Genomic DNA, 125358 nt, shown 5'->3' on the forward strand with positions numbered 1-125358 from the left:
TTTTTTTTAGGTAAGATTATTTTGGTTTCAGCAGCTTTAATTATTGAAATGCTGGAATAACATGTATTTGAAGTCGAAATCCATATATGTGATAGAATAACCGACAAGAAACTCGTATTCAAAGTCGGAGTTGAATTATGTTATGGTTTCAATTTGATATGAATTTTCAAAGTTTTAAAAGATAATTGAAACTTGAAAACATTGATTTGAATGAAGTGATTGATTGAAATGAATAGGTTATTGATGTAGGTTTAGTTTCTATATTGAAATCTTAAAGCTACGTTGACTGGAGACGAAGAATTAAGGTATGTAGCGACCGAGTAATATAAGACATGTATCTGTATCATATGATATATGTTTGATTGATTTGACTGAGAATATGTGTCTATATGCCTTATTTGTTGAGTTGATGTGGCATACATGACATATACGTTGAGCTATGATCCTTTGACATATGTTTATGATTGGATTTGATTATGGGATTTGTGAGTACGATGTTATGTTTGGCATTAAGTGGCCTTAAAAACATAGTCATTGTGGCCTCTATGATTGATTGAGATTTGATAATTGATGGCGCTTTGCCGACACTATCATACGATTATCCCTTATGCTTGATTGAGGCCGGTGTGCTAGATCGAGCATTAAATCTGATAGTGATTCGATTAATTCTAATACATGCTCAGTGGATGGGCATTAGGCCTGATATCTCCACCACATACATGATTTTGCATATCATTTATCATTGTTTAGATACTTGTAGTATATATTATAGTTGTTTCATACAGAGCTTTGCTCACCCAGAGGGGGCTGTGTGTTGTCTTTGTATATGGACAATGACAGGTACTCTATGATATCAGGAGACAAGAGAGGGTACTTCGGGAGGGAGTCACAGTTGAGCTGAGGTTTTAGGTTTTGTTCCCGATGTATATATGTATCAATATATAGGAGCATGTCCCGAGGATATGAGCATGTTTGAATGTAGTTAATCTGGGTTATGTGTGAGCTTATTTTATATTGTGACATGTTTAGACGAGACTATATAATATATTATTTTTAGTATTATAATTATAGTTGACATATTTTGGGCTCATTGTAAAAAAAATTTAACTCGTTTTCCGTTGTAATTAATTAACTCTGATCAAATTATAATATAATAATGATTAGAAATTAAGGGCCCCACAGATTATCTGATAGGATTGGAGAATTATAATACAAATCTAACTAGTAGACGTTGTAGTTGGATAATGAAACGTAGTAGAAATTTTTGACAAGGTGAAAACTCCAAGTAAGAATCCAATTAAGATTCAAACTTAAGAGTCCATTGAGATTCTAATTTAGAGCCATAATAAGATCCTAACTTAGTCCAAACAAATTATAAATATGACAATACATGTCATGTTAAGATGCTAGACCTTTTCACTATTTCTAACAACTCAAATAATATAATGTGTTAATTGAGAATTAACGAGCAAGTCTTTTAAGATTTTGGTTGGGTAATCAAAATCAACTCACGACCATTCTTCTTGATTTTGGAACCAAAATTTGTCTTGGCCAATTATCACATGTCTCGGTCATTCTTGACTAAGAATCAAAGATGTGAGAGCCCAAACTTTTTAAGGCCCAGCCCAATTGGAGTAAGTTAAATAATAATAATAATAATAATAATAATAATAATAATAATAAGAACAACAACAACAACAACAACAACAACAACAACAACAATAATAATAATAATAATAATAATTTTTTTAAAAAAAAGAAAAAAAATGTGAATTTCGTTTCTCTCTCCCCGTAGCCTAAGTTTCTTCATTCTTCTTCAATTTCGAAATTCTTTCCTCGATTATTGTTGTTCCGCTTGCCCAAAAACAAAATTAAATACATATTCGAAAAGCCCGTGATGAGAGCTGTCCATTGATACCTCTCTTGCTAGGTAAAATCGTGATTTTCGAAAACCCGACTAAAAACGCCGCCTCTTTAACCGCTAAGTTCGCCGTCTTCCACCGCTCGAAACTAAAAATTGATTTCATAATCTTTCTTTTGATACCGCTTTTGCAAATTTTCGAGAACCCTCCATTGATACTGGTCATCTTCTCCGGCGAGTTTTCCGCCTGTTGCCGATTAGCTTTGGTTGAGGCTCGGTTTCAGCCACTGTTGTTCGGATTACAAACTGCTTTGTGCGAATTGTTGCCTACGTGAAGTTAATTCAATTTCGACTCAAATAATGTATCATTATTGATTAATTATTGGGTTATTGTTGTAGGTTCCGAAATTGTGCAAGTTGGAGGTATAATCTGGTGAACCTAGAATTTATCGCAGTCGCTTAAAAATTAGTTTAGTTTTATTTAAAAATAAAAAGAATATTTTGCGACGATAAAATAGAAATAATTGATTTTAGGCATTTTAATCGAATATTGGAATTTTAGAAATTTAAAATGCCTAAATAGTTGAAATTGGATTTTGGGTGAATTTAAATGGTTCTGGAATTTTTATATGATAATAAGACTATTTAAATTAATATTCAGGTGATTTGTCTGAGTTGACATTTTCAGGACTTTCTTGACGATTTAAGATATTTTGTGGTAAATTGAAGTCAGTTGAGGTACGTACAAACTGTTTTTTATTACGACGTCTATTATGACGTGAGATGACGTTGAATATTTTGTAATGAGTTGTGGCGTGCTTTATGTGCTTATGTGAATACATGATTGCATTCATACATTTATTTGAGTTGATATTATTAGTGCATATCATTTCGAGCCTTGACTCCTTTGATTGCTATTGATATTGATCTATCGAGTTGTTGCGCCATCGATGGAGCGGGTGGGTAGGATTATTACTCCTGATGACTTGCATGAGGGCTGAGCGGGTAGCTCCCGTACCCTCGATGTTACGTGCATGGATGAGTGGCGACTTGATGTTGCATTGCTACGTTTCTGGCACGGGTGGCCCCTGTTACTGTTGCTGATGCGATTCATTTGGACTCTGTTTGGTATCCATTATCGGTTGTTACCTTTCACGCATTGCATTACATTGCATCGTATTTTACTTGATTTTATTTCATGTCAGTTATATTTGTCGTAATATTACTGGTTCGTTGTACTGGGGCCCGACCCCTCGTTTCTTTTTATGTTGTGGTTGTTTTTGATGACATAGCAGGTTATCCAGGAGGATTTGTCGCGTCTGGTGGAGCGTCAGGTAGTGGTGCCCAGTCGTCGAGTCATGGTTGAGAGTTCCCATGTATATATATATATATATATATATATATATATATATATATATATATATTTTTACGATGTTTTGAACTGATAGTTGTGTGAACGAGCCTTGCCGGCTCTACATGTGTTTAGTCCTGGCCAGTGCGGCTATAGGTTGTGAATTGATGTTGTGACTTTATTTCGAGTATATAAATATTATTTGTGATATTTTGATTATTTTGGGATGTCTCATTTACGAATAGGTCATGCCGCAATTTCTGTAGACCCAAAATAGAAAATTTTAATCGCTTTCGCTATTAATATTAATAAATCCTGGTTGTTTGGTCCATTAAATATTAATCAGGAGCACGGGCCCCCACAAAAGATGACTTGACCAATTTTGATTGGGAATTAGAAACAAGATCGGTCTCGGACGTCACCTGATCTCAACACAAATATTGAAGAAGGCAATTGATTTCGCAAAGACTTATAAAAACTATCTCCACTTGAAATCCAGTTTGAAATAGAAGGAAGCTTGCGATTCCAAACTTTATTAATCGGGTGATGGTTAATTTATCTAGTCGAAGAGTTTTCGTGGGGCGTATTCATCGATGAGATTTAATGAGTTTTTTAAATGATAGATTTCCGTCAATTTGATAGATTTTTATTGAATTTTATAGTAATCTCACATATCTGTAAACATAATTCCATAGATTTTTGTGGACTTTTTGCAAGATTTTTGTAGACATTTGCAAATTTTTTGATTGATTGTGCAAATTTTGTACTTTTATAAATAATTTTTTAAAAAAAATTCTTTAAACTTATAATTATTTGACATAAATAACATCTTATAATATAAAAAAAATTAATTATTTGAAAATAAAACATGTTTAATATATGGAAAAAAACACAATTCAATTTAACAAAATAAAAATTTCAATCTTTTATCTATTCAATATGCATAAATAAATAATTTTAAAATTTATTATATATATATAAAATATATAATAAATTTTAATATAATATAAGTAAATAAGCAAATCAAGCACCTTGTTTTGAGATTTTGGAGAAGGTTTGAACACCAGCATATAGAGTGGCATTGCCACCGATGCTATCCGGAATATACAATGTGTTCCACATCTCGATGCTTCGAAAATACATGTCAAACCCTTCACATGTGCTAATTCATGAACCTCTGTAATTGACTCCAAACATGACTTATGAGGAAAGACCCATACAAATCTTGGTTAGACAAGAAAGAAGACTCTGAAACAAAGTTATACCAATGATCAAGGTCAAGTGGCTAAATCACTCGGAGGAAGAAGCTACTTGGGAAACCGAGACAGACATGAAGAGTCACTACCCGAAATTACGGTAAGTTCTAATTTCAAGGACACAATTTTATTTAAGGGATGAAGGAATTGTATGGTCCAAATTAAAAATAAGACGACATAATCCAACTGCATGCAAATTTAAGTAAAATGGAAAATGATTAGTTAAATAAGTTTTAGTTGCATAAAATGCATATGATGTGCATAGTTGCATGTATAAAATGTTCTTTCTACACGAATTTATGAAAACCGTATTCTAAATGTTATTCGAGATGTGGTCGAAGAACGAAGACCGATGTTTGAAAAAAGAAAATATTTTTATCAAATAATTGTTTTTAATTATTTAAAATAAGGTTGATGCTAAATGATATTTTTGAAAATAAGGTGTTTTGAAGTGATTTTATACGTCGAGTCGTAATTTTTAACGGTATTCGATTTTCGACTTAAAATATGAATTTTTCGAGAACTCGGCTAATATTTTCATGAAATTTCCTAAATGAAATATTTTAATTATTAGAATATGGGATTAATGAGCCTATTAAACCATGTTATTGGGCCTAGACTTGTACACTTCATAATTAACAAATAAATAAGCCTAAACCCTTCTTATTAGCCCTCATATTCACGTCTCTTTCCCCTCAAATTTACAAGGAATCTCCTCTCCCCCAAAGCACACACATCACACGTAATTTTGAAGGAAAAGCATCGGTTTTTAAATGGTTTTCAGCCCACGAGTTCTACGTCGCCGTTCTTCACACTGTCGATTTGTTTCGTACGTAAATTACGCAAAGGACACGCCATAAATCTCTTTTTCTCATCTATCAAACCTTATTACGTATTTGAATTGCGTTTGCATGAAAAAGATGTTGGCCTTGTGTTGGGTGCAATAATTGTCCTTGCTTGGTAGAGCGATCGAACCGTGGTGCTTGAGCTGCTGTGCAGTTTAAAAGATTTGAGTTGCAATATTACTATTAGCTATAGCTTTTGGTAAAACGATAAGCACTTCGGTTCTTACAATTGATATCAGAGCCAAGTTCATGGGTTCGATTCCTATTGATTGCAAGGAGTGAATTTATTGGGAGGGAGATTGTTGGGTGCAATAATTGTCCTTGCTTGGTAGAGCGTTCGAACCGTGGTGCTTGAGCTGCTGTGCGGTTTAAAAGATTTGAGTTACACCATTACTACTAGCTATAACTTTTTGTAAAACGGTAAGCACTTGGTCCTAAACCTTGCTTATTTTTTCGTTTTTATGCTTTAATATGACAAGAACTCATGATTTTTTGATTCAAACCATGTGTTAACAATGCATGAAAGGGCTGCCATGGTAGGAGCATCCTAAGGAACGATTTTCAGTAGGTTTAAGGGCCACTAAAGACATGGTTAGAGGCGGGACATGAGCTAGGGAAAGCTGCACGAAAATTACTGAACTTGCATGAGTAGGGTTCGAGCATGGCCTTCTTTTTGGCCACGACTTCTAGCTGGGATTGAGGTGTGACGAGGGCTCATGCTAGTCATGGCTTGGGCTTAGGCTTAGGAACAGAGCCCCGTAAGGATCGGGCTCTTCCCATGATCGAACAGGCGATTTCGCGCGCTTGCAGAGGGGTCGGTGCTGGTTCAGGATTGCATCCAAGGGTTTGAACAGGGTCCAGTGAGAGTCAGGGTGTGTGAGGGCTCGGGTGGTGGCTCAGGCGAGGAGTCCTAGTGGTTTAGGAGTCCTAGGCGCATGGATGAAGAAACTCGTGCATGCTCTTGTTCTTGCAGGATGCTGCAGCATGGGCTAGGGGCTGGTTCAAGCGGTCAGGGTTGGTCAGTAGGGTCCTTAGGGGGTCTGGTCAAGGGCTGGCTCAGGGTGGCTCGGGCTTGGCTCAAAGAAATCGCAAGATGGCTCGAGGGTTTCTTGTTAGGGTTCGAATATTTGGCTTACAAGGTTAGGGCTTGAACCATGGGTCCACGGTGGTGGCTCATAGCTCACAAGGGTATTTTAGGCAATAAAAAGTCTATGTTTAAAATTTGAGAATTTAATATTAAAGTTTGAATTAATTCAGGATTAAAACGCTCTAGGAATTAATAATAATGAAATTAAATCAAAAGCCATGAATTTAAGCTAAAAAAATATAAGAAATTTAATTTAAGCTTAATAATTATTTGGGACGGTCTAGAGTCCACGTAAGTAAGAAAAGTCAAAATCACGAAATTTTACGTTTAGGGATAAATCAGTCATTTTACCCCTAAAAATATTTAAACGTCCTGGCAGTACCCTGAATGCTGTAAAATATATTAATATGTTTATTTTAAATATTTATGGAATTTATGAGAAATGATAATACTAAAAGATACGTTGGATGATTTGTTTAAAACAAAATGATTATTATATGCTTTAATTTTTATACGTGATGAAAATACGAAAAATTGAAGGAGGAGAAATAATTGTGACTAATACGATGATACGATGATTATGATGATATGTAAGGTCGAAGTTCAATTGACGGGTGAGAGTGTCGCTGATGTTCCCGCCGCCTAGTACTATGATTACACGTAGATGGATCCATCGACCTTCAGCTTTTACGAAAATCACAATTAACGATCCGAATTCAATAAAACGAGAATGTATACGTATATGATGAAAAAAGAAAACGTTTATGATGAAATGAAAAATGTTTATGTTCATATATGTTTATGAAATGTTATTTTAAGTATTGCATGTGATTGTATACGTATTACTTGTTACAAAGATTATGGTTTGTTGAGTCATGAGATTCACTAGGTGTGATCGATGCAGGTGATCACACCTAGTGAATCTCATGACTCAACAAACCATAATGCAGGTGATCACGATGTTGATGTTGTTGAGAGATTTGATGGTTGATCTTACTGGACTGAAGGTGCACGTAACTCGAGGACCAACACTAGTTTTTCGTAAGTTAAATTATGATTTAAGTTTACATTAAAGATTTTTACGACTCTTATGATTGCTTTTGAGAGGATTTTAGATTTAGGTTGATTTTGAAATATTGATAAGTTAGGTTTGGTAAACGATTGACGATTTTATATTTCAAATTATTTTTCTTTGGATTTTTAAATATAGTTGGTTGTTTTATTTTTAAAATGTTGCAAAGTTATTTTAAAAAAAGTATACATATATCTATAGTCATTTTCGGCCGATTAATTAGGAAATTTTTTTAGTATTTTTTAATAAAAACGAGTAATATACGTTACATTTAGGTTGATTCCTAACTTTATATACCCATTTTCCTTTTTTTTTTTTAATTTTAATTATTATTATCCACCATGCGCAAACATGGTCTTTTAAATTCTTTGAAATACCACAGCGTGAGGTGCTTGGTGTCTCAATTTCCCTCTTAAAACCCTAGGGTTTATAACGACAGATTCTTTTTTATAATACTCAACGATTCTCCCCAGTTTCACAAATCCCAGGTATCTTCTTAGTTATGGAAGTTGATATGGAGACTTCTCCCAGCTATTTTGATCCTGAAGATTTCAGCAGTAGAGAGCGGTTTCGTCGATACGGGTAATTTATTTGGTTATGTTTTTTGTTCTTTTAATTCAATTATGTTTCAGAAGTCAAAAAGCTCAAATTTTAAATTTTTGGGTCTCTAATTGTTCTCATTTTTCACAAACATTCTACAAAATTTGATCTCTTCGTGTTAGATTTTTTATGCGCTGGAAAACTCAAGAGTCTTGTCCATGACGTTATATTTTGTAATTTTACTCAATTTAATTCAAGTGAAAAGAAAAATGCTGTTCCACATATGCATGGATTCTGTCATATGGACTAGCCAGTGCAAACGAGTCAACCTAAGAGTATCGTTCAAAACTCGAGTTCGAATAGCTTGAATCTTTAATCGATTCGAGCTCGATTTTTACATGTGACTATTATACATATATATTTACTTATATACATATTTATATATTTATTCAGAATTAAAATATAGCTTAAATCAAGCTTTTTGAGCTCGAGAATCTCGATATGTTCTCGGGTCGAGCTCGAGCTTAAAAATTAGTACTCGATTTAGTCGAGCTCAAATTCGAGTATACTAAATTTTCTTCGAGTCAAGCTCGAGCTCGATTGCACTCTTAACATGGATTGTGTAGTGATTTGCTGAAATTGCACGGATTCATTTCCTTGTTCTCTCGAGCCCCCTGCCCTTTTTCTTTGTCAATTTTTTGTTTCTAATAAGGCCCCCCATGATGAGGTACTCAGTCGGAGAAAAATGAGAGTTCTGGAGTTCCATACTGATGCGTAGCTTTTTATATTTCTATTCGTTTGAAAAGATTACTGATTATAAATGTTGAAGTCTTACTCTGCAGTCTGCACCATTAAATACATTTTATTTTGGTGAGCAGTGCAGGTTTAGTCTATGCCTGGCTTTAAAATATGCTCTCTATCTTCAGTAAATATTACAGAAACATCATTTGGTTTCATTTTATGTTAGCCAGACTTTTAATTCTCCTGATTTGATATGAAAGCAAAATCAATATATGCAGGAAAAGACATCCAGGTTCAAACCTGTCGTCACACTATGATAATTCAGCTTCAAGTTTTCGTAATGCTGCACTTTTTCTTGAAGACATAAAACATGAGGTTGAGAGCCTTGACACAGATAATGATGGAGTGCCTTTTGAATCTGCTTCTAAGAGAAGATCATCTGTTGACAGGCGGGAATCATCCAGGGTGGATGTGAGCGCTGATGCAACATGCCGACGGGAAAGTGAATCCCTGAAGATTTGCAAACAGGAAGTTGATGTGGGAATTGAAAGTGGTGACACTATGATCCAATTGTTTGCTTCGCTGTTGGATAGTGCCCATCAAGGTGCGTGTGCAAAGTTGCACTTTTGTGCTGTTCTTTGATGTTGCTTCATATAATGTCATTTGAAAGTCTGATGATTGGACTAAAGTTTGAACCATGTGGGTGAAATTATTTTTCTGACCTTTCTAATAAATATTGCTCCAGACCTGAGCTATGGCATTTTGCTAATTGGACTAAAGTGGACATGATGTAGATGAAAATATTTTTCAGACCTTTTTACTCATGGGTTTCTTAACTTGAGATTCAGGTCCAACAGAATTACTAGTCACTATTTTCTTTCTTTCTTTCTTTTTTGATGAGAAACAACCTACTTATTTTTATCTATTCATATTATCTCGAAGACTTATGATGTCCTCTTTGTTATGAAGGTGTTTTCCTAAATAAATTTTGTTAATATAGGTTGGTGCCTTCAAATCTCCACCTTTATTTTTTTTTTAAAATTATTGATTCCTAATTTTCAATGTTCTCCCACAAATATGACTCAATTAAAAAACCTCATTATGTATCAGGGCTTGCAATGTTATTGTTCCGTATTATCTCATCCATAATTTTGTTGAAGATGAATCGAAGATCTCAAAATCTAGAAATTAAAACTGCTGTTGATAGACAATGATTATATGTTGCTAGAATTAATATTAAGCTGGGCTCTTGGATGTGCCAAATAACGATAAAGAAAAAAAATTTATTTCTCTTCTTTTCATGAACATTTTTACTGTGAAGTTAACTTGGAGGATTTATTTATTTAATTTTTCCAGATTTTGGCACTCTTTCGGTTGATAACAATGTAAATTTAGCATTTGATTTGCTGGTTATCTGTTGTATTTGCAGGGTTGATGCCTATTTCGAAGCTGATTTTGCAATTTGAGAGTTCTTGCCGCAATGTTTCTGAGACAATTAGGTATTGACTCAATCATTGTTATCTTTCATTTCGCTTTTTCGGGATTCGGGATAACATTGCTGTTGGAAGCATTGGTATAGCACTATATGTTGAAATATGTAACTAGAATAGATTAAATTAAATCTTGTTTAATTATAGTTGATAAGATATCTTATCTTCGGTAGAATTGTAAATTGCTTAGATTGATGGTTTTACCCAAAGTCTTGGATTATGATTTGTAATCTGAACACTATTTAAAGGGGTGTACCCTATGAGTGAAATATACGAGAAATCAAACTAATTGATCTCTTTTTCGATGGTATCATGAGCCGAAAGATTTCTTAGTTAAAATTGGCCAAAACTGACTCTAGTTCCTCTTCCACAACACCTCTGACAAATCCAAAGGCCACACATAACTCAGGTTGCAATTCCGATTGTGTTTCTTCCTGATGCTGATTCTTCTTCTCTGTCGATAACAAGCCTTAATTTAATTGGCAAGAATTATCTACATTGAGCACAATCGGTTAAAATTGTGACTTGTGCCTGAGGAAAGCTGGTCAATGTCACTAGCAATTGTGCGCTCTAGAATCCATAGACCTTTTACATAAAACATGGGTTGTGGAAATTCAATGCATGACTTATCTTTTTTTTTATATGAAACCAAACTTTATTAAAATAATAAACCGGATTACAAAGGATAGTAATCCTCGTTGCCTTGTTACAAAATGTAAATGTCCATTTCTAAAGTAAGATTAGCAGCATACAAACTTTCAATCCCTAAGAAAATCAGAAATAAATAAATGACTGAATTCCGGTAGCATTGTGGTCCAATTAGCAACCTTGAATTTGATTTTTTCCCATACGTCGTCCAAAGAGTCGGCGCAGTATGTGAATATTCTATTGTTTCTCTCAAACCATAGCGACCAAAAAATGCCGTGGACCTCCAGAAACCGAAAACTCTTATTCCTTCTTCCTGTGTGGAACACTGTCTCCATAATAAATAAGTCGCGGGCCTTTTTTGGAAAGGTCCATTCGAAACCCAACTCTTGTAGAACTTTTGCCCAAATTCCCCTTGAACGAGCAGTGTAACAAAATATGGTCTTGACTCTCCTCCTGTTGCCGGCATAAACTGCACCATTGTGGGCTTAAAGCACTCCCGTATTTCTAACCACATCAAAGTCACCTCCCAAGCACCATTTCTCTCTGCAAATCGTATGCAACCCTGCTAGTTCATCCCAAAATAATTCTCTCTGTCTCGATTGAACCGTTCCGTAGATGGCTGAAAACCACCATTTGATTTGATCGTTCCCTCTTATTTCGATGGACACCGAGAAATCCCTATCAAATTATCGCTGACCCCCACTACTCTAGGGTCCCACATCCCTAAAATACCTCCAGATCTCCCTAAAGATGGTAAACTGACCCAATCCACGAATCTTGATTTCAACAAACTTGCAACGAAACGTCTGTCTACCACTTGTTGCTTAGTTTCTAATAGTACAACAATATCCGGTTTTTCCTTTCGAATGACACTTCGTACCAATTCCCTCTTCCTTGCTGCACCCCCGCCTCTAATATTCCAAGAGCAAATTTTCATAGTAACGAATTAGGACATCTTCGATGTCGAACCTCTCTCGTAATTCACCCCAAATCTCAATCTCTGTAGCTCTCTGCTGAAAATCCCAGTAGATTTCTTCCCCCTCCCCAACATTCACGTCTAAATTCCTATCCTGGAGTTCAACTTTTGTGCCCACACTGTTAGCCAATACAGCCTCTTTAGTAATCTCTTTGTCGGTACTCGACTTGTCATCTACCCTCAATGCCCCTCCCCCTAAGAAGCCACTAGACAATCCCAATACAGAGAAAGACGCTGGAAAAATGGAATGGAGTTTGAAGGAATGGTTAAGAATCGAAGAATGGAAACAGGAAAATACCTGTCCCGTTGAAGAGTTTCAGAGTTCATCGATACTTGATCTTTTGAGAGACTGGAGTTATGTTTATTGTTAGTTGCATGATTTTATCTTTCATGGCGGTGGACTACTAGTCCACTTTATGTAAAAGAATCACTATTTTGTCTTATTAATATTATCAAGTTTCTTATAAAAAAAAAGAATGTGTCTCATCTTCACGTTGGAGTGACTCGGTGTTAGATGGATGATCATATGATGATGAAAACAGCTCCTCAATATTCCCTAGTACTCCTTTGGTCTGAGCTGAATCTTCGGTCTGTTGAGATACATTACTATCTGCGTCTGATGATTCGTAATGTTCCTCAATGCATGACTTATCAACTCAATTGAACCTCAGATAAGTCATCATTATCTTTGGTTTATGACAACTAAAGATGTGCATATTCGGATCTTGGCAACGCTTCCCTGATTTTTGAGATTCAAGCGAAGCTCAAAGAGATGAAGCAGGGATCGAAAGTGTGACCCAATATTTTTCGGATTTTCAAGAGATGTGCAAGAACTCGATTTATTCTTTGATGAAGAAATGACTTGCACAAATGCAATGTCAAACAACAAACAACTCTTGAGAAGGAAATAGTTTTTGATTTTTTAGCGTGCCTCAATCATGACTTGGATGATGTGCGAGGAAGTGTTGTGGGCTGCGAGCCCTTTCCTTTGACGAAGTATGCTTTGCAGAAGTTTGGCGGAAGAAGTTCATAGGAAAGTTATCTTGCTTGATGACACTCCGACCTTTCCAACTTCCCCTGAAGGTTCTGCTTTAATCTCACATAAATTCTTACCTTCCGAGAGGTATAATCGTGATCAAAAGTCAACCACAAGACGTGTCTGTTAATACAGCTATTACCATGGTCATACAAAGGACAAATGTTGGGAACTCCATGGCAAACCTCCCAACTGGCTAGCCAAAGAAGAAAAGGAATGGCAAGGCTTATCACACCCAGTCTGCAACAAACAATTTTGGACCAGCTTCTATGCCCTTGACAAACGAGCAGATCGAACAAATCTGCAAATTTCTGAACCAATCTTCGGTCAGTGCAGATCCCAACCATACTCCAGCCTTCCTGACAGATCGTGCTCGATAACACAATTTGGAAAAAAAAATTCAGTACAAAAATCTTCCCAGATGAACCCTTGGACCATCGATTCAAGGGCATCTAAGCAAATGATAGGTCGTTTCAGTGATTTTTGTACCTATGTTCTGTGTGCTATCCCATCAATGTTATTCTTGCTATTGGTTCTTTGAGACAAGTTGCCGGAATTGGTAAGATAAGATTATCCCCATCTCTTGTCCTTATAGCCGCATTTCATGTTCCTCTAATGGTTCTTTGAGACATGTTGCCGGAATTGGTAACATAATATTATCCTCATCTCTTGTCCTTATAGCCGCATTTCATGTTCCTGCCTTGAAATGCAATTTGATATCAGTTACGAAATTTACCCGAGAAACTAATTGTGTTGCGATATCAGTTACAAAATTTACCCAAGAAACTAATTGTGTTGTTAAATTCATGTCTTCTTCGTGTCAATTTTAGGATCTATTGTCGGGGAGGACGATTGGGAATGCTAAGGTTCATGATGGACTTTACTATTTTGAGGCTAATCCTAGAGAGAGTAGACTTCATTTAGGTCTAGTAATGTGGCTTTGTATGTCGTAGTTAAGACATAATGTTATGACATCGTTCGCTTGGCCATCCCATTTGTTTTATTTGAAGAAATTGTTTCCATCGTTTATGGCAATAAATAATTTATTTATCTCAATTGTGAAATGTGTGAACTTGCTAAACATACTCGCACATCACTTTATCTAAAATCGTATAAACAATTCACATCTTTTTCTTTAATCCACTGTGACATAAAGGGCCCTTCAAAAATTCCCACCTCAAATGGTAAAAGATGGCTTATTTCATGTATCGATGATCACACACGAGTCATTTGGGTTTATCTACTTCGTGATAAATACGAAACTAACCTCATCTTCAAAAACTTTCATATAATGGTGCAAACATAATTTCAGACCCAAATTCAAATGTTGCGTATGGATAATGGAGGGAATGTTTCAATCCCGTTCTTGGGGAATACTTATCCGAGCATGGTATTATTCATCAAAGCTCTTGTGTCGAAACTCCGCAACAAAATGGAATGTCGGAAGGAAAGAATACACACTTGTTAGATGTTTCTCAGGCTCTTGTGTTAACGATGAATATTCCAAAATACCTATGGGGAGATGCACTTTTGACCTCTACATATCTTATCAATGGCCTGCCCAGTCACCCAATCAGAAGCCTCAACGAGACGTTTGCTCCTGTTGCCCAACTGAACATGGTTCGGATTTTCCTCTCATTGGCAGTCAGTCTTGATTGGCCTCTACATCAACTTGATATAAAAAATGCCTTTCTAAATGGGGAGTTGGAAGAAGTTACATGTGTCAACCTCTTGGTTTTGAATTAGAATGTGAAGTTTGTTGGTAAACTTAACGAGTCTCTTTACGGCCTAAAACAATATCCACGAGCTTGGTTTGACAGGTTTCGAAGGCTATAAAGTGGTTTGGCTTGAAACGTCCATTGTTTTGAAATGGTGGTTTCTGTTATCACCTATACCTTGGATGCATAGTTGATCACGTATATCTGTTATGTGAATTTCGATCCACTCCTGATATGAATCTTGACACGAATAAATAGCAAACACGATTAAAAATAAATCGCACCCTCTATTCAATTACGATATTAAGATTCGTGTGTTTTTCCCGATCTTTTGAATCAAGTATTATGTGATATTCACCTCTAAACTAGCAAGAGTTTAGCAACAAATAAACACGAGGATAAACAATCGAAAAACTATACGAACCTTCGAAGAACTTTGCCTACGACAATCCGCACAAGCAACGATCGACAAACGCCACAAAGTTAAAAACTTTGATAAGTTTGATTTGATTTGACAAAGCTTGGCTTTGAAAAGTTGAGAGAAAATTCTCAAAGTTTTGATAAACTCAAAATAAAATATGTATTGTGTGTAATTTTTCGTCCAACATAGTCAATATATCAAAAGATACCATGCAATCTAGTGTCCCAAAATAATAAAACTCTAGAAAAAGAAACAAATCCGCGCAGAAAACGCTAGGCACGGACCCCGTGCAGACCTCCGTGTCTGGGTCCGTGTACATACTGTACTAATCTTCAATCTGGATCAAAGGACACGGACCCCGTGCTCACCTCCGTGTACGGGTCCGTGTAGGCACTGTACTTGCCAACTTCAAAGGGCACGGACCCCGTGCCTGGGTCCGTCTCCAGGTCCGTGCAGGCACTGGATTTGCTCATCTCGGGTTGTGAAGGACACGGACCCCGTGTACAGGTCCGTGTACACGTCCGTGTAGCCTCGGGTTTCTCCAACAATGCTTGAATGATTTTCTTTTGGTTCCCAAACGCCACTCCCATGTGTTTCCATGCTTTCCTCGGAGCTTGGCTGTCCATGATCGCATCATCCTCCCCTTCTTGAAAAGGATTTGTCCTCAAATCTGTGCTACCTACACAAAAATGAAGCAAGTTAGTAATAACAAAGATTATGTGACCAACATGCTTACCTCGAAGTTCAATTTTGTAGGTGCTATCCCCCATGTGCGCCATTGACATTGGGGACCTCAACTCCTTGGTTGCTCTATTCTTGTAAACATCACTTACACCAAACATCAAACAACAAGTGACATGAGATGATAAGACATCATTAACTATCACAAAGATCAGATTTCTCCCCTTCTTAGACCTAGTTAACAACACAAAAATTTTCACACAAGTGCACAACCATATTTCACTAGGAATAAGAATTACTTCATGCCACACATAAGAATTAAGCTTAGATGCCTTTTTCCTATATGTAATGCATATATTAACACACAACTTGACATACCTCTTCATATGCAACCAACACATATAATCATGCATTTCATCAATGATGAAATCACAACAGTACGCCCCACTAGCGATCAATTCATAAAATGAACATAACATGAACAATTTAAGCTCCTTCAAAATATATTCATCATGAACATAGAAATTCTTATATTCATTCATGCTCCTTTCACCACTATCACCCAACAAATATAAATCATGGAAATAGGACACACTAGATGTACTACCCATGTAAACAGTTAACCCATCACAAAGATTTGAACATAATGCATAAAATCCACTGTCATAACAAAAACTCATCGCTTTGACAACTCTTGAAAGTTCGCAATCACTAACATTGAAATTTGATCTATTCAATATGTCATCATTCTCAAATCTATGAAGTCTAGGCACAAAGATTAAATCACATTCATCCCTCCTAAACATCACATTTTCAACCCATTCTTGCAAACAAAACAACAATGACTTAAGGTAAGGAAGCAAATCATACCTCATGGTTGTTGCGCTGGCAACTAACCTTACCTCACCTTGATTGCCTTCGAAGTCATATGGGTCATCCCATGGCTTTCCCACACCATCTCTACTTGCTCGCCTCCACATCATGACACCAATAGAATCCTGCAAAGAAAAATTAACAATGCTCGGGATTGAACCGGCGATATCATCACAATATGGATAAACCACTTTGTACAAAGGTACATGTAATGGTTTATGCAATAATAAGCAACTCTCATCCTCACTCTTTTCACTCCTTTGGGCCATCAAATTATTTTTCATTTCTTTTTCTTTGGCCTCTTTTCCTCTCTCTTTTTTCTTTTCTATGGTCATCTCACTCTTTTGTTCACTCTTTCTTTCGACCATATATTTTTCTTTTTCTTTTTCTAAGGCCATCTCACTCTTTTGGACACTCTTTTTTTCGGCCTCATCTCTTTTTCTTTTCTTTAATTGATCCTCAAGTATTTGTTTTGGTGACAAAGGAAGCAATACAATTGGTTCTTTGTTTAGGACAAATGAGTACGTATTCTTGAAACCATCATGTGTTACCTTCCTATCGAATTGCCAAGGCCTACCCAACAAGATATGACAAGCATGCATAGGCACAACATCGCATAACACCTCATCAACGTACTTCCCAATCGAAAATGCAACTAGAACTTGCCCATTCACTTTTACCTCAGCACAATCATTCAACCATTGAAGCCTATATGGTTGTGGATGTTTTAAAATAGGCAAATTCAACTTCTCCACCATCTCACAACTAGCTACATTGGTACAACTCCCTCCATCTATAATGACATTGCAAACCTTTTCATTTACAAAGCATCTAGTATGAAACAAGTTCCCCTTTTGATTGGTCTCCTCCTCCTCGACTTGGCCAATCATGATACGCCTAGTCACCAATGATTCTCCTACAACCGCCTCATATCCCTCATCGGGATCCTCCAATGCAGGCATATCATCATCACTACCCTCGCTTTGGGACTCATACCCACCATAACCATTCAAAACCATCACTCTTTTATTAGGACATTCACTAGCAATGTGACCCAATCCTTGACATCTAAAGCATTTAGTATCCCTAGAACGATTAGAAGGAGTTTCAGATTTACCTTGGACTCCTTGTTTAGGCGCCTCTTGCTTAGTGTCAAATCTTGGCTTGGCCACCACTTTATTTTCCTCATGCTTCACAACATTGGATTGCCAAGAAGATGATGCCCCTCCGGTTTGATTGGTGCGGCCCACTCCTCGCCTCTTGAGTTGTTGCTCCACCTTTATGGCCATTTGCACCATCTCGTCTAGATCTAAGTAGTGCCGAAGCTCCACTTGATCTTGGATCTCCCCTGTTCAAACCACAAAGAAAACGAGCCATAGTTGCTTCATTATCCTCCTCAGTATTTGCCCTAATCATGAGTATTTCCATCTCTTATAGTAGTACTCAACACTCTTCAACCCTTGCCTCAAAGTTTGTAACCTCTTAAACATCTCCCTATAGTAATGGTTAGGCACAAACCTCTTCCTCATTACACTCTTCATCTCATCCCAAGATTCAATAGGTCTCTCATTATACTTTCTTTTAGTGGTCACTAATTGATCCCACCAAATGAGAGCATAGTCTAAGAATTCAACCACCGCCAACCTTACCTTCTTTTGTTCGGAGTAGTGGTGACATGCAAATACGAACTCTACCCTCTTTTCCTCATTCTAGGTACGCCTCCGGGTCAGATTTCCCATGGAATGAAGGGATTTTAATCTTAATGCTACCCATGTGACCATCTTCCCTAGTCTCCTCATACCTACCCCTCATAGCTTCTCTTCTTCCCCTTCCAAATCCTCTATCTCTCCCATTCCTACCCCAATTCTCATTTTGACTCTCATCGCCTCCTCCTAGATCATACTCCTCATCATCTCTACCCAAATCCCTAGGCTTAGGTTTACCCCCACTAACACTAACCTCAAGTTTATCCAACCTCTCATTCAACGACTCCATTTGGGTCGTCATCATCCTACCAAAATCCCCAAACATCGCATCTAGTTGGGCCTTAGACACCCCCGAATTCGAACTATCTCCTACCCCCCTCTCCATTTAATTTCAAATTTGTACCTGCAAGAAAAGGTTAGTAGAAAAAAATAATCCTCACCCAAATGCTCACGGTCACTCCAAAGAAATTCACTCGTCTTTTCTCACAATTTTTTTTTTTTTTGCTCACAACAAATACTCACTAGTCACTCCAAAGAAATAACACTCACACTCAAATGTTTCCACTCGAATTTGATAGTACTCTCAAAAGTGTGCTCAAGCTTTGTATTTGGGATATCAAACAATCAAGGTTCAAACTCGTGAACAAATGCGACCGACTCACTTGGACTGTGTAGACAAGCAATTCGAATATAAACAAATATATATATATATATATATATATTTTTTTTTGACTGTGTGAGACAATTGAATATGACTCTATGAAGACAATAGAACAATATATCAAAAAGAAATAATGGTGAATTTTCGGAATTTTTGTATTTTTTTTTTTTTTGCTCTTAATTTTTTTTTTTTTGCTCTTTGAATTCCGAAAATTCAAAAGAAAAAAAAAAGGACTCAAAATTTCGTGTATCACAGATTCACGAAAAAAATTACGAAGAACGATAGAACAAACAGATCTGAAAATAATCGAAGAAATAATACAGATCTGCAATTTAGAAACAAGATAATTACTTGAATTCAATAAACCTGGCTCTGATACCAAATGATATGAATCTTGACACGAATATAAAAAATAAATCGCACCCTCTATTCAATTACGATATTAAGATTCGTGTGTTTTTCCCGATCTTTTGAATCAAGTATTATGTGATATTCACCTCTAAACTAGCAAGAGTTTAGCAACAAATAAACACGAGGATAAACAATCGAAAAACTATACGAACCTTCGAAGAACTTTGCCTACGACAATCCGCACAAGCAACGATCGACAAACGCCACAAAGTTAAAAACTTTGATAAGTTTGATTTGATTTGACAAAGCTTGGCTTTGAAAAGTTGAGAGAAAATTCTCAAAGTTTTGATAAACTCAAAATAAAATATGTATTGTGTGTAATTTTTCGTCCAACATAGTCAATATATCAAAAGATACCATGCAATCTAGTGTCCCAAAATAATAAAACTCTAGAAAAGGAAACAAATCCGCGCAGAAAACGCTAGGCACGGACCCCGTGCAGACCTCCGTGTCTGGGTCCGTGTACATACTGTACTAATCTTCAATCTGGATCAAAGGACACGGACCCCGTGCTCACCTCCGTGTACGGGTCCGTGTAGGCACTGTACTTGCCAACTTCAAAGGGCACGGACCCCGTGCCTGGGTCCGTCTCCAGGTCCGTGCAGGCACTGGATTTGCTCATCTCGGGTTGTGAAGGACACGGACCCCGTGTACAGGTCCGTGTACACGTCCGTGTAGCCTCGGGTTTCTCCAACAATGCTTGAATGATTTTCTTTTGGTTCCCAAACGCCACTCCCATGTGTTTCCATGCTTTCCTCGGAGCTTGGCTGTCCATGATCGCATCAACTCCGGTCACTTGTTTCTGAAACTTCCTGCATTTTAGTGTACACTTGTTCCCTTCATTGCTGCTTGGAAACATCAAGTGTCACTTTTTAGAACTTTCAGATAAACACATTGGTTGTGGTTTTTCTATCTGATGATCTGACTACTTTTTTTGTTGTTTTCCTTGTAGATATGGTTCCAATGAGAGGTATAGAATTATTGAGGATAAACTGATGAGACAGAGGGCTCGACTTTTGCTTGATGAAGGCGCTACCTGGTCTCTTCTGTGGTACCTGTATGGGAAAGGTAGTTATGGCATTTTCTACCCCAATAAGGTTGATTTAGTCTTGTAATTATTGTGTCTTTAATCTTTTTTCAATACCAGAGTCCTTAAAAGATTAATGCCTTGCGAACATCAAGTTGTTGCCTAAGAATCTAACTTTTTTTAAAAATTAATAAGCCAATTGCTCAAATTAACCAGAGCATCAACTGCTCATTTTATATTTTTCTGTTGCTGAGTAGATGAGTAATTTGTGGATGATTTCATCTTATTCAGATGCTACCAACCACACCCATTGATTTGAGCTGTTCGAGTTTTATGTCATGCATCACTTGTTTTTCATGCCCTTGTCATGCCAGTTGGTAAACACACCAATTTTTTTAGATTTCTCTACCTGAATCCAGATCTTGCATAACCAGTTGGATTTCTGCTGTAATGATTTCACTGGCAGTAACTTTCTGTTCCTTTGGCAGTTCTTTTAATCATGTCAATTCTCTGTTTTTAGGCTTCAAGTTCTTTATCTGTTTCAACTTGGAACCTAATCCGCGAGGCTAATGTATTTTGTTATTTTAACACAGGCAATGAGGAACTTCCTGAAGATTTAATCATGGTGATGTATTGTCCATGGTCGTATTTCTCCTTTAATGTGTATCCGTATCATATAGAGCAAATTGAAGTGCTCTTTATCATGAATTGCTGTTGAGGCATACTATATAGTCACCCATTCTTTGTTGTCGACTTTACTGATACAATGCTGAGTTAATATAACGCTTTCCAACAGTTCCCTACAACTTCACATTTGGAGGCATGCCAATTTGTTGCAACTGATCACACAACACAGTTATGTCTTAGGATTGTTCAATGGCTTGAGGGATTGGCATCCAAAGCTCTTGATTTGGAAAATAAGGTATACTCATGTCAACATTTATCTGGATACACCTTGAAATGGTCTTTTTTTGTAGTTTGTACATGTTATAGATTGTATATAGAAATAAGAAATATGTAAATATGATTTACTTTGATTGTAAGGATTTTATTAGTGATTTACCTTGATTGCATAGATTGATTGTAGGGATTTGATTAGTTTACTTTCCTCACATAGGACTAAAAGTTTGTATATATATGTGTATGTTACTAAGGAATATGCTGAAATCTATTATTCTTTCAAATTTGCATTCATATTTTGTTACTTTGTATCAGAGAGTACAAACAAATAGTGGGAGGGGTAAGAAAATTATATGTGTATGTGACCAAGGAATAAGCTGAAATGTATTATTCTTTCAAATTTGCATTCATATTTTGTTACTTGGTATCAGAGAGTACAAACAAATAGTGGGAGGGGTAAGAAAATTTGGGTCACATATTTTAGTGACAATTTGTTCTCACCACCGACATTGAAGAAGTGCCGCTCGCCGATCTTTAATCGCCCAGATTCCGGTCTAGTGCTGCGCCGCCGGCACGTCATCGTGCGTTTGTCGCCCTATCTTCGGCTTTCACAATTCCGCTCGCCCTGCTCGATATACCACTTCTGTTTACCTGGTTGAGTCGGCATCTTTTCAGATGTGAGACTTTTTGTGCAACAGGTTCAAAGTTTAATTTTTGATATTTCGGATTTAGCCATCCGTTTCCTTTGTTTTTACTGCCGTTTGGTGATATGGCTGAGAAGAATTCTATATTGGTGTCCGTCGGTGTTCTCGTGTTCTAAAAAATCACGGAATATAAAATAACGGCTCTAATTATCTTGATTGAAGTAAGACAATTCATCTTTATGTGCGGAACATTGATATGGATAACCATATGACTAATAACCCGCCTGCAGATGAGTCAAAGCAGACGTGGTTGAAAGATGATGCTCGGTTATTTTACAAATACGAATTTCCATTGACAGTGAGGTAACTGGTCTAATTAATCACTGTGAATTTGTTAAAGAGCTGATGGAATATCTAGATTTCTTGTATTCTGGAAAAGGGAATATTCTCGTAGTTATGAGGTGTGCAAGCCTTTTATTGTGTAGAAAAACAAACAGGTCTGCAATCTTTTTTAATGTTGTTTAAAAGGACTTATGAAGAACTTAACATGTTATTACCATTCAGCCCTGATGTGAAAGTACAACAAGCTCCATGGGCGAAAATGGATGTAATGAGTTTTTTAGCTGGGCTTCCTCATGAGTTTGAAACTACTAAATCTCATATTCTCTCTACTTCTGAGATTTCTGCAAGAAACATTAAGTAGGGTGTTGCTTATAGAGAATTCTCCACCAATTGTATTTAACATTGCTTTTGTTGCTCGAAATAACATATCTGAGTCTGGAAGACAACACAACAAATGGTGGTAAAGGAGTGGGGACAAGAAACTACGACGAAAAATCTCGACACTCGAGGATAAGGATTCAGAGGTATTGTTTGACAATATTTTCACAAGCCGGGTCATATGAAACGTGGTTGCAGGAAATTGCAGAATGAGAAAACATAGTCAGTATAGATCATATCTACCAAAGACACTTCTGAGCAGTCTGTCACGATTTCATTAATTAATATACCAAATTCTTTCAATATCAAGAATGATTAAAATCTCCACCAGGTACTGGGATGACCGAGTCATGTAAACCAAATACATGTCTTGTTTCCTCATCTACCAAGCGGGTCATTGATTCTGGTGCACATATCATATGACATGTGATTCTAATTTGTTCTTTGCATTTCAGTCACATACCTCTACTTCTACAATTACTTAAGCAGATGGGTCAACCTTAGATGTTCTATGCTTTGGCACAATTACTCCCACTCCTTCATTTCCTTTATACTTTTTTTTTATAGGAAACGATTATTTATTAATAATATTAAAGATGAGAGAGTACATCAGTGGACTAGTAGTCCACTGTCTAGTCCACTGTCATAATGTGTGAGAGCCCATTAACATCACAGTAGTAATTAATCTAACAATACACAAGTTCCCAATGTCTCAACAAATCAAAGGAGGAGACATTTGTGAAGTCTTTGTGATTTCCAATCCACATTGCCATGTTGCTCTTTATTTTTTCCCAGCATTTGTCCGAATTTTCGTCAATGTCTTCAAAGATTCTTCGGTTTCTTTCTAAATGACATGAGTCTGGAGGCGTCTACATTCTTGATCCACAAGTACCAAAGTCCATCGCCTCTTCTAGAATAACCACCCCATTCGAAGCGCATTGTAAGTTGGGTCATCTTTTTTGCCAAGTGTTGAAGAAACTTTGTCCACAATTTGATATACTATTCTCATTAGATTGTGATTCTCGTCAGTTTGCTAAACGTCGTCTTAGTTCCAGCCCAAGAGTCAATAAATGAGCCAATACTCATTTTGAGTTAGTTCACTCAGATGTTTGGGGACCTTGTCCTTTTGTGTCTCAAAATGGGTTTAATTTTTTTTTACTTTTGTTGTCCATTATTCCCGTGTGACATGGTTAAATTAAATGAAGAGTCGTCCTGAGTTATTTTTTCATTTATCCGCCCTTTATGCTGAGATTCAAACTCAATTTAATGTTCCTGTACAAATACTACGAAGTGATAATGATAAGGAATGCTTATCAGAATCTTTCCAAACTTAAATGACTCAACATGTCATTCTTCATCAAACCTCTTGTGTAGACACCTCCTCTCAAAATGGGGTTGCAGAGAGAGTACTGCAAAAGATTTATTATTTCAAATGCACGTTCCTAAACGGTTTTGGGCTGATGTGGTTTCCACAACTTGCTTTCCAATTAATCGTATGCCATCGTCTGTTCTTCATGGTGAGTCTCTTTACCATGAATCTCGTTGCCATGTCTCTCTCCAAATAAATCATTGTTTTTTGTTGAACGTAGAACATTTGGTTGTAATTGTTTGTTCGTGATATTCGTTCTCCTGTCACAAAACTTGATCCCAAATCTTTGAAGTGTGTTTTTCTTGGGTATTCTTGGGATAAAAAATGATATAGACGTTACAGTCCTAATCGTAGCAAATATTTGGTGTCCGCTGATGTTACTTTTCTTGAAACCACATCTTTATTTCCATTTATATAGATCGTCTTAGTCAAGTGGAGGATGATGATTTGTTAATCTATACTGGCACATCCTCTATTTCTGATTTTACTGAATCTGTTACCCTTATGTCTCTCATACAACATGTTTATTCCCGGTGACGTCTTTCTCCTAACCCATTTCCGGCACTAGCTTCATCGCCGGCAGATCAAGTTTCAAGTAATGATCTACCAATTGTTCTTCGCAAAGGCACACGTCAGTGCACCTATCCAGTGTCATCTTTTGTGTCTTATAATCACTTGTCATCATCTTCATGCTTCTTTATCGCATTTCTTGTTTCTATATCTCTTCCTAAGGCTTTTATGAAGCTCTATCTCATCCTGAATGGCGTGATGCTATGATTGAATATGGATGCTTTGGGTGACAATGGTACTTGAACTATGGTCAAATTACTTGCAGGAAATAAGACAATTAGATGCAAATGGGTGTTACAGTTAAGGTCAATCCTGATGGATCTATTGCTAAATTGAAAGCCCGCCTTGTTGCTAAGGCTATGCCCAAACTTATGGTGTGGATTATTCCGATAAGTTCTCTCATGTCGCTAAACTTACTTCCAGTGTTCTAAATGGCGGTCGAGGCGGCCGCCTAGGCGGTAGGCGGCCCTCGACCGCACCGCCTATGCATGAGGCGGGTGTCGAGGCGGGTCGAGGAGGCGAGTAGGCGGGTCGAGGCGGCGAATAGGCGGTCGAGGCGGGCGAGGCGGTGAGCAGGCGGGCGATGCAGTAGTCAACAATTTTAAAAACCTAGTCAACAATTTTTAAAACTTAGTCACAAATTTTAAAAACCAAGTCAAAGTCAACTAATTTTAAATATTAGGACTATTTAAAGGTCTTACTTGGAGAATGGTAGTGGAGGCCTCCGGAGAGGATGAAGTGCTACATCCAAGGAGGAGTGCAAGGAACATTCCCATTAGAGAACTTAATGAATATTTAGAAACATCGGAGGAGGAGAATGAAGAAAATGTTGATTGAGTCCGATGATGAGAGGATCATGGATGTAGTAGACGGTGCATATGTAGATGATTTGGAAGATTAGTTATGTTTAGTCTACTAGTTCTAATGATGGATAATTGATTGAAACTTTGAAAATTTAAACTTAGTTTTTTGGTAAAAAAAAATATATTACTTCGTTAGCATAATAACATTAATATAATGATGAATCTTTATTAATTGCACATTATCTAGATGATATTATATTTTTTGCTTAAACATTATTTAATTGCACATTTTAGATAAAAATGATAATATTGCATAATTATCTAGAAAAAATTACTTAAAAAAATCCAACCGCCTAGGCACCGCCTGGGCACCGCCTAGGCGGCCGAGGCGGTAGGCGGTCACCGACCGGCCCGCCACCGCCTCCCGCCATTTACAACCTTGCTTACTTCAGTCAGGTTATTTATTTCCATGGCAGCCACTCATAATTGGCCCTTACATCAGTTAAACATCAAAAATACTTTTCTTCATGGTGACCTTAAGGAGGAAGTCTATATGGAGCAACCACACGGCTTTGTTGCTCAAAGGGAGTATGGGAAAGTGTGTCGGCTTTGAAACTCTTTATATGGTTTGGAACAAAGCCCATTGACATGGTTTGGCAAATTTAGCGAGGCAATTGAGTAGTTTGGAATGAAGGAAATTAAGTCCGATAATTCTGTGTTCTACAAACAATCTGCAGTGGTCTTAATTTTGTTGATTATATATGTGGGTGATATTGTCATTACTGTAAATGATGTTGTAGGTATTTCATCTCTTAAATCCTTTCTTCACAATCAGTTTGATACGAAGGATTTAGGGATTTTAAAATACTTGGGTGTTGAGGTAACGAGAGCTAAGAAATGAGTCTTCTTATTTCAAAGGAAACATGTACTTGACTTATCGTCTGAAACAAGAAAGTTGGATGCTAAATCATGTGGTACTCCAATTATTCCAATTTGTAGCTCACAAAAGATGGTGAATTATTTGATAATCGTGAGAGGTATAGATGATTGGTTGGAAATTTAAATTATCTTATTATGACTTGTCCAGATATTGCATATTCAGTTGGTATTGTCAGTCAGTATATGGCTTTTCCAACAATTAATCATTGGGCAGCCATTGAAATTTTTTTGTGCTAATTGAAACGAGCACCTGGACGAGGTATCTTGTATATCAATCATTGTCATATTAAGGTTGAGTGTTTTTAGATTCTGACTAGGCAGAATCCAAGGATGATCGAATATGTACATCTGGTTTGATCACTACAAGATATGTATGTGCAGACATGAGAATAGTTGGAAGATATTTTCACAAAAGCGTTAAATGAAGTTCGGGTCGAATATCTTTGTAACAAGCTGAGCATGATCAATATCTATGCTCCGTCTTGAGGGGAGTGTTATAAATCCCATATAGAAATAGGAAATATGTAGATATGATTTACCTTGATTTTAGGGATTTGATTAGTGATTTACCTTGATTGTAGGGCTGATTGTAGAGTTGATTAGTAATTTACATTGATTTTAGGCATTGATTGTAGTGATTTGATTAGTTTACTTTCCTAACAAAGGACTAAAAGTCTATATATATGTATATATGAATAATGAATAAGATACACTAAAATGTATTCTTTCTTCATGTTTGCCTTCATATTTTGTTACAGTCCGTACGTCGAATCTAATCACAAATCCAAACCCCCCAATCTAGCATTTCAGTCTTACTTTCTACTACAATAATATCAACCTTCTTCATATCTCTATCTTGGCTTTGGGGAGAACTGATGAGAAAGCTACGCAGAAGAGATGTCTCATAGCTCCGATTTTTTTTAGGAAACGATAATTTATTAATTATAAAGTAAAAATGATTACATCAGTGGACTAGAAATTCACTGTCGTAATGTAGCACACAATATTAAAACTAACTTAGTGATGCACATATTCCCAATGTCACTATCAAATCGAAAATGGAAACATTCTTGAAATCTTTATGACTTCCAATCCACATAGCAATGCTAATCTTGATTATTTCCCAACACTTTCTTGTATTTGCCTCAATATCTTCGAAAATTCTTCGGTTTCTCTCCAACCAAACCGTCCAACCGATGCAATGAACCACGACTTGCCATAAACTTCTTCCTCTATTACAGGTTGGTTGTCCCAAATCCATATTGAACAACTCTTTGGTTGACTTAGGTATAACCCAAACCAACCGCAGCTCTTGCAACGCTTTAGCCCACAATGATGTCGAGAATGGACAATGGATGAGCATATGATCCTGAGTCTCTATATCATTTATGCACAGCACACACCAATTGGGACACAAAGCAATTCCAGGGCATCTTTTTGAATCATCTCCGAGGTCGGTAGCTTACCCAGAGTAGCTGTCCAAGAAAAAAATTGGATCTTGTTTGGAACTGGAACTTTCCAAATAGCATGGAACAATTGGAAAGGAGGAAAAAGTTCATTAGGGAAAAAAGACTCGTAGAATGAGCTGACTGAGAAAATACCCGAAGAATCCCCGCTCCACTGATTAACATCATCTACCCCTTCAACTAACCTAAGTCTCACAGCTCCGATTAAGCTTCACATAGTAAAGGATGGGCTTGCAATTCAAGTTTAAGAATAAGAGATGAAGTGGAGTGAATATGTTGCAAATAGATATGTTAGATCCCCAAATTATGTTGTGGAAAGAATCGAGGAAACAAACGTCATGGGAGATGATTTGGAATTTGGATGCAAAAATCATGGAGTAGTGTATTTGAGAATGATTTCAGGAAACATATTGCTTGATAATAAGAGTCATAATATCTAGGTGAGATTATAAATAAAGCAAAGCACATAGAAGGAAAGGAGTAAATAATGCGAGTAGAAATTTTTTGGTGGTAACTCCTCAGATACTGCTGTTTATCTTTTAGTTCCCAAGTTGTTACGTTTTTTTATTGTAGCTTTCCAGGTATAGCTTTTTTCTCCCTTTTTGCAGCTACTCTATTTCTCCCTTTTTGCAGCTACTCTATAGCTCGAACGAAGTTACTTTGCATTGTACTTTCCTATTTGGAATTCTTTTGGATTTTAGTTATCTTGTTATATATAGGGGTGAAACCTATCAAGATAGCAATGACGGAGGAGATAACGTACGAATAAAGGTGAATTTATGTGTGGTGAAGAGGAAAGGTGACGGGGGAAAGAGCGGTGAGGTGTATTTGGAAAAATAGAAAACATATTATTTTATATGCATGAAATAGTCAAATTGCATAAAAGTATAAATTATATTTTCTTCTATCAAGTCAGCCTAGCTTTTCTGTAGTTATCTCATATTATTCCCATCAGCCAACCAAATGCACCCTTTAGGCTACAGAATACTTGTGCCGAGTTGATGTAAAATTTTATTCTGCAGGTTCGAGGATCTCATGTGGGCACTTATCTCCCTAGCTCAGGTGTGTGGCATCATACTCAACGGCATCTAAAACAAGGTGCCTTCAATCCAAAAATTGTTCACCACTTGGATTTTGATGCTCCAACCCGCGAACATGCTCATCTGCTGCCTGATGACAAGGTAATCCTTCCAAAAAGTCTACATGTTAAATTTAAATTATCAGTTCGTCATCACCTTAAGTTTTCTGCCTTTATAGTTGTTTAAATTTTAGAACATATGTTACTCATTGTGTTATAAGTTTATATTTCAGTAAGTTCTCTGAGGTTTTTTTCTTCTTGAAACATGGTTTTGTTGAAGGAAATGAGTTTGGTCTAGTGGGGCTCTAACTGGTTCGGAGTTATTTAATCTAGAACAAGCATTATTAAGAAGGGTAATGCAACTGTATAAGGCCTCTAAAATTTTCTTTACTTAAATTTAGTAAAATATTCTTTATCAAGCTTATGATTTTAAATTAAACTCGATAGAATTGTTTCTGTCAAATTTGTATTTCAATCCACAAGAAACACTGGTCCGTGCAAAAACCATAAAATGGTGTTGAGATGGTTTGCAATATACCATGCATAGTTAGCAGAACTCCGTTCTGATTATGATGTTGGTGCAACTGGGGATGCAAGGATGGCTAACTAGTGTTTGAGGGGATATTAAACCAAGTCTAGAAAGGTGAAAAGTTATGACCCTTTAGGGCCATAATATATTTCTAACCCTGCGTCTCGTCTGTTTTCTACTCTGCTGATGGCTGGACAGTTCTTTTCTTAGCTTTCAAATTGCAACTCCTCCATTTAAGCTCAACAGCTCATTTCATGTTTCTGATACAGTAAAATTCATCCTGGTTCCGTATTGTTTATGCTATAGTATGTATTCTTAAAAGACTTTTTCCATGTTAATATTCGATACTACTAAAGCCATATCGTTTCTAATGCAGAAGCAAGATGAATCTCTCTTGGAAGATGTCTGGGCTTTGCTGAGAGCTGGAAGACTAGAAGAGGCTTGTAATCTTTGCCGATCTGCTGGACAGGTACAAGGTTTAGTTAAATATTTGGTTGTGTTTATCGATTTTTCCTGGATATACTGTAAGACAGAATCTGATGTCATTACCTGATGACAAAACTCCTTTTGGCAGCCATGGAGGGCTGCAACTCTGTGCCCCTTTGGAGATTTCGGTTTATTTCCATCTCCTGAAGCCCTAAAGAAAAATGGCAAGGACAGGATGCTACAGGCCATAGAATTGGATAGTGGAATCGGTCACCAATGGCATCTTTGGAAGTGGGCCTCTTATTGTGCCTCCGAAGTAAGTGATGAAAAAGCTACTCAAGAGTGATTGCATATGCTGTTAAGCTTGTTATATGCTTCTGTTATTCTTTCTATATATATACTTCTATCGAGTTTCCCAGGACTATGCATGTCTACCGTTTGATTTTGGTTGTTATTTAGAATCTTTCGTTCATTCGTTCATATTTTTATTCATATACTTTTCTCTGTACATTTGTTAATGTTCTGAGTTCTGACTAGGATTTGATACATGTTTTGAGTCTCATGGTTGCGATTTCTCAATGAATGCATGGTCAACATTTATGGTTTATGTTCTCCCTGTAGAATCGACGCCTTCTGATGGTTTATCTTTATATGGTAGAAAATTGCTGAACAAGATGGTGGTAAATACGAAAGAGCAGTGTATGCAGTCCAATGCAGCAATTTGAAGCGCATTCTTCCAGTTTGTACAGATTGGGAGGTATGTTATCTAGTCATGCAGCTCTTGATTGCAATTTGTCTTTTCTTACTACTCTTTGAATGAAGTTACTTCACATTAACTAACCTATGGAATAATTGCACTGAACAGTTTCTAAGACTTTTATTGTTTTCTAAACTCGTTTTCAACTCTCTGTTGAATAGAGATTGATATCTCTGACCAAAATCCCATATCTCCTTCCAAAACTTGTTAGTGACCTTTAAATTTGTTTGCAAGTTTAAGACTTACTAGGTCTGATTGCTTTGGGGGAAGATGGAAGTTTTACTTGACGCTCAAATTTTCCTAAGTTGCCTTGTAAACGTTTGTCAGTGCTCAGTGGGTAATCCAAGTTTGAAGTGAAAGAATTCAATGGCATACTGCTTCGTCATGTTGCTTACCAATGAGAAATAGGTGATTGAGTACATCTTAAGAACAAAATAGCTAACTTTTTCTTACTCGTGATAATTTTTTAACTAAATTACGTGGCCAACCTTTGTGGTTTTTCATATCAGTTAAAGTGCTGAAAAATTATTTAGTTTATAGTGCTCATTTGCAGTACAATATAAATAACGACAGGTCTAGTACAACATGATGAATAAAAGTTTGATGTTTTTTCTCGCCCCTTCCTCTCTGACCATGTTGAATAGGTGTTTCTATTATGAGTTAAGCATGATAACTATGAGTTCTTTGCCTTTGCTTTCTGACATCAGTTGTGTATTATGGAGCACTTTCATGTACTCAAGCGTGCGTTGTATTAATTAGCAAGACCTGTAGCTACTTTTGTTTTTCAGTCTGCTTGCTGGGCATTGCGTTGTATTAATTAGCAAGACCTGAAGCTACTTTTGTTTTTCAGTCTGCTTGCTGGGCAATGGCCAAATCATGGCTTGATGTCCAGGTTGATATCGAAATAGCTCGTCTGCGACCAGGTGGAATTGACCATTCTAAGAGTTTTGGTGATGCGATGGAGAGGAGTCCTGGGCAAGGAGATGTCTCTCATACAATTGGTGGGCCCGATAGCTGGCCTCATCAAATCCTAAATCAACAGCCCAGGAACCTTTCGTCTCTCCTCCAGAAACTTCATTCAAGGTAAACTTGTTATGCTGATGAAATTAGTTTGTGTTTTCTGTCTCATGACTGATTGTGTAGATTGAAAATATAGTGACACTGTGCACGAGGTGGTTGCTCAGGCATGCAAGGAGCACCAGAGGCAAATTGAGGTAACTGTCTTTGACAGAAAGCTTTCATTTGACTTATATTATATGCATGACAGTCTTCGGAGTCATTGTGTCAATTCACTTTGCATCATAAACTCTTAATTGATACAAGGATTTGACTTTAAATAGTTTCCTCGTGTTTTGATTTTTACACCTTGTATAGTAACTATCAATTGAGAAATGTTTTGTTACCATTCTGGCATAGAAGATTCTTTTTAGAACATATCAGTTACTTCTAGACATTGCTTTTTCTTTCTTCTTTCGTTGCTCTGGAAATTCATCGTTACAGGTGAAAGATCCACATTTGCCCATATAACTTTTGCCTCATTTAATTCATCATTTACGATCTGTTGTATCCTTAATGTTAATCCTGAATTCTGTATGCTGCCTGCCATCTTAAGCCCAAATTGAACAACTACTTTCCAATCTTTAATCAAATGATTTGTGTTGGTTGATTAAGAAGCTAGCTTTACGGGATGGGATATTCTGTATTATCCCCATAGCCTTGTGATTGCTCTTGTCTAAGACTTGATGCACTCTTATTGCCCCGGAGCTTGCTTTTTAAGTGACAAACTGTACTAGAATTGTTAGGAATGGGTTCTAAAAGTGAGAAAATACCTCCGAAAGGTGCTAGATGTTGAAAATAAGAACTTATAATTTAGTGTGAGATCTCGATTTCCTGTGGTACTATGCCTCTGCTGAAGTCTGATACAAATGTTTCATCCTCTCTATCTCTATCTCTATCTCATACTGCACCTATGGATGGGATTTTGTTTTGTCCCAAACATATGATGATTGAAATATATTATGCTATTGCAAAGGCATACATGTTTTCATATATGTGTTCTTTTGATTTTTGTTCGTCTTTTTGGTTACTTTGTATGCCTTTCTGTGTATTGTCAGAAAATTTGATGTGGTATATTCTTTTGAAATTACCTTCTATCTTACTCACTATGCGTCACAGCGAAAATCACAAGTTTTAGTGAATTGCAAAATATGATTTGAATTTATTGGTCTAATTTCATTGACAAAAATATGTATTCAGATGAATCTTATGCTAGGAGACATCCCTCATTTGCTAGACCTCATATGGTCTTGGATATCACCTTCTGAAGATGACCGAAATATTTTCAGGTACCTAATACGTTGTTGGTTTTTGAGATTATATACCATTTAGAAGTAAATAAGCTTTCCTTCTTCATATTTGTTATTTACTCCAGCAATTTGATGACGTTTTCATCACTTGGATTTTACTTTCTATGAGGAGGATGAACAAAGCGCATGATGAAATAACGTGGTAGTTGTTGGATGATGTTGATTTCCATACCTTTTTCTGAAAATTATGCTTTATTCAGGCCTCACGGGGACCCACAAATGATGCGTTTTGGTGCTCATTTGGTGCTGGTGCTTAGATACTTACTAGCAGATCAAATGAATGATGCTTTCAGAGAGAAGATAATGACATTTGGAGACTTCATTATACACATGTAAGTGGTTTTTTCTTTAGCTAGAGTCATCCCAGTTTATGACTTTTTTAATCCCTATAATCTAGAAAACACTAATAAAAAAAGGTACCTGTCTTATGCATGGTGGCTTGTCATTTCATTTTTGGTGAAATTTATTTTGAAGTGTACTGTTGAAGCCTGATGGTTTGTATTTGCATAAGTAACCATGTTCTAGTGCTCCTACAAATTATTTCTTCCCTCTGCCACTTCATCTATTCATCTCCATGTATTGTATACCGTTTTTCGAGGATATTGATGATCGCATTTTATAAAAGCCTTGCTGTCCAAAGCAATGATTTATTTTAATCTTTAAGTCCTCCATGCTCGTAGTTATTGGATGCGTTAATCTAATTCCATAAAACATTAATACATGGTTTACTTCTGCTTTTTATGTTTGTTCAGCAAAATGAAAATTTTGAAAGCTTCAAAATCCGAAGATATGTTTTGTGGCTACTAGGCCCTTTGCATTAGAGTTATACTTTCTGGCCTTACCTACCTGGGTGCTTTTAGCATTGGGAGTACGTAAAGTTTTCAAAGTTATCTCATTTGAAACCACATAGTTCTTTAGCTTCTCGCACTCTGTGTTTCTTGAAATTTAATATGTGGTTCTCATTATTGAGAAATGAACACGAGGCAATAATATAATGCTTATAATTTTTACGAAATACCTTCATGTTCGGCATACCCCTACATTTTAGTGCAGTTTTGGATTCAGCATGCTCTTTTACTACTTTTGGTATTCATTATTTTTTTAACTAAAGTAATGCCTGCTTTTTTATGTTTTTCTTTGGTGATGCTATTTCAGCTATGCCATGTTCCTGTTCACTACGCACCATGAAGAGCTGGTAGGGATCTATGCTTCTCAGCTTGCTCAGCATCGTTGCGTTGATCTCTTTGTCCATATGATGGAATTGAGGCTGAATAGCAGGTCTATTTCCAGATGTGCTTTTCCATATACCCAACTTACGATATTCCTGCAACATTGACCATTTCCATAAGCTTAATGAATTTTTAAGCGAAGCTTTTTAATGATTGTTGACATTAATTTATTTTGTCAATATGTTATTTCCTTATTTAATCATCTCTCTTATTTCTTTTTTGGGTGGGGCTGTATGTGATCTGTTCCGACATTGTGTGGAATACAGCTTTTACATACCACTCACAAGTGTATACAAAGGAAATTTAAGATGAAAAATCATTTCCTGTTCCACATATTTGCCTATTGACTGCCAGATTATTTGATTGCATTTTACCTTGAGCTTCCTTTCTCTACAGTGTTCATGTCAGATACAAGATCTTTATATCTGCTATCGAGTACTTACCATTTTCTTCTGAAGATGATTCAAGAGGAAATTTTAAACAAATACTTGACCGGTATTGCTTTTATTCTTGAGCTTTTCTCCCTCGCTAAGTTATGAAGAATGCTGTATAAAAGCGGCTTTTGTGTATTCTGATTTCTCTCATGAACAGAGTTCTTTCGAGATCTCGAGAAAGTAGTATTGAAAAATATTCCAAGTCATCGGATGTTGCAGAGCAGCATCGGTTGCAGAGTCAACAAAAAGCTATGGTTATTCAATGGCTGTGCTTTACGCCTCCCTCAACGATTAATGATGCCAATTTTGTTGCTGAAAGGCTTGTTCTCCTTGCACTGATGCATAGGTAATTGTTTTTTTCACTTCTGATGATGATACATCATTATAGCTTTTAATCTAACTAGTCCATGTTTGGATGATTCATCATTATAGCTTTTAATCTAACTAGTCTATGTTCTGTACGTCCTTTTTCTTCCATTCCATTTAGAGAAGCTGATGAGATGAATGAGTTTTCTGCGTTTTGCTTGCATGTACACGCTTTCCTGGAATTCTGTTTTTTTGTTCACTCGTAGACAAATACTTCTATGTTAGTTTTCAGTAATTACTTTTTCTTTGCCCCAAGGAGGAAAAATAACAAAAGAAAAATAATTTAACAAGTCGTTTTGCTCTCGACATTATAGTTTTACCATCGTGTAGCTGATAGATAGACCTCCTATTGTTGTAGCAATTTATTGTTGAGGGAGTTTGCTCTTATGTCAATGTGGAGAGTGCCAGCACTACCGGTTGGGGCTCACACAGTGCTTAGTCTACTTGCGGAGCCTTTGAAACAACAAACAGAAATCCTTCTTTCCGCTGAGGATCTTGATGTTTCCGAGAATCTGAGAGAGTTCCAGGACTGGGTATGTCGTTGTTGGTTTTGCATTCTTTAAATTACTTTGGCATCAATTTCTGATCCCATTTGCAATTGATCAGAGTGAGTACTATTCTTGCGATGCAAAATATCGCAGTTGGCTTAACATTGAACTGGCAAATGAGGAGGTTTTGCCTAGTGAACTCTCAAATGAAGAAAAGCAGAGGACCATGGCAGTGGCCAGAGAAACTCTTATATCATCATTGAAGTTGCTAAGTAGTAAGTCATATTATTTTTATTGATGTGTTGTGAAGAAAGGATTTGTGTGAGTATTCTGATATGAAGAAAGGATTTGTGTGAGTATTCTGATACGTTCATTTGTTCTCTTAATGTGGATTATCTATGTGGTCTTTTACTGGCATTCTGTTATCTCTTGATGGGAATTGTCTATGTGGTCTTTTACTGGCATTCTGTTATTGATCAATTTATTTTCATGCTCATATCATAGGAATAGATAATCCTTGGCTGGTTTCAACGCGAGGTCATTTCCTTGAATCTATGGAACCGGTATTTCTTGAATTGCATGCTACAGCAGTTTTATGTTTACCCTCTGGTGAGTGCATACTCCCTGATGCTACTTTGTGCGCAACATTAACAAGTGATTTCTACTCATCCATTAGCGAGGAAGACGTTCTGCATCGAGAATTAATGGTAAACCTTGTATCCTTTTATCAGAACCATATGCTTATTAATTCACCCATTCTGTATAGCAAATAAATACGATCTGATTTACATATTATTGAACTGGACAATTTGGTAAGGACATACTTCTCTTTTTAATTGGAATCTTGAAGTTGGTTTCCCCTTTTCAGCCAGCAAGCAATCATATGGCTGCTTATTTACCATGAATCAAATTGAGCATGTTTGCTTGCTGATTCTGGAAAGATCAAGGTTTCCAACTGTAAACAAAATCTCTATTTTTATGAGTCGTCAGTTGTCACCTTTTAATATTTCTTTCTTCTACTTTCGTGCGTAACCTAGAAAATCACCATCACGAGTCTTGTTCAAATAGAAATGTTTTTCCCCAGCTCTGCCAACAAAAAAAATCCTTGGCTCTTTAGTTTGGAGATATTTGTTTCTGATACTCTGATTTGCCGCTGACAATATGAAATTGCATGAGCAGTTTATGAGCATCATCATACCTCAAATTTTTACTTTAAAGTTTTCTGTATCTTATTGCCTTATTAATACCTGGTCTTTGTGCGTCCATTTGTTTGGCATATCTTCGTATGAGGAACAAGCAATCTATTATTTTCTCTTGTGATATGGACATTGTGATTAATGGATTATGACATGTGTTTGATTTTATTTTTTATTATGTTTTGTGGCTTTTGTAATTTTTAAGTTAAGATGATTTAGGATTTTGTATTTACACATAGTAATCAAAAGCGCAAGGCGAATAAAGTGCTCAGGTGTCCTCAGGCTTAAAGCGCAAAGCCAAGCGCATTCTTTATGGAAATAAAACACACTGAATAAAATATTCTAATTCTAAAAAAAATAAAATCAATTTATTTATATAAATATGAAACATGACATATCAAATATATTACCATCATATTTTTCATGTTCCAAGAATGAATTAAAATGTGAGGGCAAAGAGCTGAGGTTGTGGGGCAGAGGCAACACGGTATTAGGGTTTCCTCTTCTATATTTTTAATAAATAGAATAAAAACCGCATTTTTAACGAGCGATTTCTACTCTGTCAGATTTTTTTAACAAAAAACTGTTTTTTCTATGAAGTGCGCTTAAAGCGCAAAGCACTCAAAGCTTCATGAAAACTGTGAACTTTCAAGTGCACTTGCACGCAGACTGTGCGCGGCTTTGAGAGTTGTGTATTTACCTCTATGATTGTTTTACTATTATAATTTTTACTTAATTAAATGAGGTGGCGTCTTGCGTATTTCAGTTTTTTGTTTAGATTCATGCATGCCCTCTTAGATCATATTTTCATTTATTAGTTGGACTGTGGTTCATTGGTTAATCTATTAAATTCTACAGGTTTCAATGAGTTCTTAATCAGTAAATCAGATGGGATCTATGTTGTTATGTTAGGAAATTCATTAATAAAATAACTGTAACTACTCTGTTGCATCGTAAGAGATTGGTCTACGAAAAATGTTTACAATTTGTTTGGCTTACTGTATTTTGCATCATGTCTTTTTTTTGGTGGGGCAGTTCGGCAATTGGTGGCTATTTAGTGCAAGTTATGATTTTAGAACATTCTGTATGTGTCAACCAGCTTGATTGTGGTGCAAGTTATGAATTAGGAATTCTGTATGTGTCGATCCAGCTTGATTGTGTTTTTCCCTTTGCCCTTGCAAGTCGCTCATGTGTCTATTTTATGGTCAAATTTTATTCTCAATATGCAGGTTAATGTTTCCATCTCAACCAGCGATAATTATTTCATCAAAGTGGTCCTTCGCTGCTTGGCAGTGGAGGGTGATGGGCTTGGACCTCATGATCTCAATGATGGCGGAATTCTGGCAGCTGTGTTGGCAGCTGGATTCAAAGGTTATTAGCCTGCCAGTGTGTACAATTATTAATTATTATTGTATCTCTGTGCCATTAGCCTTTCACTTTAATTAATTTCATACCACTGCATAAAAGAACTGGTATTGGTAGAGATGGCATCCTTCCTTGTGTCTTTTTTTATTTCCTCTTTTATTGATGGATTCTTGGACATTATCTACTTTTTTTTATTTGAATTTTCATTTGTTGTGTAGAGGAGGATGGGAATTTTGTGCTAGGGTTGTGTCTAAGATCCTGACTTAGTGTTTTTCAGAATTTCACCGTCTTCCACATTATCTTCTGTTCACAATTTTGGGATTAAAAATACCTGCATATGTAGACATGTCAAAACGGGTTAGCGGTATGGGGCATATATGAGAACTATATCTATATTTGTGATATCTGCACCGTACCTTACACACCATAAAGTAAATCTTATGTCTCAGGAGAGCTTTCTCGATTTCAAGCTGGAGTTACAATGGATATCTCCCGATTGGATGCATGGTACTCGAACAATGATGGTTCTTTGGATGGGCCAGCGACTTACATAGTTCATGGTCTTTGTCGCAAGTGTTGTATCCCTGAAATTTTTCTTCGGTGCATGCAGGTACCGATAGTGTTGATGTTAAATAACAATCATCCATGTATTACATTGTAAATATGCTTTAGTTCCCCATATCTTAAAGCGACAATACAAACTTTCACAGAATAAGTGAAATGTATTTTGTTGTTTCATATATGTGTACTTGGCCCATCTTTAGGTCTCAGTTTCACTGATTAAGTCAGGCTATCCACCCGAGGGGCATCGTGAGTTAATTGAGCTTGTCGCATCTCCAAAAACTGATTTTCTTCATCTGTTCAGCCAGCATCAATTGCAGGTAAGCTTGATTTTTCCCCTCATATTTCTCCTTTGCAGTTCCCTGTTTCGCTCACCTCTTCTGGAATAAACTCTTCTAGTTTGAAATCTGACTCATCAGATGATTTTACTGAATATGCTAGATTTTTATCAGCAGTTATCAAAAGTTATCTATTACTTATTTTATCTCAGCTGGTTCTTCTCCATTTTTACATGCTCATAATTTCAAACTTCTCGTGTATTTATTTCAACTTGGTTGTTAACTCAGACCATCTAAAGTCTAAACAGATAGAAAAATATTATGATGCCTTAAGAGTAGACCGACTGTACAATGAGGAATGAGGGGTTTTCGTGTTTCATGAACTTTCAGCATGTCCAGCTCCAAGCTTTAATTTACCATCTTAATCTTTTTCATCTGTGCTGGCGTGTCATAGCATTTTCACAAATGGAGCGTTCCAGTTAGATCTTTAGAGCTACCATTTGTTGTTTCCTATTGATATGCTTATTAATATTTGAATGTCTGTTTCAATCCAGGAACTCTTACTATTCGAGAGAGAGTACACCATATACGAGATGGATCTCGAGGAGGAATCAGATTCTTGACTGGCATAATGTGAAATTCTGGGTCACATGAATTGAGCATCGATGCACTAATTTATACAGAGCCATTTTTCTCTTCACGGGGAAGCTAAAAAGACAGCAACCAAGCCCCTTCCGAAGCGCACGTCATCATCCTCCAAAATCATCAAAGGATGTTGAATATGACTGCTGCCATGTGCTGGAGGAATTGGGTTGATTATGTGCGCTTTAATTTAGTTATGTTCTGTAGTTTCTCAAATTCATCTGTCTGGGAAATGAACTTGATATAGTAGTGGCTGTGCATGTCACAGCCAGAACTCTCCTAATTTTTTATTCTTTTTTTGAAGGACTGAAAAGGTTGGTTCGATAGTTATTATTTTGCGAGAGTATTATCTGTGTAAGGATAAATTATTATAAGAGTCCGTTTATTTGGATGGATGAGATTTGATATGTTAAAAAAATTATGTGATTATTAAAATGATTGAGTTGGATGTGAATTGTGGAATAATAATTGATAAATAATAATATATTTAGATTGATTGATTACATTTAGTAAATTTAAAATTTATCATTTTTAATAATTACTTAATAAATATACATAAAGATAGAAAAAATATAATATCATAATTATATATTTGATTGACACGAGATAAAATTAAATTTAATTGATGTGAGATAAATAATTTTTATATAAATTAAAACCAAATGTTTGATGATCCAATCATACGAGTCCAACATAACATAACCTATCAAGGACAAAGGAATTTATTGAGAATATTCTAGAAAATATTTTTATAATTTGGAGAGGTGTTAACATTATAAATTGGAGTAAAAATACAGCAAAAAACTTTGCATAGCAGGTGTAAATTGTAATTACCACTATTCATACTCTATGTTTAGCAGCAGAGAATGTCGAGTGAATCAATGATGACTAGTAAGTGGATCACGAATGTTGAAACTAATTTTGACAAATTGGGTCTTCCAGTTATTGAAGAATTTCAAAATTATGATTACTCGAGCAATTTTTGAAATGGCCACTAATCCGTTCAAAAGACTCTGTATTAGATAATTTAAATAAACATTGTTGAAAATAAATAATTTTTAAAAAATGTACTTATAAAAATATTTTAAAAAAATAAAAGAAGTCATTCTTAGTTTTAGTTGGGTCGTTTTTCCAATATTGCATTTGTTTCATCTTTGTATTACACCTTGTTTTCCATTATGTAAGGCCCGAGAAATTTATCATGTTAATCCGAAATGATTTCTTGATTAATTGATGTAATTATGGACGAAAGGAACTAGACCGGGAAAGACGAGAACAGACGCGAAATATGTGCGAAGGAGATGCCATACGCGCACATGCGCGAGTTGGTGCGCACACATGCGCGGTTTTGGCAGAAGACTCCGCGCATCTGCGCGGCGTGAGGGCGCGCATATGCGCGAGGTGTCCAGTAGCCTAGGGGAGTGCTCGGCGCATATGCGCGACGTGAACGGGCGCATATGCGCGAGCAGGGCAGAGAAGTTGGCGCACATGCGCGGCGTGAAGGCGCGCATATGCGCGAGTTGCGTTGCACGAGACAGTAGGTCTCGCGCATATGCGCGACGATGGGGCGCGCATATGCGCGAGCTGCCGTGACGAAGACGCGCCGAGGCTTTGTGTCTCGCGCATATGCGCGAGACGTGCAGTACGCACAACGAGCCACTTGCTTCACAGCTACAACGGGACGTAAGTTTTATTGAATTCTGATATTGTTTAGAATTATGATATTGCCAGAATCAAATAGAAATCATATATGGTGTTTCTGATATAAAAGACATCGTATAATCGAAACCAAATCGAAGAACAGATACCGTATGAAATTGCTATGATTTCAGAGTGATTAGACTGAGAATTGATATCTGTTGATTTATATTGTTGGGTATATTTATATTGATACAGTACATTTGATAGTATTCAGAACCGTGTTATTATATATGTGATGTGAAATTGACGGGGTTACTGAGACTGTATTGTTATGCCGTCGAAACATCAGTAGACTGATATTGATCAGATTCAGTAATGATTGAGATTGTATCGTTTTATTGTGACATTGATCAGATTATATTTTGAATTGAGTATTGATCAGAGAGAGTATTGAATCAAATTGTATTTTGACACAGTATATTCGATATTGTCATTCCAGATTTGATATGGACAGATTTGACTTCGAGACTTCGACTTCGTCAGATCGAGAAGACAAAGGTATAAGTCAATGTGATATCGGGAGATTGACTCAAGTAGGATATACTTGAGTTTCCCTAAATCACATACTTATTGTTATTGTATGCATTGATTTGATTATTATAAGTCTCTCTATTGATTTGTAAGAAGCATGTATTAGATGAGTAATCTTGTGACAGAAGTGCCTGATAGTGGTGGGATCGCCACGGGCACATTGCACGATGTCACAAGATAGTGTATTGGCGATAGTGCCAAAGTCTGTCACCGGATGATTGGCTATCGATGTGGATAGAATCGGAGTTTCTTCTATTACTGGTGATCGATACCATATCGATGTGGATAGAATCGGAGTTTCTTCTATTACTGATGATCGATACCATATCGATGTGGATAGAATCGGAGTTTCTTCTATTACTGGTGATCGATATGGAATGCCAATGTTTGGAAACCGGGAGCCCTAGACTAGGAATGAGTCTAGTCTTAAATGTGGAGTCACGAGTATGATTTATAGTTTGATATTGATTCATGTTTCTGATTGCGATACATGTTATGAATATATGTTTCATGCTTTTATATTGTTATATGAAATGCATGTTTCGTTGATTTATACTGGGAATATAATTCTCACCGGAGTTATCCGGCTGTTTTTTTGTTTGTATGTGTGCATGACAACAGGTGAGACAGGTTCAGGATAAAGAAGAGAACGAGACATGACTAGATAGAGTGGAGATCCGGGCTCAGAAGTAAATTAGGATTCAGTACTTGATATATAGTAATTGAACCCTAGTTGGATCAGAATGTAATTAGTACCGGACTTGTACTTTTATATTTAATATGTATTTCGGATTGAATTACATTACGTTTCCGCATTGTATTTTAAAAAAAATTTAGACCATGTTGATTATAATTGATGAATTAGTCCCAAAGATGATTTAGAATCGAATTAGCGTCCGAGTCCCCACATTTTCTTTCACAAAAATCGCGGATTTATTAATAGATATGAAAGTCACGTACGTATCCTGACCGCTTCATTGTATGAATACTTTCACAAAAAGAAAACATTTGTTAAATTTTGAACTAAGAATTAATTTTCTATTTTTAATGATGATCAAATTCTAACAAGGACTGAAAATTAAATTAAAAGAAATTGAAAAAAAAATCAATACGAATCAATTTAATAATTTGTAAATTATTTTAGTACTAACTATTAATTTTATATTTTTAATGATGGTCAAATTCTAACAAGGACTTAAAAATAAATTAAAAAAATTTGGAAAAAAATGTTGAATCTAATCAATTTAATAACATGTAAATTACTTTAGTAACACCCATTTTAAGGGTTTGTTTCAACCTACAAGTACAGATAGTGCCCGTACGGACAATGAACGGCTCGACTCGAAAAAATCCGAGTCATTGGATCGACCCTTGCGAGCAGTGCCTGCAATGGTAGGGTCGACTACATTTTTTTTTGTACAGTACAAGGCCTGCTTGAAGAACTAATAATAATAATACACAGATCTCAGCAGCATTGGATCATATCGCCTCCGAAAATGGAACCCGACGCCCGCATCGAGACCAGCAGCATGATCCGAGTGGCGGTGCTTCCGATCGCCACGGTACCGCCTCTTCTCTTCCGCGACTACGCGTCCATGCTTCTTTGCCACGACACCGTCTCCCTCTCCTCCATCAGCTCCTTCTACACTGAGCATCAGAAATCCCCGTTTCAGTACCAGCCTTGGGAATCCGGCAGCATCCGCTTTAAGTTTATCATCGGCGGATCGCCTCCATCTCCCTGGGAGGACTTCCAGTCCAACCGCAAGATCCTTGCTGTTATAGGTATCTGTCACTGCCCCTCTTCCCCTGATCTCGCTTCTGTCGCCAATGAATTTGCTGCCGCATCTAAGGGTTATTCGTCAGCACTTGTCCAGCGATGCTTCGCCTTCAGCCCTGGGGATTTGCAGGTTAGCAAGGTTTATTTATGTTCGGATAATAGTACACTGTCAAGTATCCTTGTATCAAGGAGATTCAAATATCTTGACGGGTCGATTAGTTCAGTTACAGCCATATCATCTTCGAGAGAATGCTGATTGATGGTTGAAAAGGGTATTAATTTTTAAATGCATCGAAAATATGACGTTATCTTTAATCGAGTTTAACTGTTGGAATTGTTGGATTGGGGTTTTAAAATTATGGAAGCTGAGATTTCTTTTACTTCAAACAGATAACTTTTCTTGTGTTCCTATATAATACTTTGGACACAGTACGTTCAGTATTTTTAGAGCACTGCCAAATGGTTTCTTGCTTAATCTCCTGTGATTGTTGCTACTCTCACGAGTTTGTTGGAAATGAGTTATTTGTTGCCTCCCTTAACTCGAACTTCCTCATCTTGATTTAAATTTATGGTTGTGAAGTCATATCCTTGTCAAATAACTTTTGTTTTGCTACCATTTTCCCTTCACATCTTAGTTAATCATTACATGGCTATATTGCAGCTAGAAGAGGAGAGTTATAAGAAGTGTAACTTGGTCTTGCTTCCCCCAGCTGACCGGCAAACACAGGAACTCCATCTACAGACAATGATGCAAGATATTGCTGCCTCACTGTTAATGGAGTTCGAAAAATGGGTTCTTCAAGCAGAATCTGGTGGCACTATTCTGAAAACACCTTTAGATTCTCAAGCTAGTCTCAGCTCAGAGGAGGTTTACATTTTAGGTCTCCTGATAGTTTTGTTTATTTATTTACCATTTATGTCTTTTGATTATATTAGTCTTTAATAAGATTATACTGAAACACAGCCTGATCATTGTAAAAAAAATGCCAGGTGATTAAGGCAAAAAAGCGGAGACTTGGTCGAGCGCAGAAAACAATAGGGGATTACTGTTTGCTGGCAGGATCACCTGTTGATGCCAATGCCCATTATTCTACTGCAATGGAACTGGCTAGATTGACTGGAGATTTTTTTTGGTATGCTGGGGCAATGGAGGGCAGTGTATGTGCATTGCTGGTAAGAATGAAGTACTTAACTGTGCTAGTCTTTTTAGTCGGTCTTTCAGAGTTTTTCTTTGCTATTATTATTATTTTGTGTGCTACTCCTAGGTTGTTCCAGGATGATGCCATTAGAATTTTATTATATATGGGTTGTCTCTTTTTTTAGCAGTGTCACCAGAAATATCCAGGACATGGTGCCTTGATGCATGTTGTTTGCCAAAGACATTGTCTTGGTGGATGAGACTCCCAAAGAAAAGATTACAACCACAAAGATGAGGATGCTAAGGTGGATGTACGGACATACAAAAATAGATAGACTGATAGGGTAAGAAACAAGTAAATTAGAGGGAACTGCTATCAGAAAAAGGACATCATGTCTAGGGAGAGATTATCTCACCTCTCACTAAAACTGAGGCGACTTGTGTTCACTTTGAGTTTCTTCCTTCCGTTTGTCTCCTTACTTCCGACTTTTGTTTTCAATTTCATGCAGACTTTTTTCTTGTCTATTCTACTTCGCTACATCTTTTGTTCGTTGTGACCCCCTGCCCACGCTAGTTGGTAGCTGTAGCATTTGACACATCCTTCGTAGGCTATGTACCCTGGTTGTTCGCTGATTTACGACGCCGAAGATGGACAAAAACATGAATGTCGGGGCTAAGCAAAACCGATGGACAAAAACATGAATTTCGGGGCTGAGCAAAACCCTAGTGATTGTGAAGCTTCATTTGTAGAACAAACATAGACAAACCTCCTAGAGAATGGCAAAGTGCCTGGTTCCTCACAACCTGGTGAGGAAAGAAAGGGTCTGCAGCTTCTCTGGATAAAGTTCCGTATGCCAGCTTCTTTAGAGATAATCGTATTCTTAATGACAAGTCGAAACTGGAGTTTATTCCTCACGGGAAGGTGAATTTGTGGTCCATTTTGATGAAATTGAAACGGTAGAACAAGCCCAGGGCTTCTGCTTGGTTGAGTATGCGATAGGCTTACGACCTAATGCATATATCCTCGCGAATTTTGTGAAAAATTGGGGAAAGAATGTCGAATTCGAGTTACAGAGAAATGGTTAGATTGATTTTACTTTTCCTACTGCGATGGAAATCGATGAAATACTCAATGGAGGTTCATACATGATTCTTGGTAGGCATTTGGTTCTGAAGATGTTGCCCAGGTGTTTCTTTTTCAAAGAAGAGGATATGAATTTCATTCCCATCTAGGTCAAAGTTTATGGGCCTCGGTCATGGGTAAGCCTCTCTATACTGATAAACTAACACAAACGAAATAAAATTACTTATGCCTGTTTGCTGATTGAAGTAGATGCTATGAAACCTCAAGTTGATGATCTAATATCCTTCTGCTTACAGAGGAATACAACAAGCTGGAGTATGTCTATGAATGTAAGACGAAGTATTATGTGGATTGTAAGACATTAGGTTTACTGGTGGTTGTGATGGGAAAAATAGCAACACCAACACAGAAGATTCGGATAAGAGAATGAATGGAAAGAGGATGAGATCCAATAGCCACAAGAGATGATGAAACATTTATCATAGGGGAAGCTCTCTGACCCATAAAATTCATGATCACACACCGCACCTAATGAAGAGGATTGCAACAAGATAAGGGCTCCCGTTTTGAATCAGACAGAACCAATGATCACTCAAGGAAGAAAACAGATTGTGCATAAAGAAGTGACCCCTGAGATTGTTAAGCCTTGAGTAATTCATGAAAAATCAACCACTGAAAACATTCTAGATGTGAGTCATCATTCTTTACAGAATGAGGAAGTGAATCCTAAAATTCATGAGCGTGTGGAAAAAAGTGGATGCAGTGACGGAGGTGATGCTTCACAAATATGGACTCAAGAAACAATCATATGAAAGTTTAAGTGATGCCGAATGGATATGAGTAATATACGATAAGAAGTAAATGGCAAGGGATACATGCAAAAAAATAGCAAAAAGAAAGATTTTGAAAGACGACGACCCCCTTAATCGCCTCGGTTCTTAGATGAAGGCTGCTTGCTGGAACTAAAAGACTTGATAAGTCCTCTTAAACAGAAATGTGTACATGCCATGTTACTTTAACATGACTTGGACATATTATACCTAGTTGAGATTTAAATTGATTTGGTTGCGATAGATAATTTCATGGGGTTTTATTGCTCGGGTTTAAGGCACTTTAGTAACTGTCCGATTAATGGTAAATGTAGAATTCTTCTTTTAAGACGATTATACATTGGGATTATATTAGAAAGACGATGACTTGGTTGCACTTTTCGGGGAAATTTATTGGGTTATGGAATGTGTCACCACCACCTCCTTCTCGATATCCATCAATGGGCAGCTTCATGGTTTCTTCCAAAGGGCAAGAGGCCTCCGACAGGAAGACCCTTTATCCCCCTTTCTGTTTGCTATTTGCTTGGAGGGATTGACAAGGAAACTCAACTCTCTAGGAAGAGAGCCAAGTTTCAAACATAATTCCAAATGTGCTATTTGAATATCACACATTTGGCCTATGCCGATGATCTGCTACTTTTTTCGAGTGCAGATGTGGATAATTTGAAAAATTATGATGTGTTTGGATGAGTTTGGGTGAATAGCTGTGTGTTGAGAGCCAACAGCCAACTTGCTCAAATCAAACATTTATTTAGCATGTGTGGATGCTTTGGAAAGATAAGAAATATAGCAGATTATGGGTTTTAAGGTAGGATTCTTCCTTTTTATGTATCTAGGAGTTCCCTTAGCCACGGAAAAGCTTCGTGTCGCCAATTATTGGGTTCTGGTAGACAGTATATCAGAGTGTATTCGAACATAGTCAAGAAACACTTTGTCTTACGAGGCAAACTTGAGTTCATAAAGGTTGTCATCCAAGGGATAGAATGCTTCTGGCTTCAGATTCTCCCAATTCTTTTTGGTATCAGTGACAAAATTTACTTTTTGCGTAGGAAATTCATGTGGACAAGTAGCCACATCGATAGCTTGATCCACTTTTTGTGTATAAAAAAATGGTGGAATGGGTTTACGGGATTTGAGGTTGTGGAAAATGCTCTACTTGCCAAGACATTGTGGAATATTCACACACAAAAAGATGCCTAGTGGATCAAATGGATAAATCAAGTTTTTGTTCGGGAGAGAAGTATATGGGACAGAAGGGTATGTGAATGCTTTTTGTCTTGTTAGGCAAAACTTTTCGATCCGTGATGAGATTCTGGTTCATGGGTCGGTGGATGACTATAGCGCTGTTGTGGTTGGTTTGATGGAAATAATGATTTATACAAAGCCTCCTATTTTTTTGCCCCAAATAATGGAAACTGGCCTAGGAAGCCACTGCTGTGGAAGAATTGCCTCACTCCTAAACACAAGTTTCGTGTATGGTTGTTTGGTCATCAGAAGTTATTGTCTAGAATAGACAACCTTATGTGGTGGAGAAGATATGTATTCTTTGTGGTGATTTTAACGAATGTTTGATCATTTGTTTTTTCATTGCTATTTCTCAACTCTCTTTGGACCAAAATTTGAGAATGACTAGGAATGATCAAATTTATGGGTACTCATCAAGCCTTGGTAAAGGCCTTCAGAGGGATGTAACTAGGGACTTCCTTCCTGGCAAAGATGTGGTACATGACTATGACAACTATCATTTTTTAAAATTGGAGTGCAAGAAAGCGTTGGCTATTTGCAAGGTTCTAAAATTCGACTGGCGCAAGACCAGCACCTAGGCAGGGAGTGGGTGCCGCTAGGTGGATTCCACAGTATCAACATAATAAATCACGTATTTGAACTTCAACGCAATAACATTAAATTTAAAACGAGTTCAAAATTACACAACTAATAGAATATCACAAATCTACTTCACTTATTCTCCATAATTTTCAACAACTTGTCGTCAGCGGACACACACTCGATATCATTGTGATCTTTCTCTTCTTCTTCGGATGCAACATAATCCTCATGAAGTTTTCACTCTAGATCGCAGACGAAGATGGAGCTTGGTGTCTTAGGGCAAGACGAATTGCATTTATTGTTGGACTTTGGGTTAAGGTTTATAAAAAAATTACATTCATTTTTTAATTGTGTTTTAATTTAAATTAAAAGCCCAAAATACTTTAAAAAAAGCCAAAAAAAACGTAATCGTCCACGTCGACTATGGCACATAGGCCTGATTAGTTGGTGCCTAGGGCCGCCTAGGCTGGCCGACTAGCACATTTTCGCTGCGGTCGGCCGGGCATCTAGTGTCTAGTCCGAATTGTAGAACACTAGCTATTTGAGAATGAAGAACATGAAATGCTCCCTCCCCCCCTTCCCCCGTTTCTACAGTCATCCTTCTCCTTTCATTCATCAACCTCGATTATCTTTGAACCGCTTCCTTCATCCTCAACCCCAGTCGCCGGCGCCGGTCGACGGCCGGCGGCGTTAAACAGAAGATTTTCTAAACTCGCCTTTTCGTTGCCCTTCTTTCCTCGTTTACTCCGAACCCTACCCTTTCACTCCTCAAGTCGCTTCTAACCACCTTCTTAGATCCTCATTATCCTTATTCGATATTCTGAAAATCCCTTAATAGTCGAGATGTATCAGGGGCTGATTAGAAACCATTTCAAAACAAGCTGCGAGATTAAGGTAGAACAAAAACTGTTCTTAATACGGAGGGGTATGAGGGGTAACTCAGTTGTGATGACCGAAAGAACCAGAAATGCAAGCTACGAAATGGAGATGAACATGGAAAGCTTGGAGTGGATTATAGCAATATTATGGGAATACATTCATAAACCACAATCCTGCCCCTCTTTCAATAGATTCAGGGGCAAAGAAGCAGTGGTTTCTATTCAGAAAATTGTCAATGGGCGAGGAAGTTATTTAGAAATATGTAAACTAGTTATGAGGGGCAAGACTCAGCGCATCATTATACCAAGTGGTCGGTTCAACGGGGGGTGGAAATGGGTGGCAAACAACCTATCCAGATTTAGGATAAACAGAAGGGTTTATGCACCGAATTTCAGAGCTACTACAAAGCCAATAGGACAACCACAGATGAGGCAAAATTTTCGGATGAAAGAAACTGCTAAGGGAATCACAGAAATGGCTGATTTAGAACATTTACCTGACATTAGGAAAAAGGATTGGAACAAGGCTGTTATCATTACAAGGGATTGCGTCAACACATCGTGGGATTTGGTGCGTAAAACACTTGGAAAGGCAATTCAAAGCAACATTGAGGTGTTTCCATTTCAGGCCAATAAAGCAGTGTGGTGGCCTCACAACGAAGAGGTTGCATTATTCTATTTGCGACTGAATAAATGCTTCTTGGAAAATAAAGTTACATTATCTTTTCAGAGATGGAATCACGACACTAACAGAAAAGAGGAAGTGTTTGAGTGCTGCAACAGTTGGATCCGTTTGTTCGGGATACCATGGGATTTATGGTCTAAAGAATTGTTCAAAGGCATTGGGGATCAATGCGGAGGATTGATAAGCATTAGCCAGGACACTGCTCTATTAAGAGATTTATCATCTGCAAAAATCAAAGTCGTGGGAATCGAAGGAGGATTTATCAATAGAAATCTTCAGATCTCTACTGCAAGGGGTCCCTTGAACATTCAAATCATCGTGGATTCAGTCAAAATATCAGAATATGAAAATTATGAAAAAGATCTTATGCACAAGTGGTGATCAATGGAGCTATAACGCTGACAGGATGGGGTTACAAGCAAGGATTCAAAGACACTACTTCAAAGGTAGATAATACGAACAACATTCGAAGAAGTCCCGAGGACACTACCACAAATCAACCAGTTGTAAACCAAGAAGGCAGTGAAACGCTTAATCAGCATTATGACAAAGAGAACACGCTAAAAGTTAGAGAACCTATTGAGCAGAAGGTCATCGAGAAGGTAGATAATTCTGGAAATAGGTGTTGTGCATCTGAACCAGGATACCGGGGGAAGCAATTCAAGATACTCAAAAACGTTACACCAAAAGGCGAGGAAGACTTTCAAAAGGGGATTGTTGATTCCACAGCTACAAATGAAATACAAAACAACGGACAGCAACACTTCCAAGCTGATCATGCATTTGTTGAAAGGAGATTTGAGCATGTATATCGCAGGAAACAAGCTTGTTCACTTCAAGAGTCAACTCATGTGCGGAAAAAAGAAACTTCAACATCAACAGTCTTTGAGATCGACAAAGATACAAAACAAGCGGATGATGGGTTATGGGAGGACCAGCTTTATAATGGGATGGGGGACGACAATTCAGATGATGGCCGAGATTTCAATGACGCTGACAGCCACATATCCGATTACTCGGATATATCAATAAGAAAATCGATGGACTTTGATGACTTGGCCGAATTTTTTGAAGAATCTCCGACAAAGGTACATAATTTACCCATCAAATCCAATTCTAGTTTTTGTCCTTCTCAATCTTTTCCAGTTCAAGATTCTTTCCTCGCGTCGGGGGGTGGGGTAGAGGATAGAAGGGGGCCGGGTAATATTTCAGTGGGGTTTAAGGAGGGTTTACCGGGAAATAACTTCTTAGGGCATCAAGAGGGGTTGGCTGAAGGCGCGATTATTGTTGGTACGGGAGAGCAGAGACCTATCTTTGCAGATATAAATGAGTGTTTAGGTTTGATGGGAGTTCAGAAGGTGGAATTTAAAAATTTATGTGAGAATGGAATGTTGAAGGTGAGTGATGAGTTTTGCAGTGATCTAAACAAGAGGGACCCGATGTTGAACCAATGAAAGTCTTATCATAGAACATTAGGGGGAGTGGATCAGCCACTCGTAGGGGTTTGATTCGAGCCATAGTTGCAAAAGAAAAACTAGATTTGATAATTTTGCAGGAAACAAAAAAAAGAAGTGGTGGATAGGAAACTAATTTCAAGTCTTTGGAGATCGAGATTCGTGGAATGGGTAACACTTCCTGCAGAGGGTAGGTCAGGAGGGATTATCATTATGTGGGATCCAAGAGTTATAAAGGTAAAGGATAATTTGATCGGTGAGTTTACTATCTCAATACATATTCACAACGAGGCACAAAATGATTGGTGGTTTTCAGCGGTCTACGGGCCGTGTCATCCAAGTTTGAGGAACAATTTTTGTGACGAGTTAGCAGGTTTGAGGGTTATTTGTGGTGACAGATGGTGTTTGGGAGGGGATTTCAACGTAGTGAGATCGATTCGAGAGAAAATTAACAGCTCCTCTATGACAACGAGTATGCATTGCTTTGATAGTCTGATTCAAGATCTTCAGTTATGCGATCCGCCGCTGATGAATGGTAAATTTACTTGGTCGAATCTCAGGACTTCCCCTATCTGCTGCCGGCTAGATAGATTCTTATTCTCGGTAGGTTGGACTGAAATCTTTCCTGTTTACCGACAATCCATCCTACCGAGAATCACATCGGATCACCACCCATTGCTCCTTGATTTGACAAAAACTAAGTGGGGCCCATCACCATTCAGATTTGAGAACGTATGGTTAGAGGACAGGAGATTCAAAGATTTGGCAAAACTGTGGTGGAACAACACAACTTCTCAAGGTTGGGCGGGTTACAGATTGATGATGAAATTAAAGTCAATTAAGGGAGACATTAAGAAATGGAACGAAGAGGTTTATGGAATGGCAGAAATGGAAGCAGCGGATTTAACTAATAAAATTAACAGAATTGACAAGTTGGAGGAAGAGGGGAAAAGTTCGGAAATTCTAGCGAATGAGAGAAAAGAAGCGAAAGTAATGTTTCAAGAGAGGATCAGAAGGAAGAATCAGATTAACTTTCAGAAAAGTAAGATCAAATGGATCAATCCATGTATGTTGGGATTATGTGTATCACTAGATTGTTGATTTAGATATTGTACCTCTCCTTTTTAGGACAGTGAACTTCTAGTCCACTGTTGTAAAATTACTCTTATTTCATTAATAAAGTTTTGTTTCCTATAAAAAAAAGAATGTAGAACATAGAGTTGATGACATATTTATGAAAATATAGATTTTTGTTCATTGTCGTATGAGGTTTTGAGTAATCCATGTATGTTGGATGTCAGGTGGTTAGTTGTTGGTTCAAGGAGTTAATGTTCTTGTAGATCTATTGGGAATGCCCAATGTATTTGTGCTCCTATCTTTTACATTAATGATATGACCATTTCATGTAAAAAAAATTATATTAGAGAAAAGTTGGAGTTGAACATATTGAAGAAAATTTGAGGGAAACACCTGAGAGGGTATGGACACGTACAAAGGTAACCAGTAGAGGCTCTGGTTATGAGATGTGAGATCATGACTCATACCCATATTAATAGACGGAGAGGGAGACAAAAAAAGGACTTGGATAATAATGATGAAGCTTGATATGCATGTTCTAAATATAAATGAGATATGGTAGGAGATAGAGCACAATGGCATATGATGATCCATATAGCTGACCTCATTTAGTGGTGTAAAAGCTTGTGTGTTGTTGTGGTATGGTTTATCTTTTACCAAAAATCTGAAAAATGTCTTTTTGATGTAGAATAGAAGTCTGCGAGTCTACCCTATTGAACCATTAAGCTGACAGTTTTATAAGATTGAAACAACCATTGAAATTTTTATTTTTTAACTGTTATTATGAGATTGAAAGAAAATATGTGTTGCCTAATGCTAACTTTTAAGATGGGCAATCTTTGCAAATGTTAATCTTAGAAATCATGCTCAAATTACGAATCTTTCATGATTGAATTTAATGTGTGTTTTTCTACTGTTTTTTTTTTTTTGATGAGAAACTATTAATATTTTATTAAATAATAAAGATTGTTACAGTTACAGTGGATGAGCAATCCACAGTTGAGCAATCCACATACATCATATGCTAGGAAATTAAACTAACAAATGAACTTCCAATCCCTAGCTAACTCTGATAATGTGATGTGCTGAAATTGAGGATTGATTATTGCCCAAGTAGCCACTCTGACTCTGATACTATCCCATATATCTTCGCAAGATTTGTTCTCTTCCCTGAAAATTCTGCTGTTGCGTTCCATCCAAATAGACCAAAAAGTGCAATGCACCACTAAGTACCAAAAGTTCGTCATACTCTTTCCCTTGATGAATCCCGGCTCGATGATTAACATGTCTTGTGATCTTCTTGGAAAAACCCATTCGAATCCTAAATGTTGCATAACTTGTGCCCATATTCTCGTCGTGAACGAGCAATGTAACAGAATATGGTCTTGAGTCTCGTCACTTTTCTTGCATAAGGTACACCACTGTGGGGACACAGCAAGTCCCGGCATCCGCTTTTGCACTACGTCACAGGTCTGTAATTTCCCCAAAGCGACAATCCAAGAAAACACCTTAACCTTTAGTGGAATCGGTACTTTCCAGATATTGTAATGGTATGGGAACACACTAAAAGAATTTGTGTGAGTGAGTGAGTCATATAGAGATGAGACCGAAAAGACTCCAGAGGGATCTCCTAACCAAACCCTGACATCCGCAGAACCCACACACAATCTAACCGTATCTAAGACACCTAAAAGAGTAGTGAACTCCTCCAACTCGGTATTGTTTAAATCCCTTCTAAACCTTATATCCCACTGAAAAATGGACTGTCCCTGAGACTCAACTGTGGAATAAAAATGGTTGATTGGTTTGTTTACAGTGGACGAAATACGGTAAAGACTAGGAAAACACTCTTTAAAAGACACCAAACCCACCCACCTATCCTCCCAGAAACGCATAAAGTTCCCCCCCTTAAGCACCGTCCCTACTAAGGCTCACTGATTTAGAATGGCCTTTTAATCCTTAGTAAACATGAAGGATACTGGTTTATAAGTTCTGTGTTAAGTAGGATACTAGGTGCCCATGACTAGTTTGTGGCTAAAGCTTGAATGAAGATATATCTATAAGCTTTATGTTTGGGAGCATCTTCTCATCACAGTGTTCCTTCATTTTGTGTGCTATTTTCATATTATGTCAGACGCATTATTTCCCCTATTTTTCTCTGTCAGATAGACCGTGTGGGTCAGAAGGACCCTGTGTTGGAAGAGGAGGTCAAGTATCGGTACAACAGTGTAATTCTTCACTACAGAAAATCATTTATTCAAGACAATGCTCAAAGGTATCCATATTGATGATACAAAGGATCAACTCTTGTTGTAATGCCTACTCTTTAATGATCTTTCACTACCAGTATTAGGTATAAGGTTGTATGAGTGAAACTTATCACATCCTTCATAACTTGTTTTTGATACCCATTCTTCATAACTTGTTTTTGATACCCATTCTTCATAACTTTTGATTAGAAAAAATTTTGAGAATTCAATTGTGGATTGCAATTTTCAGTAATGTGATCAAAGTAAAGATTTATACATACAATTGATGCATTAGTTTGGTCCAACTTTAGTAAGATCTTGTTTGTCGGTGAATCAAATTGGGACCACATTTGTCTATTCTATGGTAATTTGCAATGCAGATGTAGCGTTGAAAGTTAGTGTAATATATTCTAAAAATGGAATAAAATGGAATATTCTAAAGATATGGTTTTTCTTCTGACAATTTGATGATTTTCTATGATGGACGATGATTCTCTTATTTTTGGTGGAAAGACTTTCTTCTGACATTTTTGATATCATTGATTATCATTTAATTGCTTAATTTACTATTTGTTTCCATCAAATCTCTGCTCAGGGTTTCACCCTTAAGTTTTGAACTCGAGGCTACACTAAAGTTGGCAAGATTCCTCTGCAGGTATTGTTGTTAGATTTGTCACATTTAGTTGATGATTTTCTCATACTATATGACTTTCTTATCCTTCAAACTTTTTGAACGGAAAAATATCCTCCTCCAATGCCTTGACCCATCTTTTTTCTTCAACTTAGGCGGGAACTGGCTAAGGAGGTTGCGGAACTGTTGACTGCAGCAGCTGATGGAGCGAAATCGCTGATTGATGCCAGTGATAGACTAATAGTATATGTTGAAATAGCACGGCTCTTTGCTGCACTTAAATATCATAGAAAAGCTGCTTTTTTCTCGAGGCAGGTTGCTCAGTTATACTTGCAACAAGATAATAAAATTGCTGCTATCAGTGCTTTGCAAGTGTTGGCTATGACAACGAAAGCTTATCGTGTCCAAAGTCGAGCATCTAGTGACCCATCTCAGGTGAGTTTCTTATGCAATTTTAGTTGCTAGACATTCTGTAGCAATTTGATGCCTTGAGGGGGCAATTTCATTCGTGATAAAGATTGGGATGAGTATAACACTCAACTTATACTTGGACATGCTTGCTACTGGTTTGACCATGTTCGAACATTAAATTTTATTTCTTTTCGGGCATTTTGGTTTTTTGTTTTCAAATTTCTGTAGATTTGGACATGAAAATCATGAATCAATCATGAAGCTGAGTGTGGAGCTTGACCTGGCTGCGATTGATTTTTTCTTCTTTAATGTCATTGAGGTTCAAGCTTTAGAACAGAAGACTGTTCTTGTGCTGTTGATTTTCCAAGATGCCAGCATTTCTCATTGTTATATTCTTCTTTTCTAAAGGATGCTGGACGACAAACTCATGCGGATGAAGGGAAAGCACATCACCACTCGATTGTCTCCTTATTTGAGTCACAATGGAGTACCCTGCAAATGGTTGTACTGAGGGAAATTCTTCTCTCTGCTGTTCGTGCGGGAGATCCTCTTGCTGCTTGGAGTGCAGCAGCGCGTTTAATTAGGTCTTATTATCCTCTAATTACACCATCCGGGCAAAATGGCCTTGCTGTTGCACTTGCTAATTCAGCTGACAGGCTTCCTTTAGGAACTCGGTGCGGTGATCCGGCTTTGCCCTTCGTAAGGTGTTTTTCATCTAATGATCTTGTTTTCTTATCTTGATATTAGACAAATTGTTGTTAGATGTTACAGGAGGAGTTCTGTGGCAATTTGTCTTTTGAACTTTTGTTGGCCTCTCATATAGTTGCTTATGGATGCAAGTCTGTGTGATTCTGGTAATTTGACCGAGCAATATTCAGATATGTTTACGGGAGCGTATGTATAAATTTTGTTCTTAATTTTCATATGTATTCTTAAATACATGTTTCATGAGGAAAACATGTAATTTATGCCAGTTGTACTTTTGCGTTATACTTGTTCGTCAGCTGAAATTCTGTTGGTATTTATTATAGAATCTGAAACAGTCTTTCTTGACTTCTGAAATTAGGATCTGGTTCCTCAAAAAGTTATTCTTTGCTAGATTAAATTCTTTTCCCTAACCTTTTGTCCTGTTACATCACTCCAGGTTGCATTCATTTCCTTTACAAACATCTCCAGCGGACATTGTTAAACGCAATCTAGCTAGAGAAGATTGGTGGGTAGGATCTGCTCCTTCGGGACCATTCATTTATACACCATTCAGCAAAGGAGAGCAAAATAATAGCAATAAACAGGAGCTAATCTGGGTGGTTGGTGAACCAGTTCAAGTGCTAGTGGAATTAGCAAATCCCTGTGGCTTTGAATTGATTGTTGATAGCATTTATCTGTCTGTGCATTCAGAAAATTTTGATTCCTTTCCAATAAGTGTCAATCTTCCACCTAATTCTTCAAAGGTGATCACACTTTGTGGAATTCCTACCAAAGAGGGCCCAATTGCTATTCCTGGGTGTATTGTCCATTGTTTTGGCATAATCACAGAACATTTTTTCAAGGATGTCGAGAATCTGCTTGCTGGGGCAACTCAAGGGCTTGTGCTTTCTGACCCTTTCCGCAGCTGTGGGGCAGCAAAGTTAAAAAATATATCTATTCCTAATATTTCAGTAGTACCACCCCTGCCGTTGTTAGTGTCTCACATTGTTGGCGGTGATGGCTCTATTATATTATATGAAGGTGAAATTCGTGATGTGTGGATTAGTTTGTCCAATGCTGGCACTGTTCCTGTTGAGCAGGCACATATCTCATTGTCGGGGAAGAACCAAGACTCTGTTGTGTCGGTGGCTCACGAAATTCTAAAGTCATCCCTTCCTTTGAAACCTGGTGCCGAAGTGACAATTCCTTTAACTATAAAGGCCTGGCAGCTTGGCATGTTGGGTCCTGATGGTACCGCCAGCAACACTGTCCTTGGAACTGCAGGGAAACAAGCTAGAGATGGAAGCTGCCCAATATTGTTGATCCACTATGCAGGTATACTTCTGACAAATGTTACTCATCATTGCTTATGCCTTAAACTTTTGTACTGGTTTGGTATTACTGTTCTATTTTGGGGTCTTGGTTTTAGGATTTAGATCTGATTGTCCCACTTACTTATAACTGCTGGTTCCACATTGAGGTTCTCCAGTAATGATGTCAAGAACCACTAATTTTTGTCATGGTGGTGATGATTAGATAGAGGAAATCTGTCAGGATTTCTTATGCAAAGGGTACTATTAAGCTGAAGATGAATAGCATCACTTTGGAATACCGACATTAGGACCATGTAAAATGATTAGTTACTGATAATTTTTGTTTGAAAATGAACCACAACTTCATTGATGTTAGATTGACTGCTTGGCTCAATTCAGTTACTCTATCTTGTGAACTTTCCTACTAAATTTTATGTTAAATTTATTTACAATTGCTTGTGATCGCCAATTATTTATGGTTAGGTCCACTGGTACATTCTGGAGTACCTGCAACGGGGTCTGTTCCTCCTCCTGGGAGACGTCATGTCATCCCCTTGAACATCTGTGTTTTGCAAGGCTTGTCTTTTGTAAAGGCCCGGTTACTGTCAATGGAAATTCCAACCCATGTCGGTGAAACTTACCCCGTGCCTTTAAAAATGAATGGTGATGGCAGTGAAGAAGATGATGGTTCTGAAAGAGAAACTGATAGATTCATGAAAATTGATCCTTACAGGGGAAGTTGGGGGCTTCGCTTTCTTGAATTAGAGCTGTGTAATCCAACTGATGTTGTCTTTGAGACTAGTGTTTCAGTTGATTTAGAGAAGTCCGATGAAAAGGAGAGTCCCTCTCACTATAATTGTACAGAATCTGGTTATCCTAAAACAAGGATAGACAGGGATTACACCGCTAGAGTGCTAATACCACTTGAACATTTCAAATTACCAGTTCTTGATGGTTCATTTCTTGTTAAGGGTACCCAAACAAGTGGGACTGTTGGTAAAAGTTCAAGCTTCTCAGAGAAGAATATTAAGCTTGAGCTCAATGCTTCTATTAGGAATTTGATTTCTAGGATTAAGGTGAGGTGGCACTCTGGACGCAACAGCTCAGGTGAACTAAATATCAAGGATGCAGCACAGGCTGCTCTCCAGACATCTGTCATGGATGTACTACTGCCAGATCCGCTGACATTTGGCTTTAGGCTTGCTAAAAATAGTATGCACAATGACGCAAAACTGAATTCACAAAAACAATCTGGTGCACGAGTGAGTTCACATGAATTGGGAGGGGGCTCCATCACTGCACATGATATGACCCCAATGGAAGTGTTGGTGCGCAATAACACAAAGGAGAACATTAGAATTAGACTGGGTGTCACATGCAAAGATGTGGCTGGTGAAAACTGCATCGAGGGTGACAAGGCAACTGTTCTGTGGGAAGGTACAACATTTGATTATGCAATAACTTTGTGTTTTTCTTCATATGCATGTGATATACTTTACAAAGTTTGTGCATGAGATAATATGGTAATGTTTGATCTTAAACTCCACTCAAGAGTTTCAGGAAAGAAAAATTAAAATAATTTTTGTTTAGGTAGGAACTTAAAGTGGAGGTGATATGTAGAAATTAATGGTATGATCATTATATGAAATTAGTAAAATATTGTAATGATCGGTATGAAAAATTAGGAAAAAAAAAGAATAATAGTTTGATTATTAGATTTTGAATAGTTGATTCGACATATGATGTGAGGTATGGATGAAATATTTAAAATATAGATAGATGAAGGGAAATGTTTGAAATCATCAAACAGACAATGTTTGGGCTCTTGAGATCGACACAAGAACCCAAACAAACAGCATGTATTTAATAAGAGGCTGTTTTTTTTTTCTTTTTTTCCCCCAAGGAAAAGAATGTTATTGCCGGCAATATTTTCAGGTGTTTTGACTGGTGTAGTTATGGAAGTCCCTCCTCTGCAAGAGATGAGGCATACTTTCACTCTCTATTTCTTGATCCCTGGGGAGTACTCCTTGTTGGCGGCTGCTGTCATTGATGATGCCAATGAAGTGCTTAGAGCTCGAGCAAGAACGAACTCACCTGAAGAGCCTATCTTTTGCCGTGGACCCCCTTTTCATGTTCAAGTAAATGGGACTGTGTGATGTCTGTTGTATATGTAAGGTTGGTTACCTTTACTTTCCTTGTTCTGGGACCATCCATGGTTGGTTGCGCCATTTTTCGCAACTATTCAATGAGGTTGCTCTATGTTATGGGTTTTTGGGATTAATCATGAACATTTTATGCTGTCGAATGTTATTTATTTACAGTGCTTGCATGATCGATGATCGAATGAACAATGGGTATTCTGTAGGAAAAGTACCATGTCTTCAATTTTACCAGAAAAATGCCGGTAACCAGTGAATGTAAATTTCCATTTTAGTCTCATATGAATTTAATGAGCCGATTTAGTCCCAAACATTTTAATTTTTTCCCAATCCAATCTTTACGTCTCTTAGATGGATAAATGCAGGAGAGATTTTGCACGTGAGAGAATTCCCAAAGTCTGAGTTCCCAAAACTTATCTACAAAAATCCTCAAATCACTTGTGCCCTAATTTCTTGTTCTCCCAAGTGAAGAAGATCGTCTTCCTTGTTGCTGAGCCCTCACTGCTGGATGAGGCAATCGCCGCTTCCCGGACAATTCATGGTCGATGTTTGTTATTCTTCCATGTTCTGTGTTCATGATGGTTTTAGAATAGGTTATTATTGTTTATATTTGTGCACAATATTTTCGAAATGGCATGCTTCAAGACGTTCTAGGGCTCAATTCCTATTTCTTCACATTTTGTAAACAAAAGTCTTGTCCCTGGAGAATTTTTAAGTAACTAAGAATCTGGTACACTGCTTCAAGACGTTCTTTGTATGGAGATTGCATAAATTGACTAACTACGCTTACAACAAAGGCAATATCAAGACGTTTGTGACAAATAATTCAGTTTTCCACTAGTCTTCAGAATCTTTCTTTGTGAAGAAGTGTGCCATATTTTACTTCCCCAAGTTTGAAATTTGTATCAGTTAGGGTGACAATCGGTCTACAACCACTTGTCCCAGTTTCTTTTAAGAGATCAAAGGTGTAATTGTGATGTGAGACTACAAATCCTTTTTTTTAAAATCTAGCTACTTCTGCTTCCAAGAAGTATCTTAGTTGGCCTAGATCTTTCACTGCAAATGATGTAGCCAATTATTGTTTCAATCCATCCATTTCCTCCATGTCATCCCACATTAGAATGATGTAATTAACATGGACAATAAAGATAGATGTCTTCTCTTGATATATTATATAACATGGTATGATCAGCTTGTCCTTGAGTGTGGCATTGACCTTTAAAGAATGTCGTAAATCTCTCAAACCATGTTCTGAGAAACTATTTAAGACTACAAAAATTCTTTTAATTTGTACACACTGTCTCGTAAATTTTCGATGGGGTCCGGTCGAGTAGGTATGCAACAATTAGGAATGTATACTCATTTTGATATTTTAGTACTTGTGTATATCTAATCGATTTGAGAATGTGTAGCTACACTCTAATCCTAGACATTACAACAAAAAATGTATATTACTTTCATATTCAAATGCCTATTTCTAAATAGTCTTTGAATCCTTCATGGTGATAAGAAGAAACCGACAGCTGATAATGTTTCCTGGAGTTGTGCAATCTTATCTGATTTCAAAAGAGCCCGGATCAAAGAGAAAATTGAGGATTCATCAAAAAAGAGTAATCCGGAGAGGATATGGAATCCGCCAAGATTAAGCACATTAAAACTCAATGTAGATGCGGCCGTGGACGAGGTTAGACATCATTTTAGCATTGATGGCGTACTCCGAGACAAACAAGGCCGATTGTTATTGGTTTTTGGGAAGCAGATCAACCAACCCATCTCAGTGGTTCATGGTGAACTTCTGGCTATTCGAGAAGGTATTATTCTCCTGCATGACAAAGGCTTTACTGATGTTCAAGTTGCAACCAATTCCTCATTGGCAGTGCAAGCAGTCACTACCACTCGGGATGATATTGGTTATACGGGCCTCTGCGCAACAGATATTAGAGAGCGTACGAGTGAATATGGGATGTCTGAGCTTATCCATGTTCGTCGTTCGGCAAATAGTGTAGCTCATAGCATTGCTCGTTTTGCTTTTGATTCCCTTTCACCCTTTGTTTGATTGAATGATGATTTTCCTTCTTGATTGGTTAAACTTGTAATGAATGATTTAAATCAATAAATTTACAAGTTTTATCTTCAAAAAAAAAAATAGTCTTTGAATCTTTTAAACATGAATTATATTTTATCCCCAAATTATTATGAACTTTCAGATTTTACATTCGTCTGTCTTCAATCTATTGGGGATACTTGATTCATTGGCCGATCCTGGAGTTATCATCTACTCTAGAATTGCCCCCCGACTAGATGATACAATCGGCTAGAGAAGCCTAAAAAACGAGCTAGAATCAAGAGAGAAGTGTGTAATTGGTTTGAAGAAATGAATCTCGCGTGACCTATTTATAGGTGGAGTTTGGAAGTTCTAAACCTGCTATGCAACTACGTACACCTCATCAATAATCAAATATAGAATGGAGAGCTCAAAATCAGTACACATAAACCCATGTATTTATTAAATTGTTAAATACTTATTTAATTTTAAAATGATTTTTAACGATGCATGATTTATGATTTGCATTATTTTAATCTATTACATGTTTATTCGATGCACATCAAAAAATTTTCTTGAATTTTATGTTTCAGACGAATATTCGATGCGAGGTCGGGAAACGAGACCGGTGACGATTTAGATGAATGCGGTATTTTATTTCCAGTCAAGGAGATTGATATTTTAAATGATTTATGAAATTTTAAGCATTTTAAAGTCTAATTCAATTTATTAAGTGATTATATGAGATTTTTAAACTTATCAAAAATACTAATTTGATTAGTTGGAGATCTTTTTAAAAAAACCTTGAAAATTTGACATATTGTATTTTATTTAAATTTAGGGAGATTAGTAATTTATTTAGCATGTTAATTGATTATTAGTATTTTTTATTAAGCTAATTAACCCCTAAATATCTCCCTAATCATCACTAACACACACACTTACATGCTTTACACACACACAAATCTGCACATACACATACACGTTGAATTTGAGGGGAAAAGTTATAATACACGTTGAATTTGAGGGGAAAAGTTATAATACCCGAGAATTTTGCTATTGTAATTTGAAATTATTTATTGATAATTGATGTGATTATAGACATAAAGGATCAGACCGAGAAAGACGAGAAAAGACGTGAATTATGTGCGAGGACAATACCCCTAGCGCATATGCGTGCCTCATATGCACGAGATGGGCAGAGGACCTCGCGCATATGTCGCGCATATGCGCGAGCATGTGCAGGTAAATATGCTAAGTCCAGAGAACCTCGCGCATATGCACCGGAGGATGACGCGCATATGCGCGAGCTGCCGAGAAGATAAGCGTCGAGACAAAATGTCTCGCGCATATGCGCCAGTGAGGATCGCGCATATGCGCGAGACGTGTAGTGCATAGAGTTAACCACATGGCTTGACATGCATGTTAAATATAAAACTTTCATTCATTTCCTTCAGAATTCAGAAAGAGGAACGGAGGAAGCGTTGTGAAAATCCTTACGCCTTTTCCTTGTAGAAATTTGAATATTGTGAAAGATCCGTCCGTCAGAGATCCAAGTTCAGCACTGTGATTCTCGTGTAATCGGCTTCACACTGACGTAAGTGTTACTACGTTTTGATATGATTTGAAAATATGTTATTGAAGGAATTAGATATAATTGATATATAGTGTTTTTGACATAGTAGACATTGCATAATCGAAAACGGATTGAAGAAAAGATACCGTAGGAAATTGTTATGATTTATCATATTTGATTTGAGATCAGATTATATTTGTCGATTGATTATGAGTTATGGGGATGGTATATACTGATTTGTATTACCGGTACTTTGGAATTATATTGTTTTGCTGCCAGAATTTGATAAGACTGAGATGTCTTGATTTGAGTTGTATAGTGATATAGTATATTCGATTGTCATTACCAGATTGAGTATTTACAGGCTTTGAATCCGAGACTTCTACTTCGTCAGAGCGACAAGAGAAAGGTATAAATCAATATTGATTCGGAAGATAAGACTCAAGTTGGATTTGACTTGAGTTTCCCTAAATCACATACTTGTTTGTATTGTTTAATATCTTTGTATTCTTTGAATGTTTTGCATATTCTATTGATTTATAAAAAAGCAAAGAAAAGAAGATAGATATCGAGAAAGAGTCATAGGTAGATGTGCCTAGTCATTGGCAGAAGTGCCCAGGCAGATGTGCCTAGAATTTGGTGGAGATGCAAGTCTTCGGCTGAGATTGCCAAGACACTGGACGTTTGGTTATATCGATGTTGCATAGAAGTATATCACCTTCTATTGCTGAGATTCGATTGACAGGACCAAAGTCCAGGAATAGGAACGTACCGCCACCCCGAATGGGAGAGTAGGTGGGAGATTTGTTACGTTCTTATTCAAACCGGGATCCTTAGATTAGAGATGAGTCGAGTCTGAGATGACGAGTCACTAGTTGATTTACAGTTTTTATATCGATCCATGTTTTCAGAATTGATACATGTGATTGATAAATGTTATATGCCTTTATATATGTTTCTATATGATTGCATGTACACGTTGTTTATTCTGGATATATTTCTCACCGGAGTTATACGGCTGTTGTTGTGTTTGTATATGTGCATGACAACATTTGGGACATGATCATGGTCAAGAAAGATTAAAGTTAGCATGGAGATTCGGGCCCAGAAGTAGAATAGGCTTCAGCACTTGATATATAGTAGTTGAACCCGAGTTTGATTTTAATGCAATTGTACAAGACTTGTACTTTTATTTTGACATGTATATCAGACTGATGTTATTATGTTTCCGCACTTGTATATTAAAAAAAAATTAGACCATTTTTATCTTAATTGATCCAATTATTCTCGAAGAATGATTAAGAAATGAATTAGGGTCCGGGTCCCCACAAAAGCTAGGGTTCTTGAGCCTCTTTCAGCAGTCATCATCTCAACCCCTTCCCCTTACAACTTTCTGGAGATTTACATCCTTTTTTCTAGCAAGAAATCGTGTAGCAAGCGTTTCGTGGTCATCTCCCGTAGTCCACCGCGTCGCTATTCGTTATCTTCGAGCGTTTAGACGCAAAGACATGTATATTCTTTTATTTATGCATCGATCTTGTCGTAATAAGTATTTTGATGCGTATGGTGCGTAAAAATTTGTTTTTGTTATGCAAAGTTTGAGAAAAAATGTTTGAAACGATTTTGAATCAGTTTTTAGATATAAAAAATCGAATCTATTGTCATTTTGAATCCTGCAAATTTTCGGTCGGTTAACTTTCAACATATAAAAGGTAGTACTATTTGATACCTTCGATTTGACAGTAAATTCGTAATTCTCGGACAAAAGACGAGTGAGTTATGATGTTTTTCGTGTGACTGCTCAAACGGTGATGTTTTTCGTGTGCCGCAGGGCGGCGCTCGAGCGCGAGATTTTACCGCCCGAGCGCCAAGCCTTCTGGAAAAAAAAATTTCTTGGGCAGACATTTGTATGTGTTAGTATGTACAACGCTATGCAAGTATACTCGACGTGAAAAAAAAGAAAAGAAAATGTTTTATGTTTTTGAGGTATGGAAATTGTCTTGTGACCAATTATGAATGAGTTTGGAAGCCGGATAACGTGTCCGGGGACCTCTCCACCCCCGTAAAGCATGATCGGGTTATTATCAGGATTGGGAAGCATAAGCAGAGACCAATCCACCCGGTAAAGCATGACTGGGGATCTTATGTATGTGGCAGTGGACATCTTTGTCAGCCCAATACTGTGGTTTAGTCTGATCAGGCGCCATATGTATGGGTCACTTGCTTGGAAACATATATCTACGCAAAATGATGATGACTTTATATGTTTAAATATCTACAATGCAAACACGTTTATGAAAATGTTTATGAATTGGTGGCACATCTATGTTTATATAAGTATGTTCAAAGTTTAAATATGAATGTGCTACTTTAAAACACATGTGACTTTATTATGTATTAATTGCTATTCTCAGTTTATACATATTGAGTCTTTAGACTTGCTAGACTTGATCGATACATGTGATGACGAGTTTGAGGAGACGAGAGGCGGAGACCAGTGAGATAGCTCGGACTAGACGAAGGACTAATCCGATGATCGCTTAAGTTTTAAGGATTTTTATGCATGTTGAACTCATTTACTTTGATTTTAACGAATTACTTTATATTTTTTTAAACAAGTACTTGTTGCAAGTTCGTTTACATTTCAAATAATTGATCAAACATTTTATTTACAAGTGTATTTTGAGAGATTGTTATTTATTTAAGAAAAACTTTTATTTTCCGCAAATTTTAAGTATGTTCAAAAGATGGTACATTACATACAAAATATAGATATATAGTTTTTTAAATCTTTATACATCACCTGAAAATCTGATACATGTGAGGTCTCTATTATTTTTTCGATAGACACAATATATATTATTAAATACTCAGAAGAATAATTGGAGTAATATCTTAAGGGTAGCTTGAAACTTCCCATATAATTAATGTAAAGATGTGTAATATAAGTACATTTAGATACTAATTGTGCTACTTTTCACTCAATTAGATTATAAAAAAATGCCTTAATTTTTCTAAAATAAATTCAGTGATAGGTTGTTAAGTCGGATTTTCAAGAACATTGCATGTTATAAATATACAGTAATTTCATTTGAGCAAGTATTGTTATGATATTTCATTATACTATATTTAATTTTTTAAATTTAAATTTCTAAAAGTTTAAATATAGAATACATTATACACACACATATATATTATATAAACTTTTAGAAATTTAAGTTATTTATAAACAAAATTTACTATTTCTGTCAAAGATTTGATTATATTTACAAAACTTCCCACTATTCTCATAAAATATCCTAAAAAAAATTATAATAATAAATTACTGATATATTCATAAAAGCAAAAACTTGTGTGAGACGGTCTCACGGGTCCTATTTGTGATATGGATCCCTTATTTGTTTATCCATGAAAAAGTATTATTTTTTATGCTAAGAGTATTACTTTTTATTGTGAATATGAGTAAGGTTGACCCGTCTCACAGATTATGATCCGTGAGACGGTCTCACATGAGACCCACTCATACATAACTCACGTAGCCAACGATTTACAAATCCCATGTAATTTATACTAAATTATGCTTTCTATTTGATTTCAATATTATCCACAATTTATTTCAATTTAATCTCACGTACTATCTCATTTATTTCTTTTTCATATACTTTACTTTATAATACTTATGTTTTTAAAAATATTATAAATAATTTACAGGTGTGTGTTAGATAACTAATCACGTGTTTATATATACTAATAAAAGATACATACTCGTTGCATGTGTTATTATTATTTTTAATTTGATCAAATAATATTATACAATTAACACAAAATTATTTTTAAAAGGGAAGTTCTGTTTACTTTTTTTTCTATGTAAAATATAAAGTGACTTGAGTATGTTTTTAGTAAGATAAGAAGGATAAATATGAAATTAAATATTCTGGTGTCCTTTAAAGTAGCTACTCTAAAAGTTTCACACTTAATAATGAGTAGGTATCATGTGAGACCGTCTCACGGATCTTAATCTGTGAGACGACTCAACCCTACCGATATTTACAATAAAAAGTAATACTCTTAGCATAAAAAGTAATATTTTTTCATGGATGACCCAAATAAGATATTCGTCTCACAAATACAACCCATGAGACCGTTTCACACATGTTTTTGCCCTTAATAATATACTAGTTACTCTGCACACGCGATACGTGTGCGTACAATTTTTTTATCATTATCGATGGACTAAAATGGTTGAAAAAAAAAATGTGTATGAAATTTAAAAAAAAACAAAAAACAAAAATATAATATTAGTATCATATTAGGATAAAATTAGGAAAAAAAATTGATGTCCTCTGTAGATAGTTATTAACATGTCCTCACACTTAACAATATACTAGTAAAAGATGCACATGCATTGCATGTGCTATTATTATTTTTAATTTGATAAAATAATACTAAATAATTAACACGAAATTATTTTCGATTTAGAAAAGTTGTTCGATTTAAAAGGGAAGTTTTATTTGATTTTTTTATATTTAAAATATGGAGTGACTTGAAAAGGTTTTTAGTAGAGTAAGAAGGGTAATTTAAAAGGGATGCTTTGTTTTGATTTTTTTATATTTAAAATATGGAGTGACTTGAAAAGGTTGTAGTAGAGTAAGAAGGGTAATTATGGAATTAAGTATTTTGGTGTCCTCAAAGGTAGTTATTCTAAGGCCCTCACACTTAATATAATAGTATAGATATATATATATATATATATATATATATATATATATATATATATATATATATATATATATATATATATTATTTGGAATTGGAATTTAAATTAGATTTTTATTTTTAAATGCATGGAATTGAGATTCTATTTCGGTGTTTGATAATATTTTTCAAATATTATTTTGAATTTGATTTGATAATTAAAACTAATTTTTTGTATTAAAATTTTTTATTATTAATTTTTAATCTTTTATTAATAATATTTATATAAATACTCGTATATTTTTTCATCAAGAAAAAAATTATTTTTAACATATAAATATTTTTTAGATAGTTTTTTTTAAGTGAAAAAATATAAATTTTATGAAGATGAAATAAAAAATAAAGTTAACATAATTTGATAAATTAGTTTTTAAGTATTAAAAAAACGAATTTTTTTAAGAAAAAAGAAATAATTTATCGAAGTTTTTAAATAAAAAATATTTTTTATTCTATTTTCTCAAAAAATATATTCAACGTTAATTGATAATATATATTTTGGATAAATAGCATTTTATAAAGAATAAATCTTTTAAGAAACGATCTTATAGATTTATATATGTGAGATCCATAATTATTATAAAAATTAATATTTTTAATAAAAAAAATAAATTTTCATGAATTGGATTGAGTCAGAGATTTGTCTCACGAAATGATCTATAAGATTGTCGGTCTAACAAGATTTTTTGTGTTTTGTAAAATTTTTTTGTTAGACTTTTTGTGTTTTGTAAAATTTTTTAAAAAAAATTAACAAGTATATAAATTTAATAATTAAAATAACTTGATTATTTTTAAAACTAAAATCCCATGAAATTCTACTACTTTTGTAAGAATTTCACTAGGTTAAATGAAATCGTATGAAACCTCACATCCACACTCAAATTTGTAATACTCTATGAGTAAAATTATATGTTTGCAGTCATTGATCCATAAAAAATGTTTTTACACTTTTTGGACCCAAATGATTTTTAATCAGATGAAAATCAGTACAAAATAATAAAAATATGATAATAATATATGATATTTGAGTACTAATTATTTCATATTTGATATTAATATATGATTTTTGAGTACTAGACATTTATATCAAATATTAATATTAATGACATATTTATCTCTTCCAGATGAAAATCAGTACAAAGTATTGAAAGTATGATATTAATATATAATATTTGAATACCAACTGTTTCAAATACTAATATACGATTTTTGAGTACCCAAATATGTATAACAAATGTTGATATTAATAAATGTATTTTAATTTGATAATCAAAATATTATCTTTTGTATCAGATTTAAGACAGTTGATATTCAAATATTACGTGTCAATATTATATTTCTAAAATTTATTTAGATTTTTATCATATATATTTTTGTACAAGGACTGAACTTCTTCTCTTCTTTTTCGGTCTTCAACGCCCTCAAAGCACTCGCTACACGCAAACAGACTTTATTCCTCAATTCTCCTTCACAGTATAATGGTTGATAGTTGAATTTGAGCTTCGATTCTTGATTAGCGACTTCAAATTCCACGAGAAATCCCCGAAGATATGGGGATTTCATTTAATCTCTCCAAGATCGGCAAGAGGTTTCGGCCCAAATCCATACCGCCGGTCGCGTCCGAGGAAGAAGCACAGAAAGATGTCGTGAATGTGACGTCGCAAAGGAAGAGTGTTCTCTCTCCGTATTCTGTTTCTGCGAGGAAGTTCACGGTATGCTTTTCTATGGGATATCTGCAGTGGATGCACATGTACGTGAAGCACTTAAAAAGATTGTTTTTTTTACACCAAATTTGGGAAATTTTGGTCATAATTCACTGTCGTAAGGTTTTGGGTTATTCGATTCGTGGTTATTCAGAAGGAGCTCGGGGTCTGCAGTTTTTGTTCTTTTGCTGTGGCACTTCCGTAGCTTTTATTTTGCATTTTTGTGCAGTTGTGTGATTGTTTAGGTGTAGATGTTTCTGGATAAACCTTTATTCGTTTATGAAGATGGATTAGCGGATACATTGACATTGTTGATTAATTTCGCCTATTTAGTATAGGAAATGGGTGATGAGACCTGCTAAATTACTGATTTTTCAATTTTCTTTATGGTGATGAATTTTTTTTTTCTCTGCAGGAAAAGGCCAATGAGAACAAGGGCATTGCTGAAATCTCGGGTGAGCTGATGTCTTTCTCTTCCGACCCTTTTTGGTCGTGAGGAAACATATTGCTTAAAATACACAGAATTTAACATGAAAAAAAAAATTCACGAGCCATGAATTTCAATTATAAATTGCTTTCTCGTTTCTTTAATCTGGAATCAAAGACTAAAGTCTCAGAAAGCCACACACAATGAATGGTTTCTATGTGCACAATAGCAAATAAGTTATATCCAAATGAATAGATTAAAATAACCCATTCAAACATAAAGTTATGATCGTACTCATCATTTCTTGCTCTAAGCTGCAATTCCATTGCATATCGACTATGTTTATACATGCATAAATTCATTTCAAATATCGTTCTTGTAAACAAAAAATACCAACTATGTTCTATACATGCTTAAATTATATTTTGATTATGGCTTGTGCAAATACAAATTGATTGCGTTTTTTAACCAATTATTGTGTTCTATTAACAATGAAGTAATAGGGATGTGATACAACACTGTTAAAATTTTCATTTTTTTAATCATGATTATTGATTACAATAAGTACTTTATAATCACAGTGCAGTCAGTTATTGTGTAATCTGTCGTTCTTAACATTGTGAAACCATACACCAAAACAAGAATCTGTGAATTCCTCTAAAGTATAATCGGATTACATGCAGTCCAATTTTCAATTTAGATGGAATTTCTCCCAAACAAGCCAGTTTAAAGCATTGATTCAGAACCACCTAGAGTTGATCTTTTTGTCCCATATTTCTTACGTTTTTTTCCCTTCTAAACATACAATTTTTATAACTTCTGTGATTTACTTTTTCTTGTTTCATTGTTTTTCTCAGATCGTGAAGTATCCTTCACGCTTATCCTTTTTCCAAATGGTTATACAGTCGGGAAACCCTTGGAGGTTTGTAGTCTATTTAATTTTCGTTTGACTCAGTAGAAGAAATGAAAATGCTCGTGGAGAAAAGATGTTTTTCTGCAACAGCCTTACATTTCAAGTTGGCTTAACCTCTACATTTCTCTTTTCAGAATGAATCTGGTCGCCAGCCTTTTATTGAAGTTCCTAAATTTTTACATCCATATGATAGAACATCAGAGACCTTCTTTTCGGTAGGTGATAATGTTTTATTTTCTATTTCATTCAACTCTTAGCAGATAGCATATTTTCTGCATTATGTATCTTTGAATGCTACTGTTGACTGCACAAGTTAATCCTTTTTTAGTTCCTAAATCAATTTATAGGAAAAGTTTTAGTGAAGCTTGTCTAGTGTCTAAATTATCATTGCACTTAGGGGGAACCATGCGTGAACTTGCCAATAACTGTGCTTCATTTATGAATTCCGTACTTAAGTTCAATGTTAAAGGACACTTCAATAATGCGCAGTATGAAATAATGAAATATCATGGTTGGAATTTTATGTTTGTGTGGTCTATAATATGACATCATCAATGGAAGACATGAGTATGGAATGAGGGTCTTGTAATGAACTTGATTTCATGAAGGATTAACTAATGCATAGATCCTTTTCTTTTCTTCCCGTCTTGACTTTCTTCTCGAAGACAATTTTTTTCATTGCTTTATATTATCTAATTTATTTGGTCAAATGCCTTTTAGTTTCAGTGCAAATACTTACAGTTTGACAAATTTTAAATGCTTCATTTGTACTTTGAACTCCAGACTATATTATCTATTAAAAGTCCACACCTAGAGATTTCATCTAGTGCATGATTGGTTAGTTTTGGAACAGTACATCCTGAAAGCAGCTTGTTTTTTTTTTTGAATCATGAAAGCAGCTTGTTGATGCAATTTATCACTAATAATTTTGGATTTTTTTTACTGTGTTCGTTGTCCTTGTGGCCATTTTTTCTAGTGCATAAGCTTAATCTAACATATCGCCACCCATTTTTAAACTCCCTTTTTTGACCCCCTGTATACATTTCTTCATACAATTATATGCATTTGTTAAACCAACAAGAACTTCTTCCCATTAAGCTATGTGCATTTGTTAAACCAACAAGAATTTCTTTCCAAAAGAGCTCCATTTGTTTTATCACTGTATATTCTACAGTTATTCGGAAAAATGATTTCTTCGAATAATTTTGTTGACCAAGACTTCAAGCTTCTTTGATAGACTTTTACGTTTTCATCGTAAGCTTGAATTCTTGTGATCACATATTCGCAATAATGATATCTTGCGATAAATATCATTCTCTTGATAAAATAAAGGATTGTCAAATAGCTAGCAAATTATATATAACAGCTTATTTATTTAGAAATATGAAGGTAAAGAGATGTATCAATAATCATTGGGATTGTTAAATACTTAAGTATGTTGGATTTAACCTATATGGATCATAAAATTTTACAAGCTTGCTACTATGATAAAGATGTATTGACTATCATTTCAATTGTCAAATATATTGATTTTATTCTATACGGCTCATAAAGATTGTAAAAGCTTGCGGCTCTCTAAGGTATCATTTACTTGTTGACTTCTTAGCATATTTATCTGAGCTGCAAATCTGCAATTCTTTGGGGCTCAAGTTCTTTATTGTAGCTGTGAGGCCTTTACGTTAGCTTTGATCTGTATTTTCCTTTTGATTCTTTTATCTTACATATGCATTCTTTTAATTTAAGGCAATTGAGTCTGGACACTTGCCGGGAGATATTTTGGATGATATACCATGCAAGTATGTTGATGGGACACTAGTCTGCGAGGTATAATACTTGATTGTCCGTGCTAAAATTACCTGGAAAGAATTTCACTGTTGCTTCAATTTGTTGATCATTCAGTTATCGTGCTTGAGATTTCCTTGCAGGCTACCCCTATATGCTCTGTAGGATATCCAAATGCCTTCCGATAGTCTTTTGTTGTGTCCGGAAACTTCTGTTATGTGTTTACTTTCTCTCCATTTTACAAAATATGAGGATATTTTTCTCAATAAAGTATTCTTAACATATTTCCTAATGGCTCATTTTGTGATGACACTATTAAATTTTCTTTAAGACCCTCTTCATTTTTACCTTCAGGAGCATTGCTTTGGCTGTTTCCTCATTTTCCTCAATTTATGTTTTGGTTTTTTATTATATTGTCGCTTTTAAACCATCCGATGAATTCTTATTGCATGCTGAGTCTGCTTAATGTGCTTGTTTACATGTTGACAGTTTCTGATTTTTGTATTCAAATTGAAGGTGCGTGATTATCGGAATTGCTATCCTGAATCGGAACAAAGTAGATTGGCTTCTGGGGATGGTATTCCCATCATTAACAGAGTTTGTCTTAGGATGTCTCTAGAAAATGTAGTTAAGGATATTCCTGCTATTTCCAAAAGTGGTTGGACCTATGGTGACATGATGGTGAGTGATACTCTCTCTCTCTCTCTCTCTCTCTCTCTCTCTCTCTCTCTCTCTCATTCCATACACTAGAAGAATCAGTTGCCTTATGTGGTTATTATATTTGGGTTTAGGAAGTGGAGTCCCGGATTTTAAGGGCCCTACAACCTCAGCTTTATTTAGACCCCACCCCACAGCTGGATAGACTCTCTGACAACCTAATAACTGCTAAGGTTTGTTCAAGTGACTTGATTTCTTTAATTCTCGCTGTAAGGACATCATGTTATTTGACTAGTATGTATTTTATTTGCAGTTAAATCTAGCATTAAGTAGCATGCGGAGGAAACGATTGAGACAGGTTTCCGATGTTTCTGTGTTCTCAACCGATAACATTCACTTAAAAAAGGCATGTACCGACAGAGTTCCCGATTGCTCAAGGTTGGGAGATTCAGGGTCTTTGGTGCAGCAGCCTACCCATGAGAACTTGAGTACTCAAAATAACGTGTCGAGCACTATGCTCCCACGAAGGAACAACAGCTTTGGGTCTGATGGCCTTCATATGGATTCGCATCTGGTATCGAGCCAGTCTAAGTTTCAAATTGGTGATGCGAGCCCGAGAAATCTGAAGGATCACCGGTCTGGAGCTCTTTTGAATTCGTCAGCAGCTTCGCCTGGTGGGCAGGGTATGATTCCATTTTCAGATAATGGTGCTGCCTCCACTCATGGTAAGAGAGAAAATCCAGATGGGCAATCATCTCCAGTTACGAACAAAAAGTCGAAGCTGTTACATATGGGTGTTGAGGGCAATCCACAACACACAGGAACACAACCCGACAACATTCATGGATCTGATTTACACTGGAAGAACACATTGATGCAGCAGCAGTCAATCGCAAGAGGAATTCAGTATACTAACAATGGTCTGCAAAAGTTCTCCCAGCAGGTCTTTGAAGGAGGACTAATTCAGGAAGGTAGTGTAATTCCATTCTCTATTGGGCAACAAGGACTAAGATATGGCTTGAAGGAAGAACCTGTTGAGACAGAGAGATTGGACAGGCCAGAGCTCAGTCGCATGCACATGGGAGAATCAGACTCAACCCGAATTGAATCCCAGCAGTCACGATTGCAGCAAAGAATGCCCCAACAATTCATGAGATCTGGTTTCCCTCAACCTCCATGGAATAATTTTGGTCAGCCTCTTGAAAATAGTTGTAGGAAGGAGGATTCTTTGCAAAAGCGAAAATTTGTTCAAAGTCCTCGCTTGTCTGCTGGAGGCTTGCCTCAATCTCCTTTATCGTCAAAATCTGGAGAATTTTCCAGTGGTTCGATTGGTCCTCAATTTGGAGGAGTTGTAACTAGTGGACTAATATCGTCCCAAAAGGATAAATCAGCAGTCACATCTGTTCCTTCTGTTGGTGTTGGTGGCAACCCATCGTTGACGTCTAGTGCTAATGAATCCATGCAACGGCAAAACCAGGCACAAGCTGCTGCAAAACGTAGATCCAATTCTCTTCCTAAAACACCTGCTATAAGTGGAGTCGGTTCTCCTGCCAGTGTTAGCAATATGAGTATTCCAATAAATGCGAGCAGTCCTCCTGTAGGAAATCAACCTTTGGCTGATCAAATCATACTTGAGCGATTCTCGAAGATTGAAATGGTGTCAATGAGGTATCTTTGTCAATCAGGCTGCCATGTTGAGCATTTTGAGTTTTATATTCACGAGTTTTCTGTTCGTCCAATCTTGTTTAATCAAACACAAGTTTCTTGAATAGCATGTAAGCACTTGTTTCATATTTTGGACAACTCATGAACATTTAGGAGAATGAAGCTTGGATCAACATTTCCAAATCCATTAAAAAATCCAGTTGATGTGTTTTGATAATAGAGACTGACTCCCGTTACTTGAAATATCGACATTCCTAAAAATATGATAGTAGTTATTTCTTTCACTGATCCCCAACCCCCCCGGGGTGACCATTTGCACGGTCTTGGAAACTATGAAACAGGTGCATGTGTTAATATGTGGCCCTTTTTTCTTTGCAACTCCGTAGGAGAAGTTTCTTATGTCGTTTTTAGACATTATGATTTGTGTAGGTCGTTATATTTTATTAATGTTAATTTGTGTGAGTTTTTCTTTCATGTAGCAGTTTTATGATCCCATCTCATCAAGTTCTGTTTGTGTCCTATATTCCTGTTTCAGGTGTCAACTTAACCGTAAAAAGAACAAGGTAGATGAGTATCCTATCAGGAAACATAATACATTTTCTAGTCAACAACTTCTGCTACAGCTCTCCAGTGATTCAACCAATGGGAATTTGAATGATGAAACGTGTAAAATGCCATTGTCAAAGTCGCTGGTAGGAGGCCATATGAATGTTTTCAAGACAAGGATCTTGAACTTTTTGCAGACAGAACGCGTTATTCAAGGTTTGTTGTCTTCCAGATTATGAAATAATAAAAATTTTGTTTAATTATGCTGATAATCTAAGGGGTATCTGTCAGGCAGTGGTGTAGAATATGTTCCGAAGGCAAGAACTAGGATGATCATGACAGAGAAGCCAAATGATGCAGTGGCATACTGCATCGGAGAAATAGAGGATGATGAGTACCTGGATGGAGAGGATTACCTCCCAACGTTGCCCAATACTGTGAGTTTGCATATGTTCTTGTTCGTTGTGGTGCATAGGATAGATTGTGATGTAGCCATTCTGTTATTTTCATATAACAATTTGTTGTAGTAAAGTATAGCAGCTTTTAGGGATGGATTTTTCTTCTCCCAATATTCACATTTTTTTTCTTGCTAAGGTAGTAAGGTACGTGATAATACTAAAAGCAATGGCCTCTTTGCTTTTTATTACATGAAACTCAAGTACTCAACAGAGATCCTATTTCTCTGTGAAATGTTGAAAGTTTCTGCATTTAGCAATGCGGATATGTTTTTCTTCATAGCAGATGCCTCTTGTGTTTTCAAGGAATTATTCATTTTACTTGCTATATTGACTTAAAAGAGCAACTTTTTTTAGAATAACTTTTAAAATAAAGAAAAGCTGAAAAACATGAGATTTAGAGAAAAGCTTTCATCCTGCTTATTTATGTGAATATTTGCAAAATATAGGAAAGCGGAATGCTTTGACAAATTGTGTACCTATTTCTCTAATCCAATTTTGGTAACAGGGAAGATTGGATGAAATGGATGTGAATTGTAATAGGCAAGAGAAATTAGGTGGTGGTTTCTCGGAGGATAATTTTGGGGGGTGGGTATAATCAAAATTAAGTCAAAGCACGACAGATTTTCAAAGTCACAAAAATTCCTTGGAAGATGTTGCCCTCAGATTTTTGCTCAACATGTAAAACATATCAACTTCCCTTGTATAAGATAATATTCTCGTTCCAGCCATTTTCCAATTCAACCGAATATGTAGCATACATGTTTACGGCAAGCTACATCATCAATCTTAAGGTCTGGGCTATTGATATAAATATACTTTATCCTTTGTAGAATTTCAGCCATTGCACTTGCCATTTATTTGCATTTATGCCCTTCTTCTGCGACAATTTCAATGTGTATAAATGTTATAAGATAAGCAGGCATGGTAGTGTTTTAACAAGCTTTTCTTAATTTCTGGGAGCCAATGTAAGTTTACATAATATATAAATGAAAATCAAAAGTTGTAGGATATGATTCATTACATCAATTTTTATGGTCTTGACTTGGCCACAGAAGCATGATCCTTCAATTGGATTCCTTTGTGATCTTCATGATGTTTTGTTTACTAATGCCTCTCGACTCCTGCAGCATGCCGCTGATCTACTGGCAGCGCAGTTCTGTTCTCTGGTATGCTTGGTCTATCATTCATTTACTGCGTTTCATTCAAGTATAGAAGTTAATGAATATGCTTTTGCAGATGGAACGTGATGGATATCACGTGGAGGATCATGTCCAACCAAAACCAGTTCGAACAAGTAATGCCTCAATCAATCAACTTAATGCTCCTGGAATTCCACCTGGTAGTTCTGCATCTGAGATGCAGCAGTTTTCTGGAGCTTTTGGTCAGCCACTCAATGATATCTCCAAACCTAGCAACAGTGTCAATGCATCAGTGAACTCAATGCAGAATGTACAAGGCCCGAGAATGCTGCCTCCAGGAAATGCTCAGACGTTGCAAATCTCCCAAGGACTTGTGCCTCCTGGGGTTTCATTACCATCCATACCTCAGCAACCTGAACAACCACCGGCTTTGCAGCATCAACCACAACCACAACCACAACAACAACAGCGCTCCTTGATGCAACAGCAGCATCCCCAGTTTCAAAGATCGCCAATGGTCCTTCCACAAAATTCAATGCAACATTTGAATAATATAGCTCAGAATGCAAATTTGCAGATTGGTGGTCCCATGGCAAATAAGCCTTCATCTATCCAACTGCAGATGTTGCAACAGCAGCAGCAGCAACAGCAACCACTTCAACCACAACAACAGCACCAGCAGCACGGACAAATGCAGAGGAAAATAATGAATGGTATTGGAACTGTAGGTATGAGCAATATTGGCAATAACATGGTTGGGCTGGGAGGCTTGGGCAACAGTGGCATGGGAATAGGTGGTGTTAGGGGAGTGGGTGGAACACCGATGGGGCCTATATCAAATGTGGGTAGCATGAACCAGAGCCCCATGAATCTGAGCCAGGCATCAAATATTAGAAACGCTATACGTTCTGGGACGCTTACACAAGCACAAACTGCTTTTCTCAAGGCGAAGGTGCAAAACAGATCGAATATTCTAGGTAGCCCACAATCAAATATTGGAGGTATACCTGGAGCTAGACAGATTCACCCAGGAGCTGCTGGTCTTTCGATGCTGGGCACTGCTCTGAACCGAGCTAATATCAACCAGATGCAGCGCACAGCAATGGGGGCTATGGGTCCCCCAAAGTTGATGCCAGGAATGAATATTTACATGAACCAGCAGCAGCAACTTCAGCTCCAGCAGCAGCAACAGATTCAATTGCAACAGCAACAGCAACAGCAGTTGCAGCTACAACAGCAGCAGCAGCAGATGCAGCTGCAGCAACAGCAGCAGCAGCAGCAGATGCAGCAACAGCAGTTACAGCTTCAGCAAGATACGACATCACCACTGCGAGCTGTTGTCTCGCCTCCACCGGTGGGTTCTCCTTCAAGCATGGGAATAGCCCATCAAATCACTCAACCCCAGCAGCAGCAACCAGCACAACAACAGACCAGTCCTCAGCAGATAAGCCAGAGAACTCCAATGAGCCCACAATTGAGTTCAGGGGCTATTCATCCAATGAGTACTGGTAATCCAGAAGCATGTCCAGCTAGTCCACAGGTGAGTTCACAGACTTTGGGCTCAGTTGGCAGTATCACCAACTCTCCAATGGAGTTGCAAGGAGTGAATAAAAGTAACTCCGTAAACAATGCCTAGTGACAACTGATTCTGAACAGCTCGATCTTCAATGTCTAGTGGTGCATCCTTTAATTCGAGCATCCTCATATATATGCTGATGTCTTAAAATTGGGTGGCATCTTGAGGCAAATGAAACATAAGCAGGAAAGACCCTGAGATAGAAGAGGCAACTCATGTCTATAATGAAAGATGGGTTAAACATAAGTTTGGTGAGCTCGAGTCATTGTCTGCGTCTGCTGGTGAACGATAAAAGGCAGCCCTTGTAGGTAGAAATGAGGAAGTACATAGTTTTCTTTGTAACTTATGTGGGATTAAGCTATTAAGTAGTCATCCATGTTTTAGCAAGAGATTACTTACTCCTTTATTTATTGGAATGAAACTATCTGTCAATTTTGCTACAGTCGGTGGTGGTTGTAATTTGATTATGTTTAGTCTAATAATATGTGGATGTATATAAATGTCTTTTCCTTCTCTCATACCACGAAGCGTATAAGAAGTATATAATGATATCATTACACATCATACAGTTTCTTGATAACTGAAAAACAATCAGCGAAGTTATTTATCTTTTGATTCCTTTCGTATACTACATTTCCCTGGCATTTCCGGCAGCAAAGAAGCAAACTTGATAGAGGAAAATCATATTTTTTGTACCTATTCTCATAACGAATGTGAATTGGACAAATGGTTGAAGCTTTATGTCCCAGAGTGTGGCATCAAATTAGGTTGGATGTGTGGTCCCTAGACGGTGTTGCATGGGTGAGGATGTTGTAAACAAAGAAAAGTTGGCCAACTTTTAAGTCTTTTCTACCCGGCAGAAGAGCTGCATTAGTGGTTATGCTTTGGATACTTACATTTTAAGATGCATCAACATGCAGATTAATCCAGGGAGTATTAAAGTTTCATCTGGTTTCCCCATAATGATGTTTACTACTAAATATTATTTCACATGAAAATCATGAGAATCGACTACTATATTGTAATCACTAAACGCCAATAACCCTAAGTCACGTGGGTGCATTTCATTCAATATCCAAACAAGGTACAGCCAACAAGGAATGAAGGAAGAACAAAAAATCACAGCCTGCTGCTTCTATCACGTTCAGTCATTACATGATTTCGAGTTATGTCCTTCACAGTGCAGCAGCCATGGCCAGCTCAAGCTCATCTTCCAGCATAGTTATCACACTTTCCACCCCACATTGTCCCATTGCTGCCAATGTCACGCCCCGGGACGAGGGTTAGTTGACACCGACGTTGCTCTCAAATATTCATTCGAAAACAACAAGCCTCAGAAGTACAGAATTTCAGAAACCTGTCTTTTATTCATAATAATCATTGTCTGTTACAACTCAATGACAAATGTTTTACAGCGGAAATGTAAAACCATAAAATTACATTGTCTGAACAGATGCAACGGAAAATAAAACATAAATCAGAACTAAGAACAACGATCATCATCACCAGCCCCAAAACTGACGTTGCTCATCTTCTTCTATCAATTCTTCCTCGTTCTTATCTGAGATGGGTTTGGTGGGTGAGTGATATGATTGTCACTCAGTAAGCAGGGGCAGGAATAACTCCCAGTTTTCGAAATCGTTTTCAACAGAAACACAAATACAATAATATACAGAGAACTCTTGTTTTCAGAACAGTAATCAAAATTCAGAAATTACAGAACAGAATTCAGAAATAGTAAGCACTGAGCACGTTAGTGAATTTCATGGCTAAACTGATATCAGTCCCCTATATGTTCTCTCCTCTAAGGGGTGAGGCCAGAATCAGAATTCAGAAATGTTCAGAATATATATTCCTACCATTAGTTCACTAGGGAGTTTCAATGCTTCAAAATCAGAAATCAAACATACAGAAACTGGACTTTAAAACAGAATTAACAAACGGATTTCAAGATATTTATATATAAGCCCACTTACCGTGAATTGCTAGAGTTTCGGTTGAAGTCTACTGAAATCTGCTTGCCTCCCTACTGGATTTTACAGCTTCGAAAATGCACTCTCTTAGCTCTAATATTTCAAGTGACAACTCAAGATTTTGGTAAACCAATTCAGGTGTTTGAGGGTGATATTTATAGGCAATGTTTCTGACTGTTAGACTCCCAATTAATGGCCATAATCTGCCATTAACAGCCTTTATTCCATGTTAATGCTTCAGTTACAAGTCTAAGCTGAATCAGTAACTGTCTGCTGGAATCTTGCGCTGCTGAATTCTTCTGCTGCTGGATTCTATATGCTGGAATTCTGTCTGCTGGAATTGTGTCTGCTGGAAAAATATCATCTTCTGAATTATTGACTGCTGCTGGAATTGTTAGCTTCTACTGAAATTTTCCATTGCTACTGAATAATGCTAGCTGCTGAAATTTTCAGGTTCTCACATCCCTCCCTCCTTATGAGAAGTTTCGTCCTCGAAACTTGGCTAAGCGTGATCTTCAAAGAGATAAGGGTATTGTTCTCGCATCTTTTCTTCCAACTCCCAAGTAGCTTCTCTTTCGGTGTGATTGGACCATTGTACCTTGACATATGGAATAGTTCGTCGCCTCAGTACTTGGTCTTTGCTATCCACAACTCGAATCGGAATTTCTTCATACTTCAGCTTTTCATTTAGATTGCCTTCAACCAACAGTGGTCCAGCTTCCAGAATATGACTAGGATCGGCAATATATCTCCTCAGCTGCGATACATGGAATACATTGTGAATTCTTGACATGTCGGGTGGAAGTGCTAATCTATAAGCAAGTGTTCCCACTTTCCTAAGAATTTCAAATGGTCCGACGTATCTGGGATTTAGTTTCCCAGCCTTATTGAATCGGATTACACCCTTCATGGGTGACACTTTTACATATGCCTTCTCTCCAACTTCGAATTCAACGGGTCTTCTTTTCAAGTCAGCCCAACTTTTCTGTCGATCTTGTGCAGCTTTTAGTCGTTCTTTGATCATAGCAACTTTATCCACTGTTTCTTGGATCAGTTCAGGTCCAACGATGGCTTTTTCTCCTACTTCATCCCAATACAGTGGTGATCGACATTTTCGTCCATACAGAGCTTCGTATGGTGCCATTCCAATGTTGATGTGGTAACTATTGTTGTACGCGAACTCGATTAAGGGCAGATGTTCGCTCCAATTACCACTGAAGTCCAAGGCACATGCTCTCAGCATATCTTCTAGAGTTTGTATTGTCCTCTCAGTTTGGTCATCAGTCTGCGGATGATAGGCCGTACTAAGAGTAATTTTGTTCCCATAGCTTGTTGAAAGCTCTTCCAAAAGCGGGATGTAAACCTCGGATCTCTGTCTGACAGTATGCTAGCTGGAACTCCATGCAATCGTACGATCTCATTCATGTACAATGTGGCTAGCTTGTCCAAATTATAATTCATGCGGACAGGTAAGAAATGTGCAGATTTTGTGAGTCTATCCACGATTACCCATATTCCGTCATGACTTTGTCTCGACTTTGGTAATCCAACTACAAAATCCATGGAAATATGTTCCCATTTCCATTCCGAGATTTCTAATGGTTGAAGAAGTCCACCAGGTCTTTGGTGCTCTGCCTTGACTTGCTGGCACACGTGACACTTGGAAACAAATATTGCCACGTCTTTCTTCATTCCACTCCACCAAAAATTTTTCTTCAAATCTCTGTACATCTTGGTACTGCCAGGATGAACTGAAAATTTGGACTTATGTGCTTCAGACATTACTTCTTGTCGAAGGTTATCGATGTCTGGTACACATAACCGTCCATCCATCCACAAGATTCCTTTGTTATCTGTCTCGAATTCTGGTGATTTCCCTTCTTTAGCTTGCTCTTTCAGCTTCACTAGGGTGGAGTCTCTATCTTGACTCATCTTGATTGTCTCTCGAAGACATGGTTGTGCTGAGATTGATGTCAGGATCACCTTACTCAGATTCTTTCGACTTAAAGCATCTGCTACTTTGTTGGCTTTGCCTGGATGGTAGCTTATTGTCAAGTCGTAATCCTTCATGAGTTCGATCCATCGCCTTTGTCTCATATTTAGTTCCTTTTGAGTGAACAAATATTTGAGACTTTGGTGATCGGTGAAAATCTCACACTTGGCTCCATAAAGATAGTGTCTCCAAATCTTTAGTGCGAACACCACAGCAGCTAGTTCGAGATCATGCGTTGGGTAATTTTGTTCATACGGCTTCAATTGCCTTGATGCGTATGCAATCACCCTTCCTTCCTGCATGAGTACACATCCTAAACCTTCTTTGGATGCATCACTGTAGACGGTGTAGTCCTTACCTTCCATAGGTAATACTAGCACTGGTGTGGATGTAAGCTTCTTCTTCAAAGTCTCGAAGCTTTGCTCATATTTTTCACTCCATTGAAACTTAGAGTTCTTCTGTGTGAGCTTGGTGAGAGGTATGGCTATTGAGGAAAATCCTTCAACAAATTTTCGGTAATAGCCTGCTAGTCCCAAGAAGCGTCGTACCTCTGTCACATTCTTTGGTGTAGGCCAATCCGAGATTGCCTCCACTTTCTTAGGGTCCACAGATACTCCTGCTGCTGATATTATGTGTCCCAAGAATGCGACGCTCTCTAGCCAGAATTCGCATTTCTTGAACTTGGCGTATAATTCCTTTTCTCTCAACTTCTGTAGGGTGAGACGAAGATGTTCTTTGTGGTCTTCTTCACTTGACGAATATACTAGAATATCGTCGATGAATACCACAACAAACTTGTCTAGAAATGGTTTAAACACTCTGTTCATGAGATCCATGAATACTGCCGGAGCGTTTGTTAATCCGAACGGCATCACTGTGAACTCATAGTGTCCATACCTTGTTCTGAAGGCTGTCTTCGGAATGTCGTCTGTCTTGACCTTGAGTTGGTGATAGCCTGACCTTAAGTCGAGCTTGGAAAAGACTGAAGCTCCTTTGAGTTGGTCAAACAAGTCATCTATCCGTGGAAGCGGATACTTGTTTTTGATAGTGATCTTGTTCAGCTCTCTGTAATCGATACACATCCTCATGCTTCCGTCCTTCTTCTTTACAAATAGGACAGGAGCTCCCCACGGAGATGCGCTTGGTCGGATTTTCTTCTTGTCCAACAACTCTTGAAGTTGCTCTTTGAGTTCTTTCAACTCTGCTGGAGCCATTCGATACGGTGCTTTTGAGATTGGTGTAGCATTGGGCACTAAGTTAATCTCAAATTCCACTTCGCGATCGGGAAGTTCGCCCGGGAGTTCTTCAGGAAAGACATCTGGGAATTCTTGCACTACCGGAATCTCTTCTAGTGTAGGTGCAGTTTCTTGTTTTACCTCGCTTAACATGGCTAGGTAAACTTCTTCTCCACTTTTCATGGCTTTCCAAGTTTGAGAAGCAGAAAGAAGAGTCTTTCGTTCTTTGGTCTTGCCATGAAATAAAATTTTCTCTTGGTGTGGAGCTTGGATGGTGAATGTCTTTCCATGACAGTCTACTGAGGCATGATTCTTGGCTAACCAATCCATTCCAAGAATTACATCGAATTCCACCATGTTTAGTTGAATAAGGTTTGCCTTGAAATTCTGATCTTCTATGAGAACACTAATATCCCGATATAGAGTGTGAGTTTCTAAAATTCGATTTGCAGGAGTGGCTACTCTGTATGGTTCTTCTAAGTTATCAGGCTTAGCTCCTAACTTCTTGGCAAATCTCTTAGACATGAATGAATGCGTAGCACCACAATCAAATAACACATAAGCAGGTATATTATCGATTAGAATGGTACCAGCTACGACATCATTCGAGTTGTCCGCCTCTTCTTGAGTGATAGCATAGACTCGAGCATTTGGCTTGTTCTCCTTAGGCTTGTTTGGAGTTGTTCCTCCTGCTGGTCTGTTCCTTGGATCTGGAAGAGGACATTGAGCAATGCGATGGTCCATTTTTCCACAACGGAAACAAGCTCCAGAATTCCTACGACATTCACCCGTGTGTGTGAATCCGCAAGTTTGGCACTTGACTCCTTCTTTGTTTGATTGAGAAGAAGTGGTTCCTTTGGATGGAGCACTGGTAAATTGGTTGCTCGAAAACCTAGGCCTCTTGAATTGCTGGCCTGATTGGTACTGGCTTGGTTGAGGACGTTTGAGTTTGTTCTCGCCTTCACGTCTCTTAATATCATTTTCAGCCCTGATGGCGGCTCCCATCAATTCATCAAAACTATTGGGCTCGATAACAGCAAGGGTAGATTGAATACGGCTGTTCAATCCCTTCTTGAAGCGATGCATCTTCAAGGCTTCGTCTCCCATTATGGTTGGGGAGTAAGTTCCCAATGAGTGGAACTTGGAAGAATACTCCACCACTGTCATGTCTGGTTCTTGAACCAAGCTTTCAAATTCTGACAGCTTTTGCACTCGAACTGCTGTTGGAAAGTACTGCCTCAGGAATGCCTCTCGGAACCTTTGCCAAGTGATAGGTCCCGCCTCTATCATAGCTGGTGAGACTCCTTCCCACCATTTGGCAGCTTTATCCACAAGAAAAGGTGTAATCACCTCTACTCTGATCCTTTGAGGAACCTCAAGTAGTCGTAGATGATTTTCCACCTCTTTCATCCAATTTTGTCCGACCTCTGGATCGGTGCTTCCATCGAAGTTAGGGACTCTTGCTCTTCGGAGAGCCTCATAGTGCTGTTTAGTCTCATTCTGAGCTGGAGGTGGTGGTGGTGGCTGGTTAGCATTAGGGTTCACTAACCCTTGTAACGTGGTTGCCACAATCGTGGCTATCGCCATTAAATCCACTTGGCTGAGGCCAACTGCTGGTGGCTGTTGTTGTTGTTGTTGTTGTTGTTGTTGTTGTTCATTCTCATCGTTGCGGTTGTTGTTACGGTTGTTGTAACGAAGATTGCGGTTGTTTCTAACTGGGCGTCCGTCCATTTCCTACAATTAAGAAAGTTCTAAGGTTGATAACAGAATAGAGACTAAACAAAAGAATCGCAATGATTGAGTAATTGCTCCAAAAATTAAACATGAACCAATGGATAGAAATAATCTTTTATTGATTCCTCAAGAAAGTGCAATTACAAATGAACTTTGAAAATGAAATAGAAATGTAAATGTAAAGTGCAGTCACAAGACTACTAATGATGTTCTAGTCTATCACTTCTCCCAAATCTAAATCCATATGATCCTCTTCAAATTCCTCTTCTTCGGGATCCTCCTTGGGTTCATCTTCATGGTTGGCTATTACTGCTTCGAGATGTTCAATATGACCATGCAGAACTGCATTCTGGTCACTAAGAACTTCAACAGTATTCTGCAGCTCTAGAATCTGAGCATCAGTCTGTGCACTATACTGATTATGTTGGTGCACGAGTTGGTGATTCTGATCCTTGAGTATTTGGATCTTGTCAACTAGTGTATCACGTAGCTCGATGAATTCTGCCACAGTCTCTTGGGATATTTCAAACTCTTCTTGAGTCTTCCTATTCCTCTCTTCTGCTTCATGCAGATAGTGAGCATAACGTTGAACATCACTCTCTAAGTGCTCTGCTCGACGCTCTAACTCATCTTTGTTCAACTTTAGACAATAGTTATGTTGCTTGAGTTTCTCTAGCTTCCTTTCTAGGCTCTTAATGTAGCTACTTTGGTCAGCCATATCCTACATCCAAAACATGAGGGTAAAGGTTCAAAATTGATATCAAGAATATGGATTAAGTTATAGACAAGTATTGGAATGAATAGAATTAGTAAGCCTATAACATTCAATAGCAGAAATTAGCTCAAAAGTTTTCGGTCTCAGAATGGCGTGAAAAATTTACTAAAAATCTTTCACATCAAGAATATGAATGGTACCAAGTTTGGTGCAAAAATACTAAGCCATTTGGAAATGAAAATTCCTCAAAGTTTAAGAATTTTGGAAAATTTTACGGAAATGATGATATCACTATCTAAACGATGGATTTTGGGCTTCGTCGGTGGTGCTAGAACGATAAGTTGTTCTACGTTAGGTTCTCCTCGTCGAGAGCTTTCCAACGCCTACTTTTAATAGTAAAAATTCCTCCTGGATCAAAAGTTATGGCCGTTTGAAGTTTGCGAGAAAAACACCTCAACATCTACTGCAATTCTGATGCTACTGCAATCAGTCTGCTGCTTTTCCAGCATTGTCTGTTGCATTCCGAGTCTACTGACCCAGTCTTCTGCATTCAGCTCTACTGGTTTCCTTCTACCGGTTCTGGTTTCAGACTACTGGTCTTATCCTACTGTTTTTCGTCTACTGGTTTTGGCCTACTAATTTTTTTTTTTTTTTTAAACTCGTTTCAGTAGTCTATTACAGTAGCTTATTATTTTCAGTAGTCTATTCCCGAGACCTATTTTCAGTAACTTTCAGAACCTATTTTCAGAAGTCTATAAGAACTCATTATTTCTAGTTTCTCCTCCCCAGATTATGAAACCCTGTTCTGCTCTGATACCACTTCGATGTCACGCCCCGGGACGGGGGTTGGTTGACACCGGCGTTGCTCTCAAATATTCATTCGAAAACAACAAGCCTCAGAAGTACAGAATTTCAGAAACCTGTCTTTTATTCATAATAATCATTGTCTGTTACAACTCAATGACAAATGTTTTACAGCGGAAATGTAAAACCATAAAATTACATTGTCTGAACAGATGCAACGGAAAATAAAACATAAATCAGAACTAAGAACAACGATCATCATCACCAGCCCCAAAACTGACGTTGCTCCTCTTCTTCTATCAATTCTTCCTCGTTCTTATCTGAGATGGGTTTGGTGGGTGAGTGATATGATTGTCACTCAGTAAGCAGGGGCAGGAATAACTCCCAGTTTTCGAAATCGTTTTCAACAGAAACACAAATACAATAATATACAGAGAACTCTTGTTTTCAGAACAGTAATCAAAATTCAGAAATTACAGAACAGAATTCAGAAATAGTAAGCACTGAGCACGTTAGTGAATTTCATGGTTAAACTTATATCAGTCCCCTATATGTTCTCTCCTCTAAGGGGTGAGGCCAGAATCAGAATTCAGAAATGTTCAGAATATATATTCCTACCATTAGTTCACTAGGGAGTTTCAGTGCTTCAAAATCAGAAATCAAACATACAGAAACTGGACTTTAAAACAGAATTAACAAACGGATTTCAAGATATTTACATATAAGCCCACTTACCGTGAATTGCTAGAGTTTCGGTTGAAGTCTACTGAAATCTGCTTGCCTCGCTACTGGATTTTACAGCTTCGAAAATGCACTCTCTTAGCTCTAATATTTCAAGTGACAACTCAAGATTTTGGTAAACCAATTCAGGTGTTTGAGGGTGATATTTATAGGCAATGTTTCTGACTGTTAGACTCCCAATTAATGGCCATAATCTGCCATTAACAGCCTTTATTACATGTTAATGCTTCAGTTACAAGTCTAAGCTGAATCAGTAACTGTCTGCTGGAATCTTGCGCTGCTGAATTCTTCTGCTGCTGGATTCTATATGCTGGAATTCTGTCTGCTGGAATTGTGTCTGCTGGAAAAATATCATCTTCTGAATTATTGACTGCTGCTGGAATTGTTAGCTTCTACTGAAATTTTCCATTGCTACTGAATAATGCTAGCTGCTGAAATTTTCAGGTTCTCACAGCCAATCCAAAGATAACTGGCCTTCCAATCTGCATAACACAATTTCATAAAACTTGAGTTGATGTTGTTTGCATGAGACAAGCATCACATTTAACATGTTAAATGTTTACCATTACAGCTTGAGCACCAAGGGCTAAGGCCACACCCAAGAGATATGATGGATTGAATCAATAAAAAATTATCAGAAAAAAATTATTCACCAAGAGACCGAGATGTTCTCTCCTAATGAGCCTCAAATTTCAGAATAGACGGCCCCTGACAAAGATCCATAACGTGGAACCATAACAAATTGATACCAGAGCCAGTTGTTATGGAGAATTTCAAGGCATCCGAGCAACAATTCGAAGCCTTTATGATGAGTTATCACAAGGACATGGCAGCTGCCAATGAGGCACCATCGACCAGCATTCCAAAGGGCAACTAGACAGCAAGGATGATTTATTCTATGTAACTCGAAATTCGAAGCTAGATTATAACAATAGCCCATCAGATTTTTTGGGATGACTTAGTCGATGTGAAAGTCATTTCAATACCAACGAGCACGAGGGAAAGACAAGGAATGGTTGGCCTTTTCTACCTTGAGGGTGATGGTGAACCATGGTTCCTCAATCAGGAACAAGATCGGCTTGAGTTAGATTCGAAGGAATTTAAGAACCAACGCCATCTAATCTTAATACTTGAAATGGTCCAACAACTTGAAGAGATCAAAGTGACTTCAACAGAAGATGCTGAAATTATGATGAACAACCACCTATCCTCATGGTTGAGGACAACCATGATCTTCAAGAAGGGAGTGATGTCATGTGTATTACACGTGAGAACCCACTACAAAATTTCGAATCTATGATTGAGATGTTGCTATTGAATTAGGATCTTACTATTATCTTTCATTGAATCATGTTGCTTGATATCTTTAATTTAATAAATATGTTTTATTCTATTTTAGTTTGAATAAATGAGATAATTCCAAAAACATTGTAAGGGTATAGTTATATTTAAGGATATGAAGATCTTCTTTTTATTTTATGTTCAGATATAATCATCTTTATTTTAAACTAGCATGAAACCACGTGTGTCGCACGTGAGTCCATAATATATAACAACAAATTAAATTAATATTAAAAATATTTTTTACTTCTTGCATAACGTGATTCAATTCATTAAACAACATTTAATTTTGTTCGGAAAAAGATAGATATAAACAAATTATAAGAATCGGAAATAATGATTTATCAGATTAAATACTAAATTGAACTAACAGAACAAACACAATGACATGAATGGATTTGAATTGATTAAGAAATATAATAATGTAAATAGAATGATATTAATGGATTTTAATTAATTAAGCAATATATTAGTGTAAGAAAATATTTTGTATATGATGTGGATATCTTTATATTCATTACATCAATTAATTGATAAATATGCTCATAAATTTTTTTTAAAAAAAAACCTCTTGATTATATAAAATTGCACTTAAATATAATTATTAGAATAACTAAGAACATGTGACGATAATTGTTTATTTTAGGATATATTATAAACTATAACAATGGAAAAACATAAATTCGAAATCTTTCAAAAACCTGCAATTTGTTAGTCAATGAGTTATAAAAAAATAATAAAAAAATTATATTAGTTTAAGAAAGTTTATGAACATAAATTGTATTTTGGAAAAAAAAAAAACAATAATATATTTATACACAAGAATGGAAAATAAACTAAAAAAATACTTCATTCACCACTTTTATGCCCAATTTCCTACATTTTTACTACTCTGGTATTCATTTCCTTAAATTAGTAATGGAAATCAACTAATATTTTATGCAAGTTAATTGAGTTGAATGGTAAATAGACGTTAAAAAATTAAATTAATTGACTTGAATTATGCATAGATGTTACAAATACCTAACTTTTTCTAACATTTATATATTCATCTTATTTTTATGTTGTCATGTTTATTTAAATATCATTATTCTATCTCAAAAAAGGAAAAAAGTACCACAACTCTAAATTAGTGTCAGTGCCATGTATTATTATAAGGCAAAAACTTGTGTGAGACGGTCTCACGGGTTTTATTTGTGAGACGGATCTCTTATTTGGGTCATCTATGAAAAAGAATTAATTTTTATGCTAAGAGTATTACTTTTTATTGTGAATATGAGTAGGGTTGACCCGTCTCACAGATTAATATCCGTGAGACGGTCTCACATGAGACACACTCTTATTATAGTCATAATCTCCTCATTTTTTTAGAATTACATTTGCTAAGGTTTGATGCTATTAACAGAAAATTTGAATTCTTTCTCACTATATTTTAATATTTTTCTTATTATCATTTACTAATGATGAATTCTCTATACATTAGACATTAAAAAAATATTATATTTTAAAATATAATTACTTAAGTATAATGATATGTTGGAACATTTCATGTTCACAATCTTGATTTTGATGTTAACAAAACTTGTTATTGTGTTTCTAACATATTTACTCAAGTGTGAAGTTGCAAACACAAGAAGCTAGCTGAAACTGAATTTCGCACAAACTGAATTTCTGGCGAGCTTTGGTATTTTGATGATATCTCTCAACTGGATTATCCAAATTACAATCCGCGAATTTGACTGATTAGAAAACTCAATTTGGAACAAATCGTATTTCACGTCAGTTGGGCAAAATCGGATGTTATCAAGGGCTAACTGATCGCTGAAAGTGACGAACTGATTGCACGAAAACAGCAATCAGTTGTGTTTGAGCAGCTGCCGTATTTTGGTCATATCTCTCAGCTCGGTTATCGAAACGAAGCGATTCAGTATGCGTTGGAAAGATAAGACAAAGATCTACAAATCATTCTTAGATGTCAAAGTCTGAATCGAAGCTTACGATGCTGATAAATGACGATGAAGTTACTGGTTCTGCAACCAGCTGAAACTGAACCAGTTGAACTGAACCAGACCAGCTGAAGACCAGTTGAACCAGACCAGCTGAAGACCAGTTGAACCAGACCAGTTGAACTGAACCAGACCAGCTGAAGACCAGTTGAACCAGACCAGCTGAACTGAACCAGTTGAATTGAACCAGACCAGTTGAACCAGTCCAACTGAACCAGTTGAACTGATTGACCAGTTGAGTTGACCAGTTGACCAGAGTTGACCAGTCGGGAAAAAGTCCAGCAAGACGAATTTGACCGTTGCAATCTCGGAAACAGTACAGAAACTTTCTCAACGGTCATATTCTTGTATCTAACGTATATATCAATGTTGGAGCCTATAAATACAACATCTTGAAGATCAAACAAGAGCTTTTGAAGGGGATTCAAAGCATGGGTAGTTAGCATGAAAAAAATCAGCTAGTTGAGAGCACAAGCCCTTGTGTGAGGATACATTTGAGATGTGCACTGTAAAAGATAAATTCCTCACACACACAATCACTCACACATATATGAGAGAGTTGAGCTTACAAGTTTAGTTGAGTGAGTCTTTACACAAAGACGTAAAACATTGTGTTTGTAGTCTTTGCATATGAGACATTAAACAATATGCTGATTGTGAGGTGCTGCCTACAATCTTGAGTGCTAGGAGTTCTAGTTGGGTGCTGCCCTTCCGGATCGGGTTTGTACAAAGAGTTGTATGAATCAAAGTCTTCTAGTGGATCCTTCCCAATGGGAAGAAGGGGTGACGTAGGAGTGTTTGAAATCTCCGAACATCCATAAACAAATTCGTGTCTATTTGTTTATTGCATTTACTTATCATTTTCATTGTTTTTATAGATGCATTGTTGAAGCATTTTATGTCTTTTTCAAATACCAAAATATTGTATACCAAGTGTTTGATAAAATGCTTCAACTGAAATACTTTTACTCATTCAACTTGCATATATTTTAAATGGTTTACAAATTATTTAATCGGTTTCTACGAAGGATTATTTCGAGTATCTTCCGCTTGGTTTTTAACCAAACTTGATTTAATTCATCGGTGTTCAATATTTCAAGAACCGAGCTATTGTAGCTCAACGGTGATCCCCCTAACCGATCCTAACAAGTGGTATCAGAGCGGGTTGTTCTTGAAATAACATTGAAACTGATTTTGATGTTTAAAATAGAAAATTTCAGATTTTTTACACATATATATGCAAAACTGAATTTTCGCGCAGCTTGTAGCGACCATGGGAAAAATGTCATATCTCCTAGCTCGAGTGTCCAAATGACGAACCGCTTTTTGCGTTGCAAATTAGACTCGTAGAGGTTTACAGCAGTATAAAATTTACAGCCTAATTATGCCTGAGAAAATACAGTTTATTTGTTGAAGACAGAGCATATGTGCTGCAGCAGAAAATGAGCCATGGAGAAAATTGGTTAGTTATCCCTCTTCTTTTATTTTTTTCAAAATTTCAAAAATATAGGGGGAGAACTCATTAAAATTTTAATGGAGTTATTATTTTTAAAATACTGGAAAGTAAAAGATACGATGTTAGAAAATTTTCAAAGTGGAAAACCAACAGAAACAGGTATTCAAACTTTAGATGATCCTCTGAAATGCTTTCATATTTTCTTCGAGTGTATGCTGGTCTTCAGCTCCCTCAGCATAAAAGTCATAGTACATTTCGGAAGGACCTGACTAGCAAGTTCTTGAAATTCACGCAAATTTACTGGTTCAGCTGTCATTGGCCTGCATACACCAATTTCCTCGAAACTTCCATGAAACAACAATCAAAAGTTGCAGCATGATTCGAGATCAAGAACCATATGTTTGAATGGACTGTAAAATTTCAAGTATAATGAAACTCGTTGTCATATTTCGAAGTTGATTAATATGAAACTAGACGGAATATATGGATAACATAATCTAGTTCACAACTAAATAAGCATTTTATCAACGTCTATTGATGAACAATTTGTGGAATCCGATATTTTCAGCATTTTCATGCATTTTATTATTCACTGTGATACCTAATGGATAGGTCCACTACCCATTGCCCCTTCCTAGCCCAAATGGAAGACAGCCCCATCAAGGACCCAGGTATTCTCCTATAAATACCATGTTTGAGTGTTTAATTGATAGATTCACTATATTGTTTTTCAGCAGCACCTTTAGCTGCTCTCCACTTATATCATCAGTCTCTGACTTGAGCGTCGGATGGGCTACGTCAGGACACCCTCCTGGCCCCCTTCTAACGGTCTTATTCGTGATTTCAGGCTCATGGCAATTTCAAAACTTGCGTCTGGACTAGTGACACTTGCTGGAATCGGAACCTAAATTTCCCGTGAGCATCACTGTAAGGCCCGAGAAATTAATCCGGTTAATCTGAAAAGATTTGGACATTATTATTATAATCATAGATGATAATTGATGTGATTATAAACGAAACGGATCGGATCGGGAAAGCCAAAAGATGATTTGATATGATGTGCAAGGAGAAGCCTCGCGCATATGCGCAACGGGTATCGGCGCACATGCGCGAAGGAGGCAGAGCACTTGGCGCATATGCGCGAACTGAACGGCGCACATGCGCGGGAAGTCCAGAATGATCGGCGCATATGCGCGACGTAAATGGCGCACGTGCGCGGAGTGGGCAGAATGATCGGTGCATATGCGCGACTTAAATGGCGCATATGCGCGAGTTGGCAAAATGCTGGTGTGAGCTACCGGCGCATATGCGCGACATTGTTGGCGCATATGCGCGATACGTGCAGCACATGCACGATTCCACTTGCCTTGCATGCACGGAATGTATATATATATATATATATATATATATATATGTACATGTAAAGCTCGATTCTCCCTCAGCCAAAATCAGAAAGTTTAGGGAAAGGCTTCGTTCTTAATTTTCAAATTCAATTTGCGAAGAATCCGGTTGTCTGAATTGAAATCCGACTTCGGTACTGTGTTCCTATCAACGCAGGCTACAACTGGACGTAAGTTTTGTTAAGTTTAGACACGATTTGAATTTATGATATTGTCAGAAGTGAATATGAATCAGATATGATGTTTCTGCCGTCGTAGACATTATAGAATTGAAGTCAGATTAAAGAACAGACTGTTTCTGTAATTGTTATGATTTTTGAAAGATATTGATTGAGATTCTATATCAGAATTGTGTTAGTATTCAGATTATGAATTGTATTGACACAGATTATGAGTTCCAGTATTATATTTGTGATGTTCAGATTGACGGGGTTATTCAGACTGTATTGTTATGCCGTCGGAACATCAGTTAATTTAGATTAATCAGATTCATATATGATTCAGATTGTATTGTGATACCGATGACATGAATTGAATTGTATATTGTTCAGATATTGATCAGATTATGTACTGAGTTGAGTATTGATCAGAACAGATTGTGAATTGAGTTATTCATTAATACTATGTATTCGATATTGTCTTTTCAGATTGGATATGGACAGAGTTGAATACAGGTCATCGTCTTCGTCAGACAGGGATGACAAAGGTATAATTCATGTGATATTTGGGAAGACATAACTCAACTTAGATCTCATTTGAGTTTCCCAACAAAATCACATACTAGATTATTGCTATATTCTGATAGGAATATTCTTTGTTTATATGCTGATATGCTACTGCTTTGTTTATAGATTTATATGCATTGCATTTAAGATAGGGAGTCTTGACAGATCCGTCAAACTTCTAGACGTTCGGTGATATCACAGCTTGGGGGAAGATTCACTCTCCTATTGTAGATGTGGATACAGATTAGGGCGAAGTCTAGGAATAAGACGTACCGTCACCCCGATTGGAGAGTAGGTGACAGATCGTCTTATTCACCCCGGGATCCCTAGAGTTATAGTTGAGTCGAGTCTAGACATGATTTGACTAGAACTGCATGTGTTTATAGAGGTGGTTTCATAGACTATGAAACTCATGTTTATTGCTTTCAGTTATGATAGCATGTTTATATGATTTGATTTGAATTGCATGTGTATCTGAATCGAGCTGCATGCTTATTTCAATTTGATTTCATAGATTATGAAATCTATTATGTTTAATTTCATTCATGATAGAACGTTTCATGATTTACTTTGTGTATATGCATGTTTATCATGTCTTATACTGGGATTTATTCTCACCGGAGTTATCCGGCTGTTGTCTTGTTTTGTATGTGTGCATGACAACAGGTGGGGCAGAATCGAGGTCGAGAAGATGATGAGAGAAGACGAGTTTAGCGCGGTGATTCCGGACTTGGATAGATTTGGTTTTATTACTTGAACTGTAGTAGTTGAACCTTAGATTAGTTAAAAGATTGTTGTATCTTTATACTGAATTGTAGTTTTATACAGATATGTATATTATGTAGATGCCATTACCTTCCGCACTTTATTTTAAAAAGAAAATTTTTAGACCATGTTTATCTTAATTGATAATTAAATCCCAAAGATGATTAAGAAGAAAGATCAGCGTCCGGGTCCCCACAATCACACTCCATTACTACCTAAAACTGGTATCTTTTTGCCAACAACCTAAACCTTTCAGATCGAATCGTGACGTACTGTATGATTTAAGATGTTAGAAAAAACAGTGAGTATTTGTCGGGTTCAGTGATTTCTCCTATAGGATCGAATCGTGATGTACCGTATGATTTAAAAGATTTGAATAGCTGATCATATATTCAATATTCTTAATCATCTGGGACAACAATACAAAGAAGTATTTCACAAAAAGGACAGAAACAAATAGTCTTGTATTCATCTGGGCAATAGTACAGTGATACAGATCTTAGAAACAAATGAATATCAAAGAGAAAACCTGAAATTAATGGTTATCAGCTCCACAAAGAGGCAAACTTATCTATGGCAACAGTCAATAGTTGGTGTGGTTCCTTACTAAGTATATATTTGGTCCGATGTGGTTTTAAATAAATAAAATTTAAGTATTCGTTAATTTTTTTTCTCAAAATAAAATTTGATTTGTTAAAATTTATGAATTTCTTGACAAAAAATATGAATTTGAATTTCTATTTATCTATTTATATTATAGTATTTTAATAGTCACTGATTTAATGTTAGTATATGATTTATTGTTATATAATATTTGGAAAACAATTTGCTACCTTAGACACTACTCAAAAGTGTTGCACATTTATTTATTAATATAAAAATAACATTTATCAATAGATTTTACGTATATTATAAATGCATACCCTTAGATACACAATTGAGTTGATCAATTCCTTATATTCGTATTAAATGTGCCTTAGTTTAAACTTGGAAAATAAAATTTAAGTGCTAGATTGAATTGTTATGATTTTTTAAAAATATATATTTGTAATAAGTATTTAAAATGTCAAAAATATTTACATACCTACATAGGAAAATCTATTGATGCATAAATTATTAAGTACATATTAAATTGTAGAACTACTTTATGAATGGATGAACCAATGCATATTGGCTATAAGGTGATCTAAAGATATCATTTAGACCCTATGCTAAACTATTAAGTACTTGTTTTTTTCTTTATTTTTAATTAATCCTAGCACGTGGTAGATTGAAATATCTTCGTTTTGGTGATAACAATTAGTTTTGAGGTGTTTTAAGGTCCAACTGCTATTTTCATGTGTTTACAAGTTTCTAACTAGACAACGTGAGGTCAAGCCAGACAACCTAATCTTCAGTATCGTGTTGGACTGAATTTATTAGATAGCCATATTAATAGAGTAAGCCTGCATGTGTATGAAGTTGTTTCTAAGACTCTAACTAGACTGCATTAGAAAGCTCAAGGTGCAGTATTATTTCTAGTTGGTTTGCAAGTCTGCTTGCGTACATACCAGCCCGACACTTTAGAAGATCACTTGACCAATCAATACATATTATCCGACATCTCAAGTTGTACAAAAATGGCTTCTTATAAGACAAAGATACGGTCATGTTTCTTTCTCACATATATCAACTTTTCAGAAGTCGTTTATTGCTATATTTAGATACATGATAAGGTACATTAACTATTGTGTACTATGAAAGGAAAGAAGACAAAAGAAAACTTGCTTTTGTATCAACAATTAGTACAAGTATCAGTTTGATGAAGATTTGACCGTTGAAGGCGTTCTTCTATATGAAGGCATGATTCAAATTGAAGAAATCTATTGAAACTTTCATAATCTGCCTTATAAAATATGGTTGTACAAATCTGAATATCACATTTAAAAAATGCTTAGCCAGTTGGTGATGAATTTCAAAATGCATAATTGAAATTGGTGGATATTTTGTTTGAAAGTTCGTTAAAAAACTGAAGTGTTGGTTGATCAAGACTTTAAATTTTTGGGTTCTCACAAATGTGGCGGATTGTTGGAAAATGAAATTAAAATTAAAGTTTGAATGAAAAATTGTGTAATGTGTGAGTGTATTTTGACCTTTGGGTTTCCACATTCTTGAATTAATGTAGACTTTTGGCTCTCTACATTCTTGAATGACTTTTGGTGTGTCTTTTTTGAGCTTATAAATAAATGTGTCCATTTACTCAATCCACACACACACACTTAAAATCTCACTCAAACATTCTCTTGCATTTCATATTTCTAGCTTTTTATTTTGTCTCCGTTGAGTTTTGGTGATAAAGTAAATGTACGATTGAAGTTTGCCGGAGTAGTGAATTGGTGCTTATTTCACTAATGGTTCATCTGTTGTATCCTGAAAACATGCATTTGTGTTGATACTCAAGCACCTCAAGAAGAGGACGAAACTGTTTTAACGAAATTATATTTGTTACAAACTTCGGTTTGTTTGTTTCAATAGTTACCTAATAAAAATTAGTTTTGTTAGATTATATTTATGATATTATTCTATTATATATTGCAACATATTTGTTTGTTATTTTTTTTTGTCTATATATTGATACAACAGTGATATTATTCTATTATATGTTGCAACATATTTGTTTGTTAGTTTTTTTTGGCTATATATTGATACAACAGTTTTGACAGACGAACTTTTTTAGTGTGTGAGGTTCATGAACTCCATTAGAAACTTGATTGATTTATTATTGATTTATTTTATTTTAATTTGATATACTAGAATTATTGTGTCTAAAACTCAATACTTCGGGAAAACTTGAGTGATCCAAAATAAAATACTTGTCTAACAAAATTAAATATATATCTAACAAAATTGACCTATAAAACTATTTCAGATGAATGTTTTTTTTTTTGGAAAAATCATATCTAACCATGGGAGAGAAGTTATATTTCCTCAGTGTCTCTGCTTCTATTTTTTGTCGATTTGTTGTTTGAAATGAAGGGATGGAGATTGTAAAGGAAAATGGAAAATATATGTGTAATAATATTAATATCAATGATCTATGAAATTAGAGTATGTCTCTTGTGAGACGATCTCACGAATTTTTATCTTTGAGACGGGTCAACTCTACTGATATTCACAATAAAAAATAATACTCTTAGCATAAAAAGTATTATTTTTTCATGAATGACCTAAATAAGATATATATCTCATAAATCGTCTCATGCATGTTTTTGCAACGAAATTATTATTAGATACCACGAAGTAGATAAACCTCGAAAGAGTGTCCCACCGAGCGATGACTCTTTAAATTCCCATCTTTTAGACTGCCTTCTCTGCCTGACTCCTCGGTGTCGTTTTGGATCTACGATGAATCGCGGCGGCGGAAGTCGCGGAGGAATATCTCGACGTTCAGCGGGTCATTACAGCCCTGTAATATTCTCAATTCTCACTTTCTTCCTCCGTGATTACTTAGGGTGTGAATTGACATCGTGAATTCTCATGATGCTTATTTAGTTAATTGGGAAAATTTTCAGGTTGGAGCCCAACTTGATGATACTTCATTTGGGAATGAAAGCGGATCCTCGCAGGTTGGAAAGCCAAGGACTGCGGTCGGTCGTGTGACACAGGAGGTTGGCGGAATGTCCCTTCGTGGTGGTAGGAACGTAACTCCTAACGTAAAAGTAGCTCAAAATAAGAGTCCGAACTTGTCGGGGTTGTCAACCGAATCTGATTTGAGTACAAGGAGCGATAGCAGGATTCAGTCCCCGGGGGTAGGGGTTGAAAATAGTACTAGCTGGGAGTCTCCTGCTTGTTTTTCAGATGGTCTGGGAGGTGAAAGAGGGAAAAGTGATGGTAAGCTAAAGTATTCCACTTGCCAGCAAAAATATTCGCCTTTTGATATCTGCTCGGGCAGAAGTGCGAGCGGTGGTGTTAAGCTGAAACCCTCTCTGCTTGTAAAAAATAGGGAAAGGAAGAATGAAATGAAGAACCCTATGTTAGGACACAACATCGACATATTGAGGCCTGGGATGGTTCTTTTGAGGGGTTTCCTCTCCTTACCAGATCAGGTGAAATTTTTTGACCCTCATCTTTAAAAGATTGACTTGTATCCTATGCGGCCCTGTTGAGAACCTTAGCAAGGCCGTTTTTCGTCCAAGAAAAGTCATGAAAAATTCGATTAATGTTTGTCTTGTGTGTAAATATCCAGCCTTTGTTTTGTTATCTTTGGTGATCTTCATGTTATCCTTGGTATTGATTTAGGTGAAACTAATAAAAACCTGCCAAGATCTTGGTCTTGGTTGTGGCGGTTTCTACCAGCCTAGTTACAGTGATGGAGCCAAGCTACATTTGAAGATGATGTGCCTTGGTAAAAATTGGGATCCTGAGACAAGTATGTATAGTGATGAAAGGCCCGTTGATGGAGCAAAACCTCCCGGTATTCCTGACGAGTTTCAGCAGTTGGTCAAAGGAGCAATTCAGGAGTGCCATACTTATTTAGATTCATGTGCTGCAGTGAGGAATGCAAAAGATTTTCTTCCTTCGATGTCACCAAATATTTGCATCGTCAATTTTTATGCAACGAGTGGCAAGCTTGGTCTTCATCAGGTATATAAATATCGTTTCTCTTAAGTTTGCTAATGTCAAGCTGGCATAACAGACTATGCTGTGTTTCTAAATTGTGCTAACAGAAAAGCAGCTAAATCCAATTATTTGGGAACTAAAAATTATTATCCGGCTGTGAGATAAGAAGCGTTTCTTAATGGATTCCTGACATTTTCGTCATTTCCTTGAATTGAATTATTTGGTTCATGGTTGAAATTTTTGTTACTCTCTAACGTTGCTGAGACCTGTACCTAGTTCAGGATAAAGATGAAAGTAAAGAGAGTCTACATAGAGGACTACCCGTGGTCTCTTTCTCCATTGGTGACTCTGCTGACTTTCTATATGGGGACGAGAGAAACATAGATAAAGCAGAGAAGGTTGTGTTGAAATCAGGGGATGTCTTAATTTTTGGTGGCAAGTCAAGGCATATATTTCATGGAGTTGCTACCATAAATTCTGGCACCAGTCCTGCAGCTCTTTTTGAGGAAACTAAGTTTAGACCTGGTCGTCTAAATCTCACTTTCAGAGAGTATTGACATCTGTGGTAATACTGCTCCTCTGGTTCATCTTGACAAACTTATCCGTCTGTTCTGTGTACTCGGTAAGCCCGTCAATCAAACAACTACTTAAGTCAGTCAAATTTCGAGCTCAAGAGTCAGTGAGGTTTCATTTTATTCAGATTACTAATATATACATAAACATTTTGAAACATTAAAATATATTGCATTATTTACTTCTTTATTAAAATAACATGTTTTTTCCTTTGAAATAGAAATAATATATCGTGACGACTATTTTTGAGGATTTTGGGATGACGACAAAACTGGAATCAACTTTTTCTATGGTGGAAAAAGAGAGGAATACATTGATTACACCAACTTCGAATTTCTATGTAGTATTTATTTTTTCCTCGTTATATTTTGTTCAAATGCTGCAACTGTTTATTTTTTTACCCCTAGTTTTACTCGAGTCTTTTGTATCGTTATTTATTGCTTAAACAAAATAAGCTTCTCACGTTTAACTGACTCGGGACAATTATTTTGAAGAATCTATAATGTTTCTATTCATCCTTCCTCAAGACCAAATTTTGTCTCAAGACTCTTTAACAACGTTGATCAACAATATTTAATTATTTAAAAACTCTAGAACGTGATAAACCTTTTAAAAACATATCATATGGTAATAAAATCATTTTTAGGATTAATGTAAAATAAAATACATAAAAGTAATGATCACATACAGAAAGTTTACTTCTGAAAAATAACATTTGTGTGCCTATCTATGGTTTTTTTTGTGAAACTAGAAAACATTTTGAAAAGATGAACAAATACTGCTTAAAATTTCCTACTTTAATCTAAAATTTGGATTACTTCACGTTTCACAATCGCAGCCAAATTTCTCTATAGCTTGGGAAACATTATTAAACCATAGCACCACTCCACGCCCGTGCATCCCTTCTTACACCAAGGTAAGTGGTTGATTCACAATTAAACTAAAAAAAATCTCCATACTAATCCAGTACATATCACAGTTTCAGATAAAAAAAAATTATTTAACTACCAAAATCACTGTAACGTTCCACCAATTGGAACTGTCCGTCCATTACAACATACACATACAAATATTTTTCAAGACGTAGGCAGCATTAATCCATGAAGCTATACAGCATATTCTCATATTTCTTACATAGGAGTCGTAAAATCGGCAAACCGAGTATCTGTAAGGTGACCTTCCTGTTTCAGACTATTGTCTATGCTTTGTGGTCGCCACCCTTGCTCCGAAACGAAGACAGTGAGAAAAATGATGGTCTCTGAGCTGTAAAATCAAACCAAATCATCAAACATGCAACTATAAAAGCTTTCTTTGTTTAACCGAATAAACAAGTAAAATGTACTTCCACATTTATCCAAAACAAAAAAAAAACACACACAAACATTGAAGATCAGGAGAAAATTTCAAACGCAAAGGGTATCCTTGGAAAAGGCAGCCATTCATGAGACCAGCCAACTACTCGTTGGTTCTTAGGGGCTTAGATTCTGTATCTCAGTCACATATAGCATGTGCACGCATGTAATAAGAATATCCACTCCAAATTAGCAAAGTTTTGTGCAATTAGTTGAAATTATCTCATCAAGTGTGATCTTAAATGTGCTTTCTTCAAGGGAACAACATGGGCTCCGCATAAAAAGCCCCGAAACTTAAATCAACTATCTAGATTAGGAAAAAAACAAGATCATCCACGAAGTAACTTCCCGGATAGAAAGGCCTCCAGTCTTACACTTATCTTCTAACCTTAAGAAGAACGAGTATTTTCTGAGGCACATGTACCCATTTTCTTTAGGCTTCAAAACATGGTCTAATGGACAGTATCATAGGTTGTAAATAAGAAGCAAGAGCATAATGTCTCCATGATTCAAGCAAAACAATCAACTGGAGAATGTAATGTTAAGTCAAGAGTGTACTTCTTTAGTGTTCAAATATATGTAAAGATACATATAATTGTTCAAAGTCACCTTTAATTGAGCTTCCAGACATTTGATCCTCCCTCAGTTTAAAATTGGCTGGAGGTGCTGGGATACAGCTCTGTGAAGGTTGAACTGTAAGAAGAAGGGAATAAACAAGTCAACTTGATATCCAGAAATTGAATATTGAAGGAACAAAACCGTTGAATTTCAAAAAATAAAGGGAGATAATTGGAATAGATAAATATATAGTAACAATGAAAGAACCACACTAAAAGAAACACCCATATGTAACAAGTTATAATGAATTACCTTGTTCATTGAAAAATTCGCCTTCATTGAAGCTATCATCAGTGGGTTGAGCTTGAGAAAATCCCATTCTTGACTTTCTCAGATCTTCTGATGACCGGTTAGCAGGATCACGTCCATCTTCAGTATCATCATCTCCTTCTGATGTGGTTGCTGATATCCAGTCAACCAAACTCTCTGAACCACGATTTTTTCTTCCAAATTTCAGAAACCGTTTAAATCCCCTAGTCATATCTTTGCGGGATAAATTATTGGATGTATTGGCCACCAACATTGGCTTCTGTGCTGTTCCCCATTTCTTCCTCATTCGAGCTGCATCAGACTCTACTTGACTTAATGACTGTGAGTTCCATGAAGCAGGACTTCCAACTGGGGAGTCCACAGATGCATCAACATCGGACAAATCGTGAGGATAAGAAAATGAATGTTGAATGCGTGATTTCCATGACATAGGACTTTCCCCAGGCCAATCTTGCATAGATTCAACAGAGTGGAAGCCAGAAGGTACAATTGTAGGTAACTGAGAACCCAAAGCCTTGTCAAGTTGAGAAAATGTCATCTTGTCATCACCATTTTCTGATCCTGAATCAAAGAACTTCTCAGTTTCCATCACCAGTCTTGGTTCTTCATTATCCAAAACTTCATTACCTTCAGCATTCAAGGTTTCAAATTCCTCCTCTCCTTCATCTTTACCAGTATTCTCAAGGTCATCTGTTCCGGAGGCCGAGTCATTATTTCCTTCTTCATTTTTTATAGGCTCAGATCGCACAGAGGCCTTCTGTTTTGTGATACTTGCTCTTGCAACATAGCTTGTTCGACTACCCTTTCTGAGAAAAGGCTTAGCTGCAACATTCTTGGCAACTTCCTCATCAAATTTAATCGCTGTCAAAACAGCACCATCAGAGTCCAAAGGGGACACATCCCTTGACTCGTTATGATTTACTGAGCTTTTCCTCAATGATTGTGATTGGTGTGACTTCTCATCCTTCACAGCTGCTGCTTCTTCACTAGTGTTCTTGCTACCGGAATAGCTTCTTACTTGTGCACGAGTCATCTTACTTGCTCCAGAAGATGGCTTTGTATTTTCTTTTCTCAGTTCAGAGAAGTTGGGTTCCGACTGTACGAGTGGATTTTCTGGTTGTGTCCTTCGCCTCCTCGAATTGATGCTGGAGGTTCTTATGGCAGATCTTGAACCAAGAGTAGCTGAGGTACCAGTTGATGATGACAGACTCCTATTATTGGGTAGAAGCTTCTTACCTTGTGCACCTGATGAGGCACCATCAACAAAAGTGACGTGATCTAAAGGCAAATCTTCCCGAAGATGATTCCGCTCCGAAAAATTTAAAGCTTCTTCATCATCCTCACCATCGCCAATATCTATATATTGCTGGCAAAAGAAAACAAAGTCGGTTAAACAGAAACAGAAGATCAACTCCATTAAACTCCTAAAATTACATGGGCACTCATTGGGGGCATACATAAGTAGAATATAACAAATCTACCTGCTTTCTTTTCATAATTGACCTGCTGTTAAATGACCTGAGTCTCTCGGCACGTCGACGAGAATTGGATACTGAATCCTGTCTATCTTCAGAAGCTGAAAATTTGACCTTCAAATCAGATTTACTCCTCTCAAGACTATCCTGCATGGACTTCAATCTAGCTTCTTTCTCTGCTCTGTTGGAACTCCAATCTTCCCTTAGTTTTGCATCTCTTTTTTCAGTATACCTGTCGTAGAATTTCCCTCGAGAACTCTCTGAAACAGAAAGCTCAGAAAACTCTTTACTTAAAGCATCACCATAATTCTGATTATCAATACTTGTTGTGAGGGAGGCAGCATCAAGCTCGGCTGTGTTTTTGGAAATCATGTTAGGTTCTGTTGCCGGGTAATTGTCAGACACTTGGGAACCAATACTGACTACCGGTTTTGATCGGTATAAACTAGTTGTTGACTCATGCTGCATTTTAGTTGGCCAGCCTCTAGAGCCCGAGTGGGATTGATCACCAGGAATTCGTAGCTTATGCTCAGCAAAAAGCTTCTCAAGCTCATTTGCTTTCATCTTCAACTCATCATTAAGTTCCTGATTACCTTTTGACTGCCTTTTTCTTTCAGCTTGCTCTAGAGGTGGCGTTTTAAACGAATCAAAGCTTTCTTCAGTGTCTATCAAGAAGTTACCAGAGAAGGGCCCCACAATTCTGCCAGATCTGCTTTCATCTCTTTGAATTTCTGCCTTTTTACATGGGTCAGCTGCCAAGCCTTGTTTGTGGAACTTCGTTCTCCGAGGGCCTGAATTTTCAATACTTGGCACAGAACTACCGGTTACCTTCTTGGATGAATCTGATTCTTTCTTTTCAACTCCTACAATTTCTGCAACAGATTTTACATCTGGATGAGCAGATGAGGAATCCCCTCCGTTACCTTTAAAGCGAGCTGCAAAAGACTCTCGAATTCTTGAACCAGGACCACCATCAAAAAGTCCTGATTCTTCTGGTGTCTTGTGGGCAACCTTCGATCGTGATTGCCTAACAGCCTGACCTCTTGTTTCAGAATCTTCTCTTTGATTTAAAATTTTAGACTGCCCACCACCTTTGCTCCCAGAAGGCCTAAATCGAATCAAAGAAGATGAATCTTTCACTCTAGCAACCTTTGTATGTGAAGTCACTCCCGCTATAGGATCACTAAGCTCATCACCATTCTGAGAATCCTTCAACTTCCCCTGATCCCCCGACCCCAAAACAAACATGTTTTTACTGCCAGGCAAAGACCTCTTCTCTTCTGAATTATCTTGATGCTCACCCCTGCTATTAAATGATATTGACTGGGTTGGGTTACACACTTGATCTTTCAAGGGAACATTTTCAACAGGACCCAGGGGAACATTTTCAACAGGACCCAGGTTAGAATTGGACTCTAACTTGTCAAAAGAACCCCCTTTCGACTCTCCAGTATCATCAACCCTACCCAGACTAGGCATAGCCTTTATCTCTGGTGTAACAAAATCAAAACCCACAGCTTTCTCGATCAAATTCAAAGCTTTTTTCTCCTCAGACTGCTTGCTCTGAGAGGCTGAGGCAGTTGACTGGGAATAAGAGGAGCTTTCAGTATCTTTCTTTTCAGCACTTAGGTCAATGCTCATGTCACTAGCACCACTCCATCTCCTCAAAAGCGTAGTTCCAGATGATGACACGTCAGATGACATCCGCCTCAGTTCAGAAGACTTCCCTACAGTTGGCTTTCCTCCAGATGTCACCTTCTGTTTGTTTTCAAACAAGTTTATCCTATCTTGCACACTAAGACGTCTAGTAGGCTGACTTGCCTGAATTGATAGCTCAGAATTCTGATCAGAAGTTGATGATCTCTCCTCTTTCTTCTCGACAGCTTCCCTCTCGACGCTTGATTCCCTGTTGATGGTGTGACTGCTAGAAACTGAAGGAAGAGGATTGGGCAGCTGACATGTGGCAGGTTGTTCTTGATCGGGTGGTGGAGACGACGGGACATCGTCGACATCAATTGACATGTCCGACCCACACGAAGAACGAATTATTCGATCATCGGACACAGGTCTCCACTGGTTCATTAAGTCCAGCCGCCTCTCACATAGTGATATCAACTTGCAGCATGCTTCACTACACTCAAATACAACTTAAATTTAGTTCACAATTAAAATTAATATTTTTTCACCTATAATTTTGTTCACATAAGATATATTTTTTCCTTGTGATCCAGATTAGAATTGATTTAACACTATGACCATATACATAATTCAAGTCTCACAAAGCTAGACCAAAAGCAAACCATATTTAATCTATGTGGGTTCTTAGTTGTTCCTTAATATGTAAAATCAGAAGTTTTCCAAGTACTTACTTCAAACGATGAGCACCAAATTTATCTGCAAACATTTGAAGTTTAGAGACTGTGTCAATATTAAAACCAGCAGCAGCAGCACGAGCACAGGCTGTTAATAAGTCCTCCTGAACTGCAACAAGTCTTACATCGATAGCTCTCAAAAGCTCCTTCCTGCAAGGACGTAAATAATCAGAAATGGACAGAAGGACAATTCTATGCACATACATACACAGAGGAAGATAAAGCAGAAAAACCTTCAAAATGGACTTTTGATATGTCAACTATAGTTATAACAGGGACTTCGATCAAAAGTGTTGAAGAAACATATGCTAGTTACAAGAAAAGACAAGCTAAATAATATGTTTCATCTGTGAGAAGCATACCAAGATGAAATCACTTATATGTAGTGCACCATGAAATCAACATCAAAGATCAGTTTAACTTCCTCTATCACAGAGCTAACTATCAAAAATGTAATGAATTATAGCAGGCCACTACACCCAAGACAGCTTAAACCCTCAAATTATATTTAGATTGTATACTCAAATTACGAACTTTTCAAGCAAATATTGGACAGCTTAAACCCTCAAATTATATTTAGATTGTATACTCAAATAATCAAATTTACGAACTTTTCAAGCAAATATTGATTGTTAACAGATTCATGCGATCAACCAGACACCTTAGGGACTTCATTATAACTATTCTATGTGCTGAGTTAATGACCGTAAAGGTTAGCTAGCTTACAAAGAAAATGCTCAAAGCTGCCATGAAGTAACAGAAACTAGTGTGGTACAGAGAGATTAATAGTAACAGAAACTAGTGTGGTACAGAGAGATTAATAACATCCATCGATAGAAAGTGATTTCACACATTAGGATTGAATCATCAAAATAAATTAAGCCAAACAGTTAAAAGAATGACGTTATTAAAATGTGAAACAGAGTAAAGAGTTGATACTTTGTAGCATCCTCTGCGGCTGTCGTGCCACCTGGAGCATTTAACAGATCAAGTCATTGATTCAGAGTAACAGACTATTATCATTTCACCAACAAAAAGAAAGGAGCAAAACAATTTGAGAACTCGAGATATGTTACTTGTTTCAAATGCATCTTAACTAACTGAAAAAATTCAAACATCAACTCAATTAAACTAGTTGGACCACAATTTCTGAAAGCTCTAGAATCAGCTAGATGAGCCATTCAAATGGGTCCACTTTCACAACCAAAGTGCAGAAAAATAATTTCAGAAGATAGTTACTGGTACGTTGTTCCATGCAACAGGTATCACATGCTCGTGGTTTAAGTAGCCTATAAAAAAAGCCAAAAAGTGTTTTGTTGAGGATAAACCTTCAAAAAAAAGCCAGATACATACTTCAAGGTGCCGTGAAAGAACAAATAACACAAAACAAGGTGTTATCGCTCATTCTTTTGGTTTATCCATGCCTAGAATCAGGCACAATCAAGAAAAAGAAGAATATTGTATAAAATACATCAAGAATTAGTAATGAAATCCATACCAGAAAGTTGATCTCCAGGTCCCTGATATTAAACAGGGGAAACTTTAGTCATGCTATAGTCACAGAACTACCAGTTGAACCATCTTATCATGCATTAAATAAATACCTGAGAATATATTTTCCGTGCTGCTTCCAATTGTGACATCTCAGAATCAAATGTTACAACCAGTTCCAAAACCTCCGGCGTACTTACAAATCTCACAAACCTAAAAGCATAACAATCATAGATATTGAGCATGAATTAATAAATTTTTGAAGCAGCAAATGGCGCTACCTCTCAAGTGTTCCCTTTGTGAACCACACTCCAGCATTTTTTCGTCGTCCAACTTCAAGCTTAACTGACTGTGCAGCAGAAGCGACTTGATCCTCTGCAACCTTCAAATGTGCAACAAAGGGTTTAAGTAATCCTGAAGCGATCTTTTCTGTGCTGCCATTGCTTGAAACAAACAATTCGCATCTGGCAAAAAGAAAGCTCAAAGTAAACAAAACTAAGAAAAGAAACTACCCTTTAACTAGTAAAATTAAACATAGGAACCAGAATCCTGACCTGGAACGCTTTGGAGAGAGCTGAAATAGAGCATAATCTAGAGGTGCATCTGACTTCATTTTTTCCATCAAGGAGAATACAATGTATTCACCTTACTCTTCTTTTATATAAATATTAAATTTCATCCCAAAAATTTCGGCATCTCTTAACTATTTCTAAAACCGATTGAATTTAGCACAGCCTGAGGAACCTGCATTTCATGTTTTAAAGTCAAACTACACGCAAAGATGGAAAATCCATTTAAATGAGCACGCAGAAATCTAGAGAAAGAAGAAAAAGAAGAAGATTCTCAATAAGGAGAAAAGCAGTACACACAAGTGATCTCATCTCTTCTAATTTACCTCACATTGACCTAAATCAGCATAAAATCAACTACAAACTAAGCGTAAAATCGAAATTCACCCAGATCTGATAATGCCAAAAACCAAATTCATGCTTCAACGTGGGTCCATCCCGACCCGGAATAAGCTCAATCTAAAGCAATGTTCGAACACATTCTACGACAACTAACTCGATCAACCTAAAAACCAGTTAAATTAAACAAACTTAAAATCTCATACAATGCGAGACAATCGAGCTACCTTTACCGATTTCAAGGCAGAGATCTTCAACTCTCAGCCCCGATTCAAGTGCAGACCCAACTCAACATTTCCATCTGCGGGTAAAATCCCCACCAATGGGTCCAAAAAACAGAAGGGTTTGGGTGGTTTTTTACCCCTCAGTTGGAGAAAGAAAACCCACAAAGGGGAAGCAGAGTTGGTTTATGCTTTACTCCATCTTTAGTAGAAGTGTATTGCAGCGTATCTCCCACTTTCCTTTGCCGTAAATACACACACTGCGTGTATAGAGAGTGAAAAGGAAGAGTCTTTGGGAATGAAAGAAGGTGTAGAACGAGATTTCTACTTTTTTTCCGACAATATTATTTTGGATGACAAAAATTTTGTTCTTTGCTTTTCTTTTGTTGTTTTTGTTGTTACGGTTTGAAATGAGGATTTTTCGACTGCAAACATGGTTGATGGTTGGACGAGAGAACAGACTGTCACGTGGACTGTTTCGTGCTCCGTCTTGTGAAATCACTAAACTGCCCCTGTGAAGAGTTCTTTTCCCATTTTGTCGACTGGGGACCGTCGGACGACCGACCAGTTATGGTTATTAGTCTCGTGACGCAAGTATTTTTGTTTAAAGATAAAAATTTATATGAGACAGATTTTTTATTTGGGTTATCAATGAAAAAGTATTATTTTTTTTGCTAAGAGTATTACTTTTTATTGTGAATATGGGTAGTGTTGATCCGTCTCACATATTATGATCCGTGAGACGGTCTCACAGGAGACACACTCTTGTTAAAAATATTAAAATCAAATTTAATATAATTTTCATTTTTCATGCCAAAAGAAAAAGAAATAGGGGGCTAAAACAGAAATAGGGGTATTTTAGGGATTCTAAAAATTATATTAAGCCATTATTTTATCTATATTATGGCTCAAATATTATATAGTATAGGTCATATCTAACTCGGCCCTCAAATATATTTATTTATATTTAAAAATAAAATTGTAACAAATTGAGTTTGAGTCTGGAAAGACACTTAAAATTAAGTTAATATATTAATAAGATAATGAACTTATAACGAACGACGCACACATTCTGTGTGTAAAATAATTATTATTATGTATATGAATCATGATTATTAATAGATCAAATTGATTCATAAAAAATTTTTCATAGTTTTTAATTATTATTATTTGGACAACGATCATGTAATTATATTAAATATATAGTTTGTAGAGATAATATGTGAGTTATTGAATTTCAAAAGCATATGAAAAACTTTGTTTATCTAAATACATATAATATTTTCGTAAAAACTAATTTGTGTCGCAAAGTTGGAGGACAAAATAAATAGCGTGAAAATAATGTAATTCCGTTTGTGGATTGTACAAATATGGACGGAGCAATTGCATTGAGTATACATGGATCAGTAAATATTGAGATAAATTGTTGTAAATTTACATCTTAAGTGTTTTGTCACAGTTCATATCCTAAATCTTTTAGACGACGATAAAAAAAAATCATCATTTAAGATAAGATGAAATAAATAGATCTTTTATGAGACGATTTTATGGATATTTATTCGTGAAGTGGGTCAACATTATATCGATATACAGTATAGTAGTTAGCATGTATGTAGATGTAATACCCTTATTCTTGATTTGTTAAAAGGTTTTATATGAATTTCACCGATTTTTTTATCTGAATTGATTTCTTGTTATATTTAATTACAATGTCGACGTGTTGGAAACACAAGAGGTGGCTTAATTAATTGTTTCTTAATTAAACGGCATGATAATTGCACCGATTTTCGACAAATTAAAGGGGCAGACCTATTTGGTTTGTCCCTGTCAATCGACATATTCAAATTAATAAATTATTTAAAAAAAACATCCATAATTACAGTATAATTTCAGGTGTGTATGACTGACTTCCTCATTGGGAAATGACATAATCATGATAAAATATTATTGAAATCAAATAACAGATTAAATTAATAATTTGGGCCCTCACGTACAAACCCAAATCAGAATTATGTGTCGTGCTTTGCGTGTTTGATTTGTTTGGTATATTATCGGATTGAGTACCAAAAGAAATCGAATAGCCAATTTAGTCCCGAATATTTTGAGTTTTTGCTCTGTCAAGTCATTTCATTAGTTTGAGCTAACGGGAAATTGGACGAGTCGTCTGCACACCTATCGATTCCGGCCTGTCCACGGTGAGCGGCTGCCCCAACACGACGGAGGTGGGTTGATGGTTGTTTTTTGATGACTGATAGCTTTTGGTAGCAAAAATCCACAAGTCCAACTTCTTGCCCTCACGGTAAGCTTGATGTATCTGCCTGAACAAATATTCATTTTCCTTCGCACTCTTTTCCTATAATACCCAATTGCGTCTTAACTGTCGTACCTACTATTTGGCTGGAATTGGATGTCAAAAATTTATGATATTAATTGTTGAATTATAGATTTGGTTCCACTGCATCGGCATCCATGAACTTTGATGATACCGAAAATTTCTCCGTGTTCGGTTTGATGAGCGTGTTCTTCGAACCTTCAATGTTTGGATCATCTTCCCAAAACCTTGGGGGCTAGGGACGGAGCAATAACCTTAAGAGATTTCTTTATTGGCTGTCCATCGGACTCCATGAGCAACTTTTTCTGTTTTCCCTTAACCTCGGCGTTAGAGGACTTCGAAGAATCCCCGACTTCAGCCTCTCTCCTCTTCATGCTCTTAAAAAAAAGAAGCAAAATAATCAAAAGTCGGAGTAATATTAATTTTTAGGAGAATGAGAGGAAAGAAGATTAAGGAAAATATACCTATGATCCCCTCTACTTCGATCCTCCTCCTTGCCGAACCTAAATCTATAGAGAAAATCATTCTGGATCAAGTCCTTGATGTCAAAACATTTCCCCAAGGTATAGCTAGAGAATGAGTTAGATCAATAACACGGCTAGTTGTCGGTGGATCTGTAATGATTAACTGGTCGGCACAAGCCATATCACAATACCAAGGAAACTGTTCAGGTTCTACATAAAAATCCTGACTCATCCAACTTTTGTGAGATGAAGGATTCTCATCTAGAAAATCTTATCCACAGTATCTGTAATGATTAACTATTTTAAATACCACAGTATCTTGATTTTAATTTTATTTGAGTAAATTTCTGACATTAGCGTCGGAGAGATCACGCCGGAAAAATCCTCGACGCCCCCTAACTATTGCTCGCCTGTGCAGATTAGGTTGTTCCTTCATTAGTGCCGGTTCAAATATTGAAAGGTTCGAAGACCATGCTCACCAGAGTAGACCCAAAGAAATTTTTAATATCATCAAACTTTTTATTTCTTGTAATTTTTTTTGGCTAATGAAATTTTTGGTGTTAATTTTCTGTTTGTTTTAACACTCAATCTAAAGGAATGACCGGATAGAAAGAAAATTCCAAAGGTTTGATACCAAATTGACCTCTCGATTTCATTTGAAACTGAACTGAGAAACATCGCAAACAAATGAAACTGAGTTTTCATTTGTTTTATATTTTCTAAATATCTTTATATTTTATATTTTATATATATATATATATACTCCATCAATTTATTATCATATTATATATCAGCTTCTTTTAGGAGAGTGGACATTTACAAAGTACAAGTAAACAACAAAAAAAGTGAAAAAAGTAAAAGAAAAAGCAGAATAATTAGGGTTTATACTGGGTTTCATTAGAATATGTACAGAGTACAAATTACACCACAAGTATGCTATAATAAATAAAAACAAAATCCTACATGTACAAGAAGCTAGCCTTCAAAACATAATTTACAATAGAGGACATAACTTTCCCCACACAGAAGTTGAAAGTTTCCGAATCTTCGAGCCTAAACTAGTCTTTTCCTCCCCAAATTAAACCTATTTTTTTTTACCATTTTTATTTATCTACTAACTTATGCTTTAATATGTACAACTGATATAATTATTAGGGTTTTTTATTATTTACATTTTTTTGAATTTTTTTACTTCTTCTCGAGAAATACTCTCAGCGGTCCAAACCACTCAGTATAATCCTGGCAACACAAGGAATTAATCAGAAATAAAAAAATAAATATAAATTTTTTATTATTTGATTTTGTATTTTATTAATAATAACTTATTATTAATAAATTATGTATTTTGATCCTTTAAAAATTATACCATTTATTAATTGATTTGTTTAAATGAAGTTCCTAATTGTGAATAAAGATATATAAATTTAATTTTAATATAATAAATGAAGATGATTAAAATCAGTAAACGAGAGGAAACGAACCAATCATAACCATGAGGACTCTTTGGGTCGGCGGCGGCGGATTTTCGTCTAGTTAATTTCTTGAAATTTCCACCTGGTGGTGTACTAGCTGGTGGAAATGATCCAAAGTTTGAAAAAATCAATGAAAAAGAAGAAGAATTCCGAAGAGTAGTAAGATTTGATTCGTATGCATTAAGTTTTTATGATTCATTGCTGGAAAATTTGAAGGGAGTTCGGAGAAAATAGAATAAATTTTGTTATTCTTGAAAATGGAGGCAATCTTCGAATACAAATCGACGGTTGTTAATTGTTATTCAGGAGATCTGGTCTAATTTGGAGAAATTTACGGCTAACTGAATCTGAATCATGCAAACAGCTAACACAAATCCGAGATTCTTACGTGAAAACGGCGAGGTTGGAGTGCTGCAACTCGCAGGAGAAGATGGTGCGGACGGCGAGTCAACGAAGACGTTAAGATTGCGATTAGCAGGAGCAGCGTTGCTGTTGTTGTTGTTGTTGTTGTTCCGGACAATGGTGATGCTGCGAGAGATCTGGACACGATCATCGGTGGCGACCACCGCCGCCGGAGGATCGGCCACGGATCTGGTGCCGGAGAAAGAATTGTATTTACGGAGTTTCCCAAGGCCCGATTCGGGTGTGGGCCCGGCAAGCGTTTCGTCCCAAAGCTTGTGGAGAAATCCCATCGTAAACACAGATATCAAATTTTCAATTTTTTTTAAAAAAAAATTTTCTGGATCGTAACAACCGAAAAGAGGTGATCTGCTTGAAATTTGAAGGTTGGGAACCAACCACCTGATATACGACTGCTACAAAAATTTTCTAAATGGAAAAAAAAAAAAAATTGGAAAGAAAAAGATTGAAGAGATTGAGGGGATTAGGGTTTTTATAGAGGAGAGAGACAAATGGGGAAATTCATCAGTGGCGCCGACTGAAACGGCGTCATTTTAAGCCACTAAGATTCAATGGAGATGCGGAATCTTGTGTGTGGATAGTGTGAATCTCATTCTCAGGTGGCTTTAAGAAGAATATTTTTAAAAGTTAAATCTAATATATCCATTTCTTATTCACGAGATTTTAATATTTAATACAGAATGAGATTTTGATAAATCGAATTTTGTATTGATTTTTTATATGCAATAATGTGACATTATTCAATTCAAATCCATTGATTTTATTTATTTTTTTACATAAAAACTTGGTATTTCTAAGTTGTTTAATCTATGTTTTTATTTACATATCCACACACAATAATAGCTATTTTTTATTTATTTTTTTTCGATACCGATATATTCGCCACGTTTGCTTTTTTTAAACTCAAGAAGCAGTTTTTAATTAGATCTCGAGATCTCGTCTTAACCTTGTAACCAGTATTTGTAAACGAGCTTAGCCAAGCTGTGAAAACGGCTTTAGAGGAGTTGAGTTTGTAATTGTGGCTGGGCTAAGCTTTTGGACAAGTCATATATAGGATAAGATTCATAATTGTTTCAACCTAATCCTATTTTTTCCATATTATATAATTTTTTTCAAGTTACAAATTACACACAGTTAATATTACTTATATATCATTTTTTATATCAAATTTTTTTATAATTAATTTAATTTAATTTAATTAATATCATAATTGTAAAAATTAATAAAATATCATTGTACAATTTAAAATGAAATTATAAATTGAAAAATGGTGAATGGAAGTGGCTGACGAAAGGAGTTGGTGGGCGTTAGAAAAAATCCGAACAATCACCATTTAAGACTTGGTTCCCTTCCAAAACATCATTTATTTCTTCCATATTTTCTCATTCAAATAATTTAATTTCATTTTTTCAAAAATATGTATTTTTAAACACAACAAATGCCTTTTTCCATCTAAATATATTAAAATAATCTCAAATGAGCCAATGGCATATAGTGAGTGATGTAAGTAAATCGAGCTGTTCAGAGGGTGTAAACAAATCGAAATCGAACAAAAAATTTAAGTTTTTCGAGTTTTGAATTAAACTCGAGCTCAAATATATCTATTTCCAGTTAAAATTCAGCTTAAATTTTCATCTATCAGTACTGATTTGATTTATTTATTATATATAACAGATGATACTGAAATCTTAAATTTAAGACAATGTATTTTGGTCTAAAAAAACATTTTTGAACGGGTCAGATGTCCCATCCATGTTGTAGTAGGCTTTTTCAAAAAATCAAAGCCCATTGAATGAATTGATATGAGACAATTGACATAATAATACATGCCAAAAAGGCTCAATTCATTGAATTTTCCACCTTTTTTTCCCTAAAAATTGCTCTAAAGAATTAAGACTGATTTATGAAATACACATAAATAAATAATTAGTTAAAAACTTGTATGAGACGATCTCACGGATCGTATTTTGTGAGACGAATATCTTATTTGGGTCATCCATGAAAAAGTATTACTTTTTATACTAAGAATATTACTTTTTATTGTGAATATCCGTATGGTTGACTCGTCTCACAAGAGTGTTATGAAATTTTTGATATTTTTGTTCTTAACACTATGTTTGGATGAACAAAAAATGAGACTTGGACTTGGAACTAGAATTAGATTTGATGGATTTAAAATATATTTTGCTGTTTTGTAGAAAACTTAAAAAGTAACTTAAGAATTCTATTTGGCAGTTAAAATAATATATTTTTTCAATAAAACTAATTATATATCACTTATTTTTTAAAATATCTCGTTTATTAATAATAATATCTAAATATTCATATGTTATTTATCATAATATAGAAGAAAATATTATTTTTGAAAAATAATAATAATAATAAACCATATTTTTATTAAATAATTTTTTTAAAAAAAGTTCACCGTGAGGTACTGACCAAAAATAAACTAAACTTTTAAAATTAAAATAAATTTTTTAATAACCAGAAATAGTATTTCCAATTCCAAATCCATTATTTTCATTCTAAACATATAGTTAACTAACTATATCGGTGATCATGGAAGGAATCGAGACTAAGAGATTCAAAGGCCGGAAAGCAAAGAGTTCACCAGCCACCATTAATGGTTCTGAAAGAGAAAGTAGAGCCTCAACTGCAGCACTTGCAAAGGAATAAATCAATCGAATATGCCGACTTCAGCTTTCTTAGAAATCTTCTATTTATGTGCATATTATCAGTGAAAATGACTATCAAAGTTCATATGCAAACACCTCAAAAACAAAATGGAAAATGGGAACAAAAATTCTTCATGGCTCCTTTAATTTGTTCACATCACAGCACCTACCAAAGCATTTATTCTGCGATGCCGTCCACAATGTGTTTTGGTGTGCTGCCTTTGTCCACAATCACAATTTCAACAAACCTGATCTATGTCGCATAAGTGTTAATTTTTGGGATATTCTGTTAGCCAAAATGCTAAACTCGAAACATGAAAACAATGATTATAGAACAACAAACGAAAGTAGGATCGTATAGATACATAAAAGCAAGTAGGATCGTATACATACAGACAAAGCATTAAATAAAAGCAGTTTGCAATGGGAAGTATAAATATGGATTATGTAAAACAATAAGAAATCAGTGAATCAAACATATGTATGTATGAAATACAATTTCTTAAAATAGATTTATCTTATTTGATGGTGCTTCGAGGTTCAAGACAAATAACTGTTTCCCAAAATACAACAACAGAACCATGCAGAAACTTAGCATGAAGTAATTATATCGACGAACTGAAAACGTAGCTTTATTTGATCACGAAAACTTAAGGAAATGTAAGAGAATGTTTAAGTGAGATATTGCGTGTGTTTGTAAAAAATATATTTTCATCTTTGAATTGAAGAAAATCGACACACTAATTATAAGCTCCAAAATACATACTAAAAGTCATGCAAGATTAATTAACTCAATTAATCTTGCAATTAACTCAATAATATGAAGAGTCAAAAGTCTTCACTTAACTCAAGATTTGAAAAACCAAAAGACATTTTCACGATCACGAGCCACAACTTACTCAAGAATGTGGAGAGTCAAAAGATACTCCTAAAATCATGAACCATCATTTTCATTCAAATTTTCAGCAATCCTCTACATGAATGAAAATTGATACAAATCTTGATAATAAAGTTTTACAGTTGAATCCTGGATAGTAAAAAGATGATACCCTTTGAAAATTTCTTTGTGAAATATATTTGCTTTACTAGCTGACCAAAAGACATGATGTCTTTGAACTGTTCTGTCGTTTATGTAAATTAATATATATACTTCACGTATAAATCTCTCTGATACAATTTTGTTCTCATTATTATGCTTAATTTTTGTTATCAACACACGCTTGCTTCAACGAAAGGATCTGAAATTGAGCTTAATAATGCTTTCGAAGCGGCTCCATTTCTCTTTCAAATAGGTGATTCTTTATTGCTACTCATCAGAATCATTGAAAGATGTATCCTTATCTTCAACATTCACTGTTTTATAATATGAATGGACTATGAATAGCTCTCATATTGATCCACCAGTATCAGTATGATTAGGCTGTCTCATGAACCTAGTTCTTGGGATCTCCAGTAACCGCATGTTAGTTTTTTCTTCTCACCAATTTATCCTATAGGTTTAAGCCTCATTCCCTTTGAAGATTTCACAACTAACTATCTGTTTAATCTTTTGATCAGAGGATCCGCTATATTATCTTTTATCCTTACATAGATAAAATAAATAACTTCAGTTGAGAGTAGTTGTCTAATGGCATTGTGTTACATATACACATTTATCGCATTCAATGAAATTAAATCTACTTTCTATTACGACTTTATAAAAATTTCATGTCATTGCTTTGGCACTTGTTTTAAACCATATAGGAACATCACAAATTTATAAATCTTATTTTCTTGTCCAGTAGTAGAAAATTCTTCAGGTTGTTCCATTTAAATTTATTTTTCTAAATATACATTTAGAAAAAAAAAATTAAATCTATTTGGTGTACTTCAAGATTCCGCAATGCGACAATCACAATATCACTCGGATTGAGATTATCCTCGTTACCGGAGAATAATTGTGAAAGTAATCGAGTCCTTCACGTTGACGGTAATTATTGACTATCAATCTGTCTTTATACTTACCTATTATTTCATCTGATTTTATTTTTCATTTAAAAATCGATTTATAGCATATTGATTTTTTCAGAGGAATGTTCACTAATTCTCATGTATGATTTTATAAAATAGATTCTATTTCAGAATTTATAGTATCTTTCCAACGAGGTCCCTCGAATAAATCACCGAAAACATGTAGATAACCAAGAACATCGAATGCATAGAGTTGTATGCATTTAAAAGAAAAACAATTCATATAACAAAAAAAAAAAAAATAAATTATTTTTACAAAATTCCAGGATTAATTATCATAAAAGTAACATACATTTTGATACTTCAAATCAAAACAGAAACAGTCGTAATTGGAGTTAACGACTGTTCCTACCAGCCTCTCGTGACTCTCCGCAACATAGCAAAATGATCCCGTGACATACAACACAGAGAATTGTACGAGCAAGATACATCAGTTGCATGCAGCTCCTTCTTAGGTAGATAGTGTCGAGTGATTGTCGGACGAGTCATCTTGGCCCAGTGAAGTCTTCTGCTTCCTGTCATTCCTCCTGTCCCCACCACTTCCCGCTACTCTTTCTTCTCGACTGTCCACCTGTCAAACAAAGACATTCCACTTTTTCTTATATTCACACATACACATTTCTCCCACAATTGAAAACGACGACTCAATATCCAGAGGAGCCCTGTCCCAGAAAGATGGAGAAACATTACCCCAGGGCAGAACCTTTCGACTTTGCCCGAGCTCATTTGAGAGGAGTTCCTTTTGTTGGAACAATAGGTGTCGAAGTGAACAGTGTGGGGCGATGAAGAAGACGTGGGAGAGGCAGCAGAAGAAGAAGAAGACGCGTGGGACTTAATGTCACTCTCGAACATATCATTGAAGAGCTCTTGCAATTCTTCGAAACTCATGTTTCCATTATCCTGTCAAACCATGTAACTAAAAATGAAACATCACGCCATGATTCAGCTACTCAATTGATAAAATAAAGTATTTCGCGTTGGTAACCAAAACATAACCAAAAAATGAACTGCAATCTCAGGTCATTTGATAGTCAGAATTCAACTAAACTATTAGGTTCGGCACGATGATGGTTGAATAGCAAGTTGTATGATGTCCAAGAATCGAATCATCGGAAAAAATATGTCGAAAATGACAGACACCCAAGAATATATATATAATCCACTTTCCAACAAAAAAAGGGATCATTTCCAACAACTTCTATACCCTTCTAAGCAGGACCACACTTGGATAAGATGAGGGAGGCAAAGTGAAATAGGCCAGTGGCAGAGCGTCAGTAGACTAAAGAAAGAGGTGACTCACATTGGCCTCATGGCTGTTCATCATTGATACCATTTCATCCAAGAAATTTACCATACCCTCCTGCATCGAGTCACGCAGAAACATTAACTAATCGAAGCATATGAATGAATATCCATTCAGTGTTCAAAAATGAAAACAAACATGCATTACATTTCCTAAACACACACAAAATGACCTGATTGCAAATGTTTAAAAAAAAAGTCAGTATCATATTAGCCGGAAAAGGACCCGACGGAAAGTGGGATAAGCTAAACAGGTTGCAGTAGCTAAGAGGTGTACCATAAATGCAGAAAATTATTGAATTCTTGATCAGTCATTTGAATACAACACATTCAAAGGGATCAGATGAAATGAATGGTCCAACTTATCTGTATATATATATATATATATCATGGGCTTACATTTTCGTCGTCTTGGTCGTCAAAATCAAGGATTCCTAAGTCATACAAAACCCTTCGGTTGGAGTCTGAAAGCACTGTTCCAATTCAAACAACAAAAACATCTTCAATCAAACATTACTTAAATCAAAATTATTATATAAAAAAAGACTCTAAAATAAAAATAATAATAAAAAAAAAAGACACCCACAAACAACTTTGGGTTGGTGAATAAAGGTGCTTGGATGAGATTTTTCAAAAAAAAAACCTTAAAAAGCCAGAATACAGAAGTGAGAAGCTATAATATCTAGCTTCCGAAAACTTCTAATGCTTTGAGAAATTTGACCGAAAAAAAGAAAGAAAAAAAAAAACCATTCTCCCTATTCAATCCAACTTATTTATTTAAAAGAGGCATCGGATTCAAGTGCTGTGAATGCCAATATCCGAATCAAAGAACAAATATTTTTTTTTCTAATTCTTGTGCAATAGTTCACAGAACACAAGTTCTTGATTAACGATTGGGGTCGAGGGAATGGAAGATTTTGCTGTCACACACACGCATGCACATACAAAAAGAGAGATTTTGAAGAAATATGACTGGTTTATGACATGCATCAAGTGGCTTTCTTCGAATAAATCGAAGACAAAAAGACGAAATCAATCACCAGAGTAAGCTTCCTGAACGGCCTGAAATTTCTTTTTTGCTTGTTCCACGTGCTCTGAATTCCCCAACGCAGAGCAGCGATCCGGGTGCCACTTCTACATTAATGTTAAACCACAATCAAACAAGTCTCAGAAAATGTCTGATTAAAAAATTCAGAATGGAAATAGCATGCAGTTTATTCTACACAAAATTCCCAATTTTTTTTTTTTAAAAAAAACCAGAATAATACACCGAAAAACTGATCTCTAAGTTCACGACAGCATATTTCCCAAGACAATTAATGTGAAACACAAAACGAGCGAGATACACGAGAAAACAGCACAAGACATCTAAATCAAGAAAAACAGAGCCATTTTCTTGAAATCTTCACATGAAAATCACACACACACACAAAAAAAAAAACAAATATAAAAAAACCAGAAACAAATTCATCTTCAAATCCCGACCAGTGCGAGCTTCTTGTACGCATTCCGCAGCTCCGCTGTTGTGCATTCCTTCTTCAACTCCAAAACCCCATAAAAATCAGTGCTTTTATCTTCCCCGTCCGCCATCGTACAGTACACCAAGAGATATCCCGCAGCACTCTTTTTTTGTCGACAAATTACAGGAATTAAGATCCCACTCCGAGCCAACCCTTTTCAATCCAAAGCCCAAATCACACATGCAACACGCGAAAAACATATAATTTACAGCTAATCATGATCTGAATCAAAAAATGTCTAAATAGTCGTCACATATCTTTGTATAACAACGGTACACGGAACCTTAACATTTTCCAGGAGCTTCTCTCTACAAAAGCCTCTAGCGTCTAGATACAGATACACACACACACATTATATATATATATATATATATATATATATATATATATATATATATATATATATATATATATATATATGGAACGAATCAACTTTTATTTATTACTAATATAATTCATAAATATTGTGTATGACGCATAATTTGTTTTCAAAATTCTTTATTTAATTATATTATTTTATAGATTAATTATTTTTTACAATTACACAATGTGAAATTCAGAAAACACTCTATTACCCCAAATAAATGCATCAAAAAGACAATTTTAGTATTAGGAAAAAAAAAATTCAACAAAATATATTACTATTTGAATTTCTATGTTAAATCCGGACCCCATGATAAAGGTGGTAACTTTTTTGCTAAATATCTCGAAAAATTGTTTAATTATGAAGTGAATAAAAAAGAATATATGGGTTGGTTCTTGACAGAGATTGGGGTAACAGATAAAGGGTTGAGATTGGATCGAGTGGATATTTTTATACCAGGAGGGATTGTATCCAGAAGGTTCTTTATTATAACTGATTGGGTATGTTTTCTTGTACTCTGTCGGGGCAGATTAGAAATATCGAAAAACATCGTACCACCCCTTGTATATAAAGAATGAATTTTTATTATTATTATTATTATCATAATATGGTATTTTGTTTTTCTTTTTATCAAAATATTATGTTTTATATGATTTTATCAAATTATAAAAAAAATATTAATCCTAAAATCTTAAAATTAAAGTGTACATGTATTAAATTTTGAAAAATAAATTATTAAATGTTTTTGTTAATGTTGTTATTATTATTAATGTATTTTTTATGTTAACATAACTATTTTTTATTTTTTTTAGCTGCATACTTCCAATATTAAATTTTGTTTTTTTTTAGTTGTATGTTGTCAGTATTAAAGTGGTTGTTTTATTTGTATGCTTTCAAAACTAAATTATACAGTGATATATTTTAAATATAAAAACAGTTCAATTAATAGACAAAATACACAAGCAATAAAAAAAACTAAGTTGTTCATCATGATACAAACATCGAACACAGAATATGAAGAAAAAAACGAGGAACACAAAATACAATAGTTTAAAATATATTTTGAAGTTGAATTACATCGTGCATCTACGAAATAAAATTAACATTATGATTGATTGATACTGAATTGTGGCACAATGCTGCAAAATACACAAATAATTATATAGTAGTTATGTATGTTTTTAGAAATCATAGTTATTGTTAAAATTGATATTGACTAGCTGAAATAGTAACTTTATTTATTTATTACAAATTAATTGTTAAATAATAATGATATTTTTACATTTTTAAAAAAATAATGATATCAAAAATACAGTACTCACATCTTACACATATAACATAAAAGTCTTTAACAACTGCAATCATCGATACTTTTTTTATTTATAAAAATCATGTTTTTATGTACTTCTCCTTTCTCGAAATTATAGAAGCTAGACAAACTAACAATCAAACAACAAGCTAACTCACATTACTAAAATTCAAATTTAAAATAATTACAAGACCAAAACATAAAAGAAACAAATTTAAAGGACTATTTTGGTTGTTATATATTTTCCATTTGTATATGAAATGATGACTTCATATCTCAATTTCAATTAATATTTGAGTGCATTTATCTTCCAGTCTTGATTATATTCATTCTGTTTGTTAAAGTTCAAATATGTCAAAATCATAATTCTTTAATTCTTATCTTGATCATTTTTTTCAAGTTCATTATCTTCCTCAAATTTTGTAACCACCAAATCTATAACTCCTATGATTTAGCTTTTTATTAAAAAAAATTTTTAGAAAAAAATCAATTTGACCGGGTATCCAAATGTTATTATTTGATTGGAAAATTATATAAATATATATTCAAATAATAATGTATTTAAAAGGATAATATAGAATTTAAAAAGAGGACAATATCTTTTAAAATTTTTAAACATGTCTGATTTTACCACATTGTTGGGTGCAATAATTGTCCTTGCTAGGTAGAGCAATCGAACCATGGTGCTTGAGCTGCTGTGCGGTTTAAAAGATTTGAGTTGCACCATTACTACTAGCTATAGTTTTTGGTAAAGCGGTAAGCACTCGGTCCTACAATTGGTATCAGAGCCAAGGTCATGGGTTCGATTCCCATTGATTGCAAGGAGTGCAATTATTGGGAGGGAAATTGTTGGGTGCAATAATTGTCCTTGCTTGGTAGAGCAATCGAACCATGGTGCTTGAGCTGCTGTGCGGTTTAAAAGATTTGAGTTGCACAATTACTACTAGCTATAGCTTTTGGTAAAGCGGTAAGCACTCGGTCCTACACACATTTATGAAAACTATAAGTAATTAAATAAAAATTAGAATAACATCAATAAAAAAATGTAAAAATATAAGTACATTACATGAACTCAACACATTATATTAATTTACAAACGCAATGCTTGTCTAATTTATATTAGTAAAAAATGCACACATGTTACATGTGTTATTATTATTTTAATTTGATCAAATAATATTATAATTAACACAAAATTATTTTCAATTTAGGAGAGTGGTTCGATTTAAAAGAGAAGTTTTGTTTATATTTTTTTAAATATAAAATATGGAATTATTTAAAACGATTCAAGCTAAAGCAAGAATAATTAAAGATTTATATTTTCTATATATTATATTACATTCTAAATAAATACTATAAATATTCACGAGTGCAACCCGCGGCAAATGTTAACATCAATATAAAATATAGAGTTTAATAAATTACAATTCATTTTGTTTAACTATTAATATAATCGTTTTAGCTTTTAAATTTAGCGAATTATACATAACAAAAAATTAAATAAATTTAATTTTAAAGTCATTTCT

At 36.1% G+C, this 125358-nt stretch overlaps 8 protein-coding genes across 15 annotated transcripts; 5 read left to right on the forward strand and 3 right to left on the reverse strand.

Annotated features, from left to right (window-relative positions):
• Positions 1-7862: 7862 nt before the first annotated feature.
• Positions 7863-39981, forward strand: LOC140808706 (nuclear pore complex protein NUP107). The gene is made up of 25 exons (XM_073165888.1): positions 7863-7935; positions 7975-8054; positions 9032-9357; positions 10183-10252; positions 20327-20442; positions 20995-21026; positions 21198-21323; positions 28835-28993; positions 29796-29888; positions 29994-30161; positions 30504-30602; positions 31453-31685; positions 31759-31816; positions 32859-32947; positions 33169-33300; positions 34124-34246; positions 34594-34692; positions 34789-34977; positions 35356-35530; positions 35604-35760; positions 35990-36192; positions 37911-38052; positions 38496-38656; positions 38811-38927; positions 39440-39981. The coding sequence occupies exons 2-25, from the start codon at positions 7975-7977 to the stop codon at positions 39506-39508; spliced, it is 3216 nt and encodes a 1071-aa protein (XP_073021989.1). The 5' UTR covers positions 7863-7935; the 3' UTR covers positions 39509-39981.
• Positions 39982-43193: 3212 nt separating this feature from the next.
• Positions 43194-60641, forward strand: LOC140810853 (trafficking protein particle complex II-specific subunit 120 homolog). 4 transcript variants are annotated; one of them, XR_012113321.1, is made up of 12 exons: positions 43194-43666; positions 44198-44404; positions 44527-44709; positions 54675-54784; positions 55354-55413; positions 55545-55824; positions 56209-56504; positions 56945-57822; positions 58284-59237; positions 59736-59975; positions 60122-60217; positions 60325-60641. XR_012113321.1 is itself a non-coding variant. In XM_073168753.1 (11 exons), exons 1-10 carry the CDS (start codon positions 43256-43258, stop codon positions 59954-59956), a joined length of 3600 nt encoding a protein of 1199 aa, XP_073024854.1. In that variant the 5' UTR covers positions 43194-43255; the 3' UTR covers positions 59957-59975; positions 60325-60635. The 4 variants fall into 4 exon arrangements, 2 of the variants coding, with proteins under 2 accessions (XP_073024854.1, XP_073024853.1); XR_012113320.1 differs by having other exon boundaries at positions 60122-60204; positions 60325-60640; XM_073168753.1 differs by lacking the exon at positions 60122-60217 and having other exon boundaries at positions 60325-60635.
• On the forward strand, positions 60199-62015 carry LOC140810407 (uncharacterized). Its single transcript, XM_073168272.1, has 2 exons — positions 60199-60204; positions 61473-62015. Exons 1-2 carry the CDS (start codon positions 60199-60201, stop codon positions 62013-62015), a joined length of 549 nt encoding a protein of 182 aa, XP_073024373.1.
• A 7704-nt stretch (positions 62016-69719) lies between these two features.
• On the forward strand, positions 69720-79710 carry LOC140810034 (protein PHYTOCHROME-DEPENDENT LATE-FLOWERING-like). Its single transcript, XM_073167832.1, has 12 exons — positions 69720-70043; positions 70450-70489; positions 71319-71383; positions 71509-71589; positions 73118-73198; positions 73673-73837; positions 73948-74046; positions 74127-75481; positions 76014-76240; positions 76316-76461; positions 77610-77648; positions 77719-79710. The coding sequence occupies exons 1-12, from the start codon at positions 69882-69884 to the stop codon at positions 79255-79257; spliced, it is 3999 nt and encodes a 1332-aa protein (XP_073023933.1). The 5' UTR covers positions 69720-69881; the 3' UTR covers positions 79258-79710.
• Positions 79711-99371: 19661 nt separating this feature from the next.
• On the forward strand, positions 99372-101688 carry LOC140809821 (DNA N(6)-methyladenine demethylase ALKBH1D-like). Of its 3 annotated transcripts, XM_073167560.1 has the most exons (5): positions 99372-99532; positions 99637-100170; positions 100364-100708; positions 100966-101249; positions 101508-101688. In XM_073167560.1, exons 1-4 carry the CDS (start codon positions 99470-99472, stop codon positions 101239-101241), a joined length of 1218 nt encoding a protein of 405 aa, XP_073023661.1. In that variant the 5' UTR covers positions 99372-99469; the 3' UTR covers positions 101242-101249; positions 101508-101688. The 3 variants fall into 3 exon arrangements, with proteins under 3 accessions (XP_073023661.1, XP_073023662.1, XP_073023660.1); XM_073167561.1 differs by lacking the exon at positions 101508-101688 and having other exon boundaries at positions 100961-101306; XM_073167559.1 differs by lacking the exon at positions 101508-101688 and having other exon boundaries at positions 100966-101306.
• Positions 101689-102246: 558 nt separating this feature from the next.
• On the reverse strand, positions 102247-110372 carry LOC140809763 (uncharacterized). Of its 3 annotated transcripts, none has more exons than XM_073167479.1 (11): positions 109977-110372; positions 109390-109579; positions 109117-109299; positions 108949-109048; positions 108843-108864; positions 108284-108314; positions 107342-107494; positions 104979-107103; positions 103480-104863; positions 103219-103302; positions 102247-102520 (listed from the first exon to the last, which is right to left on the reverse strand). In XM_073167479.1, exons 2-11 carry the CDS (start codon positions 109455-109457, stop codon positions 102456-102458), a joined length of 4215 nt encoding a protein of 1404 aa, XP_073023580.1. In that variant the 5' UTR covers positions 109458-109579; positions 109977-110372; the 3' UTR covers positions 102247-102455. The 3 variants fall into 3 exon arrangements, with proteins under 3 accessions (XP_073023580.1, XP_073023581.1, XP_073023579.1); XM_073167480.1 differs by having other exon boundaries at positions 109390-109570; positions 109971-110372; XM_073167478.1 differs by having other exon boundaries at positions 109971-110372.
• A 3245-nt stretch (positions 110373-113617) lies between these two features.
• LOC140809309 (dormancy-associated protein homolog 4-like) lies at positions 113618-115163 on the reverse strand. Its single transcript, XM_073166895.1, has 3 exons — positions 114621-115163; positions 114242-114329; positions 113618-113999 (listed from the first exon to the last, which is right to left on the reverse strand). Exons 1-3 carry the CDS (start codon positions 114922-114924, stop codon positions 113972-113974), a joined length of 420 nt encoding a protein of 139 aa, XP_073022996.1. The 5' UTR covers positions 114925-115163; the 3' UTR covers positions 113618-113971.
• A 4379-nt stretch (positions 115164-119542) lies between these two features.
• LOC140809417 (uncharacterized) lies at positions 119543-122495 on the reverse strand. Its single transcript, XM_073167034.1, has 6 exons — positions 122125-122495; positions 121680-121773; positions 121039-121112; positions 120638-120697; positions 120028-120237; positions 119543-119908 (listed from the first exon to the last, which is right to left on the reverse strand). Exons 1-6 carry the CDS (start codon positions 122227-122229, stop codon positions 119789-119791), a joined length of 663 nt encoding a protein of 220 aa, XP_073023135.1. The 5' UTR covers positions 122230-122495; the 3' UTR covers positions 119543-119788.
• Positions 122496-125358: the final 2863 nt, after the last annotated feature.

The sequence above is a fragment of the Primulina eburnea genome, chromosome 13, assembly GCF_022965805.1.
Source record: "Primulina eburnea isolate SZY01 chromosome 13, ASM2296580v1, whole genome shotgun sequence".
NCBI lineage: Eukaryota > Viridiplantae > Streptophyta > Magnoliopsida > Lamiales > Gesneriaceae > Primulina > Primulina eburnea.

Excerpts from the sequence above, each read along its gene's own strand:
- LOC140808706 (XM_073165888.1), top strand. The coding sequence starts at position 7,975 with ATGGAAGTTGATATGGAGACTTCTCCCAGCTATTTTGATCCTGAAGAT. Across the intron at positions 30,162-30,503 it reads CCTCTTATTGTGCCTCCGAA|AAAATTGCTGAACAAGATGG; the intron begins GTAAGTGATGAA and ends TTTATATGGTAG. Across the intron at positions 33,301-34,123 it reads GGAGACTTCATTATACACAT|CTATGCCATGTTCCTGTTCA; the intron begins GTAAGTGGTTTT and ends ATGCTATTTCAG.
- LOC140810853 (XM_073168753.1), top strand. The coding sequence starts at position 43,256 with ATGGAACCCGACGCCCGCATCGAGACCAGCAGCATGATCCGAGTGGCG. Across the intron at positions 54,785-55,353 it reads ATTCAAGACAATGCTCAAAG|GGTTTCACCCTTAAGTTTTG; the intron begins GTATCCATATTG and ends ATCTCTGCTCAG. Across the intron at positions 55,825-56,208 it reads CATCTAGTGACCCATCTCAG|GATGCTGGACGACAAACTCA; the intron begins GTGAGTTTCTTA and ends TCTTTTCTAAAG.
- LOC140810034 (XM_073167832.1), top strand. The coding sequence starts at position 69,882 with ATGGGGATTTCATTTAATCTCTCCAAGATCGGCAAGAGGTTTCGGCCC. Across the intron at positions 73,199-73,672 it reads ATGGGACACTAGTCTGCGAG|GTGCGTGATTATCGGAATTG; the intron begins GTATAATACTTG and ends TTCAAATTGAAG. Across the intron at positions 77,649-77,718 it reads CAGCGCAGTTCTGTTCTCTG|ATGGAACGTGATGGATATCA; the intron begins GTATGCTTGGTC and ends ATGCTTTTGCAG.
- LOC140809821 (XM_073167560.1), top strand. The coding sequence starts at position 99,470 with ATGAATCGCGGCGGCGGAAGTCGCGGAGGAATATCTCGACGTTCAGCG. Across the intron at positions 100,171-100,363 it reads TCCTCTCCTTACCAGATCAG|GTGAAACTAATAAAAACCTG; the intron begins GTGAAATTTTTT and ends GTATTGATTTAG. Across the intron at positions 100,709-100,965 it reads GCAAGCTTGGTCTTCATCAG|GATAAAGATGAAAGTAAAGA; the intron begins GTATATAAATAT and ends TACCTAGTTCAG.
- LOC140809763 (XM_073167479.1), bottom strand. The coding sequence starts at position 109,457 with ATGGAAAAAATGAAGTCAGATGCACCTCTAGATTATGCTCTATTTCAG. Across the intron at positions 107,495-108,283 it reads GCCGCAGAGGATGCTACAAA|GAAGGAGCTTTTGAGAGCTA; the intron begins GTATCAACTCTT and ends ACGTCCTTGCAG. Across the intron at positions 104,864-104,978 it reads CAATTATGAAAAGAAAGCAG|CAATATATAGATATTGGCGA; the intron begins GTAGATTTGTTA and ends TTCTTTTGCCAG.
- LOC140809309 (XM_073166895.1), bottom strand. The coding sequence starts at position 114,924 with ATGGGATTTCTCCACAAGCTTTGGGACGAAACGCTTGCCGGGCCCACA. Across the intron at positions 114,330-114,620 it reads TCCAACCTCGCCGTTTTCAC|CTAGTACACCACCAGGTGGA; the intron begins GTAAGAATCTCG and ends CATTTCCACCAG. Across the intron at positions 114,000-114,241 it reads AGTCCTCATGGTTATGATTG|GATTATACTGAGTGGTTTGG; the intron begins GTTCGTTTCCTC and ends TTGTGTTGCCAG.
- LOC140809417 (XM_073167034.1), bottom strand. The coding sequence starts at position 122,229 with ATGGCGGACGGGGAAGATAAAAGCACTGATTTTTATGGGGTTTTGGAG. Across the intron at positions 121,774-122,124 it reads CGTACAAGAAGCTCGCACTG|AAGTGGCACCCGGATCGCTG; the intron begins GTCGGGATTTGA and ends ACATTAATGTAG. Across the intron at positions 119,909-120,027 it reads TCGAAAGGTTCTGCCCTGGG|GTGGACAGTCGAGAAGAAAG; the intron begins GTAATGTTTCTC and ends TTTGTTTGACAG.